At 43.3% G+C, this 144,179-nt stretch overlaps 5 protein-coding genes across 7 annotated transcripts; 3 read left to right on the forward strand and 2 right to left on the reverse strand.

The window, feature by feature from the left end:
• Nucleotides 1-11,540: 11,540 nt before the first annotated feature.
• On the forward strand, nucleotides 11,541-14,269 carry zgc:174895 (uncharacterized protein LOC100126024 homolog). Its single transcript, XM_056283307.1, has 5 exons — nucleotides 11,541-11,663; nucleotides 11,868-11,961; nucleotides 12,351-12,497; nucleotides 13,417-13,512; nucleotides 13,852-14,269. Exons 1-5 carry the CDS (start codon nucleotides 11,541-11,543, stop codon nucleotides 14,004-14,006), a joined length of 615 nt encoding a protein of 204 aa, XP_056139282.1. The 3' UTR covers nucleotides 14,007-14,269.
• rab34a (RAB34, member RAS oncogene family a) lies at nucleotides 14,270-19,848 on the reverse strand. 2 transcript variants are annotated; one of them, XM_056283305.1, is made up of 11 exons: nucleotides 19,430-19,848; nucleotides 18,631-18,716; nucleotides 18,410-18,501; nucleotides 18,207-18,272; nucleotides 17,892-17,993; nucleotides 17,713-17,777; nucleotides 16,914-16,965; nucleotides 16,749-16,830; nucleotides 15,485-15,575; nucleotides 15,195-15,302; nucleotides 14,270-15,085 (listed from the first exon to the last, which is right to left on the reverse strand). In XM_056283305.1, the coding sequence occupies exons 2-11, from the start codon at nucleotides 18,703-18,705 to the stop codon at nucleotides 15,018-15,020; spliced, it is 801 nt and encodes a 266-aa protein (XP_056139280.1). In that variant the 5' UTR covers nucleotides 18,706-18,716; nucleotides 19,430-19,848; the 3' UTR covers nucleotides 14,270-15,017. The 2 variants fall into 2 exon arrangements, with proteins under 2 accessions (XP_056139280.1, XP_056139279.1); XM_056283304.1 differs by having other exon boundaries at nucleotides 18,207-18,275.
• A 752-nt stretch (nucleotides 19,849-20,600) lies between these two features.
• tlcd1 (TLC domain containing 1) lies at nucleotides 20,601-30,717 on the reverse strand. Its single transcript, XM_056283581.1, has 4 exons — nucleotides 30,080-30,717; nucleotides 28,714-28,796; nucleotides 24,427-24,509; nucleotides 20,601-22,277 (listed from the first exon to the last, which is right to left on the reverse strand). The coding sequence occupies exons 1-4, from the start codon at nucleotides 30,286-30,288 to the stop codon at nucleotides 21,873-21,875; spliced, it is 780 nt and encodes a 259-aa protein (XP_056139556.1). The 5' UTR covers nucleotides 30,289-30,717; the 3' UTR covers nucleotides 20,601-21,872.
• Nucleotides 30,718-42,099: 11,382 nt separating this feature from the next.
• On the forward strand, nucleotides 42,100-52,599 carry nek8 (NIMA-related kinase 8). Of its 2 annotated transcripts, none has more exons than XM_056283655.1 (15): nucleotides 42,100-42,378; nucleotides 42,898-43,103; nucleotides 43,402-43,634; nucleotides 43,776-43,907; nucleotides 44,375-44,583; nucleotides 44,725-44,801; nucleotides 44,918-45,102; nucleotides 45,960-46,107; nucleotides 46,653-46,729; nucleotides 47,458-47,575; nucleotides 47,742-47,892; nucleotides 48,507-48,670; nucleotides 48,891-49,043; nucleotides 49,374-49,532; nucleotides 50,906-52,599. In XM_056283655.1, exons 1-15 carry the CDS (start codon nucleotides 42,338-42,340, stop codon nucleotides 50,932-50,934), a joined length of 2,082 nt encoding a protein of 693 aa, XP_056139630.1. In that variant the 5' UTR covers nucleotides 42,100-42,337; the 3' UTR covers nucleotides 50,935-52,599. The 2 variants fall into 2 exon arrangements, with proteins under 2 accessions (XP_056139630.1, XP_056139631.1); XM_056283656.1 differs by having other exon boundaries at nucleotides 50,851-50,933.
• A 1,311-nt stretch (nucleotides 52,600-53,910) lies between these two features.
• On the forward strand, nucleotides 53,911-88,036 carry traf4a (tnf receptor-associated factor 4a). The gene is made up of 7 exons (XM_056283896.1): nucleotides 53,911-54,144; nucleotides 76,937-76,988; nucleotides 81,548-81,652; nucleotides 81,904-82,065; nucleotides 82,850-83,011; nucleotides 83,522-83,677; nucleotides 86,515-88,036. The coding sequence occupies exons 1-7, from the start codon at nucleotides 54,002-54,004 to the stop codon at nucleotides 87,145-87,147; spliced, it is 1,413 nt and encodes a 470-aa protein (XP_056139871.1). The 5' UTR covers nucleotides 53,911-54,001; the 3' UTR covers nucleotides 87,148-88,036.
• The last annotated feature ends 56,143 nt before the right edge of the window (nucleotides 88,037-144,179 follow it).

A 144,179-nucleotide genomic window follows, 5' to 3' on the forward strand; every position in this document is an offset into this window, starting at 1 on the left:
TGGGCCACAACCAAAAACTTCAACCGCAAAGTTCACTAGTACAAATACAACTTGCCCACCTGGTCAACATGTTTCCACATCCTTTTGGGCTTTTTTTTGTTTTGTTGCTTTTTTATGGTAAGTGAAAATCCCACACTAAAACCCTGTTCTGCTAGTCTAATGTCAAACTAGCTATGACTTACAAGAAAAAAAAGTATGATCAAATAAATGAGACACCTCAAACAGCACGCTTTGTATGAATTAGACACACATTTGAGCTTATTAACTTCAAATGCAAGCATATCAAATATTGTGAAAAGAATATTTATAACTGATTGTAACTAATAAGAATTCAAAACAAAAAAACACTTCGTTTGTATATGAGCTGTTACAGTGAATGACTCCAGAAATGACCCGCGTTTACTGTTCATCTAAAGATGCTATTTTACGGTACGATAATTACAGGGTGATTTCCTCCACAGCACTACTAATTCGTGAAATTAGCTGGCGTCATCGTTTTTTGTTTTTTAGTTCCCTGTGTGCATGTGCAGTCTGTCCTCCTCCCAGGTCTCCATGATGATGGTGGTCACCACCTGGACACTGCTTGGCATCCTCCTTATCACATTCTTTACACATCTTATAAGTCCATACAATTTTGTTATCCCGTTTCGATCCATATCCTTCTCTCACTCTAATGTGTGACTAATGTTTGTAATGTAGTCTGTCCTCCTGTCAGGTTATACATGGGATGTGGCTCAGGTCCTAGGCTGTTCTGGTGGCATCTGGACACTGCTTGGCATCCTCCTCATCATATTCTTCATCTATCTTAATTCCATTATAATTCTGTTACCCTCTTTCAATGTTGTAGTCTGTAAATTTAGTTTTATTCTTTACACGCAACATCCACTGCGCGTCTGTCCACCTTGGGAGAGAGATCCCCCCCTCTGGTGCTCTCTCTGAGGTTTCTTCCTATTTTTTCTCCCTGTTAAAGGTTTTTTTTTTCTTTTTAGGGGGTTGTTCCTTATCTGATGCGAGTTTCTAAGGACAGGTTGTTGTGTTGCTGTAAAGCCCCCTGAGGCAAATTTGTAATTTGTGATAATGGGCTATACAAATAAAATTGAATTGACTTGATTTAACTTATTTCTATCAGACCATCATGGTAAACGTTACGAACATGCCTTCAAAGCCTCAATCAATCATTTTGATAATTACAGAAATTTAGGCTGCAGAAACCTTTTTCTCAAAGATCATAGAAAAGGAACAGGTTCTTTCTCCGCCTTTCCCTGCTCCTGCAGAGAATCTGTGTGAGAAAAGACTTTGACAATGTTCCAACTGTCTTACCTACTTTACCACTACAGCTTATTAATGTGACTGCATGCCAAGCTCCTTTGGATGCTTGGGTACCATCCAAAAAAATCCTGGGCCTTAATCTTTTAGTGAGGCACGCCACGTTGTTAGAGCACCTTCAGCATTTGCAGGACTGACAAAAGAAGATCGGCTGCCTCCCCTCGCTGTTTATAATAACGTGTGAATACACGGATTCTGTTTTTTGGGGAGGTATCTCTTCTCTGAAATCATCCAACTGAATTCCTCTGGCGAGAGCATGTGACAATCAGCTGATGTGGGATTTCGGCCTCTGCTCTGGGTGTTACAATCCTAATTTAAAATGAGTGAGAATAATGTGTGTGTTGAGAGCCTAATCCTTAGTCAAGAATTTGTTGAGAATGTGACCCCCTTTCAGCACTGCTTTAATTCACACTGAGGGGGCCAAGTTAGGCTGAGGTCTCTGATCCAGCCAAACAAAGGAACCAGTAAATAAACTGGCAACGCTGGCAGCGGTTCTTGGCAGGATTTCTGTGTGTACAGTATGGAAAGAATTGTTCATAAAAAAAAAAAATCTAAGCAGGTTAGCATTAAGCTGGTGAAATGCCTCTGCACCAATCAGGTTTTAATCCCCCCTTTGATTAAATATTTTCACTCTGAGGACAAGGTATCTGTTACTGCTCATTATATGTGGTGTCTATACAACCGTCTATATAAATACACACGCTCATGTCCTTAGAATAGCAATCGTGCAGACAAAGCTAGCCATCCACCATGGTCTGTTCTGCATTTGACGGTGATCGTGAGTTGAAAAGTAAATAAAAAAGCGACACGGTCACAGTTATTGAAAAACTTTTTTTTTATTACAGCTGAAACATTGCAAAAATTATTCTCTTTAAAATCAAATTACATGATTGCTGTCAGTAGAGGACTACGTGCTGAGCAAGAAAAGATTGTACTGTAAGATGCTTACGTGGTATTTCAATCACCTCAAAGCTTGTGTTGCTAATAAATAAGAGCAGACCGTAGCTGGCTAAGATGCCCCCCCGCCCCCCATCACTCAATGCTTGCACCAAATGGCTCATTGTTGCCTGATATAGAGTGCTGCTTTCCTCCTTTTTTTCTTGCTGAATTGCTCTTTTGCTCTCTGAATGGAAAACTGAATGGGACTCATAAAGGGTGTCCTTGTTGTCATGTGAAAGGCCTCCTCAGTGTACTCAGATCTCTGTGGGTTGAATTTGACAGTCTTGTCAACTGTGGATGACTCTGTAGAGACCCTGGGAAAAGTCATTGTTGCAAGCGCGGCTTGGCTGTTATCAATAATAGTGTCTCCGTCATTGAGGACACTGACCAGCGCTAGCTTGCTCAGCTTTCTCTCCTCTCTGCCCGTTTGCCTGCGTCTTTTTGGATTCGAGGAGGGCTTACCAACGACAGTGGCGAGACACCCCTTCTCACTTTGACCCGCTTTCTCTTTGGGAGACCTTGGTATTACGGTGGTCAAAGTAGGGGTGTCCGCTAAACTAATATTTTGGGGAGCTGTGAGGATGGGAACTACATCTGAAGAGGATTTCGGTGACGGTGGCCTGTCTATTGAAGAAGGCAGTGCAGTTTTTCGCCTTCTCTTTCTCCGCCCTCTCTCGCTTGACCTTTGCCTTTTGGCTTTAAGTGCACCGAACATGGCGGTCGAAGCAGCTACGGGGACGGATGAGCTTCTCGCATAAACGTCAGCTCCATGTGATGCCTGGAGCTCCGTGGGTTCAGTAACGGGGACTGATGGGAACGTTGGTGGTCCAGCACTGCCCATCAATTTCAGACGGTCCGCTGTGGAATTTTCTTGGGTAACTTCCACAATGGGAGTGGCAGGATTTATTTTCCTCCCCTTTTTTTCCCCTTTTGCTTTTTTCTCTCCTGCTCTCTCCTTTGACCTGTTCCTTTTGGTTTGGGGGATTACAATGGGGGTCCCGGCAGCGGTGACGACAGGTCTCTTTTCAGTGTGGCTATTGAACTGTTGTTGCTCAAGCTGTGCTGTCGGCCTTATGGTAATGATGGTAGGGACTGAAGTGCCGCCCATGTTGTCTGTTGTGCTCAGCAAGGGTTTCTCTGTTGGAGGGATGGCCAACACAACATCTGTAGAGGGGAAATGGTGCATTATTTTGTTCTTCTTTCTCTTCCCCGCCCCTTCCTTCAACCTTTGTTTTTTTGATTTACGTGGGATTACGACGCTTGTTGTGGCAGATGGAGGAAGAAGTGGCATTTCTGCATTCGCCATCAGTTTATCCGTGCTCATTCCAATGTGCTCCTCCTGGATAGAAGCAGGTGCCGTGATGGAGAAAACATCAGCCGTCTTCCTGTCCATAATCGGTTCATATTTCATGACTTCATTGGACGGCTGCTCTTCTCCTCTCCGATCAGATTCCCCGTCAGCGAATCTGTTGCTGCTCGTACTTGTGGGATAATTTCTGTCGATCTCGCTGATGAAGTTGCTCCCATCGCTGACTTCTGCTCTGTGTCCAGAGGGAGAAGCTACAGCTCCTTCCTCCACCTTAGCACTTGTGTCTGCCTTCAGCTTACGCTTTCTCCCTTTCGGCTTGTTTGAGTTCTTCTTCTTCTTGCTCTTCTTCTTTGGGGTCTTCTTCTTTTTCTTCTCCGTCACTTGCATCTCTCCTCTCACAGTGTCAGCTGTGGAGCTCTGAGAGGAGGAGACGGTTGCGAGCACCTTAATGAAATCCTCCGCCGCTGTAACCATGTTCCTGAGGGATGCTTCCTCGGGGCCTCCGCTCTGCGAGCTGAGCATTGACTGTGTTGCACTCTCTGGGTTCTCCCGCTCACCGCTCTTTTTCGAATCTCCCTTTTTAGGAGGAGACACAGTCAGCCCGTCAATGACGTCAATGTCACCAAAGTCATATGGGATGGACTGCCTTAGCACTGCAACAGGGTGCTTATCATACTTTCTACACCTGTTAGAGAGGCAGCAAGAGAGAGAGAGCGAGAGAGAGAGAGTGAGTGGTGATTAGCGTGTGTGGATGTAATGGAGCTTATTATGTTTCAAAGCTACTTAAAAAAGTTGAGAAAAAAAGCCCTAATACTTACAGACCGTACCAATGCCGCTCCACACACTGATCTTCATAAGCAAACTCAAAGCAGGGAACCTCTATGACATTGAAAAATGCCTGGCCAACCACTCTGGAAGACGTGTCATTGACTTTCCTCAGACATGCCTTCAACCTAAAACAGCACATGACAGACAGAGAGAGAAACAACAAAACTATACTACAGTTTAAGGCATTTTAAGTCTAAAAAATTCCATCTGCAAATCATTATTTTCATCACGGTATGCATTTTTGTATTGCGTTAAAACAGTGCTTCCCATCCCCCAACCCCCAACACTGCTGGTTGTCTATTCTACCAAGTGGTGAATTACATTCACCTGTTGTGTCAGTTATTCCAACCATCCAATCAGAGGCAACCTAACAGCTGAATATAATGAACTTACTGCGCAAATGAAAAAAATAACAAGTGTTGGAAATGATAAAACATTTGCTGAAACATAAAGATGACAAAAAACAACAAAAGACGTTTTTTTTACTCACTTATTATCACAGTCACAGTGGCAAATGGAGTGCCACTTAAAGTTGGTGTAGCCATATTTAGAAGAGAAGGCGTGGATGACATAAGGGCAGTGGTCATGGGTGCGACAGCAGCTATCCGTCTCTGCAAACTCTCCTGTATATGGATGTCAACATTAGGAAAGTACGGATCAATGTGCTGAAAACTGTGTAACTTGGATCTAAGAACGGCACACCTCCCAAAGTGAGCACACGACCTACCCAGGTTATCATAATGGTCAGCCATATTGCCCGCCCCACACCAGAGGGTTCCTGGGTAAGTAAAGCCCCTCTTGGTCCTCTTCAACTGGGACACAGACGGGACACCATCTCCGGCTTCCGGTTGCTCTGCTGCCTTACTGCTCTTCGATCGCTGAAATTCCTCACAGACGGATTTAGCCTGTGCCAAGTGCGCAAAACGCGCCTCCAAATGTGGCTTGCTAGCTTTCAGGTCTCTCAGTCCCAGTCTGCACACGTGCATGAACGCCTTCACCTCCATCAGATTCACTCTTACGGAGCAGTCGACTAGTTTACCTGCTGGGTGAACGACGGAGCGCACCTCCTCCACCCCGTCGGACACTTGGTAAAGGAAATTCTCCCCGACCACCGACATCTTTGCGCACAGCGTGCCGTTCAGCACGGAGAAGGTTTCTTTTCCCTCTTTCTCCGCATCCGACGCGAAGTTTGGCAACTCGCCCCGCACGAAGTTTCTGTCTAAATAAGACAGAAAGACAAAAAACACCGACCACATCACGCCGAGTGGTACTTTCAGCACCACGCGTAATGGAGACAGCTCCTCCCAAAAAACTCCCTGCGCTCTTTCTGCGATCGGCCGCGTTTTGAAGTAACGCGGAAAGTGGTGCGATGATTTAGCGCCGAGCCCGGGCGACGCTGGGCGGAGTTAAAAGCCGAATTAACCACTTCCAAGAGTTCGAGACCGGCCGCGGTATCTTCACAGTGCCTCCCCACATCTGCGTCTCTTGTGATGCGCATTGGCGACATGTGATACCGAAACCAAATGAAAACCAAGGGAGGGATCGAACGATACTGTAGTGCCAAATATTGTATCCCCGAAAGAATATGTATCCAATATATCTGTGTTGTCGTAGGCTATGGGGCCTTTTTTTTAACTGTGTAACTTGGATCTTGGCTTTATCTTTGTCACTTATTTTAGATTATCAACACGGTTTTACAAGCAAAATAAGATACCGAAATACTAAATACTTGTGCTTTTGGTGTGCTCCTTTATTTATAAGACTGTTGATACGCTTAAAATAAAAAAAAATTAAACATTATATGTTGCTATTTTTCATCTCCTTACGTGAAACAGAGATGTAATAATCAACGTGAACCTACGCGCGTCCCCGAGACGCCATGGCTATGTGGGATACATATTCTTTTGGCGGATACAAAAGTTGACACCACAGGGGTAGTAGTTCTAGTTGCCCCTTCTCTGCAGGGGGAATGACCGCAAGTTACCTCCTCACACCCCTTTTCTTTGCCGAAAGTCGAAATTAACTTTGGTGACACGTATGGAGGAGGTTCTTGCCCCGTTTGCCAAGGAAACAGGGATGGGGTGATTTTGCCAAACCCAGGAGATTGAACGTCATTGGTGATGACCTAAATCACAAAGTAGGCAACAAAACACCTTCATTGTTGAGAGTGGAACAAGGTTGGTGCCCTCGCACACAACCACATTGCAACCCTCAGTTCAAGAAAGTCTGATTTGAATCTGTACTTGGATTTTGACAGTTTTGGAAAAAAAAAGTTCTTTACGCAGCAGGTTCCATAGAGAGGTTGCTTCTATAATAGGCCACATGTGAATTAAAAACGAGGTCAAGAAGATGTTGATGATCTGTTTAAAAACGGAAAGCATCATCATTGTCTATTCACAGCCCATGGGTATATTCTGCACCATAGACCCCTCTGCGTGTTTAGATCTACATATACCTGCAACTATTCCCAAAAATAATGGTCATGATGTTTTAAATGAGCCCGGAGTGTTTGTGTCACATGGTTTGGCTTACAGAGAAGTCCAGCGGAGGAGGAGATCCAGCCTACTCAAGGCGCTGAAATCGGCTTGTTAGAAGGCGGAGAGAGATGATGTAAAATCACCAGAGGGAACATTCGATACAATCTGTGGGGGGGGGGGGTCATTGCGGAATGAATTTATGACAAGGTGAAGTTTGTAATCCTATTAGTGTCTTGGAGTCCATCACCGGGTGTGATGGTCTGTGATGGGATTGAATTCTTGTTAGAGCACTTTGAAATGGGAAGATTCCCGTTCGCCCTGCCTCAGTGGCAGCTGATTGTAAAGGGTGGGCCAGCGCCGTGTATAGAAACGGCACTGGGGTGGGCTACGGCACTGAGATGGTTGTCAGTGCCCTGCTCAGCGACACTTCAGCAAGATGGAGGCTTGCCTGAATCATCCATCCATCCATCCATCCATTAGCCAAACTGCTTATCCTGCTCTCAGGGTAGCGGGGATACCGGAGCCTATCCCAGCAGTCATTGGGCGGCAGGCAGGGAGACACTCTGGACAGGCCGCCAGACCATCACAGGGCCGACACACACACATTCACACCTAGAGACAATTTAGTACTGCCGATTCACCTGACCTACATGTCTTTGGACCCACTACACTCAAAAATGTCGGCACAATGCCGTTCGCTTGGACAAAGCAACCAAAACGCGGTGTAGGAGCTCCACTGCTCTGTATTTTCATCACAAAGGCTAATGTTACCGACCATCCCCTCAGGGGCGTGGCCACGTGGGGGCCACGGCCCCCATTGGACAGACCACGGCCCCCCCCGCCGCCCCCCCGCCCCTGTCCCGAGTGGGTAAAAAAACCCGCCTACACAGAAACAGTCAAATGGAAGCTGAAATACATGCATTATTATTATTAAGTCTTGTCCTTTGCCACTAAAGTTATGAGCCCAGTGGGCTCATATTTGTGTAAACCCAAGTGTAAAAGCAAGAGTGTGTAAGTGCAGCATGGCAAGTCCAAGTGATGTAGTTTATTTAGTTGTGTGTTCAGGATATGGAAGTGTTGGCTTCATCGTGTACATTTTCCCTTCATGCAATTGATATACTAAATGACATTTCTGTCTTCGGTCTTTACACTATACAACACTTAAACCATACCCATTGCATTAACACCCGTGCATGGGACATGCGGATTAGATGAATGATACCATGCCATACCCTTTGGCTATACACAATCCATGGCATTGTTAAAAGGACTATCATAATCTTCGAAAGCAGTTTTAAAATAGTAGTTTTGACAAGTGCCACCCTAATTAAATGGCTGGCCCCAGCTGCCCCCCCCCCCAGTAAAAAAGTCCTGGCTACGCCCCTGCATCCCCGTCATTTTAGCTTCGTTAACAAGTTATTGTTCGTTGCACCCGGTCCCGTTAGTTTTACTGTACTCGTGACTCCTCTTTTTCACTGCCACGTGTCGTCCTCCTGACGATGACGCTAATTAGGTTTCTTGCTAACGTCCAACAACCACGGCAGAAAGGGTCCAATCAATTGCTTGAATCAATGAGTGCAAAATACAATTTGAATAAAGCTACTGCTGTGCATAGCATGTGACGTGTTCTTTCGAATAACAAAATGAAAGTGCATGTTGTGTAAAAAGCTATGAGCAATATGCCAAGACACCAAAATACAATATCATGCAGACCGTGTATTACATGTGGATTGCATGCATGCTGCAAAAGAGCAACCACAAGGCATATTGAAATATGGCTTCACAGAGAATACTTATCTTTAAAATTGTTTCTCATATCAAGGCAAGGCAAGGCAAATTTATTTATAGGCATCAACACAATTCCCGGTGCTTTACATGAAAAATAGAAGACATTAGCCAATAAAAAGGCAATTTAAATGTCTTTTTATTGCCAACATAAGGCAATAAAATAAGAAGAGAGTAAAAGTTACGTGCAGTGTAAAATGAAAATCAAAAGTTTTATTCAATCAAAGGCAGTGGCAAAGAGGAAAGTCTTTGGCCTAGGTTTAAAAGAACGGAGAGTTGCAGCTTACCTGCAGGTTTCTGGGAGTTTGTTCCAGATATGTGGTGCAGAAAAACGGAAAGCTGCCTGTCCGTGTTTAGTTTTGACTTGGGGACAGAAAGCAGACCTGTCCCAGACGATCTGAGAGGTCTGGATGGTTCATTGTGTAGTAGTACGTAGGTCAGAAATGTATTTTGGCCTGAAACCATTCAGTGCTTTATAAACCAAGAGCAGAGTTTTAAAATCAATTCTTTGACAGACAGGGAACCAATGAAGTGACCTCAGGACTGGAGCGATGTGATCCCTCTTTTGGTCTTAGTAAGGACTCGAGCAGCAGCGTTCTGAATCAGCTGCAGCTGTTTGATCGATTTTTAAGACCTGCAAAGACACCGTTACAGTAGTCAAGTCTACTGACGATAAATGCATGGACAAGTTTTTCCAAATCCTGCTGAGACATAAATCCTTTAATTATTACTATATTCTTCATGTGATAGGAGGCTGACTGTAATTCTCTAAATGTGGCTATCTAAACTCAGGTCTGAGTCCATGACTACACCTAGATTTCTGGCTTGGTTCGTGGTTTTTAACATTACCGATTGTAGCTGAGTGCTGACTTTTAATCGTTCTTCTAATGAAGTATTATTTAGCAACTATGGTTTTTTATCAGACTTTGGGGGAGGTAACCATAGGCAGGCAGGCAACCGAAGCAAAATTAATGTTACAAAACGCATATACTATATGACCAAGCTGTGATTAACTCAGTCTTATTGAAGTATTGAAGGTCGTAGCTGTAGGGAGAACACAGTTCTGCAGTTGTGATTAACGATCAAGTCAAAGACACGTTTGATATTGTTACATGACATTTTCCAGCAGCCGCTAACCATAAAGCTTACTGAACAAGGAATTAACTTTTACTACCACCTGCAAGTTAGTGATGGTAGTTTTCTCAGTCACTTTCTTTTTCTTATTTGAAATATGCACCCAGTGGATGGATGGGGGTGGGGGGGATCTTACACACTGATGAGTATCATGGACTTGTACATGTCTTGGGGCAGTTGAACTTCAAAAGATTATTGTTCATTATTGATTATTGTAACTCCAGTCTGTAATTAGGCTATAACTCATACGCTTTTTCATCTACAATTTAATTTGTATAGTTGTGGGACACATTAGAGGTTGGTGGCCCGGTGGTGCAGTGGTTAGCGCAGTCGTCCCACAGCAAAAAGGTCCTGGGTTCAAGCCCCGGGGTGGTCCAACCTTGGGGGTCGTCCCAGGTCGTCCTCTGTGTGGAATTTGCATGTTCTCCCCGTGTCTGCGTGGGTTTCCTCCTGGTGCTCCGGTTTCTTCCCACAGTCCAAAGACATGTAGGTCAGGTGAATCGGCTGTACTAAATTGTCCCTGTGTGTGTGTGTGTGGGCCCTGTGTGATGGCCTGGCGGCCTGTCCAGGGTGTCTCCCCGCCTGCCACCCAATGACTGCTGGGATAGGCTCCAGCATCCCGAGACCCTGAGAGCAGGATAAGCGGTTTGGGTAATGGATGGGTGGATGGACATTAGAGGTTACAAGTGCAAAATACAGACATCTGTTTAAAGTCACATATCAGAAATACAGTCAACCCCTCAGACATAGTAAACATATCAATACCGGCCTACTGCATGGACTCACAACTTTATTCAAGCATTACATTATTTCACCTTCCACAATGGTCTGACTTTGTTCACTTTGATGTGCATTGTTTAAATAAATCAGGAGTAGTGCTTCAAATGCTATGCACATGCACGTGAGTTTGCATCTCGCCCATGAAAGCTGGCGGGAAGACCAAAATCTGTGAAAATGGGGGAAAAAGCAAATGAATGTCAAGTTAAAGCACAAAAACGTCAAAAGTTGGCTGGAATACGTACATAAACTGTCTCACTGACCCAGCATTTTAGTCAGCGTTTTAACTCACAGGCTGCTGCTGGAGTAGTCGTGCATAAAGGTAATCATGACTGAAACCTGATTGATAGGCAGAAGGTAGGAGAACCTGCCCGAGAACTGATGTTGACCCTTAAAAAGCGCAAAGTCGCTGAAGTCAAAAATGTTCTCAAATCGCTGTTCTTCTTGGATTCAAGCATTACTACATTCTTGTCAGAAGTGAAGTGTTGTTGTTTTAGTTCTTTCTTGCCTTCATATAGTTTCAGCAACTTCAATATATTTCTAAACATGACGGGACTAGTAGAGATTACTACTACTACTACTGTATCAGCTAGCTTTAGATTCATCTAAGACACATCTAAATCACTGTCATGTGAAGATTAAGAGGAAATAATATGAATTATTTGAAGTGGGTATAAATAAAAAACTAAACAAGAAACTAAAGGTTAAACTTCCTTTGGGCAATGAACGGCTCACACAAAAAGAAAGACATTTTAAAACTTGTAGCTGGCTGGACTTTCATTCGAAAACTAGAACCTTTAGGACGAATAAGTAGCTAGCTACTAGCCAAGAGGCCCTCGACATGTGTTGGTAAAGCTCCATTGGCCCTCTCCTCATCCCCTCCCCAGAACCTGATATGGGTGGCTTGCTCATTCACAGGGCAGACCCCAGTTTCTCTCACTAACTGTGTGGACTGTTGCTTGAGAATGGATGCACTGGCTGTTCCATTAGACAGGAATAAAGCATGGTATCTATCGCTCATGGCACCCAACACAAAGGGACCAAACTTTGCCTGGCTGGACCCATCAAGACTCTACTGTAACTCCCAGGTATGGTGGAATATATAGGATATCACAATAACCAACTAGACTGTTGATAATACATAGTGAAAGTATATGTATATTGTAATAGTATAAATAACATCTTTATGCATGATAGCTTTGATATGTTGTAATCTAAAATGATTGATGCAGACAATGCAAAGTTTGGCATTTTGGTGCATTGGTTCAATCTTCCTTTGTATTTCGAGTCAGGCTCTTGAAGATTGTGTGAAAGACCTTCTCAGTCCATTCCAGAATGACAACATTGACCTAGTAGCTGGCATGGATGCAATGGGATTCATTCTTGGTAAAAACAAAAAGTCAGTTTATTCCAATAAAGGAAAAAAAGTGTATGAAGAGCAACCATACTTTGCTGGATTTGTGGGTTTCTCATAATCATGCATGCTAACTTCACTCAGAGCTGCAAGTAGTGCAGAAACCCAACCCACTGGCAAAGGCAGGCTACTAAATTTAGACGCATACATTTCAGTCATGTTGGGGGGGGGGGCTAATTGAGAAAACAAAACCACATGAAAAGCTGTCATTTAAACACCTTTATAGGGAACTATCTTATACTCTAAGCAAAGTATGGTTGAGGCCACTCAGCTTGGACAATCATTTATGGATGTCAGTCTGTGTTACCAGGCAGATGAATGCTGTCTTTTTAAGATGCAATTCTTCCTTGGTTATTTTCAGGAGCATCTGTCGCCACCGCCCTTAAAAAGGGCTTTCTGGCTATTCGCAAAGCGGGACACCTGTGTATAGAAACCCAGAGCCAACAATACAGTGACTACTCAGGCAGAGAAAAGACTATGGAAGTACGACTGGATGTGCTCAAACCAGGTTAATTTGAATTAACACTATTTAAACTTGTAACCTTTACCACTCTGGACCACAATCCTTCTGAAATCGGTGAACGTGCTCATAGAATTTAGTAGGAAATGTTTGGACTTTTCATATGCGTTGAAAACAGGGTGAAGGTTGTAGAGACGGACGAGATTAATTCAGCCTTATCGCTTGCCTCATATCAGACAGAATTGTCAACTCGGTACACTTCATTTGCATCTTCAGTCTGACGTGCCTGCACTCTAACCGCTTCCATTGGGGGAGGGAGTGAATCTTCCTTGACCAATCACCGCAGACAAACGTATCCGCCTGAATCTAACGCCTTCTTAAATCGGCGGGGGTTCCGGAGTGGAGCGGAGCGAAGGAAAGACACACCACGATGTCGGGTGATATGAAGACGTGCCGTCTATGTAACTTTGACAACGGCGTTAGTCCCGCCCATGGCCCTGATTGGCTGATCTGTTCTTGTATTATTTGTTTTCTCTGCTCCACTATGTAATAAAGCGTCCTTGGGTCCCTTGAAAGGCGCTATATGAATTCAGGTTGTTGATGTTGTTGTTGTTGTTAGTCCCCCCCGCGGCGCTCATTCCCTCTTCTCGCTTTTTCAACCAAAAAACCGCTTTCATGTTATGATGCCAGACCAAAAGAACCGTCAACTCGGTGAAGTGGGCGGATTCAAAGGTCAAAGTTATTCTCAATAGTTTTAAAAAGAATCGGACACGTTAACCATATCACCCATCATTTCCTGTGATACACTGCCCCTAAGTGGTGGCTAGGAAAAACTACGACTGGGCCTTTTTCTAGATTGATTCCACCACAGTGGTCCATTCCTCATGCGGACTATGACAGTTTTGGTGCTTCCTGTGAATTCACATCTCATAAGACTTAAATAACCGCATGGCACTCTTTCCTACAGGTCTCAGTGTACTGATCGTGGACCAGTGGATAGAGACTGGTGGTACAATGAAGGCTGCAATTAAACTGGTGGAACAGTTTGGAGCCACTGTTGTAGGTCAGTGAATTTTTATCGTGGGACCCACCATAAGTAATTACAATGCCTAACACAGGGTTTGCCTGTTTGAATTCGAGTTTGTGAATTTGATACTCTGAATAGGTTTACACAGTGTGTGAGTGATTGTGTATGGGTTCCACAGTGGACTGGTGACCTATCCACAGTGTCTCTCTCTACTGGATGTGAGCTAAGCGTGAATGAACAAATAAGAGAATAATGCTAACAGTTTGCAGCATGACAGACTGTACATCAATATTGTTTTGTCTATCTGAGACATGGCGATTATGCTATCTGATTATAAAATAAATAAATACATAAATACAACCATATTGACCGCAGGTGTAGCTGCAGTGGCCATTGAGAACACTGAGGGTGGGAAGTGGATTAAGGAAAATTACAAATGCTCTCACTGCATCCCTGAGGAACTTCAGAAACAAATTGATCGACAGTATCTCGACTCCTTCAAAGCTTTCAACAGCTCCACATGCAAATAGACGATCAGTTGGGGAGGTTACTTACTTATTTACTGACAAGTTGCAATGGTGACTCGTTCTTAGAATAAACTGTGAAGCCTTTTTGATTTTAAAAAAAGATATTAACTTGTGCTGATTTTAACTAAGCAATAAGTGTTCTTGAATGTGCATTTGAACATATGTTCTTTCACTTTGCTCACTGCATTTTTAATATGTTTGATTATGCTTAAAATATACTAGGGTAAAGAAACATAATGGAAATATGATAATAAAAACATTTTTATGAAAACACTTGCGAGTCTTTATTGGAAAAAAAATGGAATTACTTACAATTTTACAATTTGGCTTTGAATTGCCCATCTGTACTGATAACTCTACTGATGATTTGAGGTCAGTTATATGTTTTCATACTGAATAAAATAAAGACAATCATGAGTCATACATGGTGGATTAAAACCTGACTGTGGTTGAAATAGAAACAGATATGTATATATCGAAAGGAACCATTTGCTGTGCAAACAACACACCCACATTCCTTAGCGTGATAAACTACCAAAGTAATGTGACAAAGAAAAGGATGACTGAACATGGCAGGAAATAACTTGTTATAAAAATGTAACAGCTACAAAAGCAAATACATAACTGACTTAGAAAACACCCACATATACGTCAGGCTAAAAATCTAAACTCATGCAACTGTCTGCAGCCATATTGGAAAGTATTGATTTTGATATTTTATTTTGATATCCCATATTGAAAGATTTTGAGTCATGCAAACTTGGGTAACGCTTTTGTCATAAGTCATGACAAGTTAAACCAAGCAACACCACAGGAATTCAGTTCCCACTGTGGAAAAGTCTTTACACGCCAGGAAAAACTGAATTCAAATGTCTCCGGGGGCAGACTTACACATTACTTCCACTTGCACTCACTGCAAAATCCCATGTCAAGGAAGGAATCCATGGATCTTTCTCCACAAAGACAATCCTCTTTTTGTACCATAGCTTTTACTTCAAATTTGTGCATTCATCATTACTGACAACATTTTGGCTGTTTCTTCTTTGATGCAGCATACAGGTTATTTGAATTGCTGCTAATTCCTGAAACAAAGCACACCATGGGATGAAATTCTGAGCCAAAAGTGCTGCTTCTGGTTTTCATGATTATTATAGAAATCCTGCATAATCATGAGACTGTGTAAATACTCACTGACAATGTCTCCAATTTGTCTCGATCCACTTTTCTCCAATTCAGCAAGAACGTTGGCTTCAAATGCCAATGATGCAACGCGGAAGAAAAACTCCTTAACATTTTGCCCTTCAATGGGATGGAAAATACAGCCAAATAAGTTCTTATAGTGGTGATAGATTATAACATATGTCAAAAAAGTGTTCTTGACTTACAAAATACACAGAAAAGCATTATGCAGCCAACAGTTGCTCGCTTGAGTATTTTAATGCAAACATTGTTCTGCCGACATATATCTAAGCGTCCCTTACCCGTCAGTGATGAGACAGCCCAATACTCTGCCCTGATCTCCTGTGCCAGTTTGATGGCTTCCTGTTCAATTTGAGAATACTGTGCAGGAGACTAGAAATGAAACCAACAGAGGCAAAGTCAATACATACTGTATTATACATAATGTGCTGTGCCATCCTACTCTGGTGAAGAGGATGCCACAGGACAGATGAGCTAACACGTCAGGCCAGGACTCCACAATCTACACCCATCTACAGGCCAGTGGCCACTCACAAGGATGAGGGTGTGCACAACCTTGGTAGGGAGGAACGATGGCTTGAACGGGAAGTCAAAGTGTGAACGACCATCCCTGAACTGAGGGGGGACATCTGTCACCATTTTATAATGCTGTGATTGCAACTGTTCCCCAATCCTCTGTGAATAGTACATAGCCATTGTAACTCTAGTTACAATGGTAATTATTGGTCACACCAATTTGCATATGAAACCAATTGTTGGTTTTGGCCATTATGCCACTGTATTGTTTACAAAGGGTGGGGACACCGGCAGTCGGTGAGACTGAAGAGGTCATTTGGATGAGTGATGAAATTTATCTGTCAATAAATGTTGTGTCCAGATGAACTGATTCAACTTTCTGTAATTTCATTATGTGGATTATTGAGGATGCATAAATACTACATGGATACCATGTAATACATTTTTGTACCAATTTAGAGTTAAATTCTACTCAAGTCTGAGATTATACCCTTCATGGAAATGAGGGCATTGAAACAAAGTAGTTCATTAAAAATATTCCGGCAGTTTGTAACTTTCACGTTAAAAACAAGTTAAATTTTGCCACAGCTTGCAACATTTTCATCCCAAAGTTAACGTATTACTAGTGTTTTATAGGATTCTTGCAACTAATTTGTTGGGTCATTATAGCTCAAGGTTTTGCAGACAACAAAAAATTCATATCAGCTACAGAACGTAAGGTGAAGATCTATCTGTCATGTAAGGTGAATACTAGATCTCACTGTCTGACCAGAGCAAAGCCGAGCTACAAACTTTTGAGGAACTCAAAACCTGCAGCAGACATTTCTGCAAGAGTAAATACACTGTCATTTGACATATTATTTTAAATTCTTTAGGTCTAGTTGGGGGAGGGCAACTCGACTACCACTCCATCCAAACAACCTCCTCTCACGTAATGACATACCAAAGGGAAGCGTTGAATTTGCTCACACTACTAAGTTAAAAAAAAGTTTCTAGAAGAGATAGTTTGGGGATAATATGAGCACATACGCTGAGGTCTTTTTTCGTGCCAACGAGAAAGAGCTGAACGCTTGTGGGGTCATTCTCATTCAGGGCGTCCTCCAGCCACTGCCTGTGAAGAGATAGAGATAAATACTGTTTAGGTCATCTGCAACACAAAACTGAAAGCAATTCTTTGATAAGACTTAAGCTTACCTTGCATGGCCTAGAGATGCCACATCATTCACATCAAACACAATAATCACAGCTGGAAGAATAAAAAGTAAATGGTCAGCAGTCTAACAATGCAAATCTATTTGTGAAATTGTCTTGGAGAGGTGAGATAGCATTTATAATGGTTTTGGAAAGTATTCACCCCCATCTTGTTTTGCTGTGTTGCTGAATACTTTCTGAAGGCATTGTGCATGATATTATTCAATACATCATATTGCATGTCTTTTTTTTCCAGATGCAATGGTTTGCCCTGCATGTACCCAGCTTTTTATAGATTGGTTATTTTTCCGTACTTATTGACTAGGGGTGTAAGAAAATATCGATACACTCGAGTATCACGATATTATCTTTTTTTGATACTGCATCGATTCTCAAAACCACTATATTGATTTTTAATTGTTTATATGTAAAGGTTTGTGACAAACATTTTGTGTTGTGTGTAACCCCACGACCACTAGATAAGTGTTGTAATCTATCTTCAGCCATTTGACTCTTCCACTCCAACCCAACAATGTAAACTGAGACAGGAAGTAGCATAAGCACAAAGAACACAGGCCTAAGCAATCGCGGTATATCGCCTTTCTTACAGTGCTGCAATATACCATGATACATTGAATCGTAATCCCTGTATCGTGATACATATCGTATCGCCAGATTCTCGCCAATACACAGCCCTATTTTTGACTTATAAATGGACGGGGGAGTTTCAATGTTTAAAAATTATTGTGTGTCCTTGAAACATGCACTTGAGTGTTTGCTATAAATTCTGCCTTATAATTACTCTGAGCTCCTCTGTAGTATGTTGAAGCAATGCACTTGAACCTCTCTTGGCCTGCAGTGTCCCACCTATAAAGAAGAGAGACGCTGGTCAACAATGGGTAAGACAGACATAGCTTTAGAGAATGTATATGAAACAAACGCACTTTACTTCAACACAATAAAGACCGCATCAAAACTTACAGCTGTAGGCTGAAAGGCACTCCCAGCACCTCAAAGCGCTCCATCTCAAAGTCCACACCAATTGTTGCCTTGTAGTTCTTATCGAAAGCATCTTTGCAAAATCTGTGAATAAAGTGTATTATCAGGATATCATGCCTATCACAAGCACCCTATAAATCAGTACAATACACCGACAAAATAGCTAGAAATCCCTAATGGGTCTAACTCCATAATTGTCAGATAGGTATTATATATCAAACAATCAAAATCTGTAGAACTCCTTTCCAACAGGTACCACAAACACATATCGAGTGATAGTGTTTGAGTTCTGCTTACCTATTAATCAGGCAGGTTTTTCCCACAGCCAGGTCACCAACAACAATGACCTTGGAGATTTTAAACCTGCTTAAATAAAAGATTGCAGGAGGAAGAGTTAAACACCAACCAATAACCACCAATTGTAGCAAACAAGTTAAAGTGTACCTCTAGGGAGTTAACGCCTCGCTTGCTTAAGAAAGCACAGTGGTCTCTGTACTCACCCAACTGTACCGGTGCGTTGCTCTTGACAAGCGGTCTTCACTTTGTTGTTGAAGTCACCCTTGGCGTGAAGAGCAGCCTCTTTGCTGAAACACTTTGACAGAGAAGCTGGAGTCACATTCCCTGCATGTGTAGGCCTACACATACAGAATTCCATGTACATCGCAATACAGCATTATTCTACCACAAGACCACTACAGTGTGTGAATACCGAATGGCTTACCTGAGGAAGCTGTGCAATGATACGGTCTCTTCGAACCGGAGGAAGGACACTCATGCCTGAGACACGGACCGACATGAGGCTGCAAACTGAATAGCAGACTCTTACAGTTAGTTATATGGTATCGGGTGGCGTGTAGTGTCAAGTTTTGTATCCCTCAAATAATACATATCCCATATGTCTGGAGTTGCAGGAACATGCATACATTCACTGAAAGCGGACCTTTAGCACGTTTCCATCTCAAGTAACGAAAAATGTAGTCACATGTCGATTGTTCAGTTTATTTATTTTACTGGTTTTAGATTATCAACACGATTCTACAAACAAAATTGGAATTTGGCCGCTCCACCACAGAGGACTAGGCGTCGCAGACGAGCAGAAACCAAGACACGCAACAACGCTACAGTAGAGGGAAAATGCACGCTACAGCACTAAATTATACTGTGTGAAGAACGGGACACTAATTTAAGACCATGTGCAGAGTCGCAGACGCAGACTGCTACAATCTGTCCCCCGGAGATGATCCACTTCGATCTGCTTTAATCCTATTCAACAAAGCTCCCGAGGAACAAGGATAATTACAAAATCTGAGCTTCATAAAACTCGCAGCCAGGGCAGAAAGAACCGTGCTTGCTGTCATCTTTTGTAAAAAAAGAAAAAAGAAAAAAAAAGTTCATGCCAAGCAACAAAAGCACTGCGACAAGAACGAAAACAAAATGTGACCGAAACGGGAGTTTGAAAGAGACATAGCGAGCTCTGCTCTGCATCACACGAGATGTTACAATAATAATATGGTTCTTACCTTGAGACGGGACGGATATTTGATTCCAATCAACTCCTCTCCTCTGCCCCCTATTTCCACACCGCAGATGCCTCTTTGTTCCACAGATGCCAGATTCAGTCTCATTTAGGAAGTAAAGTAAGTAAAGTAAGTTCTGACTCTAATTCAGTCAGGAGAAGAAACCCGATCCGCGGAAGTAGGGGGAAATAATGTGGACGACACGGTTTTCTCACAGACCGCTGACTCAGTTTCCAGATTTTCCTTCAGGAATTTGGGAGAGTGTCCGTTCTTGTTCCCCTGCTGGCAAGACGGAGAACAAGAGCCCCATGGGTAGTTCCTGGAAACACTGGCATTATTTACAGATGAACACCGATCGCTCTACCGCTATGGATTTTTAATTTTGCGCTGCCCAAACGGATTGTATTGTTTATCTTATGAGAGTTAACCGTTGCTGTTCATTTACCGATCGCGGCCAGCGCTTTACTTTTCAAAATAAAAGCCGACGTCGTCTTCCCGTAGTCGGTCCACGTTGCCATGGAGACAGTTCAGGACAATATTTTAGAGATATGTGCGCGAATGCAAAAAAGGAGGGCGCCATTGGTCGAGTTTAACGAAAGTAAAACTTGGCCTGATTTTGGTCTTCGGGCTTAGCCTTGTTTGACAGAGGACAAGCTTGGTTTAATCAAATAAATTTGTAATTTTGCAACAGCCAAACAAATTACGTGGTTTGTAGACATATATGTAACATAACCGATTGTGGTCAACGCTTTGCTTTTCAAAATAAAAGCCAATTTAATCGCTCCACGTTGCAACGGGGACAGCTCGGGGCAATATTTCGAAATTTGTGAAACATTAAAGCTTTACCGAATTTGATGAGCGACGATTCTCTGATTTCGGACATTGGGCTGACATTAATCAAATTTGCTCTGAAAATGGGATACTTTTATATAGGCCACGCATACAGCTAACACACTTGATGTAAATGTGCCAGGTTATCTGTAGGGTCAGTATACAAAGGGACGGCGTCTCTGTCAAGGAGGGATATCAGAGGGCGTGTACATGCAACCGCATACAAGCAGTGGACTAACAGGCCCTGAAATCACATTAGGTTGGCAGCCTAACGTTGGTAGTCGGATTTTTTTCTTTTAGGTGTATCTTAATTTGCCCTCACAAATTCGCCACATGTAGATTGTCAAGATTTATATTTGTTTATTTGAGTCACTGCATAGTCATCATAGGCAATCACTCAACAATCATTAACCATGAGCCTCCTTAAAACAACGTGTTGCAGTTGCGTTGCAAAACATCTTTACACAACCTGGTGAACGTTGAATTCATTTCAGCTTTTCTTTCTTTTTGATGTGAAGAAAAAAATGATCTTTAACAAGAGCCCACACATCTTACAATAAATCAATCATTAGGCTATGTAGGCCCAATTTGTTAGTTCTGTCAACTTTTTACCATGTCAACATTTTGCACAAGGTCAAACTTTGGTCCTTAAACTCATCCTGAAAGGAGGGTGAAGGCACTTGCACAGCTTACCAAACCAAGTCTGTTTTGATTTCCCCTTGCCTTTGTTTTCATACTAATGAAATATAAGCCAAATGAAATGTACCAAGTGTTCGTTTATAGAATTATACATAGTTTCTATGAATGATGGAATTAGTAATATGAAATTGATCGGTATTGTTAATATGTAATCTTGGTGCTGCCATCTGAAATGTAGTTTGAACTGAGAAACGAGAAAAAAATAGAGTTCATTTTTCGAAATGTTGAATTGAATCGCTATATCAAAAATATAGAAGGCCAGTTCTGTATAAGTGATATCATTTGGTCCAGTGATGTTTTGAATTGTTTAGAAAATTACAATAAGTTCAAATGGTGGATATTTCATTTTGGTCCAAAAGTCCAATTACGCCATATCAAGTCTAACATTTGGTGCTGAAATATCAAAATATTGATTGTACTGTTTAACTGCCCACTAACTATGGAAGTTTCTCACCATCCCCTTCCTGCCAACTTCAGTTACAAGATAATTTGATGGTAAATGGTATTCTGAACAAGTTCCAATGCAGAATGTTATAGGAGGGTTGCAAATGTCAAATGATCCTTGATTGCATATTGGTGGAATCTTCCCAGACAGTGTTTTTTTTTCATGCTGCATTGCAAGTATAAGTCTCAGCACCTGTCTCCTCAGCCACAATGGACATCATACAGAGAGGAGACTCTTACCATTGTCTCGTTCCGTCCACCGTAGGCTGCACTTTATTCCACCAGCAGTTGTTGGGAACTATTTTTTTCCTTGTACATTGTTTAACACAAAGCAACAAGGAGGCATGTTGGCACGAGGAGTGACACTAGTAGTGGCCTGTGAGGGCAAAATGTAAAAACTATTAAAAAAAAGAAAAGAAAAGAAGACATCAGAGTCAATTCTCCCTGTCCCAGTCACGTAGACATTTCACAATCAGTCGTTCAGGAACTTCTGGGAATTGTTATTGTGGGTCCCATTCTGCGCCAGATGGCCCTTTCTCCGTGGGAAGAAGTCCGCGCGCAGCAGGCGGTAGAAATAGATCAGGATCATGATGTTCATTATGATCATGGTGGTCAGAAAGTAGAAGCCGTGGTCCAGCCAGGAGTAATTCTGAATTATGTACCAGGTAAGGTAGAACTGAGCGCTCAGACGGAAGAAGATATAGGTAAAGAGGTTGAGCAGTTTGTTGATACGGTATGCAGGGGACAACTGCACCCCTGCCAGCTTAAGCATCAGCCGCAGATGCAGGGTGACACTGTTGACCTCTACAAATAGAGCCACTACAGCGCCAGCTATGTAAAGCTGTGTGTAGAGGGTGTACAGGAAACACCAGATCACCTGTGGGGGGTGGGGGTATGGAAATGACAGGAAAGAGGAAGAGAATGAGAGAGGAGGGGGTTAACACATTTTTCAGACAGCTGATTAAACAGATAAAGAAAGCTTACTTTGCTTATCAAGGCACTGTGGACTATATACTAGCTCTTGAGAAACATAATCATAATCAACGATAGAATGAATGTGCATCATAGATGAATACCTCTTTGTGTGGGTATTTGCTTACGTCCATTTCATTTCCCTAGCTGTTGCATACAACATACAATGTAGGGACCTTTGCTGACCAAACTTTATGGTGAACCACACAACCCCCAAACCCACCCAGGGACCTTTGGGGGAAATATCTATTTCAGTGTGGAATATATCAACAATGGCCTTCATATGCATATGCATGATCATGCCAAATATATATATATATATATATATATATATACTAGCAAATTAAGACAGCATACTTGCATGAGCTTTCATTTAAATGACATGTGACACTGACAGGATAATCTCCCTCCTTGAGAATCTCTCCTGTCTTAACTGTTTCTATTTGACATGATACAAAAAAGAATAGATTTTCATACATTTCTTGGACTAATGGACTGGAACTAAGCTAGACTTTGGACACAGAGGAAGAATTTGTTGAATTTGTTGAAAATGACTATTTACAAATGCGTCACCACCAACAACTACACTAACCACATAGCCCAACAGTTACCAAAATATTTCTCTCTCTCTCTCTCTCTCTCTCTCTCTCTCTCTCTCTCTCTCTCTCTCTCTCTCTCTCTCTCTCTCTCTCTCTCTCTCTCTCTCTCTCTCTCTCTCTCTCTCTCTCTCTCTCTCTCTCTCTCTCTCTCTCTCTCTCTCTCTAATGTTCTGAATAGTTAGACATGTGTCAATCATTATGAGGTCGGGAATGTGCCAAGAGCATGCATGATTAGAAATACTCGAGGAAGCACACTGTTTTCAACACTTCATGAGCAGCGTTCAAAACACATTATAATCCGCAACTTTCTTATCCATAACTTTTTAGTCATTGCTTTTAAATGCAGGTTGTTTGTTGGACCATTCGCATTGGAATTTAATACCACATTTGGAGGAGGCTTGTATCTAACCTCAGAAAATGACTGGATACCATGCAGTTCTCCACTGTTTACTCGATGAGCAGTTAAGTTCAGTCGGTGTCAGACGTGTGGAGAAAACTAGAACCCAATCCCATCACATCACATCAGAATGGTAGTGTAAATGTATATTTTTATTAATATAGATGTGTAGTTCAGGTTAATCAGCCATACTAAATTGTCCCTAGGTGTGAATGTGTGTGTGTGTGTGTGTGTGTGTGTGTGTGTGTGTGTGTGTGTGTGTGGGCCCTGTGATGGCCTGGCGGCCTGTCCACGGTGTCTCCCCGCCTGCCGCCCAATAACTGCTGGGATAGGCTCCAGCATCCCCGCGACCCTGAGAGCAGGATAAGCGGTTTGGATAATGGATGGATGGATGGATAGTCGTTTCAGACAGTCATTATCAGAAAGACATTAGCTAGTGAAGCAGAGACTGAAGTTTCTTCTGATAATCTGAGGGTGGTGCTGTGTTGCACAACAAAATGTCGGGCGTGTTGTTGTTGTTGTTTTTTTAACAACGCCTCTTTTCGGCTTCACAGAGGAAATAGCTATTGTGATAACACTTTGACAGTAAGAAATATCTTTTATGTAATATGCATGTTGTTGTTTATTTTTGTGAAGCGTTGCTTCACCTGATGCCTTCGAGAAAAACCTCATAATGATAATCAGCTCAGTGGCACCAGGCACTGCATTTGGCTCACATCTGGCAGCACAAACAGTCTGTGTTGTTTCCTTTAGATACGTCCCTATCTCCCTCCCTCACTCGCTCTCTTTCTCCCTCCCTCACTCGCTCTCTTTCTCCCTCCCTCACTCGTTCTCTTTCTTTCTCTCTAGCTTGCTCTCCGTCTGACTCACGCGCACTAATACAATACATAAAACGTGTTTTGTCTTCAAAATGTCCTCATTATAATTTCATTGAGACAGCTTTGTATAGTGCCTTAACTGCATAGCGGCTCTTACATGTGATATGATATCTATATCAGAAATGCAGGCAAACCAAGATGTTAATGTAATGAAAATATGGCCGCGGCAAATTATCTTACCATTGCATGATGAAGTAAGAATTCCCATGATCCCATTGCATGTCCAGTTAGTATAATGTCACCCGCATCTTGCACAAAGTACCCTGTGAACAGTGAAAAAAAACCCAAAACAAATTACAGCACATGAGAGAAAGAAACATAAACAACGTCTAATAGAACTGTCCCATAGTAGAGTGGAAGTGGACCGTTCATATGCTGATTCCCCAACAGCTGAGCTTTATAAGAAAAAATGATTAAAAACAGAATTCGACAATCTCTCCATTAAACAAATAGAACAATTATTCTTTAAATCAAAACAGACATTTTATGAACATGGAGAGAAAGCTGGAAAGCTCTTAGCCCATCAGGTTAGACAGTCCACAGCCGCTAACACTATTCCTGAAATTTGCACAGCAGCTGGGGTAAAGACAACCAACCCTGACACCATCAACAACCAGTTTAAACAATTTTATATTACCCTTTATAGTTCGAAACCGCCCAGCAACTTGTCGCATATTTTCACTTTTTTAGATGGTCTGACCATACCAAAAATTGCCCTTGAGGACAGAGAACAGATAGACAGAGAGATATCAACAGAGGAAGTGATACAAGCAATTAAATCCATGCCGAGCAACAATGCACCGGGTCCCGATGGTTTCGCAATTGAAATGTGTAAAGAATTTGCTACCAAGCTGGCACCGATACTTAACCTGTTGTATCAGGAAATTTTTAACCACAGAAATTACCCCCAAACGATGATGCAGGCAATCATATCAGTATTACTTAAAAAAGACAAAGATCCCCTACTGTGTGGCTCCTATCTTAAGCTTGTTGAAATGTGGCTACAAAATCCTTACAAAAATCTTGGCCACCCATATTGAAACTGTAGTCCCAACGGTTGTTAACCCTGATCAAACTGGTTTTATACCAGGCAGGCAGTCGTTCTATAACACGCGCCACCTATTTAATGTACTGTACACACCATATTCTGTAGAACAGACAGAAGTAGTGATTTCTTTAGATGCTGAGAAGGCATTTCACCACATCGAAAGGCAATATCTCTTCGCTGTTCGAGAAAGGTTTGGCTTTGGTTCATCATTCCTAGCATGGGTTAAAATATTATATTGCTCACCGACAGCCGCAGTGCAGACGGATATTTTTTCTGATTATTTTTCACTCCATAGGGGCTGCAGACAGGGCTGCCGCCTCTCTCCTTACCTGTTCAATTTGGCAATTGAGCCACTCGCTATAGCTCTTAGGGCAGAGGATGGCATTAAAGGTATCTCATGAGGTGGTAAATTGCATAAGGTATCACTTTATGCAGATGACCTGTTGTATCCAACCGAATAGAATCCATACCAAGACTATTACTTACCCTAGACAACTTTGGTCGCCTGTCAGGTTATAAGATAAACTATTCAAAGAGCTTGCTTTTGCCAATTAACCACACTGATAGAGACTACTCTAGCTTTCTATTTAAACTTGAACACAATGTATTTACATATTTAGGAATCAAAGTCACCAATCAAACACTAATAGAATGAACAAAACACGATTTTAAAAACTGGTCAACGCTACCAATTTCATTAGCGGGTTGCATTAATATAGTTAAAATGACAGTCTTACCCAGATTTCTCTATCTTTTTCAAATGATTCCCATATTCATACCCAAGACAACTTTTCAACAATTAGATAGATTAATTTCATCATTCATCTGGAACAATTCAAACCCCAAAATGAAGAAAATGTACTTGGAGGTCCCTAAGGAGACAGGGGGATTAGGCTTGCCTAACTTTATTTGTTACTACTGGGCTGCGGACATTGTAAAACTTTTACATTGGGCATTTACATATAAGAATCAACAGGGTACAGATTGGGTTCACATGGAACTCTTATCCAATCCTTTACCGATATTCACCTCTCCACTACCACATAATCGTAACATGCAAATAACAAACCCGGTGGTTAAAGCTTCACTTAGGATATGGCTACAGTTTAGGAGGCATTTTGGATTAAAGTATGCTAGCGGGCTTTTTCCAGTAGCAAATAATGGATTCTGCTTGTCATCTGTGTTAGATAAGGCATTTCAACATTGGCATAGAAATGGACTGGTGTTTTTCTGTGAGCTATTTAAAGACTGAACATTCACCTCATTTGAAACACTTACCAAAGACCACAACATACCCACATCCCATTTTTTTTAGATACCTTCAAATCTGTAGTTTTGCCAAGAAAGTGTTTCCCTCATTTCCGTATCAGCCACCCAGGAGCCTATTAGATGCTATTCTAGAGATGGATCCCTTTGGGAAAAAATGGGTTTCTATAATTTACACACTGATACAGGGATTAAGACAGATGTCCTGGGACAAAACAAAAACTGCATGGGAGAGAGATTTGGGTGTAGAGCTTTCTGAAGAGGCATGGCGGGACAGCTTAACTCGTATACACACTTCCTCATTGTGTATACGACATGGTTTAATTCAATTCAAGGTGCTTCACCGTCTTCACTACTCAGGGGGCAAGCTTGCCAGAATCTTTCCCACCACAGACCCTGGGTGTCCGAGGTGCAGCCATAGTCCAGCCTCAGTGGGACACATGTTCTGGGCATGCCCCTCTCTCAACAGTTATTGGGGACATACATTTAATGTATTCTCACATATCTGTAAACAGACCATAACCCCTGATTTTCACACAGCCATTTTTGGAATATCACCCCTAACTGTAAAGTCACAACTTTGCAGGCAAATGCTAGCTTCATTGCTAGCTCGCAGACTTATTCTTTTTAGCTGGAAGTTGAATAAAGCTCCATCATTTTTGCAGTGGTTAAGGGAGGTGCTGTCCTTTCTACCTTTAGAAAAGCTCCGATATAAAATATGTAAAACCAGCAAAAACTTTACTTTGACCTGGAGTCCTTTCATAGACTTTATTGAAGGTTTTCCCTTTTATTGAATGTACTTTTTTTTTACCTGGTTGTAAGGACAATATTTATAGATATATGTGTACAACTTTATAATGCCTTCAAAAACATGGTTATTATGTGGAATTGGAATAAGAAATTTCTGCATTGCCCTTTTTTTTCCTTCCTTGAGCCTTGGGGGGGGGGTTCCTACATGTTTTTTTTTTGTTTGTGTGTCTTGTATACCTTTCCAAAAGACTTGAAAATCGGAAGATAAAGTTTTCAAAAACAAAAACAAATTACAGTCTCGATCAGTGAAGCTCCTTTAGTTTATTTAATTCACTGGATCACACTGATACTATCTGCTCACAGCACATAGCTTGCTGTTGATTAACTACTCATTAATTAACTTGGTGTAAATTGCATATCATTAACGACAACTCCCCTGAACTTGCATTTCAAGGGAAGCTTACAAAGTTGTTGCAAATAAATAAAAGTTTATCTTTTCATTGTGACATTTCTGTGACAATCTTTTGATCAGGGCCACCAACTTGTCCACATTTTAAAGAATTAATCTCAACAGCTTGCCAGTCAGCACGCCAGAGCCATAGTTTGCATACCGTGTAAACCCGATTAAGCTGTAGTCGTTTTGTGCCACTCACTCGCTTTCGTACTAAACAGACGGTACTGTTAAACTGATAACTGTGCTTTTGTTGATGATGGCATGAACTCCTGATGTGGTTGGTCTCAGTGGAGTTAGAAATTGTGTGTGGTCGTTAGGGTAGATCTCTACTGATTTGCATCTTCATGGTTACACACAGACGCACGTGAGACTCGACAACATCTTTCGACCACAGTCAGCCCAGCAGCCAGACCAGACCACACAGTCTTAAAGCCATAGTTATTTATAGACATGCCACCCATTACCCATTTGTGTGGATTAGGTAAAATGGGAAGATTTTCCCTCTAAAAATGGGCAACTACTGTAAAGTGGCAGTGTTTCACCTCTGATAGAAACTGTTCCATGCAAGGATGCAACAAATGACACCGTCGTCGCCCAGCGCCACTCCCACATTTTCCACATTTGCTTGAAACTCTGGAATAAAGGTTATTTTTCATCCAATGCAGGCTGGTCAATGTGACGCTATAACTGTGTGTACTTGTGTACTTGGTATCCACTTGCAAGATTCTTGGTTACGTCACAGCACACTTTAACTAAATTAAAATCAACCGGTCTTGTGTCTTTCTGAGGTTCAGTGAAGATAACATTATTTTTTGCACTCACTAAAACAGGATGTTGCACGCCAGCAAACGTAGCTCATCTTCAGCCTTACTTTAGGTCGCCGACAATGGCTAATTTCTATGTTGTCTCTCTAGTATGCAGTATTGTCTGAAACGATGTTGCTACTGACCTGATGAGATGCAGACCAGCAGGTAGGACAGAGGCGTGTAGTAAGAGTGGATATCGTGCAACATCTCTGGCCAAACCGCCACACTGGAGAGGGACACATGTTATCAATAGATGGGTCTCAATTCCTCTCACTTAGACATACATTGGCTCACTCCTGGGGAGAAAACCCTGACTAAGCAGAGACATTAATATCAGGTATCCTGGATTCTTAAAACCTTGTGTGATAAAAGCCTCTCCCTGTTGCATGAGTAATACTTCTAGTAGTTCCTGCATGTTGTTTTATCTGCGCTTGCAGTAGTACTTAAAGGCAATATCAGTACTGCCTTTACTCCTGTTCTGTTGCAGGAATAACACAGGGAGGACATTGTGAATCTAAAATATTTTTGGATGTTGGACAGTAGAGAATCACTATCTCCACTTTTTAACAATTTATTTTGTCTATGTGTGACGTTATATACATGTGCGCTGTGTGAACAACCCACTAAGCCGAATTCAGAATCAGAATACTAATATGATTCACTTTACTTTGCAAACAAAAACAAATTTTGATTCTGAGTCTGTACATTTGAACTGACCAATTCATGCGAGAACATTCTGTCACTTTTTTGTTGTTGCCTTGTAAAAATTGCACGCCCACAAAAGAAAAGGCGCCCTGCGTGGCGCCTCCCTGTACAAATGACAAATGAATGAATGAATGAACGTTAATAAATAGCCAAGTCCTTTTGTTTATGATCAGCAAATTTGTAAAGCAGTGTACAGACTGTTTCCACCGAGAGACAGCAGGCCCTCTTTACGGCTAAGGAAGCGTGACAAAACAAACACCGGCCTTATGGATATGTGCCGATCCCAATTAAAATTTGCGAATATTAAAAGTGAATCAACAGCTTTATCTCCACCCCATGAAACCTGCAGGCCAGAACGCTGGGCTGCAGGTTGCACTTGGTGTTAAGGATAATTCTGATTCTGAATACTTTCACAACAGCGCTCGAGTCAGCAGGTTTTTCCAGTTATTCAGATCTGCTGAGTGTCTGAGTAACCCTGGTTGTTATTTGTTTGAATCAGAGGTTTAACTACAACTGTCAAAAGGATTTTCCCCCCACCCTTCCCACTCTAACGACACACACCACATCATTGCAAAGAGGTCAGCAAGGAAAATGCCGAGAGGGGCTTTGTGTGGGTCGTACGGTGGTATTTCCCTCCCCACTTAAAAATGCCATTGTCTCTCCCATCTCTCTCCCTGTCCGAACACACTGCTCTTCCCTCTACTGCCTGGCTGCCACAGAGTGTTACTGCTCCACACCCCCCTACATAACATATCATGTGGATCGGCCGTGAATGAACAATGGTGTCCCAGTGTGGGGACTTACCATGTCACAGCCCATGTCCCAGTGAGCAGGGAGTGAACCAGGGAGACTGAGAGGTTTCTCCACTTCCAAGACCGAAACTCATCCTGTTGCACAAGCTTGGGCACAGGAAGGTTCTGAAGGAGCCGGTGGACCACCCTGAATAGGAGAGAACAGACCAGAACTGAAGGGCCGGGGTTTCTCTGCAGCACAGGAAGCAGGGCCTCCATCATCTCCTCCCCTTTTCTTTTTTAGCGCACTCTGTTTGATTTTCAGCCTCTGCCACTCGTCCTTTCCCCTTGCGGACTTTTCCACGCTCCTATCCGTCCACAACTCCCCTCGCTTTCCGTGGTCCGTATGATGGGACTGATCTCCTCCGGGTAGATGCAGGGTTCAAGAAGAGGGATTTGGTCTCTCCTCCTCTTTCCTTTTTTTTTTTTTTTTTTGCTTCTTGCACAGAATGTTCCCAACAGGGGTAGCTTCCCTCACGTTTTTGACCACCTACGCCCGAATAAGAAGGTTTGCAAGGGCTCCCTGAAACAGTTCATTCCAATATGACTGGGATTCGTCTTCTCCAGCTACTTGTAGCGTGTTGCCCACTCAGCCTGCTTGAAAGTGTGTCTCGAATGTGAGTGAAGGGGGGGAGTGGTGAAGAGGGTGCGGTGTGGGTGGTGGCCTGTTTTAAGAGAACCACAGAATCCAGGAGGAGCAGAGACAGTGTCATCTTACTCCAGGAAGCGAATCACAAACAGTGGCCATGACGTCTTGATATCGCGTGTCAGAGTGTGGACACACTAAGCAAGTACGTGAACATTGTTTATTTACTCGAAGTCCTACTGTGAGGCCTGCACAATGTTAGGCTCGCAATAAACTTTGTGTTACGTTTGGAATCACTCAATACGGTTAAGTAGAAACGACACCAGCAACACCTCTGCTCCACCGTAACTTTTTCCATAAACACAGCACAGAGCTCATTCCGCACAGCTGGCCTTCCCAGCCCCCCCCCGGGGGGGGGGGAGGAGGAGGAGGAGCAAAACCATCTTGGCAAGGAATATAAGGCCCACCACATTTATACAAATTACCACCTGTATAGCCTTCATTGTTGCTGTTGCCGGGCAGTTATTTGTGTGTGTGTGTGTGTGTGTGTGTGTGTGTGTGTGTGTGAGAGAGAGAGAGAGAGAGAGAGAGAGAGAGAGAGAGAGAGAGAGAGAGAGAGAGAGAGAGAGAGAGAAATGTACCCCCTCCCACGGAAAAATGGTATAATTTAAGTTTACTATCTGAAATGTACTCAAATACAAAAACTGCAACTAAAAATGTACTTATAACTATACTACTGTGTTACTCTTTGGGACTAAACTGGCCCAGTTTAAGTGTACTTAAAGTTAGCTAAAGGTGCACAACCAGTAAACCTGTTTGGACTGAAACGTATACTTTTAGTTGACTTAAACAAATACTAAGAGAGAGCAATATTTGTTTTTTACAAGTACGCTTCAGAGTAAGCTGTTAAGCGTGTTTATATACAGAGCATCTGTGTACTTTCAGGATACTTGGAGTTGACTCAAACAATATTGGAAGTATGCTAACCTTAGAAGCATTCCGTTATTCTATTAAACCCCAAGTGCACTTGGGTAAGCTAATTTTCAACGTGCGAAGAAGCATCTATGGACCCAACTTTTCATTTCAAGTCCAATTATCAGCCTATATCATTGTTACTACCTTTTGTAACAGTATTACGTATTCAACAATACGTCTAAAAGTGCGAGTAAAGTTTAGATACACTTTCCTCAAACCGATCTTTTTCTAAGACAGCAATAATCAAACAGTATTACACTTACTTATGTCCGGCTTAAAAGCAGTATACTAGAAGAGCACTGAAGTAAACTAACACAAATTCAAAGAATTGAGTGCTGATCGGCAGATGAGTGCGTCCATTTAAAAAGACACTTTCTGTAGCATTCGTCATATCAGTCAGCAAATTGTAGCATATAGTTTTCTTCAAGAAAAGTTATATAACTTGTCCTATCAGATGCTGATAAAACATCTGCAATGTAATAATACCGAAGATCACGTTTCATTCTTCGCCTCAGCGACCCAGCGAGAGCCTGTGACGAAACACCCTCTACGATTGCACACAAGCGCGCACGTTTTACAAAACCACCAGGTGGAAGCAAAACCTCATCTGAAGAAGGGCGAGCCCACGGAAAGGGTGGTCGTTTCTCAGTAGGCGATTTCTCAGTAGGTAACGTCCATGCGCGCCCCCACCGCTTGGGGGCGCGCATGGACGTTTGAGTCCGGAGCGAGGACAACCTCTCTGAATGTGGGATCGTTCGACTGTGCTTGAACATTCATTCAATAGGTGGAAGGTTGCAGCGTTTAAGCCAATGCTTAATGTTTTAGCCCTCATTTCTATTTTTCTACATAAAATACTGTTGTGTCACAAATACAATATTACCATAGTGAATTACACACTGAATATATTAATCACTATCCCAATGAGATGTATACTTTAATTGTAGAGTAGGATGTACAGTATATGTATATATAGAGGTGTGGCAAATTTTATTTCCATTGTACATATTAAAGTGCATATTTTCATTATATATATTGTGCAAATTGCAGGAAAGTAGAGACGGACAATTTCTCTCATTGACTATGAGAGACTAAATGAATGACTATGAGAAGAATAAATGACACACGCGTTCGTGTGTCATTTATTCTTCAATACAAAATCCCTATCTGAGCAACATGGCGCTGCTCCAACCATCGTAGTCCTTGCTCCGCCTTCTCAACCCGGAAAGCCTTTCTTAAAGGGCCTGTGTCTACCAATTATGGTGAATTGTGCTCATATAGTCCACTACATACGTCTCCCCAGAATTCACCTTAATAAAAAAGTCAACGAGGGGGGTGGATAGCCCAGCTGCAGGTGCGGAGGTCGGGGTGCTTACAGGAGGGGCCTTAAGGACCCTACGGTGGTGTGGGGGTAGGGCGGGTGGTGGAGGAACCTTAGGGGCCTTGTTGGGGGGTGGGGCAGGGTAGGAGGGCTCCCCTGCCTTGGGGGCTGGGCAAGTCCAACAGGTTGGTCCAAGTCCAGGTGAGTTGGTTTGAGGCGATCTACTGAAATGCACTTGTTGCCGACTTCCACAACAAAGTGCTTGTTCCTGGTTTCCAGGATGAGGAACGGCCCGTCGTACGGACACTGCTGGGATCCATGGTGGGCGTCGTGGCAGATGAAAACATATTATGCCAACTGCAGACTCGGGGGGATGTGAGACTGTGGGAGGCCGTGTTGCGAAGTGGGAACCAGTGTGAAAGCTCTGGCATTATCCAGGAGTGTGGTCCGTTGATGGGCTGCAGACCAGGGGGCTGTTGTGTTGGGGATGAAATCTCCTGGGACCCGCAGCGGCTGTTCATAAACCCGTTCAGTGGACAAGGACTGAAGGTCCTCCTTAGGGGTGGTCCTGAGGCCCAGCATAACCCACGGGAGCCTGTTGACCCAGCTGCTATCCTTGAGGCTGACTTGAAGAGTGGCCTTCATAGAGCGACGAAACTGCTCACACAACCCATTGGCCTGCGGGTGGTATGCGGTGGTGCGGTGGAGCTTCACCCCTATGCTCTCTGCGACTGCATTCCAGAGCTCAGATGCAAACTGTGAGCCTTGGTCCGAGGAGAGGTCAGATGGGGTGCCAAACCGGGTGACCCGGGTCTCGATGAACGCCCAGGTTATGCCGGTGGATGTCGTCCATGACAGTGGGACAGCTTTTGGCCATCGAGTGGTCCTGTCCACCACGGTGAGGAGGTAAGTAAAACTGTTGGTGGGGGGCAGGGGGCCCACTAGGTCCATGTTTATGTGGTTGAACCTCCTTTCGGGCACCGGGAATTGTGCCAGGGGGACTCTGGTGTGGCGGTGCACTTTAGAGCACTGACACTCCACGCAGGTGTCAGCCCAGTCTCTCACATCTTTTTTGAGCCCGTGCCAGATGAACTTGGCTGTCACTAGTCTTTGAGATGGTTTTTTGCCAGGGTGGGAGAGGCCATGGACAGCGTCGAAAACACTTCGCCTCCAGCCAGTGGGAATGACGGGCCAGGGCCGACCATGGAGACGTTGTACAGGACCATGGTGCCAGTGTCGTCGAAAACCACGTCCTCTAACTTCAGCCCTATGACAGCTGTCCTGCATGTCTGGGTTGGCAGCCTGGTCAGCTGCCACGCAGGCTCATCAAGACCCAAGTGGACGGTCCCTGCAATGGCCCAGGACACGCAGTCGGCAACGCGGTTGGTTTTGCAAGCAACATGCTGTATGTCCATGGTGAACTCCGAGATGAAGGAGAGCTGTCGTTGCTGGTGGGCGGACCATGGCTCAGCCACCATGGCCATGGCGAACATCAGTGGTTTGTGGTCCACAAATGCCATGAACTGGTGGGCCTCCAGCGGGGAACGGAAGTGTTGAATGGCGAGGTAGAGAGTGAGGAGCTCCCGATCGAAGGTGCTATACTTCCATTCACTGGGGCGTAACTGTCGGCTGAAGAAAGCGAGCAGCTGCTAAGGGCCGTTCACCCACTGCTCATGCGTGCACCATCCCAACTGTGTAGTCCGAAGCGTCTGTAGTAATGGCGATCAGAGTCTTGGGTGATGGGCGAGCCAGCATTGTTGCGTCAGCCAGAGCAGCCTTAAGTGTCCACAAATGCCTTGTCCCTCTCCGCAGATCAGTCCACAGTGTGTTTGGTGGCCTTGCCTTTCAGAGTCTCATACAGGGGTCGCATGAGCTGAGTAGCTCGGGGGATAAAGGTATGAGGCCCTGAAAGGCAAGGCCACTAAACTTGTAGAGGGTCGAGGCTTCACAGCCATACAGGAGGGTTGAAAGAACCACTGCACGGTAAACCAGGCTTTTGGTTGATGTCTTGAGATCACAATCATAGAAAACACAGTGAGAAAGTAGGCTAGAGGCAGTGTGAGCAGCTTTCAGTCTGTTGGTGATATCCAGTTCTAGACTACACGTTTCTTTGAGGATACGTCCAAGGTACTGAAAGGATTGAACTTGTTCTATAGATTGGCCATGGATGGTGTTTTGAAGTGGAACTCCTGGAGTATCCTGAAGCACAACAGCAAGCGTTTTGGTTTTCTTGATGTTCACAGAAAAACCAAACGTTTCGTAGGCCTGAACAAAGGAATTGGTGATCAACTGAAGACCTTCTGGAGTCATGGCAGGAGCAGCATTATCATCGGCATAGTGAAGCTCGATGATGACGTTGGTGGACGTCTTGTTCTTAGATTTCAAGCGCTGGAGATTGAACAGACTGCCATCAAAGCGGTAATGGATGTTGACTTTACCGTCGAGTGACCGATCTGTCTTCTGCAAGAGAGCAGCAAGGTACATGGAAAATAACGTAGGCGCTAGAACACAGCCTTGCTTTACTCCACAATCCATGGAGAAAGGCTCGGAAAGGGTTCCACGGAAACAGACACTGCCTTTCATGTTATCATGGAGGGCGCGAATCATCTGGATGAAGTGGTTAGGGCATCCAAATTTGGATAGCACGTCCCACAAAATGGCTCTCGGAAAAGAATCAAACGCTTTCTTGAGGTCGAAAAAGATGAAAAACATTGTCTTCTGTTGTTCTCTTGCCTTCTCCATGAGCTGTCATGCCACAAAGATCATATCGGTGGTCCCTCTGTGGGATTGAAAACCACTTTGGGATTCGGGGAGAACTTCTTAGGCCAGGGTGGTGAGACGATTCAGAAAGATCCGTGGCAGAATTTTCCTAGCTGTTGAGAGGAGGGAAATTCCTCTGTAATTGCTGCACACTCCTCGGTCCCCCTTTTTTTTTAACATGGTAATGATGTTTGTGTCTCTGAAATCAGCTGGGGCGGTCCGGGTTTCCCATATCCCAAGAAATATGGCACTACTTCAACCATCCTAGTCCTTGCTCCACCCTCTCAACCCGGAAACCCTTTCTTAAAGGGTCCATGTCTACCAATTATGGTGAATTGTACCCATATGTATATATGTGTACATATATACACACACACACACACACACACACACACACACACACACATATATATATGTATATATACGTATATATATCAATAGAGATATAGGTGAAAAAAACTTTTAATACAATGCAGTATAAGCTTGTTTCGTGCGTCGCGCACTCATCAGCTGCTAAACCTGATGAGTGTGCGATGCACGAAACAAGTTTGTACTGCTATGTATTAAAAGTTTTTTTTTCTACATCTCTAATGATATTCCGCTCCTCATTACTTGAGCACTTTTATCAACACAATTGACGGTTTCTGAAAAAGAAAAAAACCGCTATATATCTACTCATATATTTTCGGAATGTGTGTGTGTGTGGTGTTAGTGTGTGTGTGTGTTAGTTAGTGTAGATAGCGGGACCGAAAACTGAAGCACTTATGATCCTATTTCTTTTTGGAGGTGGTAGATATTGTTCCAGAGAGTACGGGAAAAATCCCAGACAATTAAAATTATGCATAATTGTGCATAAATATGCAAAATATGAATTTTTCAAAAAATGGCTAAAAACCCATTTTCTCGGCATTTCAGATGATTCTGAGCATCTTTGATTTTTTTCACCTATATAAAAAAAATTTCTGGGACAAATGTTTTGGCACTATGCAAAATATGCATTTTTGCAAAAATGCACTTATGATCCTAATTTTTCTTGGAGGTGGTAGGCATTGTTCCAGAGAGGACCAGAAAAATAGCAGAAGATTAAAATAATTATAATAATTATGCATAATTATGCATTTTCTAAAAATGGCTAAAAACTACTTTTCTCGGCATTTCAGATGATTCTGAGCATTTGGGGGGAGAGAGTTGGAGTGGGGGGGTTAGGGGCAGGGGGAAGGCGGTTAGCTGGCAGGATGAAGAGGAGGGAGATTTAGACGGGTGGATAACCAAACCGCTACATTGTAGCGGGGTTCTTCTAGTATATATATATACACACACACACACACACACACACACACACACACACACACACACACACACACACACACACACACACACACACACACACACACACACACACACACACACATCTTTGTGTGTGCTGGTGTGGACTATCATTGATATATAGTCACGAGCGTGGCTATATAATTATACAGATTGCCTGCATCATGTCCAATCAATTGACCTATTGCGCCATCATTGTGTATGTACTGAGGATTTTGACATGTCATATTTGGAATAGGGTTTGTTTTCTGATCATTATTGCAAGGGGGAAATTTTTTAAGGAATCTTTATCCAGTGCATACAGAGAGCACCCAAGTGACAAAATATGTCACAGAGGGACCTGTAACTTAATTCTACTACTTGTGTTTCATGCTTGCCTGACCAAGTTCTTTTGTCGTCACGATTCAGTGTTCACATGGTGTGAGACACTGAGAACCTATGGAATTGTGTTGTCATTATCGCCTGAAACCTAACCAATGCAGTTTGCTCACCAGAAGTACACTTCTGCATCTCCCCCTGAAGTTTTGGCACATGTTAAGCAGACACTGCTATCTCAAATTCAACTCCCCAATTTTACAGTTTTACCCATTCAAGTTATTTTTTCAACAACAAAAACAATTGACTCACAATCGTAATGGTTCTATGGTATATCTTTGTTATACCAAATAAAATAGACACTTACTCTGCCCTAAAGTAGGAGTTCCAATATCATCAATATATCATATGGTGTGTCAACAAAAGCTTTATGCCGGGAACCAGTTTTATTGCATTGATCACTGTGTGAGATTTTTCCTCAGAGAGCTGTCAGAAAATATCTACTGGGTAGACTTCGAAGAGCACACAAAGGTAAATTTGAAGGGACAGTTGAATTCAGCCAATATATTGTACCAAAGAAAATGTGTTTCATTAAAATTGTAGGTTTCTGTTAAGGCCCAACAGAAACTGACTTCAGACGCACACAATAGCTAGATATATATCATGCACAGGAACAGGTTTCAGCATGATGCTTTGCTTAACACACTCAGTGGGTGATGTTTTGTCTTAGTCAATTGGCCATTGCACCATCACACGCAACAAAGAGACTCTGTCAACAAGGCTGCAGAAAATTCACACATGACCACAGAGTCAATGTTGTTGGAAAGTGGATATTTACTGATCAAATACCTCTTTTTCTGACAATAAAGGGAAAAGACAAGAATATGAGATAAAAACAATGCTCAAATGGACGCATTTCCCCCAACATGTTCTGTTAAAATTAGATTTTCTGTGGAGGAACCTCAACAGGTTAATGGCAAATAATGTTGCTCAGGCAACTTCTTACTGACAGATGCATGCCGCAGGGTTTATCTTCAGTTTCACTGTTACCTGCCCACACACAATGCATTCATGGACACTGACTGTTGCATCTTGTGCAGACAATAGACTTAAGATGAAATGCCAAGTATGTCACTTTGCAGGTCTAAGGAATGGGATACGTACGTATGTTGTGCACATGTGAGGTTCAACAATGTCCTTAATGAATCTCAGAGAAAAAAAGAAAACCTTAACTATGTTTCCATGGCCTCTCATCACTAGTAGGCTATTCTTCTATTATTCCAATCCACTTATCTTTATCAAACTTCTACAAGTTGCAGAAAGAGTGATTCGTTTAATTGCATGAAGGTAATGCTATGTGGAGAAGTATTATCACGTAAGAAAGAAGACAACGGCATGGATATTTTTAACAAACAGACCAGGCTTTGTCAGATCACAAAGCGTTTATTATGACTGTCATCATGGGGGTCGGGGTGGGGGTGGGGGTGGGGGCAATCATTGCATTCCCCTTCCTGCTTATCTCAGATGAGAGGAAGGCGCTTCATAATCACCGGGTGTCTAGACATAAGTCTACCTGTTTCAGTTCTGAAATCTGTGGGAAACCTGCCCCCCCCCCCGTTTATCTATCTATCTATCTATCTATCTATCTATCTATCTATCTATCTAGTCTGTCTCTCTTCGTTGCTTTCTCTTTATAACGTTTGCCCCTCTCTCGCGGTCAATAATCTGTTTTAAACACCACCTGTTTCTTAGATTGTGATTACGGTTTTTCTCAGTCGCTATGGTGCATTTCTCACATCACTATTTACATTTGCACAACAGTTCATGCATTTCTCAAAACAATTAGTACAAACTGCAAAACCTAGTTGATAACCTGCAAAGGCGTGTCACTTGCTCAAAATGGATAGTTCATTCCTCAAAAGCAAGTATTCATGTCAATGAAAGTGTCATCAAGATGAAAAGTCCTGACACCATTGTTTATGAACAAGATAGTCAAATGGCTTTGTCATGTTTTCATTATGACAGTTTACTCTGTAAATGTTTTCCAATGCAAAAAAGTCAGATCTTGGTGACACTACCTGAAAATGCTCAAGACAGCACTATATACTATTTACACAGCCATTTGAAAACTACAGTAAAGTTACACATAACTGTATTTAGTGAGGTAACTGAGTACAAGACACTGAATATGTATGTTTCACATTTTTACTACATATGCTCTTTGCAATTCTAATTTGTTCACAGCATTATGCAAAAGAAAAAATACACCCTTATTTACAACAAACATAAACTCCCTTTGGGTAGAGCTGTGCACAACTGTAAACAATATTGCAGTACATATTGGAACTGAACATACAACATACACAGTACTGTAAATCATTCATGTGCATCCAGACATTCCTCTCTGTCTGGCCACATCGTCTCATCTACATCACAGCCAATATCATCTCTTGCAATGCAGCGAGGAAAGTATCTCCTCGAGTGGCGAATCCACCCTCTGCAGGACTCTGCTGTGATGTCATCACGTGCTGCATCCACGGCCGCTAGCAGGGCCATTTGGGTATGTGGATGCCGGTCATATACCTTCCACCTCCAGGGAGAGAAAAACTCCTCTATTGGATTTAGGAATGGTGAGTAGGGAGGGAGATATTCCACCAGCATCCTATCATGTGCTGCAAACCACTGTCTGACCACATCGGAGTGGTGAAAACGCACATTATCCCAAACAACAACATACTTGTTCAGATGGTCTCCAGTTAGACCCCTCTCATTCTCAGGGATTATGTCCCTGTAAAGAGTGTCTAAAAAAGTCAGCAGATGTTGTGTGTTGTATGGACCAAGACGGGGGATATGGGTTAGGACGCCGTTTTCTGAGATGGCTGCACACACAGTAATATTCCCTCCTCGTTGGCCTGGGACATCAGTGGTTGCTGTCTGTCCAATGCGATTCCTTCCACGCCTTCTACCTTTTGCCAGATTGAAAGACGCCTCATCAAGGTATATGAATGTGTGCAGCGGTTCCCTGGCCTCCAGCTCCAGTACATGCTTTATCACAGAAGAGGGAGCGAGAAAAACTATAACAACTTTTCCTGTGTAACATAATGCATTTTGGACAACATATTGTACAGTATGCACTGTGACTACACATACACAGAACTGTCATGTAAGTGTAGTGCATGGCACTACACAAAGTAAACAGTTTGCAGCACTGAACATTAGAGTATGCATAGAACACATACATGTTTTACCTGTACATACTGGTGACGGATCTCCTTCACTCTGTTCCGTTCAAATGGCACCTTGTACAATTGTTTCATGCGCATTTCATTTCTCCTGAGCACTCTGTCAATTGTAGCGATTGAAACGGATTCAATATTCCCAAAGATGTTGTCATCCTCTATAACATCACTTTGTATCGCTCTCAACCTTATGGCATTGTTTGCAATCACCAGTGCACAAATGGCTTCCTCTTCTTAAAAAGTAAAAAGGGGCCCTCTTCCACCTCTGCAAGGTTGTCTTGCAATCCTTTGTGGTGCAGAGTAAAATTACAGTAAATATGGCAAATCTTTACTGTAACACTACAATACACAATCTGTGCTGCAGTAAAGCTGTAAGTCTAAATGTAAAATGTAAAAAGTGACAAGTTCTTGTCCCACTGCAAGCTTCATATATGACACAATGACAGTAGTGCAGTGCAGATTGTTTAGTGCTGAATTACTGTCCATTATACACACCTGTTCTCCCGACGAAATGTTTGAATAATTGAATTTACAGTGGTTCTCCCAACATTTGGCTGCACCCTTCGACCAGCCTCAGCCATTGTGAGGCCGTGATTGACAACATGATCCACAATTGTAGCCCTGATTTAATCAGGAATCCGCCTATGTACTTGGCCTCTTCTTCCTCTTTCCCTGTTTTGTCCCATTCCCCTTCCTCCCCACATTCTCACCCCTCTTCCACGAGGCTAACCTTCCATTTCTGTGTCACAGTATTGTAGAAATGGTACACACTATGTCCTGCTTGGTTCATATATGCTTGTAAAGGGGGGGGGGATCATGGGATTCAGCTCTGAGTGACTGTGGAGAAGTGGCTTATCATTGGTTGCAACTAATGCTTCACACACCCCTTCTCATCAGTGAAAGCTGAGGTTCACCTGAGAGAAATTGTTGAATTTAGAAGACATTTTCAGGAAGAAAAAAAAGATTAAAAAAACGTATAAAATTTGCTTGACAGATTTTGACAACTAGTTCAACATTTTTGTATGTAATGACTCAAGCAATGAAATGAGGACTATTAGTTTTATAAGGAATGTCTATTCAGCATTCACAAGTATAGTTCATTTTGACTTACATGACATAAGCAAATGATAATGTTATAAAACAGCAGAGAGTTGTATGAAAGCAATCGATGCATGTCCAAAAGCATTTGCAATTTGTTGGAAGGAATGAGAAACTGCTACTATGATGTGCACAAATAACTAAATGTTGTGGAGGTTGAACTAACTGTTGTGCAAATGTTAATAGTGATGTGAGAAATGCACCAAAGCGACCGAGAAAAACTGTAATGGTAAGATTGAACCGCTCATGTCGCCCCACTTGCACGGGGATTCGCACTTTGGTCAAAACGACGTTTGCGTGCCTTTACTTTTGTCCCTCGTTGGTCCATGTAGGAGGAGGGTCGGGTTGCTTGGAAACGACGGGATCGTGTTGCGGCACCGATGGAGAAGTATGAGAAAATCAAAGTTGTGGGAAGAGGAGCGTTTGGGTAAACCCGAAGTTATTTGCCTGCTTGTTATTAAACGGAATGTATACAGATTAAAATTATTCCACCATGTCCTTTAACGCTATTGCACTGTCACGCTAAAGTTAGAGAGCAACAAAAAAAGTTTAGTCTTTTCCAAGAAGTTGAGCAATGCGCCAAGGCCGAATACGAACTCATCCACTGACAACACAGATGCTAGGTGATGTTATTTCAGCTAACTATACGATACTATGAACCAGGATTGTCACATTAAAACAGATACCCCCTGCAGGTACTTAAGACGTATATGTGCTCATGTTTTTAGATACTTTAACCTATACTTTTACAAAATGATGTTTTACTATTTTACGTTAAACATACGGACACGAGTCGGGGGGGGGGCTGGTGTTGGCAGAAATTATACATTTTCCAAACATGTTATTTTTCTCATTTAAAAACAAATTTTTATATATAAAAAAGTACAGAAATAACAAACAGCACATTTCATAGGAATATGCTAATTGCTAAGTTATTAATGTATTTGACCTATAAAGAGCTTTTAATTCTCGACCATTATATTAACAAATATTACTACAACCATTTCTATTAACATAATTACCTATTCTTTTCTTTACTTTTCTTACCCTTTCTTTCTTACAGCATCCTTCAACACAATGCTGTCTCATCATTTCAGTTTGTCGGTGGACTCTTACCATGTTAGTCTTTCTTTAATGCAACATATAAACAAGCACACACATCCTCCTTTTAAAAGATACCCAGGTTAGTTTTTGTGTTCCTTATTCTGCTACAGGATAGTACACCTGTGCCGCCGGCGCAGCGATGGGGCTTTTGTCATCCTGAAGGAGATCCCAGTGGAGCAGATGTCACGTGATGAGCGCCTGGCAGCCCAGAATGAGTGTCAGGTGCTAAAACTGCTCAACCACCCAAATATCATCGAATACTATGAGAACTTCCTGGAGGATAAGGCCCTCATGATAGCAATGGAGTATGCACCAGGTAAGTCTGCTATGGTATCTCATTGCATTAACTCGTTTTGTTCATTGTTGTAGTACACTGCGCTCACATCTTCTCAGGGTCCTGTGCCATAGGGCTACATCCCATTGTGTCATTCTTATGACACAAGGTTCCCTATATGACCCAGACAGCTCTAATGACAGCTCATCATGCATCAGCTGCTATAGTGCTTCACGAAAAGCGTGATTTGGTAACTGTGACTGCAGTAACGATGTGATATCTACGTCATACAGTGTACAGATAAACCTGATCCATTTTTCCTCTTGGCTTCTTCATGCAGGTGGTACCCTGGCTGATTACATCCAGAAGCGCTGTAACTCTCTGCTGGATGAAGACACCATCCTTCACTTCTTTGTGCAGATCTTGCTGGCCCTTTACCATGTGCACAATAAACTCATTTTGCACAGGGACCTAAAGACTCAGAATATTCTGCTTGACAAGCACCAGATGATAGTTAAAATTGGTGACTTTGGAATCTCCAAAATCCTCGTTAGCAAGAGCAAAGCTTACACGGTGAATTGACTTGACTCAAAAATGTCGGTAGTCAGTTCATTCAGGAAACATGTTTATCCTGATATTATAAACCTTTACAATAGCCCTTCCACAGCGCTTGCACAATTAACTCCCTCTGATTTTTTTTTTTTGTCTCCGTAGGTGGTTGGAACACCATGCTATATCTCTCCAGAGCTGTGTGAGGGGAAACCCTATAACCAGAAGAGCGACATCTGGGCTCTAGGCTGTGTGCTCTATGAACTAGCCAGCCTTAAGAGAGCCTTTGAAGCTGCTGTACTTAAAGCATTTTCTTTGCTAATACTTTAAAAATTCCCATTCCAGTTTCATCGTTGGTCCCTTGTTGATTTAGAAATAAGGTTTCAGGTCATTCTTGCGTTCACAGTGGCCTTTGAAGTATTATGTCTTTAACTCAGTGTAGATTTTTCTCTGTGTAGGTTTTTTTTCTTTCACCCAAAGACCTACGGTCAAATAACACATTCTAACAACCAACAGTGCCCCATTTTAAACCCCATGTGATCTGAAACCTCTTTAGAATATTTAACAAGAACATCCAAAAATAAGCAATGTTAAAGCATGAAGCAGATTTTTGGAGGAGTTAATTATAACAGAGAAAGTCATGTGATTTTGCCAGCACTGGAATATGTATGTACAGCTAATTTCTTACCAAATAACTGTCATGAGAAAAGCATGTATTCAGATATAGCTACATATTCATAATCCCCCCATTCTCTATCCTTCAGAATCTACCTGCCCTGGTTCTGAAGATCATGAGTGGTACCTTTGCTCCAATTTCGGATAGATACAGCCCCGAACTCCGACAGCTCATCCTCAACATGCTCAATCTAGACCCATCCAAACGGCCTCAGCTCAATGAAATAATGGCTCTCCCCATATGCATCAGACCACTACTTAATCTCTACACCGATATAGGCAATGTCAAAATGCGCAGGTAGAGCCTCGAAGTATGAGAAGCTATATGCTCACTGATGTGAGACAAATATTTCCCATATTATGTATAACAAGTTTCTTTATATACATTCTACATAGTGCTGTTAACATCATGTAACACTGACTAACCCTGTTTTTTCAGAATTGAAAAGCCATTGTCCACTCTACAGTCTGGTCATGGTAGACCAGGAGGAAGAGTGCCAAGCAACAGATCTAGAGGTCAGTCATGTATTCCCACTGAGCGTTTCCAATAAAAAGAATCAGTTTTTCTCTCTTGCTCACCAACATGTGATACTATAAATATATATTTGTCTTTTGTACTCTCGCTCAATCAGATGGAACAATAGGTGTAGGAACAGGAAAAGTGCGTTCCCTTCCCCTGTCCTCGGTTTATACATGGGGCAGTGGCATTTCAGCGCCTCTTCGTCTGCCCATGCTCAACACAGAGGTGCTGCAGGTATCCCTGGGACGTACTCAGAAGATGGGGGTGACCAAGTCTGGCCGTCTTATTACCTGGGAGGTCTGTGTAGTTTGGTATTTCTTTGTCTGGACAAGGCTGTCAGAGCTAGATGATGTTATCAGTGACATTTGTGTAGCTGCTTACTGATAACATTGATAATAATAATGATGATGATAAAATTGTAGCGGCATGGTGGTGCAGTGGTTAATGCAGTCGCCTCACAGCAAGAAGGTCCTGGGTTTGAGCCCCGGGGTAGTACAACCTTGGGGTTCATCCTCTGTGTGGAGTTTGCATGATCTCCCCGTATCTCTATGGGTTTCCTCAGGGTGCTCCGGTTTCCTCCCACAGTCCAAAGACATGCAGACATGAATCGGCCATACTAAATTGTCCCTAGGTGTGAATGTGTGTGTTTGTGTGTTGGTCCTGCGATGGCCTGGCGGCGTGTCCAGGGTGTCTCACCACCTGCCGCCCAGTGACTGCTGGGATAGGCTCTAGCATCTCCGTGACCCTGAGAGCAGGATAAGCGGTTTGGATAATGGATGGATGGATGATAAAATTGAATTTATTTGGGTGGCAATTTTCAAGACAAACGAACAAGGTCGCACAAGAAAAGGGCAGTGGCAAAAACAAAGATGTAGCCACAAGGGTGAGGATGAGAATACAGTACAAACACTGGCTAGAGCAATGGACAGAGGGTGGGGTCGGAATATCAACCTTAGTTAAGGTATGGAGGAAGGGGTTCCAAATGAACATATGCTGACAAACCAATATACCACATTACAAGTCTGTTCTTTTTGTTTCCTTGTTTGTTAGTACCAAAATGTGTTTGGCTGTCTGCAGCATTCTTATTTTGTTGTCATAATGTTGACTTGTAAAATCAGTGCTCATCTCCTCTTTGTAATCGCTTATTGTCATAGGTTCCATCAGTAGGTTCTGCTGAGCCCAGTCTGCCCGGTGTTGTGGAGCAAATGCAACCTCTTTTCATTTCCCGCTTCCTAGAGGGTCAGTCTGGCGTTACAATCAAGTCTGTGTCCTGTGGTGATCTCTTCACCACCTGCATGACAGGTTTGTGGATCATCTCTCTTGGATAACCATCAGGGTGACAGCTTCTGTGTTCACTCAACCTAGTGAGAAGCTCTTCCATGGGAAATCCCTGCTTTTTTTCCCCGCAAGCACTTTAGGATGTTGCTATCATTAAACACGGAGATAGCATGCGAATCGAACCAACGTACGAAAGTGTGGATGCAGTCACTTCTTTTACCTCACTTTTGATTAGATAACACAAATCAGTATACCCTTCTGTAATTATTTGCATAATTTTCCTTTTTCTGTAGAGCTGCACTTTTCTCAAGGTCATACTCTGATGGACTATTTGTCAGTGTCACCTGCAGGAAGCTGCCACAAGTCCAGTATTGAAAATAGATAACATAGGATTACAGAATGTTTCATCCGAATAAATTGCCCCTCTCTTATTGCCACTTATGATAGTGTTGAGCCAGATTAGTGCTACCTCATTAGGGATTATAAGCATTCTGTTAGTCCACGTAATGATACACCCACACCCACCCACTAATAGCGCCTCTAATCCCTTTTCTCTTTTTATTATTCAGACAGGGGTATTATTATGACGTTTGGCAGTGGAAGCAACGGCTGTCTTGGACATGGTAATTTCAATGATGTGACACAGGTAAAAAAATATTTCCCTATGACAGAATATACCCATGTATTTAAAAATTTTGCTCATGGAGCTTGACTGTTACTCTGTGTTTACAATTCTATGCAATATATGTAATGCAAGTTACCACATGCTGCTTGCAGGATCCCACTCAGTATAAAACTCCATCAAACTCACTGCTGACAGATAAATTTATGTGGATTAATTCATTACTGTAAATGCCACAGCATTGGTTTTGCTTAGAAGAAATGTCTCTTTTATAAGGTTGACCCTAGTTAGTTTCCCTCTTATAGTGTAGCAAACCACAAATAAGTGGCATTAAAATCAATGTATTCAGCAGGGGCAGTTAGTATGCATTTGATTTCACAGCTGCAAACATTATTTCGTACATTTCGCTTTATAAGAAACACTACAAACTTCCCACAGTGTCAGAGGTTGTTACTGAATGGCCCATGCTCGTAGCTGTGCATTACTTTTCAAGATATGTGAATGGAAGTGAAGATGCTTTGCCTCAGCTTATAACAACAAAGCCTTGGGTAATGGAAAATGAATTGCACAAAAAATAAGGTGGAGAGAAAACGAGTGAAAAGGTGAAAAAAACATATTCCTAAATCTACATGAATAACTGTTGCTAAAAGTTTGATGTCCACTGCATCATGGTGATAGTATATTTATTGTGTTGGATGTCAGAATTTATAAACAGGGGACAGTTTGATATCCCTCTATGTTTTTATTATTAGCCCAAAATAGTGGAGGCTCTGCTTGGCTACGAGTTGGTTCAGGTGTCGTGTGGTGCTTCTCATGTACTGGCGGTTACCAATGAGAGAGAAGTATTTGCTTGGGGAAGAGGAGACAATGGTAAATGATTCTGTTTCTGTCTCACTCCCTAACTCAGTTGGCATTTGAATTCTCTTTTTGATGTCACTTTTCATGTCCTTGATTTATGACAGCAGTTCTTGCAAGACATTTTGCCATATGACTTGATTTGTTTAATGCTCTGCCCTCTCCGTGTTCATTTTTGAAGGCCGCCTTGGGCTAGGCACCCAGGAATCCCACAACTCACCCCAACAGGTTTGTGTGCCTGCCGAATTTGAGGCCCAGAAGGTGCTGTGTGGGGTTGACTGCTCCATGATTATTGGCACCATGTATGATATCCTGGCTTGTGGAAGCAACAGGTGAATATGATGCCTGTCAGTTCTGGTTAAGTTGTTAACTGTGTCAGTGATGGATGCCTCACTTCAGATTTAATTAGATGACAAAACATCATATGGCCTCACACTCTGGTGCTTGTCAGGTGAGTCAGTATGCTTTTACAATGACAGAAACCTTTTTTTCCTTCCTTGTTAATCCTTCACCCATTAAGTCTCGGCCAGGATGTAGAGTTCACTATGTAAGCGGGGAACAGGAGTGAATACAATAGGATGTGTTTCTGCTCTAAAGGGGGGCAGCATTACTCAGATACCTGTGGTTTAGCTACTTCCTGCCTACCCATGACAATCACCGACATTCTTAGCTATTCGAAAGGTCCTTTCCCTTTGAAAAAGTCATTTTTTAAGTTGCCTCATAAGAATTGTATTATTTACAGACATGAATTCTGTGTAGTATAAATTACTATTCCATATAAGTATGTAGTTTAATGAATGTGGGTTTTTTTTCTGTGATTAATAATCGGCCTCTAGTTTAATTCCATGGATCAGATTGTTACTTGTTGTTGTGGTTTTTTTTTCTGTGATTAATAATCGGCCTCTAGTTTAATTCCATGGATCAGATTGTTATTTGTTGTGGCTAGGTTCAACAAGCTTGGTCTGGACAAGATAACTGCGGGAGAGGAGCCCAGCTCCTTGGATCAGGTGGAAGAGGTCCATTCTTTTTCTGCTGTCCAGTCATCTCCTCTCAATGTGGAAAAGATAGTTTACATTGACATTGGAACCGCCCATTCTGTAGCTGTTACAGGTAAAATAAGAAAAATTAAATTCCTTTCTTAGGTGATGCATAGTTCACCTTTCAAAACTCTTAACATTACCGTCCATGAATACATTCCCAACAGTACCCGCGCTCAACATTTATTTTCTCCAGGCATCCGCCATATAGGCTCTCTTAAGCCACAATGAATCTCATGCACTGTTCATGGGTGATGATGACTGTGTGTAACCCATTTTATTTCTTTGTCTAGAACGGGGCCAGTGTTTAACCTTTGGCAGTAATCAGCATGGGCAGATTGGCTGTAGTTCTCGTCGCACTAGTCGTGTGCCCTACCTGGTACCAGGGCTCCAGGGGATTACCATGGCTGCCTGTGGGGATGCCTTCTCTTTAGCTATTGGATCTGGTTGAGTAATGGGTCATTGGATCTGAGAACCTTTGTCTTTTGATGTCCTATTCTTTTTTTAGTTATTTTGTGCATATGCTGTATATGTATTTATGATCTACCTGTCTGTTGGTCTGTAGCTAGATTGTCAGATAGGTTAATAGATAGAGATTCATAATAAATGGCATTGTACGTATGTATTCTTTGTTCATACAAAGCTTTGTTCAGTTTTGGCCTTACACGGATAAAGCTGCTATTCCGCCATGGCAGAGTGTTCTGTAAATTCATACATTCATACTGAGGGTGTGTATTTGAAGACAGTGACCAACGCAATCTTTGTTTATGCTACAGAGGGAGATGTGTATACCTGGGGAAAGGGAGCCCGTGGCCGCCTTGGAAGAAAAGAGGAGGACTCTGGGATACCGAAGGCAGTGCAGCTCGACGAGAGCCACCCGTTCACAGTGACATCAGTGGCTTGTTGTCATGGCAACACTCTGCTGGCAGTGAAACGTAATAGTTCTCTTTATTATTGCCCATTAACAATTACCATGTAATGTTTGGGACCTGGTGAAATGTAAGAGCAATCGCTGATCCCTCTGTGAAAGAAAAGCCGAAATCGAGACAAGATCCCCTTGATGATGATGACAGAGACGTGTGTTTTCCCTTGTCACGACTGGAAACGTGAAAGGGCTCATTTGTAAGCCTGAAAGGTTTCCCCCCCACAGTGAAGATGTTCCTGAAGCTTTATCTCATGTGGTCTATTGAAAAGTGACCATGCCCCATCTTTACCTCTTTGTCTTGCGATAGCCTTGGGGTCACTAGCCACAACACCTAATTAGCTCTGGTTGAGGGACTCTATTGTGCCTTTGCTCTATACAAGAAATAGCACCGACAATTGGGACTCCCATCATGTTTCCCACATTTAGCATTGGGTTATTTGGATCACACTAAAAACAACATTAACACACCCATTTCAACAAACCGTCCTTTGATTACCCAATGAAAGAATGTTTTTTAACTGTATTCCAAGTAATAATTCATCCTATTTTCACCACAACCTTAACTGTTTTACTCTGTGCACAGCATATAAATCCCCTCCTGAAGAAAAAAAAAGAAGACAGGCAGTGATAAGTACCCCTCCCTCATGACTGTGTCTGTGAAAAAGATAACGATTTGTCTCGGTTATAACAATATCTACTGATGTCGGGGCAGGATTAAACTATTCCTCTACACACCCCAATTGAAAATGCAGGTTTGGTAAAGATTAAACTGCTTCACAATCTAATAAGTAACCAAGATGTCTGTAACCCAGAGAAAGGGACATAACTGCTATCCGGCTGCCATTCCAATGTTTCCATGAACTGGACCATATGACAGGAAACCAGCCCAAATGCCACTGCGGTTGCACTCATGATGGTCATTAGAAAACACTGTGAATAATGCCATGAGGGGATTTCTTTACTATTATCAATACAAAATATTTTGTATAACCAGATTTGTGATGCAGAAAAAAAGTTTACAGGCATTATATGTCTTAATGGATTAGTCCAGATAATAGTTTTGACATTTGTTAGTGTGCAAGCATGTGCGTGTGCGTGCGTGTGTGTGTGTGTGTATGTGTGTGTGTGTGAAGATGTGTGTGTGTGCGTGAGTTTGTGCATAGTTATACCTACCCTTGTGCCCATAAATTACTTTGGCTTGATACTGATGTTGAGGCTCACTCTCTATTGTAAACACATGTAGGGCAGCAGTACTTTATTTCTGGTGCACTTCTGCTGTGTCCCTTGACTTCTGTGACACATTTCTTTTTTTCTTTTCTTTTCTTTAGAAACTATGTGATATGCCAATGGGTATCTCTTGTCTTTTTACCCCCCATCTTTCAGCTTTGCTTGAGGAACCTGTCCCAAGATGATCCTGTTCTTAAGAGCACTGCACATTCACTCATTGGCTATCATGAAGTGAAGCCCTGCAATGACGTAATGTGAAGGACAGCTTCTGCTGACTATCCCCTCCCAGAGGCCCATCCGTGCTGCAGTTGAAAGATTCCCTTTCATGGTGCAGCTGTTGCCACAGAAATTGACTTGTTCTTCCCCTCCAGTCAGCTTTCTAAGAATATAACCGTGTCTTTCTTTCTTTCGGATTATAGTGATTCGATATGAAGGAGAAATTGCAAAAAAAGGGTCAAAGTTTTTTATTGACAAAGCAAATATTTTTCAAAAGCAGGTTAGTATGTGGAACTTTCTAGTAAAACATTACCACTGGATTACACTCTCAGAAGTTGGTAGGGTGAGCCTGATAGAATATAAACCCAGTTGGTTTGTTTGAATGATCTGATTTCTAGTAATCCAGTCGTGAATGAGATGGCACGGTGGTGTGAAAAAATAAACAGCAAGTACCACGTTAGTGCTCTTAACTCATTTGTCAAAGGAACTAACCAACCAGATTCAATATGCATGCATTGTTGGTGTTCATCTCGTGCTAAATTGGATTTGTCCGCACATGTATTGGTAGCATAGAATTTGCATTCAAAGCGTTGATTGTGTCTGTAAATCAAACCTAGCATGAAGGATATTGATCTGTTGATCATCTCAAAGTTGATGGTTCTGAATTGATTTTAATATAATTTTAGTCTTGCAGATTCCACAATGTTATTTAACCCCACAGAAATCTGTGCCTGCTTTTGTGTGCAAACCATAGCCTTTTTGTGACTGAAAGTTGCTGACCAAAGGAAGATTTTTACACTGCCAGAAACAGGGTCCTTAAGATACCAGCTATGTCTGAAATTGCTCCCCATTTACTATATATTGCACTATATTCACCTTCCTCCATTTTGTCTGAGGGTCAGAAATGCCCTCAAAAATGTACACAATGCATCTGAAAATGCAGTGTACACAGTGTACATTTGTCCAAATCATGTACCCTATGCTAAAAATACTGTTATACCTTGCCTCTTCTCCGCTCTGTTCATGCACTTTTTTCACTGTCAAATATAGCATGACAGGATGAGAAGAAGCCGCGAAAGCATGATTCAGTTGTGTCCAAAACCTCCATTTATGTCTCACTATAGAGTACCCAATAGTGTTTCATTTGTAGGTAATCATATCTGTGTAATGCTTTCGTTCATTACCATCTTTATTGTCATTGTCATTTCCATTTTCTGTCATGCCAGTCCTTACCAAAAACTATTGAGTATTAATGTGTTAGCAACCTACATCCAATTCAAAGGACAGAGTTGAGCACTGTAGGTGTTATCTTTACTGAACACTTGATACAGCAATAAGCATGTGATAATCAGGAACCCTGTGGGATTTGGAGAGTTAAGTCTCATGAATTAATGTCATTTGTTGGGTGAGATGACTGTCTTCATCCCACCTTGGACAACATCCAACCTGGATGGAAGTTAGGAAACAGAAAATTGACCTGGTTATAACTGATAAGTATTGGAAATTACCAATTACTTTTAACTTATCAAGAAATCGTTCAAAATCCAGATTAAGATTAACTTTTTTTCTGTATATTGTGTAATTTGATTTGTGTATATGTCATGCTTATAAAACTATTATTATTCAATAAAAGTATCTAGTGATATTTGTGTATATACGCAAATCGTGTTTCCCATTTAGATACGTTAATCAATAGGCTATTCCATCAAGTATCAAAATACTATGTAGTATAGTGATTTTCTTCAATAACTAACAAATGACAGTATTCGTTAGCCATCATTTGCAATTTTGATTATTGTAATCTGATTCTCGAGTTAGCTAAACATTTCATCTGCAAAGACACCTACACAGTATCGTGAATGTAATTTGACTGTCATTGTGTTTTAACAATGTAAAATGCAAAAATTTTTAGCCCCCCCCCCCCACATGATTTTAAGAGGATGTAACTGAATTATTGTTCACCTATCTATCCACTGCTTCTCTGACAGTGATGACGTAACGGTAGTGCAATGCACTTGCAACCGAGCCAATATAAAACACTGGTGTGTGTGGCCCATCGTCAAGACTTTCAGGTGGATGATATCAGCTGTCTTATCAGCAACAGACAAAAGACATGGTGTGCTATGGAAGCTTTGCTGTATCATTGTTAGAATATAAAATACACAATTCCTGTTACATTGTCTGATCCGCCGCTAGGGGGCATCGCCACTTGTAGATTGATAAACCGCATCATGTCAATTAGCCAGTGTTTAATTTACTAATGTAAATGACGCAAATCTCAAAAAGCGAGGAAAACTCTCCTCCGTCTTATTATTGAGTATTTTACCGCTGCAGTCAGGCTTTTCGGAGATACGCGTAATAAAATGTGTGTGCGTGTTTACAACGGTTTTGGCGTCCGTTGGGCGACCGACGTGAGAAAAAACAAAACAAAAAAGAAACAATATTCGATTGCGTCATAGCGAGGGGCTATTGAATATCTACTTAAAGATTCAGGGTGGAGATAGAAGTCATGTGGACACATGTATATGTCCTTGACTCCTCCCGTAAAGAGGAGGAGGCAGGGCCGGCTCTACCTAAACAGGGAGACGTGCATTGTGCTCCATCTGTCAGAGAGGAAGGACGGCGGCACGGTAGGGGAACGCCGAGCGACCGCTTCGCATCAGCTCCGCAGGGGGACCTGGTCTGGTCGGGTTTGAACGTTGTAACTGCGGCAACGCGGATGACTGTCGCCGTTTTGCCGGGTTTTTCTCTCTCCTTCTATTGTTGTCATCAGTCGCCCGGGTGGTAGAAAGACAGGACCGATTCGGCCAATATCCTTGTCACCAAAAAAACCAAAACAAAAAAAACCCAACCCCCCAAAAAACTCTTCGGTCGGCTGAAAAAGGGGGGTGGGGTGGCGGGGGGGGGCATGAGCGTCGAAGTGGCTCCCTGACGCGCATCGGCAGAGACGGCTAGTGCAGAAAATAACGTTGATTCGAGCGGACAGAGACGTTTACTACCTGAGCCGAAGGCCTGTTTGACGAGCGTCCTGCAGCCATGCCGGGTTTTGATTACAAGTTTCTGGAGAAACCGAAGAGAAGGTTCCAGTGTCCGCTGTGCAGCAAGGCGATGCGCGAGCCGGTCCAAGTCTCCACCTGCGGGCACCGGTTTTGTGACACCTGTCTGCAAGAGTTTTTAAGGTAAGCCTTGCTGTGTGTGTGTGTCTGTGTGTGTGTGTGTGTGTGTGTGTGTGTGTGTGTGTGTGTGTGTGTGTGTGAGAGAGAGAGAGAGAGAGAGAGAGAGAGAGAGAGAGGTTGTCAGCTAGAAGCCGTGATCCGTATCTGCAGGCAATACTGTACTACAGCCATGTCTAGTTTCGGTAGAGCAACAGTAAATAAAGGATGTGTAGGTGTGCCCTCTTCAACCTACCTTGGCTGGGGGGGCAACTCGAGTTAAGTTCAAGATACTATTGTACGGTATCTACACTAGCAGTGTCTTATGCCTGTCATGTTACTGCACAATGCATTTAGCTTCCACATTGATTTCTGATGAGAGTCATTGCTTGGTGTGTCCCTTGCGAAATGGCCCTGAGCACTCCGGACTTCGTCGCTGATGTTGTCAGCATGAAAGCGTGATCGAGTTGTTCGAGAACACTGCTCCTAAATACATTTGTCATGCGCCCCAAACGCCGGAGAAGATGGCAGTCTATAAAGATGACATATTGTTATCCTTTTGTGATAGACAAGTCTCAGAGAATAAAACAGTAACTTGGGCAGTTAAGTAGTGTTATTAATTAGGCCAAGCTGCCATTGTATGTTTTTAATAAGATCATCATAAAGGAACACATTAACAATCAAAGAATGATTTTGCAGTACTCGGAACCTGTCTTTGGACTGATTCCAACTCCGGAGTGTTGGTTTTGTGTGTGTGTGCGCGCGCACATGCACATCTGTACATGTGTGTACACGTTCACACCCAAGGCCAGCAGAGGGCTCATGCCTCCCCACCCCGTCTGGCTCTTTGCCCTGAGGCTGTGACTGTAGAAGTATTGGGTCAGGGGGTGGGTGGCAGTGCAGTCTGCCTTTATATTAAAGGACTTGAAAGATCCCTTCATTGGCATCATGGCACCGGGGGCGATACAGAGGGGCCCTTCACGCAAAAGTCACGAGACTGAGTCCTTCCCCCATTAAGTTCCCCCAATATGAATGTCTTGAAGTGGTTGACTCAATTTGATAGTAAATTAGGCCTATTTAAAGCTTCACTGAACTGTTGAGAAATAACCTCAAAATTGGTATAACTATTACTAAATCATGATAGAAAAAATTCATGCTAAATTGAGAGATATTTTTTGATATCCTTCTAATACAGGGGGGTATTCCTCTGGTGAAAGTATCGATGGTTCTTTGTAAGGAATGCCACAATGTAATGTGTTATGAGTAATACATCGACAGGAAGTCTATGTCACTATTTTGAATCTGAGGAGACAATCAACATTGTGTCTGTGTGATGTTTTTGGCTTCAGTTTTCATCACTATGCAGTTGGTCAGTAGAATTTCTGTATTTGCACACAAAGCACACATGTCAATGTTTGTATAAATCTATTCGTGTTTACGTGATCTCAGAATAATGTCGTTTACTGGCTTACGTGCAGCATGTTGTAAACATAGCAGATGTTGACACGTGGTGTCAGTGTGAAAAAGGGTTCGACTGGTACGCTGCAAGAAAATAAATCTGCTTTTTGCTCATTTTCATTTCCTGCACATTGAGCAGGAAGGCAAAACACATGAGCAAATATATACCGGTCATTAGCAGAAAGGTTTATTTGGCATTAGGTTAAAAAACAAAAAATCTTACCTTTCTATGACATTCTCGTTGTACTCATGCAAGGTAGCTAAAGGCGGAGATAGAGAAAAAAGTAAATGATGAATGTGAGCCAGGTTTATACCTCCATGGAGGTGTGTACCAAGTGTGCATGTTTGCCCATCAGGTGACAAGAAAGCCTACAACTAGCTTTCTAAACTAATATGGGATGTGGCTTTAAAACTGAAATGTAAATTTAGAAAGTGTAGGAGGGAGAGGAGCGCCGATCACTGCTGATCAATGGGTTTCGTCTGCAGCTTTGTCTTCCTCATCAGAGGACTAGCTGCCTCTGTTCTTCTTCCTCCAGTCTTGAATCTAATAACATTTCCACTACACTGGAAGAACATTAACATATTTAATACAAAATTAATTCTTGAATTTTCAAAAATAAAGACTGACCATAAAGGAGTGTTACTAGCTGCTTCTGTTGGCTGTGGTGTCTGGTGAACTTTAATGAAGACCGATTGAGAATTTCACCCATTCATCATTTAGATAATAAGCATTTTGATTTTGTTTTCACCTGCATTTTCAAAGTGCAGTTGAAACCAGATAAATGCAGTCAGTCATCAGCAAGCCTTAATTAAATCTGTAGAGTGGCTAATGCTGTGCTTAATTATATGAAAAATTAATGGGCCGGTAATTTCAGAGTATGAGCCATTTTCCTTCATGTATAAATTTTGCACAACCAGGAGAAAGTATGGAAGATAAACCTTGCATACATAAGATAACATATCCTATAGCTGGCCACTGGGTTGAGAAGCCTCAAGATAAGATGCAATTTCAGAATCAGAATCAACTTTATTGGCCAAGTGTGCTTATGCACACATGGAATTTGACTTCGGTTTACAGCAGCTTCTAGCACTTGCATATATCACTTGCAAGAAGAAAAAAAAGATTTGCATGATTATTTTTGTCATATAGATTTTAAAGATTAGAGAATGTCATTCATAACATTTTGCCCCCCCCACTCAGGCCATTGTTCTAAGACTGTGTCCTTAGTCAACATGCTATGTCGAATGAACATAAAATGAATACTTGATGCAGCTTTGGTAACCTTAATATTTAAACCCATGGTCAGTTTCACACTGGCAGAAATGAGAACAAAATGAAACATATGCATGTTATTTGAGTTCACTGAGTTTATTTTCACTGGTTTAATTAGCAAAGCGTGCCAGTTGAGGCCACAGACAGTTCAGCACTCAGGGCCAGCACAAAGGGTATCGCAGATCATTGTGACACGGGCCCAAGTTTATTGAAGCTGACAGAGGGTAGTTAGCTAATGCTTTGCCCCATTGTGCGGCTATGCTGATCCCCTCCTGTAATTGGTCTATAGGATTCGATCTTCAGCCTTGCAAGCTGAGTCGGCCCACTTTCACATGAGACAGTATTGTTATTGCTATCAGAACTCATTTGCATTTCATGTTCCATAGTGTAAATCCCCTCATTAGAAACTTGTTATTTTGTTGTGTACAAATTAGGGAGGATATCGTCCTTCTCCGTTCTTAGTATTTTCTGTGGACAGGTTTCAGTCCTCTTTAAAGGAAAAGTGGAACGCAGTCACAAACTGGAAGTGAGTAGTTTTTGCAGTGCTATGCCTCAGTGGTGAAAATACCTCTCTCTGTCCTCAGGCATGTTAGCGTGTGATGCTAATGGGCTGTGCTTCCACCCTGGGAGGAATGTAAAAATACTATACGGTGGCAGCCCCGGCGGCTGCTCTCGCTCCGAGGGAGAGTCATGGGGTAGATTCAGCCTGCTCCTAAAGGCTTAACACTACCACAGCCAAATATGAGTCACATGGCTCAGCACTTTCATGCGTCCTGGTCGGGGCAAACCTTTGTCAAAGCAGCAATATAGCGTAAAACATTAGCAACAGAGCATAAAACACTGTACTAACTCTATTTAGAACAACTTTACCCATGTTTCAGAGAAGAGCGAGAATCATGCCTTCGGCACACATGCCATAACTCATGGCTCATCAATCTTTGGTGTATTTAGCCAGAGCAATGCGACTGTGTTGTCTCTATGGGAAGGATACAGCGCCGAGGCCTTGTTTTGGCAGGAGTGTAATTGCTTTGTACTGGTCCATAACATTCTCGGCCCCAATGAAACTGTGGTGTAACTTCTGATTTACCTATCGTCCCCTGAAAGCTGCAAAGAGGTCTAATAGAAGACTTTATATTGTTTCAGTTATTATCTCCAGTAGGTCAGGAATTGTGTCTGGGTGTTTTAAGAATGTCTGATGATTCATTTGATGCTTTTGCTGATGTAGACAATAAGTCATTTTCCCCACGCTATACTCCCAAACATATGTAACGGTAAGGCTTGATGCAACCTCACCAGTATCGTCAGTATCTGCCTTTTTCTGTCGTGATCCACCAGCCCTGGTCTCTCCCGCTGTCTGGGAAAAATTGCAGAAAGCAGTCAAAGGTCTTTTTTTCAGGATGTGGGTAAGGGCTTAGCGGAAGGAAGTGGGGATGATCGGTTTGATCTGAGACAACATATAGTTAGGTCAGGCTCTTCCAGCGAGGGGAAGTCTAGATTTGTGATGTTTCTTCCCATTAAATCCAGATGAATTGATTTCTCTTAAAGGAGCATATACAGTGGGGTAGTATGTATGGGTGCCCAGCATGGGGAGAAGCTTGGCACATTTGGCAGCTGGGCTTTTGTGTGTGTGTCTCAATGTGTATCTGTATCCTGAATGGGACTCATGCCATGGATAGCTGATGAATGGGTTCGTGTTCATTGCTGCGTTCCCATCCGTTGGTCCTATCACAGAGACATTCATGGTCCCCCACAGGTGTCCACAGGACATACAGACATCCTCCGTTGAGATCCGGGAGGAAGTAAACTTTGCTGTCCATCCAATTCTTACTACAACGGTGGTCAGTGAGTTGCACAGAGGGGGATTCTGTATAGCTGAGTAAAAGCCCTCGGGCCTCGGCTCTGCAATCAGGGAGTGTTGAAGCCTCTTGGAGATGCGCATGGAGGCTGCTGCCAGCTGATGTGCAGAGGATGACAGAGCTGGGAGCAGCCCTATAAACGCCAATACACCAATGCTGAGCTGCAGCCACTAACATGTGAAAGCAGGACAGACACCTGCGTAGAAAAAAAAGAAGCTAGTAATTGTCAAAATACAGCAGCCTGTGTTTTAGAAAACAGCAATCAATAACATAAGCCCATCTATGAAGACTGTGTTGCCAGTTAAATGCCCATGCTTTACAATGGTGCTGGGCAGTATGGAAATATTATTATCATGATAATCATAGGGAATTTTACATGATACCAATATATACTATGATATCTGTTTACATATGCAAAAATACCATATTTAAGAACCCAGCTGAGGATTATCACATTGAACTCCTGGATGATATGAAGTGATGATATCAAACCACAACTATTTTTCAAATAATACTCACTCAAATATTTCAGGCCAACTTTATGAGAAATTGTTGGTAATAGACTCTTGTAATCCTTAATTTAGTCAGTAAAATTGTGTGTCACTATATCATAATGGGACAGTATTCAAATTCCATCCCGATACAGTATTCGTAAGGTCAAGAGATACTGTGATGTGTTGCCTGTGAGTACTTCCTGTATGTTTTATCTGGGGCCATGCACAATGTTCCAGGATAGGACCTTGCCCGTAATCACACTCGTGGACTTTGGCTCAATCGATGGCTTGAAATTCTGGCGATCTTTTAAAGTTTAACATTGTTGATGACTTGACTGTGTACAGCTTTGTGCCAGTGGAATTTCAATACATTAGAATGACCGTCCTGTCCAGTAGTACTGACTACTGCCTGTTCATCCAAGAACTGTGACATATTGCCTGTGAAAGGCATAAGGGAGTGCATTTGATATTTAGCGAGCACAGTTGGAGCAAAAATGTTTTTCTTTGTCTCACGTGTGATGACGTACAAGTGCTGAGACAGATGAAAACATCTGTGGCATTAACATGGCACCATTGCCTTCCTCTTAAACAAATTCGATGCACTCCTCGGCACCACTTACTTTTACTTAAACAAACCTTTTTTTTCCTCTGAATTATCTCTCCACATCCCCAGGAAAGTGAAAGGCAGATACAAGGCAGATCTTTTCTGAATGACGTAATTGTAAAGGGACTCCTGGGTGGAGGCCGAGGGGGCTTTGGGGGATCCAGCTGTGATGATGACATGGTGAAAAGAAAGTGATGTGACCAGTTCACACAGCTGCAGAGGTTCCCCATTCATACAACTTGTATGCATGCAAGTGTCTGTTATCTCTAATTGTGACAGCCATTTATGTTCTTTTACAGGTTCTGCCGATGTGGATGAATGCACTTGTTTTAGGATGAAATTTACTTCTGTCGAAAGAGAGAGGGCACTCTGAATTCTTAGGTGGATTTACTCATTGTCTCAGAGTCTTGACCTTCCAAACTCAATAGTCACTTGGTAATTTCTCAGCCCTTTACATGTAAGCTCTTGGCTCAAGCTTGGTCTGTGTGAAGCGAAGAGGGGGGTGTATTTGTGGTGGCCTCTCAAGTGAGCAATTCGATTCTATTCACAAATGCAGCTGAATCAAAAATTCAGCCAAAACTCTTTCACAGATAGCAACATCAATGCCTCGTATCCAACCCACAGGGGTACAGCCATGTAAATCATAACTGTCATTCTGATTCGGCTGGTTACCACCTTCACTGTCTAGCATCATTCATATTTATTGTTACCTTTTTTCTCCCCCCCCCCCCGGCATGACTCCAGAATGATGGCTAGGAGGAATCAATCTTTTAGACAAACAGTTTGTGGCCCTCTTCCTTTGCATTTTAGCCTCTGATGCTGTTGCAAAGTACTTGGATTCAACTTCCCTATGCTTGACTGGTATACAGCTCTTGAGTCAATAAATGAAATGGACCAGTCCCTACGGGCCACTGAAATCCATTTTCTGGTCATATCACATTTGTTTCGATCAACTTGAAATGTTAAAAGTAGAGTTGCACTCAGTTATTCATTGTGTTAGCCTGTTTCGTTGATATGGATGTGGGTGGCATAACCATTCATGTTTTTTTTATTAGTTATGGTTGAGTAATGGTGAGGTTCCCTTTTCTGCAATTTTGTCTAAATGTTTTTGTATATGTGACTCAAGACGCATTACTCACTTTCAGCTGACAGCCTAAAAGATTCAAGTCTGCTAAAGGGATTGTTTTTTTCCATATTAGCTGTTTATCATTTCAAGAGTGCTCAAGAGTTGGAAGTAGACTTGCCTCGACTTGTCTTTGACTATAGGGCCTTTTCAAATGTATCTCGCGGCCCCTTTGGGCCAAACAAAGACGGAAAACATTCCAGCTATGCAGTGGAGCACCTTGCCCCTGACACATTGAGCATGCTGGAACCAAGCTGCCAAACCCCAGCCCTGTTGCTGGAGGCCAGCCAACTGGCACACAACACTGCGCCGGTCCAGTGTTGTGCATGGGCACGCATGCTATGTGAAACAACTTGAGAAAGAGATGTGTTTATCGTAACACACATGCGTTCTCCGTTGCACCACACTGCAGCACCACTAAATGCCTGAGCTGCCAGAGCCCCTCCAGAGCAGACTAAGAGTTTCATCATAACAGTCAATCCAGAGGGAGTCATTGTCCCTTGCCCCACAAATAGTGTCCTGTACAATATAATGTAATGTGTGACAGTACAATTAATTAATGGTTGACGTCAACGTCTGCTTTAAGGGCTGTGAAAGAGAGTTCATGATGAAGGTTTTTAGCGTTTTGCATCGATGGGCAGATTACTGTTAATGAACATTTCAAGGCTGAGTAGGAGATATGGAAAGGTCCACGGCACTGTGGCACAGCTTGTGCTTAGCAAATTCAAATTCATTCCAGTGCTCAGTCTGGTTACATCTGCGCTCTACTCCCTGTTGTGCTAATTGACTTCTTCCAATCTGTTTGTGTTGTGCACAGGTCAGTGCACTGGCAATAAAGCTGACAGCCTCATTGTGCATTTTCACATGTATATAGCAACACACGCCCACACAAACACACACACACACAGCTGTTGAAGTTCCCACAAATATTAAGATGTTTTTATTCATGTCAGTGTTGGAACGACTTTATTTTTAAAGCAAGGGTGTTAAACCAATTCATATGCACAGTAGGCATAAAGTCACAAACAAGCCAATACTTGATACACCCACTTGCATTTATTTTCAAAATCAAGTGGGTGAAATGAAATGACACTGATTAAAATTATTTTATTATTTCACATTAGCGATATGAGATAGAGAAGAGGTAACACGTTCTGTGCTACTACCAACAATATGGAAAGTATTATCACACATCTAATACTGTGTGCAATGTATGCCAATACCAAGTGATTGCCAGTTTACTATTTTAGCAATGTCAACCCTCTAATACAGCAGTAATTTCAAGTCAACACCCATGTCAGCCTCTTGTAAAATGCTTTTGCGACATGCTGGCATGTTCATATTAGGCAATTGTCATTAGGGGCAGGCAGTGACCACTGACTCGGTTGCCGAGCTGACATCGAGGCATGTGTGGAATCTGTGTCTGGGCTCTGAAAGGAGAGCAGCTGGGAGAGAGTGAGGGAGCCAGCAAGCATGGGGAAATAGATGGCTTAGTGCAGAGGCACCTGTCTCAGTGAAAGGCTCCTTTTTAAAAGCAAGAACAGGTGTCGAGAGAGCAGTTAAGCTCTACACACTCTGAATTGTAGTCATTTATCCACGGGGCTCCATTAATGGGAAGGTCACTGCCAATTCCCTCCTTGGCTCATCTGCCCCATAGCTCCTCGTGCCAAGAAGAGGTCTGTTGTGAAGGCTTCCTTCCTCCTCCCCTATCATCCTCTCGTCAGATCTAGTCTCTTTACTGTTGTGGACCTCAAACCAAACAGCTCGATGACTGTCAAGTCCACCAGCTCCCTTGTGTGGTGTCCCAGAATCTCTCTCGCAGCTCATTTTCAGATATGTCAACACTGCATAATACTCAGAGCCCCCTCCTTCTTCCTTCCCCCTACACAGACAAGCTGTCGACCCCCCCCCCCACGCACACACACCACACAAAAAAAAGGCCACAAAGAGGAAGACACTGTGTCATGCACATGTCCAGATGCGTCATTTAATCAGCTTGTTCAGGATGAGGGTGCATTTCTCTTGCAGCCTTTCCCAGCTCATTCATCCCTCATGGTGTCATTTAATTGGCTGTTTGTGGCACATTGACCAGCGGGAGACCATTTTACTTGGATCTCCAACAATGTCAAGTTATGGCCAGCAATGGCGGGAAAAAAACCCATCATAATCATTTTCTCATGACCAGCAAGTTTCCCAGCAGCATGTTTCCCAAACAGAAGCTGGAAACCATAATTGCAATAATCCAGACGAGCTGAATTAAACACTGCAACCTCGGTTTCCTTTCTCTAAGAAACAGTGAATTATTTTGTGGGATAGGATGCTCTATATGATTTCCCCTCGTTTTCTCCTTTTACTCCACTCTTTCACTTGCTCATTGAAAAAAATGTTGTAATTCGCCTCGTTGTTGCTCCCGGCAACTAGGGCAGTTTCAAAAGTGCCTGCTTTGAGCAGCAATGCAGCTGAAAGCGTTTTGAGACAAAGGAGGCGATTTGACATCCCCGTCCCGCCTTTCTGAACAAAGAAATTACATCCTTGAAAAAGGGGAGCGGACGACTCGTTTAACCATGGCTCAAAGCCAGATTGGAGCAGTACTTCTGAAGGACGGCGGTGAGGCTCGAGGAGTGTGTTCTGATGGTTTTACATATGTGCATCAGATACAGATTGATATGGGAACGGCAGGAGATGAGCTCCTCTTTGTGTGAGCAGTTGGTTGCTTTTGTATGGATGTGTGTGTGTGTGTGTGTGTGTGTGTGTGTGTGTGTGTGTGTGTATGTGTTTGTGAGCTGAGGTTTTTGGATATTACTGTGGCTGGACCACAGCTGACTGTCTACTAACTGCTCTCTCTCTCTCTCTCGCACACTCACACATGTGCACCTGCACACCCATACACACTGTACCGCACCTTCCCTCACAGTTACCATGGACACAAAAGCACAGGGCCTAAAATTGTCCCTGTTGGTCATGTGCACACCTCATGAACCTAAAATGAGCTTAGTGACGAATGAGGAAAAAGAGCTTTTTCCATTGTCATCTCAATGCAGATGCGGTTCATTTTTTTAATTTTATTTTTTTGTGGGTGTCTGAGTGGGTTGTCTGCATTCTGATGCCCTTGTTAAGTACATATTATTTAGTGGCAGAGTTCTTGCGAGACTAGTTTGCAGTTTTTTTTCTGTCTGAGAGAGAGCGCCTGTGACTCATGTCACATAGATTCATGGCTGTGTTCCCTGCATTTTAGCGAGGATGGTGATTCATACAGAGATAGGTCACAGACTTTGACAACAGTTTGTCAAAGGGAATCATATTATTTTTCCCCCACAAAGTTTTAGCGTGTTCTCAGGCAAAGTTCAAGTGAACGCTGACTTGCAAATCAATTCCGGTGCATTTAGAAATCAGCGAGCTGAATCAAAGGGAAGGAGTATAAAATCCGCTTTTCTCATTCTTGAATGTCCTGTAGAAGTGAGGCAACTCTGTTTCACCACTTGCTAATTAGTGGATGTGTCACAGAGAGCATCACACGGGTTTCTCAGAGATGTTCCAGCAGGGTTTGACGTGAATAAGCCTCCCACGCATCCAGCAAAGCTGATAATGGTTTCCTCACACCTGGATCCTTACACATGAAGGAGCAGGAGCTCAGGGTGGAATCGGGTGTGCTCCGGTTGTTATGATACAGTTTGAACACTCCTGGTGCAGTTATCTGTCAAGGACGGGAAAGAGAAAAATATTTGGACCAAGTCTCACTGTTCTCTTCAGTGTTGCCGTCAATGTGAAGAAGCACTCTGGCATAAAATGAAATGAATTAAAAGCTGTTATGGTGAACATATATATAACACTTAAAGCTCAAATTTTTTCATGTTGTAATTTCATAATTTTATTAATATTCTGTTAGTTATGCAACACCGTAGAACACAGTTTTAAAAAATAATCAGAAACACTATTGATACATGCAGTAAAAGTTGTCTTCATGTTGTGTACGTGCCCGTTTCTGGCTGCAGAGTGAGCAGGACTAATTAAAACAACAGTTGTCCATAGGAAATTATTGGTTGTGGAGATTATCTGGACTGGCCACCTGCTGCCATGGTCTTGAATGGAGAGGAGATGCAAAACGGAAAGAGAATTGTTTGCTTTAAGCCAATTGCTTCCTGGATTATTGCGCAGCGAATGTGGAGATGCCACAGTGTATTGTGTAGTAGCCGTTATGTCTCCTAAATCTGTGTTCTGCAAAGACCCAGAGTCAATCCACGATGAAAGTATTATTTTATCTGAAGGGAAATGAGGGCAGCGTTTGAGACTTTCACACATGGAGCATTGAGTTCACGCACAATAATAGACTCCAGGAAGGGGTGCAGGGAGCAGGGAGCCATGGGTAAATGGTTATTAAATGTGATTTACGATATGAGAAGGTATAGCGCCGAGGGGCTAATCCCGCACTCTTTTGTGTGCTCGCTACTCGGATAGATGCTGCACATCTTTTCACTGAACCCGATTGTGAAATATTTCCAAGTAGATTCTGATTGAAGCATTCCCATTGATGGCAGTGTGGAGTACATTTTCTTCAATAAGCGAGTACCTTCTGTCCTGTGCCTGGAGAGAAACAGATCCCTGGCATTAAAACTCTTAAAATGCACCCTACGGTGTGCAAGAGGAGATCCTGTCATAGGAATATAATATGGTGCTGGAACCAGCCGAGCAGCCGTGGGCATATTGGCTTTCATCCTCCCCTGAGAATTATCGCTGTCCCACCGTTGACAAAAGGCATTTTATGGCTTTACATAAGATTCAAACCCTTATATAATGAGATAATGGGTATACGCTGTCTTAAAATGCAATACACTCAGTTAATTACATGTCTCAGGTTATTGTACTGCTTATTTACCTCATACTGTATATGACCTTTTGATTGGTTAAAACAACATTATATTTCTGTTTGGAGATAGTGGCAGAAATGACTGGCTCTTTTTACCACTCAAGAAAATGTTCACAACATTAAAACCACAATTCATAAAAAAAGGCTATCAAATATTCCTTTTATTTTCTAGATAATTTCCTATTACATACGGAGTCTTTATTCATGACTAATGGATGTCTCCCTTTTTAAGGTGACAGAAAACTTTCTCACTCATCCTCTTACACAGAATAAAGGTGGCGCTCATTTCTCCACCAGTATCTTCACTGATCAGGGGAAGTGCTCTACGAATAAGCCCATTATCTGTGGGTACAATAGCATGCCACTGATGTATCATCTGTGGGATTAACATTAAGCTTCCCCTTCTCCCATCTGTCAACATCCCGGCCATGAAAAACACCTGCGAATAGAGAAGATGTGATGACTTAAGGTGCCACCAAATAATTTTTGTCTATACTTGTCTATACTCTCAAGACATCGGAAAATTACCATAACACAGTGGTAAGAACAGGTGGGCAAAGGTTGACTACTAGTTTCAGATCATCCTTAAACAACCTCCACTGTACACAATGATAATAATAATAATAATGATGGATTACATTTTTATATCTAGACACCCAAAGTGCTTCACATTGAAGGGGGGAAACACACCTCAACTACACATTGGTGGAGAGAGAGGAATTATTGTGCGAATTACATGGGAGGATGATTAGGTGGCCAGATGGAGAGAGCCAGGTTGGGAATTTTGCCAGGACACAGGGGGACCCCCTTCTCTTTGCAATAAGTGCCATGGGACCACAGTGACCACAGTAAGTCAGGACCTCGCTTTAACGTCTCCTCCGAAGGATGGCATTTCATACAACACAGTTTCCCCATCACTGCACTGGGATTTTTGTTTTTCATTAGGACCAGAGGGAAGACTGTCCCCTACTGGTCCAGCAGCACCACTTCCAGCAGCAACTCCGCTTTCCTGGGCGGTCTCCCATCCAAGTACTGGCCAAGCCCATACTTGCTTAGCATCTGTCATTCGGCAGAGCCAGGGTACATGTTGGTATATTTTCATAAGACCTTGTGTTTATTTGACTTCCAGCCATTTCACATACCTTGTCTTATATTTAATATTGCATTTGTAAAGTACTACATAATTTAGTTCATAACAGTTTATTTTCGACTAAAATTGGGGGTAAATTCCACAAACTAAAAGGTAGATGAACTTACTTTGGCAGGACCCCCACCACACTGCTAGAGCTGCAAACTCATGTAAAAAAAAATAAAATAAAAGTTTTTGTTTTAATCAATGACACACCATGTAACTGCAGTGTACAAATCTTGAGCAACACCAACTACTTTTGTTTTGATAGACTGTTTGTGCCATTCCCTGAGGGAAAAATACCGCTTTCACACCTGATCTGTATAACCGCTGCTGTTTTATGATGATTTTGGAAATCGGTATCCAAAGAAGTGGTTATATCCAAACCCAGTGACTTTCATAAGAAGCGAATCCGGTTGCCAGTTGCCCAATAACACTGTTTGGAGGAAGGGAACAAGATGGTGTCTAGTGCTGATTCTCACAGGCCATGTGTATTCATACGTTAACAAGACAACAAAGGAGGGTGCCCCTTTTAATGCATCAGTCAACCCTTTGGCAATCTCAAAGTTGCGCCATCCAATGTTGTTATTCCTCAGGATTACTGGGAGTACCTCCGCCCTTCGAATCCAGACATCGGTGCTGCAGATCACCATTTCACAAAACATCTGCCCTCTGATGCCCAGCTCAAATTAGATCAGCCATTTGTAATTAAAATGCCTACAAAGTGCACATATCGGTGAAGTCTATGGTGCATCGCGTCTCTCATTAAAGTTCGGTATCTCAAATCCAGATGATTATCCCCCCATCTTTATCGCGGTTTTGAATTTTCGCACTCGGTTTGCAAACATGCAAACGGTGTGAACCTGTGCAGTAAAATGGAGAGTGGGGTGTTTTCACACCTCTGGTACCTAAACAGTAGCTTTTAGCACTCCTTCGGAGGCTAGGGGGGCCCTTCTCCCACATGTAATACATTAAACCTTGGGAGTTTCATTGGTGCTTGTGGGTAGCGCTTTGAGCACCACACCCCTCCACAACCACCTTTCAACCAGATCAAACATAATTGTCTCTTTCAAGCCCTCCCTTTCAAGTGCCTATAAGCGACGCAGGCCTCAGTGTGGGTGTTTGCTTGTGATGGTGCGCATGCATCGTCTGTGGATGTCTAGCGCCGTCTGTTCTTCATCGTTGCTGTTTGGGTAAGGGTAGTCCCACTTGGGCATTCAGATCTATGCTCCCTGTAGGGTTGATGGGTCTCAACCCTGACCTTGCATCAGGATCAGCAAGAGTTAATGAAATTGTATTGATTTTCCTGTACCTCCTGCTTGCAGAATATTATCAGGGGGATGAAAACAAACAGAAAAACTAAACACCAAACATTGGTCCATTTATTCATCCAAGTATCATCTGTGCATGTGTGCAGTAGCTACAGCAGAAAAGAACCTAAGCATGTATGAGCTGAACTAAGACTTATATCCATACCTCTTTGAGCAGCCCTTCAAGGATGGGGGCTCCAGCATGAACCCAACCGAGTTAATAACCCTGGCCGCTGAGCTGTATATCACTAATCATGGACCTGTGTTTATGCAGTTGGCAGTTTATTTCAGCAAGACCAATGCAGGCAACCATAAATAAATAAATAAATAAAAATCAATATATGGAAAAGAATGAGGCTCTGAGGAAGTCGAAAAGCCATAAAATGAGTTAGGTATGTAATATATGAGGGTGGTTTGATTCTGTTAACCGTTACACACCACAAAGTCAACATGACAAAACTGATTCAGTAACGGCAACAGATTCAAGTGTGATAAGAAACACTGGATTAGCTTGTTCATGATTGTCCCATACCCCCCCCCCCGAGATAAAGTCACTTTGGTATTTCCTGGTTGTAAACAGAGCTGTTGGTTCAATTTCTCTCTGACCAATCAGTGGTCTGCAGTGTTTTCACGACAACTTTTAGTATCGGCTCAGTTCGCTTGGAACCTCGACGGAGGTGGTACCAAAACAAGTACCATCCCCAACATTTCCCTAACGGAAAACCAAAAAAAGCGAGTAGTCAAGTCCAGCCAGTACCATGCAATGGAAAGGGGGCATATGTCCCAGCCCAGTCACACTGATGGAAAGAGACAGTGCAAGGGATTATGAATACTGCAAGTGTTGTCTCCCCCTCTCACCCACTTAAGGATGGATTATGGCATCTCAGAGATTTGTGCTCATTCTGCAGATGGCTGCATCCCGCCATCACCCTCCTTCTTTCTATTCATCCACTCTCCCTCTTCTTGTCTCTTTTTGTGTTCTGCTTCCTTTGGGGAGTCACACACTGTTTGCTATCATGGCAGCACATAACCCACTTCATGTAAGCTGCACTACTGCCATTTTGATGAGGCATCGTCTAATTGCTCACAAATTCAGACAGATTGATTGTCTGACATTACCTCATGCATGCAGAGCCCATTTATCAAACAAGTAAAGCTGCTGAGGCTCAGCAACAAAGATCAGAGTTCATAAAAGTAAAGAATTAAGTGTGCATTCCTTTTGGCAAAAACATACTTTTGACCTTTTTTTGTTGCCAAATTTAATCTTAAGAGCATGTCCTGTTTCACTCCCTAAAAAAATCCCTCTCAATGTAACCTATTGTGTTGAAACACAGTCTGTAAGCTTATGTACTGATGTAATTTCAAGACTTCTGAAAATTATATGTCATCATTGTTACTCATCTACTGCCAGTGCCGCTACTCAGACACAAAGCTGACATTAAAAAATGGATATCTTATTAACCTTTGAATGCAGTAGAACTGCATTAGCCCAGTCGCTTTGTGCTCACAAATGTCAGTGCAGTGGGGGTGAGGAGAGCTGCATGAAAACATGAATAATATTATGTAAGCTTATGCAAGGACAGCCTCAGGTGTCTCGCTAGGCATGATCGGCGAAACTGATGCCACAGAATATTTGTGTTTTATACTAAAAATAGTTTACAACATCCTGATATAACCGTTAAGGATCGAGAATTTGTGTTGAAATGTTATGTACAGCTCAATAGTACAAACCATTTTAAATGGGTTTGATGCATTTTGTATCTTGGTCCACAATTATTTCCCAGTGAGTGTGTAACAGGGGTTGCGAGGGAAGGAGCCAGAGAAATGGTGTCAGACATCCACCCACACACTCATCATCATAGTAGGCTAGCCTTTCCTCCACTTGCATCATTCCTGTCTGCTTTGGCAAAGTAACAGTAAAATAAATGCATTTTCTGGATCCTGATATAAAATGAAGGCTTGGTTGTTAAAAAAAAAAGTATAGCCTAGTTAAGAACCTAGGTGTGCTAGATTCATCTGAATTTGCATAATGAGCAATCTATTTCAGTGTGGCACTTTACACATGCTTGTCTGTTGTGTTACCAGACGTAATGCCTTTCTGCCTCTTTCCTGTTGATGACCATGCACTAAAAACGGACAGCCAGTGGTAATTCATATTAAACAGCTGCCAGTGGCATTTAATGAACAGCAGTGTATGTGACATTAATCACATAAGATTATACAGGTGACGTGATCTGGACGAGGACGCATCTCATACAGCTGGCTCCACCAAGCCCAGTATTCAGGTTCATGTAGTCCATCAGACACCGCCTGCCTGTACCGATAACGATAACGTGAACTGTTTCACTAAAGATAACGTTGAACAAACACCTTGTCTCATGAAAACACTTGTTTCTGCAAAGGAGGAGAGGAAATGCATAGTTCTCAGATATTAGCATTGCCTTCATATTTGAATTGTCCCCAGAAGAAGAATGTCAGTCTCATCACAAAGGTCAGTAGGCTTATGCACAACATAATCCTCAGCCAACTACGCAGGGCTAATCTCCCAGGTATTAAATCTAGCACAAGGAGCTGTCATGGCACTATCCACTTTGGATATCCCAAACAGATAGCCTGTTGTGGAGTTAATCCAGCTCTATACTACTGTGTCATCACACACTGAGAAAACTGTGGTTACTCCTCCCATTTGGGACAGTTGAAAGAGCAGGCCTGAGCTGGTCTATGTCCACGCTGAAAGCCAATTTAGTAAAGGGGGAAGGGCCCTCTCCCCTCCCACTGAATCAGGTTACACAGGTAGAAACCTCTCCCAGTGTCAGCTTCTTCTGTGTGACCTCATTTCAGGGAAACGTCAGTCACCACTGCCGACATGCATTTGAGGCATTTGGGTAGGGTGGCTCAGTGGTTAGCACCGTTTCGAAGGTCCTGGGTTTGAACCCCAGGCCGTCCCAGGTCCTTTTTGTGTGGAGTTTGCATGTTCTCCCCGTGTCTGCGTGGGTTTCCTCCAGGTCCTCTGGTTTCCTCCCACCATGAAAAAGACATGCATGTTAGGGTTGATACTCCTGCTTGTGCCCCTGAGCAAGGCAATGGAAAGAAGAACTGGAGTTGGTCCCCGGGCGCTGCAGCTGCCCACTGCTCCTATACAATAGGATGGGTTACATGTAGAATTGTAAGAATACAATGTCCAATAAAGTGGCTTTCATAAGTCATGACAAAGAGGGATAGACCTGCTTGGACCTGCATGCTCCGCTGTTTTGTTTAGTTTCTCCACCGTCATTGCTGCGCCAAGCGGAAGGCGTTAAGACGGCCATGACTACACACATTTTCAAACAAGCACACAGACAAAAAAAAAAAAACGGCAGCTTTGGGGGATTACAGAACTCCATCTGAGATGAAACAGAATTCCTACTTTCCTCCGTCCTTCCTGAGGGCAGAGGCACAGAATTGGAATCAGCTGGGAGACCAGAAACCAGGAAGCCTGAATGAAGGGAACTCATGACATCTGAGGTTTTGTTTGTGTGTAAAAGTTAATCCAGCTCTTTACATGAAAAGAAAAAAAGGAGGGGGGGTTTCATGAGGATAAACATAAGACCTAGTGGTTAAGCTTTAGCGAGAGATAAGCAAGACTACCAGGCGCTATCCAGTCAAGCCTCCCAGTGCCTTCTCTGAGGAAAATACCTTTTCTGAGAGTGACCACGGAGGTCTGTTTAGAGTCTTAATGTGTCGCAGGCATTGTACCCTGCAAAGCCCTCATGCTCTCAGTTTTGTTTGTTCAGTGTCTCAAGAGCCCTGCCTGCTATGATTGCAAACTGTGTGTGTGTGTGTGCATGTATGTATTTGTGTGTGTGCGTGCATGTGCATATGTGTATGTGCATGCATCTGTGTGTGCGTGTGTGCATGTGTATATGTGTGTATCTGTGTGTATGTGCATGTGTGTGTGTGTGTAGGGGAGGCTTTGGAGTCTATCTCTTTAGTCAACAGAGCGACATAGGACTCAAGGTTACTTTCTGGTCAGTAGGCTTGCTTGCTAGCGAGGCAGACATCATCATGTGGTCGTCAGGCCTGATTGCCATTGCAAGAGTAGCCAGAGTCTGCTCTGAGACAGTGAAATGAAACCGGAGGGATTTGTCCTTCTCACCGTATGCCTGTCAGGAGCCATATGCAGAGTGACGGAGCGTGTTGTGACGGCTGTCCTCGTTGGTATCACTCGCTGAATGGATGGCTGTTTAATCTGTGCTCAGGGCCTGAAAGAAGATTTTAGGGGAGGAGAGGAGAGGGGGCAACCAGAGGGTACGTGGAAAGGGGTTGGGCTTTATAGGGCAAGAGAATAAATAAAAGTCTCTACGAGTGGATGCAACTTTCAATAGCAGAGCAAAAATGCTCCAAATTAGAGCATTACAGAATGTTGTCGCTACATGTAGAAAAAAAACCCACATTTTACAATTAACTCTATTAATAAATCACTTTTTGAAGCCAAGTTACGAAGTGTAATAAAAATAAAACGATTAGATAAAACAATAAAAGTCAGTCATGGGGAAAAAATATATGAATAAATGAGAGCTGCAGTACGGAATAATACAGATAAAAACTATAAAGTCCCTGTGTTGTAAGTACCATTCAAAAAGATGATTTAAAGATTTAAACGATGATATTGACTTCAGCAGGTATAGCATTCTGAAGCCAAAGGGCCCAGGGAGAAAAATCCCGGTCACTTTTACTGTCGAGTCTGAACAGCTAATATGACGGTTATGCTGATCCGTCACTGAATGTGAGATTTGCTTTGAATATTCAACCTTGTGTCCACCTCAGCGCGGGATCTTCTGTTGCTCGTCTCTACAAAAGAGCAGCTGTGAGCGCCGGCTGTACTCTCTGGCTAGATGCATGACAGAAGGGCTGAAATGTTAATGTGCTTACTGTGTTTTGATACGCTGTGCAGTGTTTAGCCTAGCTGCCTCCATCGCTATCTTCCAACACATGCCACATTTGAATACTTGGATGTCGGGTGTCTCACGCCGTCGATTTTGTGGCTGTGCCGGAAAATATGGTCAAGGTGCTATCTCTCCAACAAGCACCGTGGAAGAATATTGGAGTAAAAACGTCTTTAAACAAAGCAATCGTTTGTTTTCTGAATCAGCTGGACGAGGTGAAAGGTCCTACCTGCGAGGTTGCATGAAAATGTGATTTAGTTTTTTTTCCCCCCCGCGTGACTGTGACGTTCATCCTATCACGACAACTCTCTGCTTAGTGTTTCAGGCAAGGTGGATCTTGGTCAAGGTATGTGACCATATTGTCCAATGCCTCTCCCAGATCTCTTCTAAGGAAGCCTTCCAGTATTCAAAGAAATCATTAGTCCGGGAGAAAAGGAAGGAAGGAACTGAATAGAGGCTTTTGTTATGGCATCGTCCCCACCTTTCACTGCTTATATGCTGTCACGAAGAGGCGGTGGACTCCACTAACAAGGGGGGCAGGAGAGTCGAGTAGTATTATCAGCATTGGGCCAAACACATTAACGTGTGGCTGCAGGACTTTCTCTACAACCAGGAAGGGAATCATCCTGACAGTTTGTGACGAGGCTCTTTTCGCCTGTCTGCCTCTTTGTGTGTCATATAAGGGGGCCAGGGCTGGACTGGGCCTCTGGCTGTATCCTCTCTGTTCCTGCATCTACCCTGTGCAGATCTATGAGCTTGTCGTTTCCCATTTCCTCTCACTCTTTGGCTACGGGACAGGCACTGTGCTCCTCAACTACATACAGCCCACAGCTGTGAAACCACTCCCGACTTTTAACTCTATAGGATGAGGCGGCTCCTTAATGACGGCGTTGAGTAAATGCGTTTACACTACTCATGAGATGCTGTGCTGACTGGGCTTTCCTAGCTCCTGATCGATCGACCCTTTTTTATAGTCCATTGTGGTTTGTTAATTGGTATCCAGCTCCCTGCTGACACAGTAACCCTAATGGTGGGGAATTACTGCTGTCTCCTCATGCATTAACCTCCCTCTCCATGATATTCTGCTCCCCCTCGTCAACACCCCCCTCCTCCCTCTGTCTTTCTCTTGCTCTCTCTCTGCTCTAACCCCTTCTCCCACCCCACCCCCCCATTGGCCCATTCCCTGATTTATCAGCAGCTGGGCAGACGGGGCAAAGTGCATATGCATTCATGTGTTTTGTCACATGTCGCTATGCCTCTGGGGACCGTGGTCAGGTGACGCTGCAGCCGGCCAAATTAAGGGACTAAGAGACTCTGGTCTTGACAGAGCGGCCACACTCCTAGCACATTTTTACCCTAATTGTAAGCCGAAATACAATTTGGGCATGGTTAGGGTTTCTTAATGAAATGTTTTCTGTCTCTCTATGTTGTATGGTAGGTCAGTTGAAGCTCTAGGATGTGTGACCTTTAAACAAAGGCCAGTCCTGCTTTTCTTGTTTTCATTTTCATTAGCTTCCCCCGAGAGGGGGGGAAAAAGGTAACGGGAAGAATGTCACCGTTACTATTAGAATCAATTTTGTCTGTGTTTTAGGAGCCCTGAAAACGGTTTTGGTACAATGGTGACATTTGGACACTCTTTATTTTTGTGAATTAGCGAAATGGGATGTACAACTACTGCCAGCCTGTGCTCCGGATCCGACTGACCTCTGACCCTGCACAGCAGTAGGCCTCTGGACAGTTGTAACACTGATGAAGTCTGAAAGGATGATTCCATTTTTTTTACCACCTGGGTCTTAATCTCAGTTTTTGCCATTGTGCATATTAGTTATGATATCTAACTCACAGTTATCATTGTGAAGATCTTCGACATGGGATCACCACCGATCCCGTGTGCCCTGCAGGGCCATGGAACACGATCATCAGACATTTTTCAGCAAGTCTGATTTAACCCAATTATCTAAACCATGTGTTTGGAAGTGTAAACAAAAGTGAAAGTTAAAAGTTATTACTGGAAATGTACATTATCAACAATGTTCGATTGTATTGCTGAGATACTTCCGAGTTCAACTTGCAGGGATGACCATCTTATTTACCGTTGGCAGTAGTACCTATCGTCAAACCCATCCGGCCAGTGCTATTGTCAAATCATAGATAATGAGAAATCAGGTACACAGTCTAACCATAGCACAAGGGGAGGGGTTTGTTGTTGAAAGGACAGGTGTAAGGATTGTATTACACAGTTCTGTAAGATGCTATCGTAAAGCTATACAAAGCGGTGGCCCTGTGTCCAAGATCTCCACAATGTAGCTGTGTGAGTAAAATTATATCATAGCTGATTTGCACAATGGCAAAAACTATGAAAATAATACCCAGGTTGTAAAAAACAAAAAAAAAAAAAAACAAAAAAAACAAAACAGAAACATCCTTTACGTTTTCTCGGGGGTTAAGCCACTAATTTGTCGGTTTTGTTTATATCGCATGGAGTTATCGCAATGGTTCAGTGTACCTGCATGCTATCAGAATGTGACCGTACACACGTGCATAAGCGCACTGATTACAAACGTCTTTTACTGTGAAACACCACATATTTGCAGCAGATTTCACAGAACTCCGACAATGCATTTCTCGTAACTAGAGAGAACTCCGTCATCGCCCAAATTCACCACGAGACTGTACAAAGTCTGCGCTCTTTAAAAGCAGTCTCAATGTGGCCAAACAGGTCTACTACGGAGTAGCAAGCTTACCATCCGCTTAGCTGCTAATCCTCAGTGGCCACTGCCTCGCCTGTATTATTTACTACTGTGAATATTTCATGATGACATCAGTTTGGGGATGTGCTGCTTTGCCAGGGGGGCTGCCCGAAATGAGCCGCGCTGCCCTGCTCATCTGGTACTTAGAGAATGACCCTAAATCAGGCCACTGAAGGTTTTTTTTTTGTTTTTTGATTTTTTTTTTGGTGGTACCACAGTAGTTTTGTGGATGTGTAGTGAAATATGATCTCGGATCAGATGGGTTTGTGCTGCTGTAGGAGAAATGTGAGGGTGAAACAAAGTGGCTGTGGCCAGACCCACTAGCCTCATGCTAACATTGGCTAATCAGATTTGTTTTGGTTTTGTTTTTCCCCCCAGAGGAGAATCCCGAACGCAAAAATAAGATTTACAATGTGTTACTAACAGCAGAAGCAGCAGCTCATGTGGTGTCATCCATCTTTCTAGTCAAACGGCAGCAAAAGCTAAGCACCCTCTCTTAAGTTGTGAAGTAAAGAATGGGAAATAGAAAAAAAGGAGATCAGGAGTCCTTAATGTATTATAGATAGACAGATCATGCTCCAACTTGTGTCCCTCTCCTCTGTAGTGGTAAAAATCAGAATCCTTGGAAATATATCCCCAGAGGGACATAAGATGAAAGAGGCAATGGCATAAAAGCCATGGCTCAGAGAAAGTAATCTGGCTTAATTGCATGTATCATGAGTGCGTGCGTGTGCGTGTGCACGTGTGTGTAGGCATCTGTCATACAGTAGGATGATTTGGAGAGCTGTTCATAAATACTGTTGAAGACAGGCAGAACAAATTAAGGGCAAAGCAGGCCTCCTCCTCTAGACTGTCACAGAGGCACCCTTTGACACAGATTTCCTGCAGACAAGAAGGGATGAAATCAAAATGAATGCTGAATGCACTGCACAAACTTACAAAAAAAGGTCATCACACACAAGTGACTGTTATGTGTATTGTGCAGTCAATGATGCTAACAACAAATCCTTTTTTCCATTCTTTTGTGTTTCAGCGAGGGTGTCTTCAAGTGTCCAGAGGACCAACTGCCACTGGATTATGCTAAGGTACAGTTACTGTGATGTGTATTTGTCTCTTGTCTTTTTTTCTCTTGTTGAAATCAGTATGTTTAGCAGGGGGAAAAAAAGCTTATGTCCGATGTAATTCTCCTTAAATTACATGGCATTTGCAGTCAGACCATTCTGGATCTACATCTTAGTGAGCTCTGCTTAATCTGTACATAATGGTGCAGATCTGTGCTACTACAAGTCATGGCCAGTTTGCTAAGTTACACAAAATGTTGCTGTGACTCTGATGGACACATGAGTCATCTTGTTCCCTACGCCGGGCACAAAGAGCAATACACAGAGACAACTCAGACAACTAGACATCCTGGTGCAGAGCTAATTGCTTTAACAAAAGACCACAGGCCCCTCATTTCATTTGGAATGCCAGAACTGTTGAAGAGCTGTTCATGGACACTGACTTTGACTTGCAATTTTGCTGTTTGGTACCCACCAAAAAAACACAGGACAGTAAGCATTTTACCAGAGAATCTTGAGTGGATGGATTTTGACTAACATGGTACCAGAAATAATTTTGGCAGCTCAAAGTCAAAGATCGCATTTCATTTCACTGAAGTCGGAAAGAAGGTCATTGTGGTAATTTTACCAAAGTAGGGGAGATGATTCATTAAGAAAAAAAAATTCTCCCCTTAATCCCTTTGCTATTCTAGAGACAGCATATCCAAATCTCTTATTGAATTCTGCCTTCTTTATCAAGTTCTTTGCGAAAGCAGCTAATCAGATGCCTGCATAGAGGCAAGGAAGATACTGACTTACTTTATTCCGAGTCAAAGAATGACTCAGTTCTACGTGAGCCCCTTTCTTTAAAGTAAGGGTGTGCAACACAAGGATAAGGGCCTAATTCTTCTTCATTGATGAGAACATTTCAAGCCTAATAAAGTCTGCCGAAGAATCAATGGAGAATCAATGGTAAATGATCATCTATGTTGCTGAGCAGCTTTGGTCACCAACAAAGCTGGAGCCATTTGCAAGTAGACCACTGTGTGTAATTCCTCTGTGCTGCTGTTTGTATAAACAGCATGCTGTAGCCCGATTAGAGTCTAGTCATTAACCCAATGCCGCAGCATGAGCAGTGGGGCAGCAGCAGTGGATAGCATGCTGCGCTACGCTGTGTAGAAAGCAATAAAGGGGACTGCAACTGCAGCATTCCTCTCAGGGAGGATATGCTTGTAGCGCGCCTCTCAGACATTATTATTTACTTCGTCCTTCACAGGCCCCCAGTCGCCTGTAATTTACCCCATGCTGGTGGTCTTCTCTCGGGGTTGTTGTAACGCTCATTGCACACTGTCCATCACCTCCAGTCAACCGGCTTGCTCAGATCATGTTCACCCAGTGCAAATACAGCCTCACCAACAGAGAACGAGAGAAATGTTGTGGTCATGGAAGGGGATGTGCTGCTGTTGTGGTGTTGGTAGTGTGGTGTGTGACTACACAGCCAACAATGGCTAAAGCAGGCAGGATAACCCCCGAGCCGGAGCTCCAAAGAGCTTACTTTCCTGATGTAGTAGTGTTTATGTTATTACAAGGTCTTTGCAGTCTCCTGCAAGTTGTGAGACTGAATCATTGAGAGAGCATTTCGGTTTAGGTCCCTACTTCTCAGAGGATTTCTTCCCTGTTTGCCTCCCCTCAGAGCATGTAGTAGTTGTTGCAAAACAGTATCTGCTTTAACCGCTTTACTTTGTACAGTATTTGTGACATGGAACCTCAAGATTCGCTGCTTACAACTGTGCTAGTATTCTTCAAAATATATCTCTGCTTTTCCTCTGGCTATTCTTAGTACAGAGAAAATGATTAATTCAATTCATAATTAATCTGAATTAGTTAGGATTATACTGTAGAGCATTAGTATTCAACCGTGTACCATGGAGGACTGTGTGTATGTGGGCTGTATGATGGTTTTCCTTCCAACCCAACAGTACACCATCAGACTTCACTGACACCTTCATGTAGGACTCTTCAGTAAAATCAGCTGGTGTAGCGTTGGGTTGGAAAGAGCTTGCATACACACAGCTCTCCATGCTACATGGCTGAGTATTACTACCGTAGTGCATTCATTCGACCTGTCATGGCTACCCATTAAGCTTAACATGCCAGCAGAAAGCAATGCGTCAGATTAGTGGATATGTTTTATTTCAGGTGTCTACAGATTGACTTCATTACGCAGTTATGGCTCTTATGATTTGCATTTTGATGTGGTCTTAGCAAGTCATGTGACTAGTTAAGGTGTTTCTAAGCTTGTGTTTGTTTTAAATGGCTGTTGCGGCAATTCCAAGTGAAGTGACTTTTCTTGTTGGACCAGTACTCGCCTCATGTGACAGCATGTGGGGTAGAGATTCATGCAGAGCTGTAAATCCTCAGGCTAGAGCGCTGGGGAGGGAGGATTTGGTGTGATTGGATTGAACACTGACTCACCCCTCTTGTTCATCGAGGAAAAAATATTCCTTCCTCTTTCCGTCTGTCTCTCTCTCACATCCTGCATCCCTGCCATGCTCACCCTCCTCCTCTCTATATGTTCTCCCTATATGCTCTCTCTCCCCCACACGTCTTTCTTTCTCTCACTTTCCTTGTGAAAGGTCCCATGAACCGACTCATAACGAGTACATTGATTGTATTTTTAATTCTGCTACTGTGCTGTCAAAGGGTTCGCCGTTGAATTGTTTGAGCCGACTGGTTTAAAATAATCTCACTTTGACCTTTCTCTCGTGTTTCGATGAAAGACTCCTCCCTCTCATCATATTTTTCAACAGTGTAATGTATGAATCAACAAGCCAATTAAGTGTTGGCAATGCAAATGAATAATCTATTACTCTTATTAATTATTAATATATCTTATTAATACTGCTGTGATCCACCAACATGAGCCTCTAAAGGCACCCACAGACAGTATGAATGTGGCTGTCTTGAACATTTATTGTATTTCACATTGTAAGATGGAGAAAAAGGTAAAATCTTGACACATCACCATTGTCAGACTATGCGAGTTGAAATGAGAACACTGTCACATTTTGCGTTAAGTTGAGCTATGAGGCTACGACCTACATTCGCTGATGGAAAGCCGACTGTTCCCTATGATGCTAAAAGAGACACTCAAATAGGTCTCATTGAAAAAAACATACAGTTGTGTTAATGATGGCAAGTTTCTGCCTAGAGAAACCTAGAAACAAGAAAAGGAGTAGGATTCGGTCCCGTTGGACATGTTTACATTCTGTTCAGAGCTGGCACGCTATAGAGGTTGTCATCTTCTACCATACTCCTGTTGGTCACTCACCAGAATGGTGTCTTAGCCGTAATTCTTAATCATCTTAGCTGCTGTCACACTAGAATATATCACAGCCCAAATGTTCTGACACTGCTAAAATTTCATCGGCGTCAATGACTCCTTGGATCGGCGCTCTGTCAGCTGTCCCTAAACCTTTCACACTGAACAACCCAAGACAGCCCAGCATCATTCAAGATTTTTCCCAAACTTGTAAAATGTGTCTGGGATGGCCTAAGACAGCGAAAATTGTGAAGTGTGTAGGGACCTGAAAGGGAAACAATCCCAATTTTCAACATGATCTCTCTCTATGGGTGGCAAGGTGGCGCAGTGGTTAGTGCAGTCACAGCAAGAAGGTCCTGGGTTCGAGCCCCGGGGTAGTCCAACCTTGGGGGTCGTCACAGGTCATCCTCTGTGTGGAGTTTGCATGTTCTTCCTGTCTGCGTGGATTTCCTCCGGGTGCTCCGGTTTCCACCCATAGTCCAAAGACATATGGGTCAGGTGAATTGGCATTACTAAACTGTCCCTAGGTATGAATGTGTGTGTGTGTGTGTGGACCCTGTGTGATGGCCTGGCGGCCTGTCCAGGGTGTCTCCTCGCCTGCCACCCAATGACTGCTGGGATAGACTCCAGCCTCCCCGCGACCCTGAGAGCAGGATAAGCAGTTTGGATAATGGATGGATGGATGGTTGGATGGATCTCGCTCTATATACATTGTAGGAATAACATTCCATTAGCAGCCATAATGCTGAGCAGCCTTCTGTGTTTCTGAAATGCCGCTGAAATTGTGTCCACTGGTGACACCACAGGCGGAAAATATGTGAATGAGAACATTAAATCCCTGGTTTGCTGATAGGCTGCATTGTATAAAAAAATTGTAAACAACAAAGCTACAATATACAGTTTTGCATGCCGCTGTTATTCACATTTTCTTATACAGATGTATGTAGTGTTGTTCACTTTTTCTTACACAATATAGCCTATTGTCAAACCAGAAAGGAAGTTTTCACATTCACGGATTGTCCACCAGTGACGTCACGGACACCTTTCCTGACAATTTTGGCTGTATTTTAGAGACACGCAGAAGACTGCTCAGTATTATGGTTGCTAATAGAGTGTTAATCCTACACCACATACATATGTAGAGAAATTATGTTGAAAACTGGGATTGTTTCATTTTAAGATCCCCTAAAACCACAGTATCCTGTGCACCTTTGTCACTGTGGTCATCCATGTGTAAGTCTCATGAACTGACTTTGTCCTGGGGGGGGGTTTGTTTCCTCAGATTTACCCAGACCCTGAACTAGAGCAGCAGATCCTGGCGCTGCCCATCCGCTGTATTCACAGCGAGGAGGGCTGCCGCTGGACTGGCCAGATGAAGCAGCTCCAGGTGAGAGACTGTTGATCACCCTTTTCTATTTCTCTGCTTCACCTTCTTTCCATTTGTTTTCTTACCTGCCCCCCCCCATCCTTTTTATCTGCACCACCCTATCTCTCTCCTTGTGAGTCATATGGCTCCTTTGATACTTGTTGTCCTGTCCTCTTTGTTGTGTCTGGCAGCTGAGGCAATGTCGGGCCGACGGTGTTTGTCATGCTGATGGCAAAGTCCTTTATCTCCCTGCCTCCCTCTGTCTCCCACAGGGGCATTTCTCCACCTGCGCCTTCAATGTGATTCCCTGTCCCAACCGTTGCTCCATCAAGTTGACGCGCCGTGACTTGCCAGACCACCTCCAGCACGACTGCCCCAAGCGCAAGGTCAAGTGCGAGTTCTGTGGCAGCGAGTTCACCGGCGAGGCCTATGAGGTAAACGTCAAGACTGAACTACTACTACTAACTACTATTAACTACTACTACTTCTTCTTCTTCTTCCTCTTCCACTTTTTTCTCTTCTTCACAGCGTGAGTCTGAGGTAAACAACCCAAGTGACGCCACGTATTTCCAGTGCCCATATGAAAGACGTTCTTTGTAGGTAGCGTGAGGGAGCCCTATACACACGTGTCATTCCCTGTAGAGACTGCCAGTGTGTTTTGAAATTCCACATTTGTTGGCATTAGGAAAGGGGAGCTGACTGGTCCTTTCATACTGTGTGTGTTTTCTTCTCACTGAGCCAGGAGAACCCTGACTTTCTTCTTGCCAACACCTCCATCAGCTCTAATAGGCTTCCCGTCCTCTGTTTACACAAGCTCACGTGGCCGTTATATTAATGTGCATCTGGATTTTAAAATTAACTTCATCATCAAACATCCAATCATGATCTAATAATGTGCTAGTTTAAAGGCGCTTTATAAAAAAGGTGACTTTTTCTTGGTTAATTTCAATAAATGTGCAGTTTTTAGGGCTCATATGCAAATCTGTTTTTCACTCGAAAAAACCTTTGATATCTCAGACAGCCTATAAACTAATGTACACCCCTCCAGCTTTTGAAAAAATTAATTAATTTTTTTATATCAATATAAGCAACTTTGGGGCCAGGAACATATAGGTGTGTACTACAAACAAAAGATTCACTACAAATCTGCTTGTAGCAAATTAAAAAGATTAATCGATTGTTGACACTGTCTTGTTTGCATCCCTCCTTTCCTCTCAGAACCACCAGGGTATCTGCCCCCAGGAAAGCGTCTACTGCGAAAATAAGTGCGGGGCGAGGATGATGCGGCGCCTCCTGTCTCAGCACAGCATGGCAGAGTGTCCGAAACGCACACAGCCCTGCAAGTATTGCGGAAAGGAGTTTGTCTTTGACACAATTCAGGTCAGTTGCCCACAAGTTGGCACGAGTACATGTTGTCTGATGATGATAGTCATTATTGCAATTATTGCAACACAAACTTTCTAGCTGGCTTTGGGAGGTTGAAGAAAGACAACACTGCATGAATTATCCGTTGTGTTTCATGCTGAATTTCAGCAATCTTCAGTGGTACTGTTTTTGTTTTTTCAGAGTTTTTTTTGGGTTGGTTTTGGGGCGTGCAGCTGTTGTATCTCTCAAAGGAGCACTTGCCTATGTACACATCCTGACTTGTGAACAAAGCAGTCATTGACGGTCTGCCTTGCATGACATAGTTTTTGAGCCAAGACATGATATCTCAACCCCAAGCACTGAGTTTTACGATGCACAGAGATTAACTCAGCAGCCGAGATATTTATTCCAGTCCTTAATTTTCAGTTAAAATGTTTGTTCTGGGTTACATGTTGTGTTTGCTAATCACTCATGTGGTGGGTCAACACTGCACAGTATTGATAATATTCCTGGACTATCCTGCAGAACCACCAATACCACTGCCCCCGGTTTCCTGTCCAATGCCCAAACCAGTGTGGCACACCTAACATTGCCCGAGAAGATCTGGCCAACCATGTGAAGGACAACTGTGGCAGTGCCCTTGTTTTGTGCCCTTTCAAAGATGCCGGCTGCAAACACAGGGTAAGACACTCCCAAGTACCGTCTACTGTGATCTCTAAAAAAAAAAAAACTCTTGCTTTTATCATCCCTACATTTAGCCCCCTTTTGTTTCTTATGAATGCTTTTAATATTCTTGCAACAATCATCATCATCAGCTCCCACCAGGAGTTTGGCTTCAGACTCGGAACTGTAATCTATATATACTCTTTAAGGGAACGATAGATATTCACTGTTTCCCAGAGTTGATTATTTAAAGAACATGAGTCTTAGTTTCTGACTGTTAAATGGACAAAAATTCTAGCAGTAGAATACCCCATCTTAACTATATTTTTCATTAACAACTCCACAAAGATCGTATCAAAAAATTACAACAAAGCACTTGTAAAAAGTAGAAATGTCTACATCCAGAGCAGCAAGGGTGACCTGCATTCTCATATTGTTATATTTGGTTACAAAGAAGCTCATACATTCTTCACTTTTCTTAGAGCAAGGTTCACCACTGGCACTAGAGAGAGAACAAAATTTCAAAACAGCCTTTGCTTTTTTTTTTCTCTGAGAAATTTCTATCGTTTTTGAAATGGAGTTTCATTTTTTCATGCTGCATTGTCAAGTTGAGCATTAAGTTTTTACATTAGTTGGCTTTTTTAAATTTTATTTTGCAGTAAAATATTTTCCTTTGTGTTTCTCACTCTTCCAGTCCAATGCCATATATTTTTTTGAACCTACAGTGCTGTGCCTGTAGGGGCTATTTTAATGAGAGTAACACATCTTGATTCTGACAGCAGATTTCCATCTATTTTTGAAACTGACGTCGACACAAGGAAACATGGACGAGCTGGGGGCGCAGATGGGCATCATACTTTGTCTTGTCTCATACTTAAAGTTAAGACTCGTGATGTGTTCAGCGTATTGCATATTAAGTCAGCCTGATAAAACACATATACACTTCCTTGAAATAGAAAAGGATGGTATAAATAGAATACCAAATCATCCAGATCTTTATCGTATTCAGAGTACAGCGGTTTGAGTCCAAAAGAGCAGTTGATGTGCGTTCATAATATTTATTTGTTATTCATTACAGTTGCATATATGTAAACCCTAGTCTAGGAGTAGTTTATGCATTTACCAAACTACTTTGCTGTACACTATAAACATGGCCGGATTAATGTGCTAGAAGCCCTGCAGCAAAAATCTGCTATGGCCCCCTAAAATAGCGACACTGGTGAGGTGCTAACCAGGCACTGGTCAGTAATTCAATAAAGGTTGGAGTAAATGCGGCAATCATCTGAAGAGAACTTGGGGTAACCTATTAACAAATATGTGAGAAGAAGCAAGACCTAACACACCAACCCAGCATACACCATGTTATGACGAACTAGGCATCACCTATGAATTATCTAATTTGACATACATCATTATTGTTAGCCTGGAGGGGATTATGCATTTGGTCACATGTGTGTGTCTCTTCACGTATCTGCTCGCAGCTAATCTCGCACACTGCTGGACCTATCAACCTAATATTTTTTGTGCACAGTTATGACTGTATGATCGAGAACCTCTCGTGGTTGCGGTGATTCAAAACCTTCAAAAAAGTTTGCTCTTGTTATCACCATTCACTCCCTAGCTCGCTCGACCAGTGCAGCTTTCTGCCATTGACCGATCTGAGTCAACAGTGCGCATGCATGTCGCACATCAACGGTCGAGTCAGACTGGGCAGCAACAGTGTCAAAATCAAAATATTATGTATATAAAACATTATGTATATAAACGAGAAGTCGATCGTAATTTGCAAGTCAGCAAATCATTCACTGCTGATCTCAGCACAGGAGAACTGGAGGAACACTGGATGAACCAAAAATAATTCACCTTATTCACCTCACCGCCACGCAGAAGTCTCATAGTCTCCAATGTTAAAACTCCAATATAAAAATACAATTTCAAGAGTAGGATTACTTATATTCACAGCTGGAAATCATCTCAGTAGCTACAATAAAACATTTCCCATGGCTGAGCTATGATGTTTTCTTACCGTTGTTTTATGATTGAAAGTCAATCAGCAGAGCAGCCATTCACCTCGAATCATTTTATCACAAAAACCGCAACGGTTAAACACATTTGAAGTCTTTTAATAAGGGCTTTGAAGTTATGACAGCCTGATCTCTGTCATTTCATGTCAGACTTGGTCGCTTTCGTGCGAGGGTCCACCTCGGAGGCTGCACATCCACAGACTGATAGGCAAAACGTTTTTATTAGGTAGATTTTTAGCTTGATTGCTGCATATTAACAACCTTTTTTTCATATTTCCCATTCAATCAACTTGGGTGCTGCACAAAAGTCTTATAAAGGCAGGAAAAACACTGGTTTTTCTGTCTGTGTGTGCATGTATTTCCCTTAGGTAGGCAAAAAGAGGAGTGGTTTGCTGCCAAGTTCGAACATCGGAGAAAGACAGATATGCCCGCCTGGCCGAGATCTGCACTCTACTGAGTGGACTCCTCTAGTTCATTGATGAATATGTTCAAGTGCAAAAATCAACTTCAAGACCAGATGTCAACACAGGGCACCTTTACACAACAGGGCCCTAAGACTAGATAATAATGCAGGACCCCTCCTAACCCCCTATCATTTCAGTTCTTATTGTGATTAAATGGTGCATATTCGCAAACAATTTTGCATTTAATCAAATTATCACAAACCAGTTGACACATGGCACACCTGGGGCCTTTGGAGCTGTTAGGGATCTGAGGCAGTTGCCCATTTTGCCCAGTCGGTAACCCAGCCGTTTCTATACATGCAGTTCTGCTCAACTCTCGGATGCGGTGGGTTCGTCATAAAGATTCTCTCTACTTTCTTTCTGACAGTGTCCCAAGTTGGCTATTGGTCGTCACCTGGAAGACACCACCAAGTCCCACCTGACCATGATGTGTAACCTGGTTGGACGCCAACGACAAGAGATCCTGGAGCTGCGGAGGGAGATGGAGGAGTTGTCCGTCAGTCATGACGGTGTGCTCATCTGGAAGCTTAACGACTACTCCCGCAAACTCCAGGAGGCAAAGCTTCGAAACAACCACGAGTTCTTCAGTCCGCCCTTCTACACCCACCGCTATGGCTACAAGCTGCAGGTTTCAGCCTTTCTGAACGGTAATGGCAGTGGTGAGGGCTCTCACCTGTCGATCTACATCCGCGTGTTGCCCGGAGAGTACGACAACCTGTTGGAGTGGCCCTTCTCCTACAAGGTGACATTCTCCATCCTGGACCAGAGTGACCCATCGCTCTCCAAGCCCCAGCACATCACCGAGACCTTCAATCCAGACCCCAACTGGAAGAACTTCCAAAAACCCTGCAGCAGCCGCAACTCGCTGGACGAGAGTACCCTTGGCTTTGGCTACCCCAAGTTCATCTCCCATGAAGAAATTAAGAAGAGGAACTACATCCGAGACAACTGCATCTTCCTCAAGGCTTCTATAGAAATCCCCCAGAAGATAATGGGTTAGGAAATTTGACTTGTTTTTTTGTCCTGTTTTTTTTTTTTTACGATAAAGGCGAAAGATGGGTCTAAGACTGGATTTGACAGTTAACCTTAAAGACTTCAAAACACATCTATCCTTTAGACACTTTCCTTCCTCCACTGTAGAGCATGGAGCTAGTCTGTTGTCTGGGTTAGTGGACTGGAGGACCTTGATATACCACAGAGAAAAGTGTTTGGTCTACGGAACCATCACTTTTTTTTCCCCCTAAGAATTTGTTTACTTTTATCAAAATCTGCAACATAAAGCCTTGGAAATCAAACAGTGCCTAGAGAGTTTATCATAAGTTATGTATTTGTTGTTTTATGTCCGCAGTACAGAAGGAAGCATTTTGAGAATAGTGGATTTGGAAGGTGGAGGGCTTTATCAAGCCTTTGCACTTACAGTAAAAATAAAGTTTAAGAGATACCCCATTGGGCCAGGGGTGATCTAAAGAGGAGGGAGCTCAGCAGACTCAGCTCAAGCCTAACTGCCTTTTGTTTACATGCTCTTACAGTTTACCCCCCCGTCAATCTCTCTACAAATACGAAGCCCTTAGTATGAGATTACTTGTGAGGTCTGTGTACACTAACAGCTTTTAGAGCTCTTATAGTTTCCACTTTATCACGACAACAGTCTGTGACCTGTTTGCTAGTACAGTCCAGTTCTAAGTAGTTTGAGAAACATCCTCATGTACCAAACACACACCCAATAATGAACCTGTGAGGCACCTATTGTTAAGTCTGTCAACAGAAAAGCCTTTGTTGGTCTTCAAAATGAGCAGAGCAAACGAAGAGGCCAGTCAGACTTGTCAGAGAATATGCGCATTTAAGAGTGAAGGAAAAGCCATGTGGCCTTTTTACATGTCTTGGCATGAGGGTCAGGGTGGGGGTGGGGGGGCTTAACATAAACATGCATGCTTCATGTACTTGGACCACATTTTTGTACTGTAACCTGTATTCTTGAAATCCTCTCCCCTTGATGGCTATGTTGTCTTTTTTTTGGACATCGACAGTTTTACAGTGAATGAACTCTGGAATGGAACAAAATGTTTTTTTGTTGTTTTTTTTCAATATACAGAAAATGTGAACACTGTTGAAACTATAACCTAAACCTACGTGACGGGAATACTGGGCTGTGAAGTGCATTGTTTTACATCATAGCCTGGGCGTGGATGGTATACGGTGGCTGTTGGCGTTAGTGGGTGGGGGGGGTGGATAATTGATGTCTCTCAAGCAAACATATGGGTGTCGTTGGACTTACTGTACCTTTGTTGTACAATACACCTGTCTCGGACTCCGTCACAAATGCCATCAGAGAGGTGGAGGACTTTGATGATACAGTACATTCATGATGTATGTATTCCAATGTAAAATGCAGAAGCACATTCTCTTGTCATTTTATTACATGTGGAATTTCTTGATCTCTTGTTATGATACCAGCTGATATTTTACAGTGATTTAAAGAAACGAGAAAATAAAACTTTTTTGTAAGATTCTGTATTTTTAAAAGTACCTAACTGTTTTTTTTACAACGCGTTTCGTTGGAGAGTCCGTCTTGTCTTGCGAATCTTCAGACCCTTTCAGCTCTCTGCTGTCTGGATAATTAGCTTTTCTGTGTGGTTTGATTCTCACATATTCTGTTTGTATTATTTCCTCTTAAAAGTATTTATTTTAAAGAGCCATCGTTGGAGCTTGATTGAACAGATGGCACAAATGTTTTAATATGTTGATTGATGAGTGCTTGTCAATTCCTTAAACTGAAATAAAATACTATGTATTATCGCTGCCTCCGTTCCCTTAGCATGTTCGGCAAAAGTAAAGACTCGTTACTGTAAATGTAGTTTGTGGAAATTTCACCTTGGTTCATATGCCTGTTGAGGGTCCTTTCTTTGACTTTGATAACCTGAGATTTTGCTTTCATAATCACAGTTGTCATGAAAGCCTGAATGACTTCTGCCTATCTGTATGAACATTTAAAAAAAAAAGCTGGTACAGGTAATATAGAGTAATTACAACACACATTACCATACTTCAGCCCACAATTAGTTCAGATTAAAACAAGCAATTATGGTAGACACACTTGCTGTGAAAATCAAAGTGTGTGTCTTGCAGAGAATGAGTGCCTTCAGATTATAGGCCGTTCATTACACAGAACTAACCCAGTAATGTGCAAGTTAAGTAGATGTAATTGCACCAAGATGACTGGTAATTGCTGTGTAATGTGAGTGAAAGGGGCTTGTCTATATCTGGCGGTCTTCCTTGTTACTATAATGTTGTGTTGTGGAAATTGCAGGAAAGTAGAGACGGACAATTGACTACACGAATGCGTGTATCATTTATTCTTCCGTACAAAATCACGAGAGCAACATGGCGCTGCTCCAACAATCATAGTCGTAGCTCCATCCTGTCAACCCGTAAACACTTTCTTAAAGGGCCCATGTCTAACTAACACAGAACATCAATCGATTATGGTGAATTACGCCCATATAGTCCACTACATACGTCCCCCCAGAATTCACCATAATAGAAAAAGTCAACGTGGAGGGGGTGGATGGCTCAGCCACAACGGCTTCGCCAAACGGGTGTGGAGGCCGGGGTGCTTACAGGAGGGGCGTTAGGGACCCTGCAGTGGCGTGGGGGTAGGGCGGGTGGAGGAACCTTAGGGGCCTTGTTGAGGGGTGGGGGCAGTGTAGGAGGGCGCCCCCAATGTGGGGGCTGGGCAAGTCCAACTGGTCGGTCCAAGTCCAGGTGAGCCGGTTTGAGGCCATCCACTGAAATGCTCTCTGGATTGTTGCTTACTTCCACGACAAAGTGCTTGTTCCCGGTCTCCAGGATATGGAACAGCCCGTCGTAGGGAGGCTGCAGGGGTCCACGGTGGGCATCATGGTGGATGAAAACGTATTCTGCCGGCTGCAGACTTGCTGGGATGTGAGAATGTGGGAGACCGTGTTGCGAAGTGGGTACCAGTGCGAAAGCTCTGGTGTCACCCTGGAGCGCGGTCCGTTGAAGGGCTGTAGACCAGGGAGCTGTGGTGTTGGGGACGAAATCCCCTAGGACCAGCAGTGGCCATCCGTAAACAAGTTCAGCAGACGAGGACTGCATGTCCTCCTTAGGGGCAGTCCTGAGGCCCAGCATAACCCAAAGGAGCCTGTCAACCCAGCTGCTATCCTTGAGGCTGGCCCGAAGAGCGGCCTGAAGAGCGGCCTTCATAGAGCAATGAAACCTCTTGCACAACGCATTGGCCTGCAGGTGGTATTCGGTGGATCTTTACCCCTATGCTCTCTGCAACTGCGTTCAAGAGCTCAGACGCAAACTATGAGCCCCGGTCCGAGGAGAGGTTAGATGGGGTGCCGAACCGGGTAACCCAGGTCCCAATAAACACCCAGCTATGTCGGTGGACGTCGTCAATGACAGTGGAACAGCTTCTGGCCATCGAGTGGTTCTGTCCACCATGGTGAGGAAGTAAGTAAAACCATGGGAGGGGGGCAGGGGGCCCACTAGGTCCACGTTTACGTGGTCGAACCTCCTTTTGGGCACCAGGAACTTTGCCAGGGGAGCTCTGGTGTAGCGGTGCACTTTAGAGCGCTGACACTCCACACAGGTGTCAGCCCAGTCTCTGAAGTCTTTTTTGAGCCCGTGCCAGACGAACTTGAGACGGCTTTTTGCCAGGGTGGGAGAAGCCATGGACAGCGTTGAAAACACGCTGCCTCCAGCCAGTGGGAATGACGGGCCAGGGACGACCCGTGGAGATGTTGCACAGAAACGTGGTGCCGTCGTCGAAAGCCACGTTCTCTAACTGCAGCCCTGTGACAGCCATCCTGAAAGCCTGCACGTCCAGGTCGCCGGCCTGGTCAGCTGCCATGCAGGCATAGTCAAGACCCAAGTGGACAGCCCCCACAATTGCCCGGGAACACGGCCGGATTAACCCACCAGGGGGCCCCGGGGCACGGACGTCCATTGGGCCCACCCCCCACCCTGTCAGATAGGCTACGCAAATAATACTAGACATTATTAAATGTAAAACTAATGCAAATAGCCAACATGGTAGTCGACGCTATGCTAATCTGCATGGGATTTGGATGGCGACTACAAAGTAGCTTGGGGCCCTGCATCAGCAGAGACTGTAGCTTGGGGCCCCCGCATCAATAGAGACTGGCTTGGGTTGGAACAAACGTCCCTTGTAGGTAATGATTGGGGATCCCTACTATACGTGAACACAATACCCCTGACCTTTTGGGGCCCCTCGTAGTCCGGGGCCCCAGGGCACTTGCCCAGCATGCCCGGTCCATAATCCAGCCTTGCCCGGGAGAGGCACTTGGCAACAAGGTTGGTTTTGCCAGCAACATGCTGTTCGTCCATGGTGAACTCCGAGATGTAGGCGAGCTGTCGTTGCTGGCGGACGGATCACAGCTCAGCCACCTTGGCCATGGCAAATGTCAGTGGTTTGTGGTTCACAAACGCCATGAACTGGCAGGCCTCCAGCAGGGAACGGAAGTGCTGAATGGTGAGGTAGAGAGTGAGGAGCTCCCGGTTGAAGGTACTATACTTCCGTTCGCTAGGGCGTAACTGTCGGCTGAAGAAAGCGAGCGGCTGACAAGCGCCGTTCACCCACTGCTTGTGCACTGCCCTGACTGTGTAGTCTGAAGCGTCTGTAGTAATGGCGATCGGAGCCTTGGGTGACGGGTGTGCCAGCATTGTTGCATCAGCCAGAGCAGTCCTATGCCCTTTTCCACTACATGGTACCAGCTCAACTCAACTCACTTCTGTGTCGTTTTCCATTACCGTAACAGTACCCCTTCTATTCAGTGTAGCTGGTCGTGGACCCCTTTTTTTCCCCCAATTTCAAAATGTACTTATAAGATAACTCTGCTTCAACCGTTTCGGTATTTAAAAATGCCGGGTGATATCCATGGATGTATTATAGTAGAACTGGATACCGGATCTAAAAATGGCGCCTGTTCATTCCTACGAGAATTGCTCGCCTGGCACATATACCGAAAAGGTTTCTGGCTTCCGGGTTACTTTCAGGTACATGGGGCCCACTGAATATGCGCAGTAGTGTTACTCCCATCTTGCCTCTAGGCTATGAGAACGGCTCATACACGGCCATGCCAGCATGCAGAAGAAAAAAAAGATTTTTCTGGGCTTTGGAAAATTGTTTAAAAAGATTAAAATCCAATGGCGTAAAAATATACAATACAAAGAGTAATAATTGACCATGATTATAGCCACAGGTGTCCTGTCAACAGTTTTACAGGCGTCTCTTTTACAATAGTGGTCTTTGAGGAAAATGCTTTTTTGGCCGCAGGGGATTTTCGCTGCAATACCGCGAGTGACCACTGGAAAAAATTGGCTGCAAGGCTGAGCGGCGGTGCCGTATCCAGTTCTACTATAATACATGGTTGATGCTAGATCCAACATGGTGTAGGCACGGAAGTAGACCTGATTGGTTGTTGGTTAGGGTTAGGGTTTAAACTCTTTTTGAATTTCCATTGTTAGCAAGTGTTAACGTTAGCTATCATTACAGTACGATTTGGCAATGTTAATGTCAGTTGTAAGCTAGCGAGCTAAATGTTTTAGTGCGCATCATTTGTTTCAAGTCAGTGCGCTTCGAGGTTCCGCGCTGTCTATTGGCTGACACAACAGCCAATCACGGCTACTTCCGTGCCTACACCCCGTTGGATCTAGCATCAACCATAATACAGCCATAGTGATATCCCATGTGCACTATGATGATGCAGTGACACGTTTCTCTGACCAATCAGAGGTCTGCATTGATTTGGGTACCTGCTCTCATGTATTTGGAATGTCGACAACGGTGGTACCAGTAAAGTGGTAACAGTTACCAAAATGCCGGTACTTTCCAGTAATGGAAAATGAAAAAAGGGTGAGTCGAGTTGAGCTGGTACCATGTAGTGGAAAAGGGGCATTAGTGTTCACAAACGCCTTGTCCCTCTCCGCAGACCAGTCCACAGTGTGTGTGGTGGCCTTGTATTTCAGGGCCTCATACAGGGATCGCATGAGTTCAGAAGCTCGGGGGATAAAGTGGTGGTAAAAGTTCACCATGCCGAGGAACTCCTGTAGGGACTTGACTGCCAGCGGTCCCGGTAAGTAATGGTGCGAACTACAGGGGAGCTAGGGGGAGCTCCCCTTAATAAGACATGGGCTCCCCTGAAAACGTGATTTGTGAAATTTTGGGGGGGGGGGTCCCTAAAAATACTGATGTGTTGCAATTTCAGTTTTGTGAATTGTCATCATCATGGATTATTATGTGTAAAATTGTGAATGTGTCATTCATTCATGCATGACGGCGATTTAACACCTATTCACTTCAATAAAGATAACTATACGTTATTCTTGTCATGACCGTCAAGGTTCGGCGGCGCTGTGGTGCAAATCAAACTCCACTCACATCATGTTTACATGTTAACTCAAAGATTCGTAGAAAAAATATAAACGTTGGAGGCTGAGTCCCATTGATCTGCGCGTGAAGTCCTTAGCATTTTCTTTTTGCAGTTAGCATCAATAGCCATGTCCAAAAAAAAAAAAGGTAGTTTAATTAACTTTGGTTTCACTAAGAAATCGTGTTCTAGTGATGTTAGCATGACCGAGTCACCTGCTGCAAGCCCTGGGACTGCTGTTAGCACACCGCCCACCAGGGTGCCAATGCAGCAGGAAGAAGCTGAAGAAAAGTCCTCTGGCTGAAGATGGTGGAGGTAACAGCTCGTCAGAGGAAGAGGCCGTGGCCGGTCACGATCCTAACCCCTCTTTCTCCTCTCTCCTGTCAAACTGGAACAGCCAGCAATGGAGAGACTGGAAGAGCCGTTATACACGGCTGTTCGTTAAGGATGGAAGCTTGGGGTGCACTGCTTGCAGGGACGCAAAAACCCTTCTTCTGTCTGAAAAGGTACCTGGCACGCACTTGTCTGAGGAGTGGATTAACGGGGAAGTAAGGAGCACTACTCAGAACAAGTTGCGAAAAAAGATATATATAAACAGGGACAGCATTGCACACAAGGGGGCCATTGAAGTGGCATTGACTAAGCAAAAGTCGATTCTGCCAAATAGTCATTGAGGTGAAGTCTAAGTTAATGGAGAAGACCGCAGCATCATTCAGGTCTGCCTATATGGTGGTTAAGGAAAGGCTGTCTTACGGAAAGCTCACCCTTTTAATCAAGCTTCAGGAGCTTAATGGCGCAAAGGTGGGAACTGCGCATAAATCAGATCACTCCTGCGCTGAGATTATAGGTCATATTGCACAGCAAATGCGAAAGAAGTTTGTTTCAAATATTCGAGAGCTTAATTCAAAAATCAGCATCACCATTGATGAAAGCACAGTACACGGTCGTGCCTATCTCATCATATATGTGAGATGTGATGTGAGTGGCAAAGGAGATTTGGAAAAAAATGTTTTACTTTGTAGAGCTGACACTGCGCACAGAGGCAGAATCCATTTACAACAGTTTGAGACAGTGCTTTCGCACAGCGGGATTAGATGAGTTTTTGGAGAAACACCTCATCAGCATCGCCAGAGATGGGGCTTCAGTTCTCACAGGCAAAACCACTGGAATCAATTGCAGGGCTTAAGCTCGACTTTCCAAACATCCAGTCCATACATTGCTTGGCCCACCACCTTGAATTGGCTGTCCATGATTCTCTGAAAGTGGTTGCTGGATGTAATCATTTTGAATTTTTCATTGCCAATCTGTATTCTTTGTACCACCAGTCTGCAAAGAATGTGAGATTGCTTGAGGAAGCAGCTGCAAATCTAAATATACAGATTTTGAGAATTGGACAGATATTCACCATCAGATGGGTGGCCAGCAGTTTCAATACTGTAAAGGCAGTCTGGAATAACTACCCTGCTTTAGTGTGCCACTTCAAAACTGCAAGCGAGGATGCATCTCGCAATGACACCGAGAGGAAGAAATTCCTGGCACTATACAAACACCCCACAAACTCTGTTGTTTTTACTTGATCTGGCTTGCATGAAAGACATACTCCGTGAGCTACAGGGCCTGTCACTGAAATGTCAGCAAAGAGACATCACTCTTGTGGATGTCAGTCACCACATTCTATAGTCCATTGATATACCGAAAGCAATGAAAACGAGTGGAGGTAAATCCATACAGAAGGCTGAACAGCATACGTCCCTAGGGCTGTTTAAAGATGGTCAACTAGTTAAGGGCACAGGCAAGATTAACCAAAATCAGTTTTATCAATCTATAGGGAGGAAAAGAGGAAGGCCAAAGAGGAGGTTTATGGATATGGTGAGGGAGGACATGCAGGTGGCTGGTGTGACAGAGGAAGACGCAGAAGACAGGAAGAAATGGAAACGGATGATCTGCTGTGGCGACCCCTAACGGGAGCAGCCGAAAGTAGTAGTAGTCGTTTTATCAATCTATGATCAACAATCTCACAAGGCGAATGCCAGAATCAGACCTCTTACAGATACTGAAACCCCTGGACAAGAACTTTTGGCCACAGGATCGGAATGTTTTGATTCTGTATGGAGAACACGAGGTACGGGCACTTGCTAAAATGCTTGGAGAACCAGCCAGAGAAGCAGTCGAGGAGTTCCGCAACTGGAAATTACAAGACAGAGCACCAGGAAAAACGCTGGAAAAGCTTTGTACAGCGAGTAGAACATACCTTCCCACTTCAGCTAAGTGTGAGACGGGATTTTCTGCCGTCAATGATACTGACAGCAAGACCGCAATAGGTTGCGTGAAAACAGCCCCTCATCGCTGCTTTTTCTGGATATTAATGGACCCCTGTTGGAGAGTTTTGACTCAATGCCCTTTACCACATCCTGGATTAAGGCAGGTCATCGCCCGTCCACATCATGGATTTCTGGACGAACAGCAAAGGCAGCTAACCCCAGGCCTCTGTGGTCGATTCTGTACTAAGGTAAGGCATGTTATTCCCAATGTGTTATGGCTGGGTTGTTATAGGTCTACGTGACCCTCGATGTCCTAATTGAACGGAGGAATTATGGTGTTCTTCTGTAGCCTGTGACGGGTAACTTTAACCGTTGTTGATGTACTCGATTGTAGCCAGCCTGATGTGCTTTGTTTATAGCCTATTTTATATAGAGGGAGTATAAGAGTATATCTTTATATAGCCTATACGACGTGCTAGCATAAACCAAGTACGCCATACACTTGCAGCTGTTGTATCTTTGTAAGTCATTCTAAGTCCTCTTTTTGAGGCATGCACAAGCGCCCCGCCCCCCCCCCCGGTCAGTGGGAAAAAAATGCAAAAAGTGGGCTCCCCCGAAGGCCACGGTATAGTTCGAACACTGGGTAAGTTCACAACGGCATCCATCTTTGACGGGAAGGGTACCTCCCCATCTTTCGTGACTCGGTGTCCTAAGGAAGTCGATGGTTGTCAGCCTAAACTGGCACTCAGCTGAATTGACGAGCAAATCGTGCTAGCTGAGCTGCTCGAAGAGTCCGGAGGTGAGACAGGTGTTCCGCTTTGGAGGTGCTGGCGACGAGAATGTCATCTAGATAGATGAAAACAAAAGGCAGGCCCCGTAGCACGGAGCCCATGAGGAGCTGGTATGTCTGCGTTGTGCTCTTGAGGCTGAACGGCATGCGCAGGAACTCCGACAGTCTAAATGGGGTGATTGTGTTTCTGCCCTATGCGATTCACACTTTCATTCCCTGTCTTTACGATCTCTTCCCCTGATGGCGCTGACATCTGCTCCTCAATCCTCTCACAGAGCGATGAGACCTCCAACGCATGGGTGAGAGTGAGATCATGCCCTTATTCCAGAAGTCTGCAGCGTACATAACTTGATAAACATTGTGTGACTACTGCATCACGCATTTGGCTGTTGGCATCTGCATTAAATGCACAGTCTCTAGCTGCTTGCCTGAGTCTAATTGCAAATTGTCATATTGTCTCTCGTTGTTTTTGTTTAAGTGTATGAAATGACTGCCGCACAACAAGATAAGCATTCAAAGCTTGCACTGCCGCATCATAATCGGCTGCATTTCCGGCATTAGGCAAAGTGGAAAAACACCTTGTGCCTCTGGCCCCGCATGATGTAAAAGCAATGCTCTCCTGTGCTGCATAGATGCAGCTGGTGTATCATCGTTGACGAGAAGTCCCTTCCCATTGGCAAAAAGTTCGAACGAAGTCAGCCATCTTGCCCATCTTGGGCCTAATGTAGCTGGATCTTTGAAGCACTCAAACATCGGAATACTTATTTTATCCATGTTAACAGTAAGGTCGCTTACTTGTGCTTTCCCAATTCTCGTCACCAATGTTATATTTTGTAACTTCTTCCTTTACCTTAATTCTTTTAATTAGGTTTTTCAGAATCAAATCACAGACACCTGTTTTGAACTCCGACTCTTTTACTGATGTCTCAACTGTGGACGTTTATTATTACATGAAATGTCTTCCTCTAGTTACCGATCTCTATCAGAGTTCCTGTTAAAGACACAGTACACCATTCAGTACATGACAAGAAGAACCGGCTGGCCCGCTCCGCGTTAGAAAGTTCAAAAGTTTTCAACAGGTGAGCCTTGAGTGTCTCGTATTTATCGATTTTGAGGAGGCTCACTGTAGCATCCCCAGCTGATTGTTGGTCGTAGTCTTAAACTGATGGTTTATAAAGATTCACTTTAAGAAAACAAAAAATACGTTTTAACATTTATAATAACACATCCATCCATTATCCAAACCACTTATCCTGCTCTCTGGGTCGCGGGGATGCTGGAGCTTATCCCAGCAGTCATTGGGCGGCAGGAGGGAAGACAACCTGGATAGGCCGCCTGGCCATCACAGGACCTACAGGACTGCTTGTACAATAACACAACAAGAACATATAGTAGAAAGCTACCTATCTTACTACATATCTACACCAAAGAATAGAGATCCCACGATCGCTATTCTGTAATCTACACTGCTGTTTTGGTTTTAACAGGACCGGAAAAGCTTAACACAGAAAACAATTTATCGGTATCGTAGTTCCAAATAAGAAACATATACTTAGCTCAAAACAGTCGAAATCAAACACAGAATCCATTAACCTTGTGCCTCCTATCAGCCAGGTGCTAAACAATATTAAATACACTCTTTCGCGAGACCTCCAACACTTTTACGATGATTATTTTCGCCCGCCGGCAATTGCGAACCTTTTTCCGCCTTTATCCACTTCCTGTTTGCTTTAATTCCCCTCGTTCCGGCTTCACGCAACAACTGCGCATGAGCATCAGGCAGTATAATCGAACTTCAAAATAAAAGCGCATTTTACGAGCTAAGACGCTCATCATAAACAACTATGCATGAGCCCAAAAAGGGGGCACTTATCAAGAATAATAATATAACTCACTTAAAGGTTATTTACACTCACCACTCTGGTTGCTGTTGAACTGCCGAGACCCGACAACACATAAGTATTTTGTGGCGTCCGCGGTGAGTTCACGAAATGCGAACTGCGCTTCTGTCTGGGCGAACCAAGCAGAGGCTGACGACTCCCGGAACTCCGGCAGCTTGTGATAAACTGCATTAGTCGTCATGTTCATGAAGAGTTGTCTCGCGAAACGTCCAGCACACAAACGTCGGAGGTCACCAGTGTGGAAATTGCAGGAAAGTAGAGACGGACAATTTCTCTCATTGACTACACGAACGCGTGTGTCATTTATTCTTCCGTACAAAAAGAGAGCAACGTGGCGCTGCTCAAACAATCATAGTCGTAGGGCCACCCTGTCAACCCGGAAACACTTTCTTAAAGGGGCCCATGTCTATGTAACGGGGGCAGTCCTATGCTGGTCAGCCTGCTGCACGCCCGTCACTCTCATCATTAGCTCTGCGTTGTGTTCTATTTTCGGTGGGGCCCCAGGTGTTGTGGGGGGCCCTCAGTCTCTCATCATCATCATCATCATCATGATCAAGGAAGGAGGGGGGACACACAGGACTCTATTTGGCCCACCTTGCCATTTATTTTGGTTTCAAACCCTTCGACAAACGTCCAGTCCTCCAGCGGGAGCGGTGTTTCTTACGGACGTGGGGGTCGAAGTTCAACCACTGCCCGAACTTCACTCGTGTGCGTTGGAAGGAGAAACCGTCCACGGTACGCCGATGTAAGAAAGGATAAACAAGTATTTTATCCCACAGCTTGCAGTATCTTCTTACAGGGATACTCAAGGTTACGTTCTCCTCAACCAGCAAAACTGTCCTACCGTAAGAAACACGCGTGGCTCGGCTCGATCGCTGCTTGAGACTCCTCCCACAAAACAAAAATGGCCTCTCCCGCGTTCCCTCTTCCGTGTACCCACAAGACCTCTCTCTTAAAGCGACAGTACATGTATATGACGGTCGTTGGAAAACATACATAAAAGTAAATAATGACATAAAATAAAATGTAGTAAACACAAATAACAGCACACAGACAGGATTTGGTGATATTTCATACTCAAAAAAAATAAAATAAAAACATTAATTTTAACCTGGTTACATCTACATAACGCAGAACACCAACCGATTATGTTGAATTATGCCCATATAGTCCGCTACAATGTTCTATTTATAATTTACATCAAAGATGCATTGGCAGAAATTCACTAATTACATCATGCAAAACAAGTATTCCTAATCCTTTGTGTCACACGGATTAAAACGAATTATCTGTTAAACTCGACTTTAAGGTGTTCATGCTATCTTTACTATGGTTATGATACTTGGTGAGTATCGATAATATCTATTATACACGTATTATTTGAACATTTCTGTGTAATGTATGGCCGGAAATTAAAGGCTTACCGGAAGTCATTATTTCACCTTGACCTTGTTCAGACTGCAGCCAAACCGGATTTGTTACTCAAATCAGATCTTTAAGACAGACTGTCCGCACTGTTATTTGCGAGTGATCAGATTGGATTTGTGTCCAGACCGAACAACATGGTTGCCGTGGTAACGACGTAGGCATGACTAGGCTTGTGACGCGGTTTACCAACGCAGAAGTATCTGTTAGCGCGCTGATCCCCTGGCACTATCTGTTTATGTATTTACTACATAAAAAAAATAATAAAAAAAAACAGATCCATCACTTCGCCCTTCAAACTATCGCGCTCTCAAGTCGTGTGCGGGCTTCACTGAATTTGACGTCGTAGTTGTGTGTCGTTTTGCGGGTGACGTAAAATACGGTTTGAAATCCGATTTGGGCGGCCAGAGCGTCCGGATTGAGGACGTCTGTAGAAGTCCGATTGGAATTTCATTTCAAATCACCCCTAAATGAGGTTTAGACCCGACTTGCAAAAATCATAATTCGTGTTTTTTTGTTTTTTTTTTGCTGTCGTGCCTGTCAATCTGCATATGCCAAAAACGGATTCGGGGCTGGCAGTCTGAACAAGGCCTCAGATTCCTCACTCGTGTTTTTTCTGTTCTACACTGACAGCCTATACAAAGATTTGTGTTTGAACTGACTTTTACCTAAAACTCTAAGACAACATGCATCTGAACAGTGTTTTGTCCTTCTTGCAGCCTCTGTCATTGCTCTGATGCCTCCAGAGATGGAGAGAGCTGAAGAACGAGAGAGAGAGAGAGGGAGGGAGAGAGAGAGAGCGAGAGAGAGAAGGGGCCAGAGGAAGTGAGGCAGACACCAGCCTTACTTTGATGTGGTGCCAGGAGTTAGCATTAGCTCGCAGTTTGGATGATGTTCAATGTGGGGTTTAGATGATGGGGGGAAATGAGCTTTTTACCTCAAAGTCACAGAGAAGTCCCCCCCTGAGGACAGTCATGGTTCACACTTAGAGCAGTTTGCAGATGTCTCTCCAGAACATAACCTTACAGCTCGTACTCGTAGTTACTTTGGGTCCCTGTCTAAGTAGAGTCTAAATTGTACAGAATCAAAACGTAGCCCCCGTAGCAACTTTTCACTTACAATATTTTCCTTTGCTTATTGCCCACATCCCATTTCTTAAACAACCTATTTTTGCACTCTGTGTGGTTGTTTACTTGGAAAAAATGTAGTTTTTTATTTTTTCACTGTGCACAGTGAGAGGGGATCATTCATTTAAGGGAGGGGTCCTCTGGTAAGGACAGTCGCCACTTTGTCCCAGGGCTAATGCTTTTTCTAAGAAAATGTTGGAAATAGAGCAAAAGTGTAATATCCCAAAAAGCCATACTGACATACTCAAACTTTCCTGGCAGTGGGCGTGCATCCAGCAGCCTCCTAGTGCTTTCGGGTGACGTGGAATGAAAATAGTAACAGCAAATAACATGTTAGCAAGCGCTGTGTTTCCCATGTAGAGTAGAGCGGTCACGTGCAACTCCAGCTACAGTACTGCACTTTGGCCTTGTTGTCTTTCACATGACACTCTTATTGATAAATGAGTTTCAGGTACACCCAGGTTCCCACACAAACTGTACATGGCAGTATATCGTTCCTTACTGCTGAGCTCACCCAACCTTTGGTCAACCTGCGCTGAGAATTAGTTGACAGCAAATATAGAGAGGAGGAGGGGAGGAGGCGGGCCCTGCCCATAAGGCTTTCCTTGCCTATAAAAAAAACAACACATCAAAGTGAGGCTGTGGTTTATGTAGTGGTGCCATGCTGGCGTCTCTCATGATGAAGTTAAACAATGATGGCTCGGGAGGAGGAACATAACGTGGGGTGTTGTGCGCCTGCGTTGGTCCCACACCATTTTATGCAGTGTCCTTGTCTGTGGTGAGAAAACATGTCCAAAGAGTGATAAACATCTGAATCGGGGTCTTCGCACAGTGGTTGTCTCCTCAAGAGCCCGACAGATGCCACAATCTTCTGATCCTGGTGGGGAGTTGACAGAGCCAGCTGATTAAACAGGGCAAAACATTCAGAGAGATTACACAGTCGAATGTTCAGTGATGATTCACCACTAGTTGTGCAGCCCTGAGAGTTGTAGTTCATGCATTTTACATATGCCTATGTATGTTCTCATGAGATTTTTTACTTAACATGTTTCTTGTGCAATTACATTGGTTTGCATTATGTTTTATTTATGCATTGCTTCTATTATCCTGTTGTTATTCTATATCTGATTTTCTCTTGGCTGTGTCCTATTTGCTGCTACAAAGATCCAATTTCCCTACAGGGAATGCAGTTGTGTATCACATATGTAATTGGAACTGTCAAGTGATCTGACTTTAAATATCCAATCTACACTTTTCAATTTTTTACAGTTTGTTCTACTCCAAAAGGCCCAACATTTAATATTGAATGGTATTTTAGACAACCTCTTCAGAAATATTAAAACCACAATGAGGTAGAATTGAGTTAAATGACTAAGGAGCACTTTACAGGTCTTACATTTTCTCTCACATGTCAAAGGATCAAACAGCCCACACAAAATAAGGCTGGCCTGTTTCTGTTAACTAGTATATAGGTCTATACTCCAACAAAGAATATACACTCACCGGCCACTTTATTAGGCACACCTGTCCAACTGCTCGTTAACGCAAATTTCTAATCAGCCAATCACATGGCAGCAACTCAATGCATTTAGGCATGTAGACATGGTCAAGACGATCTGCTGCAGTTCAAACCGAGCATCAGAATGGGGAAGAAAGGTGATTTAAGTGACTTTGAATGTGGCATGGTTGTTGGTGCCAGACGGGCTGGTCTGAGTATTTCAGAAACTGATGATCTACTGGGATTTTCACGCACAACCATCTCTAGGGTTTACAGAGAATGGTCCGAAAAAGAGAAAATATCCAGTGAGCGGCAGTTCTGTGGGCGAAAATGCCTTGTTGATGCCAGAGGTCAGAGGAGAATGGCCAGACTGGTTCGAGCTGATAGAAAGGCAACAGTAACTCAAATAACTACTCATTACAACCGAGTTATGCAGAAGAGCATCTCTGAACGCACAACACGTCGAACCTTGAGGCAGATGGGCTACAGCAGCAGAAGACCACATCGGGTGCCACTCCTGTCAGCTAAGAACAGGAAGCTGAGGCTACAATTCGCACAGGCTCACCAAAATTGGACAATAGAAGATTGGAAAAACGTTGCCTGGTCTGATGAGTCTCGATTTCTGCTGCGACATTCGGATGGTAGGGTCAGAATTTGGCGTCAACAACATGAAAGCATGGATCCATCCTGCCTTGTATCAATGGTTCAGGCTGGTGGTGGTGGTGTAATGGTGTGGGGGATATTTTCTTGGCACACTTTGGGCCCCTTAGTACCAATTGAGCATCGTGTCAACACCACAGCCTACCTGAGTATTGTTGCTGACCATGTCCATCCCTTTATGACCACAGTGTTCCCATCTTCTGATGGCTACTTCCAGCAGGATAACGCGCCATGTCATAAAGCTCGAATCATCTCAGACTGGTTTCTTGAACATGACAATGAGTTCACTGTACTCAAATGGCCTCCACAGTCACCAGATCTCAATCCAATAGAGCACCTTTGGGATGTGGTGGACCGGGAGATTCGCATCATGGATGTGCAGCCGACAAATCTGCAGCAACTGCGTGATGCTATCATGTCAATATGGACCAAACTCTCTGAGGAATGTTTCCAGTACCTTGTTGAATCTATGCCACGAAGGATTAAGGCAGTTCTGAAGGCAAAAGGGGGTCCAACCCGGTACTAGCAAGGTGTACCTAATAAAGTGGCCAGTGAGTGTATTTCTTCATTAACAATCACTGACTTATTTTTATTTGACGGAGAATCTTTAAATGATTTGCCACACGTTTTGGCACTAAGAAATTAAACAATGATAATGAAACAATTGTCATCCGTGGATCAGTACAATCATTATGATTATGCTATTAATGTTTATTGTAATGAGTAAATTACCATGTGATATTAATTTAGTAAAGAATATTTGACTGCTTGAGTTATTCAATGCTCCGACACATCTTTGTACTTCATTTTTATGTCCAAGCTGGGTGTCTTCTGCTGCACATCCATGTTTGCCTTGTTTCTCTGTGAGGCAACATTTCTAGCAGCTTGATACACTTTCAAAATATACCACGACTATACAAATTAAGATAGTGAATGCTTGTCGGTGATACACTTCCATATAGTGCCATGCAGGTGTTAGTAGTCCCACAGCCGACTTTCCCTTTGACAACACGACGTTAACAATAGGGACAACATAAGGAACAAAATAAGGCTGTACACGTGATTCATTGACTTTGCCCATGATCATGCTTCCCTCTCTATCACGGGACATAGAGGGCACTGAACATGTGCAACCTGAGATTAAAGACTGTACCATAAATCATTTAAAAGCTACTTGAACCTGGAAATGAAGCAAAATTAGCTTCTCCTCCGTGTTGGTATGAATTTCCTGTGATATAATACCGTCTAAAGAATGACTATCCAAGCAAGACCAGAAGCAGCGGCATGGGGTGAAAGGCCAGCTCCTCCTTTCCTGCATCTCAGCACCCTGCTGTCAGATCAATGACTGATCTGTACCACTCACAGTATTGGCCGGGGGGATGGAAGCAAGAAGCACTCACAGGCTATATACACCCACCCACGCATGTCAATGAATTCTCCTATTGATTGAAATAAATACGCTACAAACTACATTTGATACAACGTGACTGAATAACAAAGATACAACAGAACCTGGCCCATACAATCTTCAAAATTCATTTCGGGTGGAATACAAATGGCACAAGCAGAGGGAATAAAATATTGAGCTATGTGGAGAAAGTCTCTGGAAATACGCACATTTCCCAAAATTTCCCTGTTCAGACACGCAGTAGCATTCCAGCTGCACATTGAAACATATAGATGTTTGGTTTTATCCACCGATGAGCATTTCATTATTTAAAACACCTTCAACCAAACTTGGTCTAAGTATTTAATTTATCTCATTCTAACAGTCCTCCCTCTACCATCCCAAAGGAGTTTTGATAGACAAAATTATATTAGATTAGGTTGATATCCACTGGGCGGCACAGTGTCGCAGTGGTTAGCACAGTCGCCTCACAGCAAAAAGGTCCTGGGTTCGAGCCTCGGGGTAATCCAACCTTGGTGGGTCATCCTCTGTGTGGAGTTTCCCCATGTCTGCATGGGTTTCCTCTGGGTGCTCCGGTTTCCTCCCACAGTCCAAAGACATGTAAGTCAGGTGAATCGGCCACACTAAATTGTCCCTAGGTGTGTGTGTGTGTGTGTGTGTGTGTGTGTGTGCCCTGTGATGGCCTGGCGGCCTGTCCAGGGTGTCTCCCCACATGCTGCCCAATGACTGCTGGGATAGGCTCCAGCATCCTCGCGATCCTGAGAGCAGGATAAACAGTTTGGATAACGGATGATATCCACTGTTGAAATATAAGGCTTTTGGTGTGTTTATTTTGATACAGCTTTTGTTTTTATGTTAGCTTACGCACTTTGCTGTACTGTATGCTCACATGCTTAAATGAAAGGACTTTAGAGCGAGAGCTGGATAGCGGTTCCTCATGGTGGCCTTTCACACCTTTAGTGTTCTCGTAAGGGCGTAAGAACGGCAGACTAAACACAACGCTAAACTCCACTCAAAATGAAGAAAGAGTCATCGTCATAGTTGCAGAAACATTTACTGGTAACTCCTTCACAATGACCTGGAGTGAAAACTGCAGGATAATGAAAATACTGAAAAGGAAAATGCACTAAGTCTTGTGTGGTTTTTTATAAACTTAGAATTGTACTGGAATTAGTATTACAAAGGCATGAACTACCTTGTATATACTTGTAAATACAACGTTTTTAAATCTTAAGTTATTAAATCCATTTTCATCAAATAACCCTTATATTAACTTCAACATGTAAATAATGAAATACAACAGCCTAGGATATTGATTCAACAGTCTTTGTGTATAGATGCGAATGGATCTAATGGATTCTCGCCAAGTGTCCCACTTGTCAAGCTTTTCTTCTGGGGCAGGAGTATCCCAGTCTGAGAGTTCAGAGGTAAGCTCTCTTAAGAGAGCCCTTCCCTGGATAGTGACGGGTGCCAACAGACCCAGGGGATCGAAGATGCTGTTTACAGTGGATAGAACCCCGCAACAAGTGAATGGCTTGGGTTCTGTTGACACAGGGAAAGTGAAGGTATCTGTGGATATCTCCCAGAGGAGACCCAAGCTGTGCTGTGTGAGCAGTATTTTTCCAGTGAGGTCTAGGTCCTTGACGATCATTGCACAGTCCTCAGGGGGAAAGGCCTTCAAGACAGTTTGGCTATTTGAGACGAACTTGTGGAGACAAAGGTTTGATTTTCCCAGAGAGGCCTGCGTTTTCCTTACTAAGTCGATTGCTTCATGGTCGGTTGATACTGATATCAAGCCATCGTTGACATAGAAGTGTTCTTCCACGAATTCAACGGTGTCAGCGCCATGCTGCTGTGCTCCTTCTCTAATGGCTCTTCTCAAACCATAGATTGCCACAGCGGGCAAAGGGCTGTTGCCGAAAACATGGACTTTCATTCGGTACTCAATGACCTCTTTGGTAATGTTGTTGTCCTGGTGCCACAAGAAACTGAGAAAGTTGCGGTGGTCTTCGCTCACCTCAAAACAGTGGAACATCTGTTGGATGTCTGCTAACACTGCTACTTTCTCTTTCCAGAAGCGAAGAAAAACCCCAATTAGGGTGTTATTCAAATCCAGGCCAGTTAGCAACTTGTCATTGAGGGAGACACCACAGTACTGGGCACTGGAGTCAAAGACTACCCTGATCTGGTTGGGCTTCTGAGGATGATATATCCCAAACGTAGGAAGATACCAGCATTCCTCACCATCCTTCAATGTCCATTTTAGAAGATCTTACCCATGAATGCAAAGTACTGTTCTTTCATTTCTGGTTTTCTTTTCAGTACTCTCTGCAGAGACATGAACCTGCTGATGGCCTGCTCTCTGTTGTTGGGAAGATGCTGGTGTGGTTCCCTGAAAGGGAGTGGGGCAACCCAACTATTCTCATCGTTTCTTTAGACTTTAGCATCCATCCTGTCCAGGAAGATTGTATCCTCGATCAATGGAGCAGTTCTGTTGTCATGTTCTGTTCTGTTAAACACTGTTTTTTCCCCAGCGTCTCCTCTGTTGCTTTGGCTACTTGGTTGAAGCTATCCTGTGTTCCCTTGACATGCATGTAGCTTGTGCAGGGTTGAAAAATTGAATGACGACCGCCTTCCAGCGCATGGGTCTTGAAGGTGTTGACCGTTTGCTTATGAACATTTCCCAAACACACTTCTCCTACTACCACCCAGCCAAGGTGTAGGCGTTGTGCGAATGGAGCATTGTGCGGCTGGTTAATCTGCTGTCTCACCTTGTGCACTCTCAAAATGTCTCTTCCGAGAAGGAACAGAATTTCTGCATTCGGATCTAGTTCCGAGAGGTGTTTGGCGATATGCTGGAGATGGGGTGGGTGTAAGTGCGGCACTCGGTGTTAGAATCTCTGAACGATTATTCAGGATCTCACTACGCTCAAAGTGGTGTGAGAGAAATGACTGCTTTGCCATCTAGAGATTCAACTTGGAATCCTTCGGCAAGCCCCCCTGACGTTTCTACTAAACCAGAGCAGGTTCTCAGCTGATACCAGAATAGTTTGCCTTCCACACCAAAGAGGTTGAAGAACTCTGTTTTGGCCAGTGAGTGATTGCTGTGGTCATCCATTATCACATAGGCATTGATGGCCTTATGCCTAGCATCCTTTGGATATACCTTTGTGAGGCAGATCTTTACAAAGGACCAGCTCCATTGGCCTGCGCCACAAACCTCTGTGCAGCTTCAGCTAATGACAGCCAGGTTAGCATTAGCTTATCCCTCCCCGCCGTTCTCTTGGGACAGTGAAGGAGCCTTTGGGATTTCAGGTGGCAGGCCAGGATGCATGGCTGTGTCATGGTAGGTGCAGTCACATTTCAGGCATTTCACTGATGACTTGCAATCCTTGACAAGGTGTGAGGTGGACGCACAGCATCTGAAACATATACCTTTTTCCTTGAAGAACGCCTTTCTCTCATCAATTGGTTTGTTTCTGAATGCTCTACAATCCTGGAGTGAGTGTGGTTTGTTGAGCACTGGGCAGGTCTTGGTTGGGTCATCATTTGTTAGTTTTTTTATTCTTATTGTGGAGACGTCTGTTTTGTGTACCGAGAAAGTTCTGTCATTGTTAAATTTCTTCAAGGCAAGTCTCTCTGGTTTGGTAGAGGTTTCAGTGTTCCCTTGGCGCATGAAGTTGGGATTGCTCCGTTTTTTTGGCTGCACAACACACGAATCTGCAGAAGTACTCAAAGGTAGGGAACCGACCATTGTTCTCTTCTTTGTATCTCGAGCCAGCGGACAACCATTTCTCCTGAAGTCCAAAAGGTCATTTTTCTGAGATTGGCGCGATGCCTCGTGAGGTGTCCAAATACGACAGACCCATGAGATAGCCATCTTTCTTAGCACCAAGGGTTTCAGTCAGCAAGTCGCCGAGTTCGCGAAGCTTGACATGGTCTCTGGTGGTGAGCGTTGGGAAACTCTCCAACCGCTGAAAAAGTGACTTCTCCATAATGTCTGGAGCAGCGTAATACTTGTGGAGACGTTCCCAAGCTTTGTGTAGCGCCCCGGTGGGATTGCCAACATACACTGAGCGTATAGGTTTTATGTATTCACATGACTCCTTGCCAAGCCACTCTGTCATGAGGTCGAGTTGCTGGGCTGCACTCAAATTAATGCCACTGATTGTATTGGGGAATGAGGCATAACATGCGCGGTAGTTTTCGGGCTTGTCGTCAAATTGGTACAGGCCTGAGGTTGTGAGAACTCGTCTGGCTAAGTACTGTGCCAAGGATTCCGCTACAGGTGTTTGGAAGGCTAGAGAAGCTTGTTTTGGGATATAAGACTTGTTTCAGGATATAGGACGTTCATTCGTTCAGGAGTGTATGGTTGAAAGTTTTCGTTCATGTGTTGAGGTAAGTATGGTTGACTGTTTCTGTTTGGATTCTGGCTATTGGATTTCTGTTGGTGAAGGTAAGTATACATTATCGGCTGGTTTAAATTCAGTTTTAAGGTTACCTAGTGATGGTTGCACGATGTCTTCTGCATGTGACTGCTTTTTTATGAAGCTCCTGTCCATTTCCATACGGGATGGGTCTGCAACAGGTGAGAGTGGGGAGTGAGCACGTTGTTTCAGGGCCTTTTGTGAACAGACATATTCACTTGTACATTCGATTTTATTTTCAGATTCTGTTGCTGCAGCTTGATCTATAACTTGCAAACCTCTGCCATTTCAAAAACCTGTGCTTCCACTGCTGTTGCTTCTGCCTCACATTATAGCTGTACCACTTCTAGTTCTGCGTCTATTTTAGTTTTTTTGAACTGTGCTTCAGCATCTATTCTCTTTTTTTCAGCGTCTCTAGCGCTTGTCTCCAAATCCTTATTAGCTGACTCTAGCTTCAGCTTTAGTTGCTGTGATACATGTGCTGCTATTATCCTAGCTGCCTCGGCCTTAGCCCGGGCACATCCTGCTGTGCTGGATGAAGAGGCTGATGATCTTACACTTGAGGTTGATGATTTTACACTTTTGGAAGCCATTTTGATACTTTGCAAACACAGATCTCGTCTGTCTTTTCACTTTAGTGTTCTCATAAGGGCATAAGAACTGCAGACTAAACACGAAGCTAAACTCCACTCAAAATGAAGAGTCGTCGTCGTAGTTGCAGAAACATTTACTGGCAACTCCTTCACAATGACATGGAGTGAAAACTGCAGGATAATAGTGCATTTTCCTTTTCTGTATTAAATCTTTTGTTGTTGTTTGGTTTTTTTTTACAAACTTAAAATTGTACTGGAATTAGTACTACCTTGTATATACACTTGTAGACAGAACGTTTTTAAATCTTAAACACATTTTTATCAAATAACCCTCAATATATGAACTGTAACACATAAAAAATGAAATACAACTTATGACATTGATTCATTAGTCCTTGTGTGTAGATGTGAATGGATCCATATACTGAATAAACGAACGTAGCTTTCCCTGCAATTCCTGGTCTGACTGACAGGAAGTGATGTGCTGACTAACAGGAAGTGATGTTTTGAACCAACTTTATAAAACATTTTTTAACAAAGTGATACAATTCAATGCAAAACAACAACACGCCTTATTGACGTCACAACACCAGTTCATATGACTATCAGGCTCACAATGACGAAGAACCCACAAAGCAGACTGACAGGTAGTAATAGTTCAAAAAAGGTTTAATCTGGCAAAAAGGTCGGTACACGGGAATCAATCAGTTTAGGCAGAGGTATCAAAAACGGCAATGGCCAAAACACTAACTGGGAAGTCAAGAAAATAATGCTGGAACACTCACACGGGGTAAAGACGGACTGGCAACATGAGGAAGAAAACACATGGCTTAAATACGACACATGGGAGAGACAATGACACAGGTGGAACACATTAGGGCGGGGCCGGTAATCACACAGGAGGGAAACTTGACAGGAAGAGACATCTGAAACGAGAGACAAACCTCCATCCATTATCTGAACCACTTATCCTGCTGTCAGGGTCATGGGGATGCTGGAGCCTATTCCAGCAGTCATTGGGTGGCAGGCGCGGTGACACCTTGGACAGGCCGCCAGGCCACCTCAGGCCCAACACACACACACACACACACATTCGGTGGAGTAAGTTTCACTTGAACATTTGGGGGGACACATTTAGTGGGGGGGGGGTCAGGGGGTCCTCCCCCTGGAAATTTTGAGCATCACACATTTAATTTCCTGCATTCTGGTGAATTTGTATGCACCAATTTGCTCTTTTTCTACATCAATTTATTGTGGAAATGTCTTATATATGTTAAAGAAAAACAACTTTCAGATAAGCTAGCCTATCGGATATCTTCTGTTACTTTCCTCTTGCTCATGTTGACTCTGTGAATGAAAGTAGTAGATGCATTTGAACTAATACAATACCTTTGGCACAAATTGGTTTGTAGATGTACCTATTATGTTATCTCATGTGCCTGAAATTATCAGTTCAAGGTAATTTAAGCTAACATAAACGTCTAGGGGCTACTGTTAGCAAGCGCTAGCTAGCTAGCTAGCTAGTTCGTGAGGGGGTCTGAACTGATAACCCCAAACACAAGTTATAAACTAGATAAGGCTATAATTCATCCGGAAATACGTAAGAAAATCTAACTCAGAAACCCCAAAGGTCAGAAAGGGTGGTGTACTAGGCTAGACAAGCAAGCTGGCTAGCTACGTTACTTACGCTTGCTTACACGATCATTCATGCTCCGGTTTCCTGGTTGTCAGGAGCAACTGCAAGACAGCAACGAGGTCGGCAATCCCAGTGGCAAGGTTAAAATGCAATGGTCCAAGCATAGGGGTGTATGAAATCGTTGGAAAACAAGTATGAATGACATTTTAAGTAGTTCGACTGTCTGTGTTGTTATTTTACCTTTTTTGGCGAGGGAGTTAACATTATCATTCATGATATATTTTTTGGGGGGGACAAATTCACCTCTTCTAAATATTGAGGGGGACATGTCCCCCCTGACCCCCCCATAAGCTACGCCTGTACACCCATTCATACCTAGGGACAATTTAGTATGGACAATTCACCTGACTTACATGTCTTTGGATTGTGGGAGGAAACTGGAGCCCCCGGGGGAAACCCACGCAGAACATGCAAACTCCACACAGCGGACGACCCGGGATGACCCACCAAGGTTGGACTACCCCGGGGCTCGAACCCAGAACTTTCTTACTGTGAGGTGACCGCGCTAATCACTGCGCCACTGTGCCACCAGACAAACATCCATCCATCCATTATCTGACCCACTTATCCTGCTCTCAGGGTGGCGGGATGCTGGAGCCTATCCCAGCAGTCATTGGAGGCAGGTGGGGAGACACCCTGGACAGGCTGCCAGCCCCCCCCCCACACACACACACATACACACACACACACACACACACACACACACACACACACACACACACACACACACACACACACACACACACACACACACACACACACACACACACACACACATTCATACCTAGGGGCAATTTAGTATGGCCAATTCACCTGACCTACGTGTCTTTGGGCTGTGGGAGGAAACGGGAGCACCCAGAGGAAACCCATGCAGGCATGGGGAGAATATGCAAACTCCACACAGAGGACGACCCGGGATGACCCTCAAGGTTGGACTACCTCGGGGCTCAAACCCAGGACCTTCTTGCTGTGAGGCAACCACGCTAACCACTGTGCCACTGTGCCATCTAAGAGACAAACATTAATACCAAAATAAAACAGGAAACACTGTGAAATATGAAAAACTGTTATGTTTGACTTTATCATGACAATGACACAGCGGGATGTCATAGATTGCATAAAATGTATTGTGAGTGTGAATTAATAAACTGTGATTTACAGCCATGCAAATGAATTTTACTTGACTTGCACCTCGGACAAAGATGTACAGCACAAGAACACGGGTGCTTGTAGTGTTGGGGATAAAAGGGAGGCGTTCATGAACGCCACTGTTTGACACACGCGTGAGGATTCTCTGGCAGTTCACATGCAAACAAGCAGAGGCGTGAGAAGCGGCTAACTGTGGTCAGGACTGGAGCGTGTCTGGGGAAAGACTGGTGGCTTTCGGGCTGGAAGTTTCCAAATGTCAGCGGCTTCACATGCATTGCTTGGTACAGAAACAAAACTTTTGGATGATTTTGAATTGTTAAAATCTTTGCTTTTTACAAGGGGTGTAAGAAAGTAGGGCTAGGAAGGGTTTCACTTCTCTCGGAGCAAATGGTGTTTAACTGGAGTCGGACTGTCATGAAAGTGTCTGAAGTACTCAAGTGTCTTGAGTTCATGACTGTTGACAACCAGTTGTTGAACAGACTTCTTTCAGCGAACACTGATGGAAGTTGCCACCAAAGAGATTTTTCCATGTCCTCTCAACCGGAAAAAAAAAAAACTTGGCGTAGACATAATGATTGCTTTTTATATTATGTTGGGAGCAGGCCCAGAAACTAATAGCTAGGTAAAGCCAAGAGTTAGCACAACATGTTTATTTTTCATGTGACAAAGAAACGCTGCATAAATTCTAAGCAGGCGAATGGAGTAGATATTTACAGAAGTGCATTCCTAGTTTAATGTAACCAGCTGTACACAATGTAATGTTAGAGACTCGGGGAGGTTTGTTTTAATGCAGTGACAAGTTACATTAAATGATAACCCTCTATCCTTAGACCACCTGTCAGGTGAAGGAAAACTCCACAGGAAAAAAAAACAACAGGAAAAAACAACCATAAAGAAAAAGAAAAAAGGGCAAGATCTCACTAAGAGCATCAGCAGAGCGACACGATAGCTGCTGAGTGGGCAATGAAAACAATGCAGACATAAGTTTACAATGAAATCACTTAATGAAAAGCACTTAATGAGTGCAATTAGTGACGAAGCTACAGCGCAAAAAAAGGAAAAAAAGAAAAGAAATAAAAGTTAACCCCAGATCAGCAATGCATGCAGAAGCACGTGAAGCATCCTCCCCAAACGCCACCACAGAGCAGCCACCTTCCGTGAAATATCGCCAATGGAGCACCAAAGAGCCCTGGAAAAATAAACAGAGCTCTCGTACACACAGCAGACCCAGACCATCCCTCACGTGCAGAGAGAGAGAGAGTGAGAGAGAGAGAGAGAGCACAGACTGAGAGTTATGTATAGCTGGAGCTGTCCTAAATGATGAAGAGGCAGTCATAAACAAATGACAAAACCAAAGGCGTATAAGAGTCTCCACAAGGCCCCTGGTCAATGGAAACAGAGCATGCAGTGCAGGCAGAAGCCTCATCCTCTACTCCCATCACCACACTGCTGCCAAACAGCTCGAGCTCTGGCCCTGAAGAGGGAGGGATGAGACAGAGCCCGGGCATATGGCATGTTGACTCATGTGCTTAACTGCAGCCATGCAAACATGGGCATTATTTATTTATTCGCTGTTTCGGCTCGCTCGACTTTTCGTTTAATTGTACCACACGGCTGCCTATCTGATTTTGCCCTGACTGAACAAAACTCTCTTATTTCTAGGTCGCTCTGATTTTTCAGCCATTTTTCAAATGGGCTATTACTTTATACTGGTTTAGAAATAAATCTCTCAGGCAAACGCCTGCCACGAACAGGTGGTGGATATATTCCTCATGATTTCTTCGATAGCTCCCGTGAAAGTGTCTTGCTTGACACGGCAAACTGACAGCTTTTGTTCAAACTGTCGTCGTTTGACAATATTACTGTACACTTTACAGGGTCACCAGTCGCCACATTACTGATACAACTTTGTATGGAACGTCGACTGCTGTTCGCGTTCGCACGTGAGCCCGACACGTAAAACTGAGGGATGGTTTAGGGGTTGGGCAGCATGTGTCAATGGGGTTTTAGCTCATAGTCTTCTGTTTGATTTACTGTTGCTGCTGCGTGGATTACTATAAAGGCTGCTTTGGATTAGCTTGAAATGCTCATCAACCGCAATTATCTTAATCTTTGTGTTTTGGATTTAACCATTGCAACGCCCAGCTTCCCACACTGCCCCCCACCCCCACCCCAGGCACGGACACGGTTTGTGTAGCGTCTGTGGATACAAACCTCTTTAGCCTGAACTCCTGCAGTTAATCTTAACCCCAGTCGTTAGCCCCAAAGCGACGGCTTTTTGTAGCCCTGACCATGGAACCCATAATCTGGCTGCATGAAAGAAGGCCACATGGCACATGAAAGAGAAAGCGAGAGAGAGAGAGAGAGAGAGAGAGAGAGAGAGAGAGAGAGAGAGAGAGAGAGAGAGAGAGAGAGAGAGAGAGAGAGAGAGATGTGTCTGCAAAAACAAAACTTTGGATTTAAGTATATATATAGTATATATATATAGCTATATAAATATTTATATCTATATATATCTATCTAGCTATCTTTCTATATATATGTCCAGGGTGTCTTCCCGCCTGCCGCCCAATGACTGCTGGGATAGGCTCCAGTAACCCCGCGACCCTGAGAGCAGGATAAGTGGTTTGGATAATGTGTATATATATATATATATATATATATATATATATATATATATATATATATATATATATATATATATATATATATATATCCTCCCATTCCTCCCACTCAATTTGATTTTTTTCCCCCTGCCTATTATTACAGTAGGTTTAAGAATGCTTACGGATGTATTTGTTACATGCTCAGTTAATTGTAAAAGTGTGGGAGCACTTCTCTTACACAGCAACCACCTCTTATCCAAGACACGGGGCGTTCGACAATTAAGGTCTGCTGGCAAGAGTAGTGCCAAATCCTCAACTTCAACTTCAACTTTACTGTCATGTGTATTTATAATACTGTGAAATGCTTGCACTGTGGCTCTCTCTGCCTTAACACGAGGGGCAAAAAACACAAGGACGCACCATCCCAAAAACACAAAACAAAAACAAAGCAAAAAACAGCTTATAAGCCGTTCTCAAAATGAATGAATGAGTGATGATTTGTTTCGAACATGCAAATAAGCAGGATATAACCTACAGAAAAGCTGTTGCCGATAATCTGAAGTGATCAACAAACCCACACATCAATCTCAGCGAACAGATCTCTATATACATCAGATTGTCATATGTTGGAAAAGGAGTAGGAGGAAGTATACACTTAATTTTTCCTACCCCTTCTCACCTACTCTTAAGTTAATTCAGCTACTATACACTACAAACTCCATTCCTACTGTACTGTGTAGCTCAAATTCAATGCAAATTGTTCTGAAAAATGCAAACTACTGTGAACAATCAGAGGGAAAAAAACAACCCCATCAGTACACGTGCAACTGTTTGTCAAAGAGAACAGCCATTCATAAATCTTAGCTGTTTACATCACGTGAGCATCACCGGGACTTTCTCAGCTAAATAACTTGGTCTTGGTTCAACGATATATTGTATGCTTTTTTCCTTCTTTTTTTTTTACTAAAAAGCAGAAGAGTACAGAGGTAAAGAACAAGTCTTTTTAAAGAATGTGTTTTCTTTAGCAGTGCAAAAAAAAGTGAGGAAAACATTTCCACTGATATGGTGTTTAATAGCCACAGTTGTTAATCAATTTCCTGTGTGAGCTTAGAAAGGCCATGAAAGACTTCCTTTAATATTTGGCGTCCCTCGGCAAGCTGTGGTCAGTTTTGTTCCACCAATAACTCATGGCGTAATGGCCTGCAGCGGCCACATCACGCTACTGTCGGGATCTATTTAATCCCATTACCCGCACTTTCATCATAACCAAAATATCTAGATTAGATTTCCCATGTCACCACTCATCGTACTGGGAGGAAATGGGATCGCTGATGTTTCCAGTTGAGAAAAAGCAACTGCGAGTGATCAGCGTTATGGAGCGTCTCCATATTTCAACACCATCTTGAAATCCACTGTGAAATCTACTCCGTTTCTCGAAGACGCTTTGTTTCTATTGTTCTACGAAATATGGAAGTAAATGAAAGCCATCTGACTTTTAAATTGCTTTTTGAGATTACCAAAACCTTTTTTTTCCCTTTCTGGGGGCGGGGGGATCAGAAATACGGAGGAGGGAGAAAATCTTGACCAGATGGTCTGCGCTAGATTATCCTCTAAACATGGCTTCCCAGTCCCTCTGAGCCCCTAATGGCAACACGGTCATTTCAGAGAAGCAGAAGAACAGGAAGATTCTGCACTGTATAGAACAGCTTATAGAACACACACACACACACACACACACACACACACACACACACACACACACACACACACACACACACACGTGTGTGTGTGTGCATCATTTGTTGGTGTGTCTTTTCATGTCTGAGCACAGATGTGTGTGCTTTGAAAATAGGCAGCCAGGGAAGGGTTACTTAAAAAAAAATGTGTGGGTTGTGTTTTGACCCGGCTGTATTGAAGCACACTGCACCACCCACACTTATCTCGAGTTGGTGTTCCCCACATCTGCACTGTGCCTCAAATACCCCTGTTCCCCCTATATGCATCTGCTATGAGTCCTGGATGCAGTCTTGCAAGTTCATAACTCTCACATGGTATGAAAGGCTACTTTGCCGCAGGTAGCATCATCCACCTCTGTTCAACCCCAGTGTGACAGTAACCTACTGTCCAGAATCTAGATTAATGATCTGCTATCCACCACACACACACACACACACACACACACACACACACACACACACACACACACACACACACACACAATGTAAACAAACCCTGCTGCAAACTATTCCCTATAGGAGGGCTGGGGGTTTCAAGGTTTACCTCATCCTCTGTCACAGAAGTGGCCTGTTTGGGTTTCCATCAGACAGAGAGCGAGGACGGTGAGAAAGCTGTCAGTGGAGACAGGAAGAGCGGAGCGGTTGCCAGGGTGAATGTATTTCGTTCCAGCAAGCCAGTCTCTGATAGGCCGGATCTGCCACTGAGGGGAGGATATTCTGCCAATTGGAAACAATTGATGTTTTGTTGCCGGGCCAAGCTGTCCTGACACTTTGCTGACATTTACTGGCAGCATGACGGGTCCGCAGGTTTGAAAAGGTGACGGGGGGTGGGGGGTGGTGGACCAATCTGCTCATTTGTGGCTCTACAGGTACGATCACTTTTTGGGATAAACCGGGTGACCAGCAATAAGCCTGCCTCCCTGTTTGTTGATTTGTTAAAAATGTATTTTAAAAAGTTTTCGTTTTCCTACATAAATGTTTCTTAAATGGCATCCTTCCCTCTCGGTATGACGGCCACTATCGATATATCTGTAGAGGAGTATAGAGGTTAGCAGCATTGCAGCATGTATTAAAAGCAAAGGAGAACATGCATACTAACATGCTTTACAAATCAATGCACAGGACAGCAGAACTGATGTGTCTCCAGCAAAGGATACAAGAACAGTGAGGAAAATAATCATGTTCTGTCAATTTTGCACAATTGTGTGCACAGAAAATGAACAAAGAACAAAGAGTGGAAAAATTGTAAAAGTGTAACAAAATAAAATAAAATAAAAAACTTTGAAAATCTATGCTATAGATTCATCTTGAACTTTTTTCCCCCAGCTTCTCGTGTTACCCGGGGATATGTTCTTGGTGAGTAAGGGATTGATGTAACATTTTAATTGGGTTGAGCTGGACTGATTTTCTTTTTCAAGCGCAGTCTACATGGAGCATGTGTGAACCAAGAAAAAAAACTATCGCTCTTGGAGATGAAACTTTCCAGTTTCACACATCTGCAATGTTGGCATATAAACTGACACACTGCAAACTTTGACAGAAATGTCAAACTTGGAAAAAAAATGGTATAACAAATAACATATCTCTGTATAACAAATAACATATCTCTGAAAAAAAAAGAATAAGAAAAATGCCGGGATAGGCGCCAGCATCCCGCAAACCTGGGTAGGATAAGCAGCTTGGATAATGGATGGATGGATGGATACAGAAAAATAACTGTTTTGGTAGAAAAACAAATAGATTTCTTGTGGTTTTAAGGATTGGCCCGGCTGATAGGGTCAACTTGCCTGTTACTGTTTTAATGATGTCAAACCTATTCACTGTAAATAATGTATACTTTCATTTGCAATCAATAAGGTGTTGCTGGGTTTGATAATAAAACAAGAGTTGGAATAGTTCAGTCTTCATAGCTAAATTAGCCGCAAGTGTAATAAAGCTTAAATCCAACAGCACCAGAACGTGATCTGACAGTGAAACTTGCCAATCTCAGCTTGTCTATAAGCAGCACGGTGGCCCTGTGGTTAACACTGTTGCCACACAGCAAGAAGGTCCTGGGTTTGAACCCCAGGCCATCCCAGGTCCTTTCCATGTGGAGTTTGCATGTTCTCCCCATGTGTAGACGTGGGTTATCTCCGGGTACTCCGGTTTCCTCCCACCATCAAAAAAAGACATGCATGTTAGAGTTAATGTTAGGTTAATCCTCCCGTCTGTGCCCCTGTGCATGGTGAGAAGAACTGGAGTTGGTTCATGGGTGCTGCACGGCGGCTGCCCACCGCTTCCAGTGTGTGTGTGTGTGTGTGTGTGTTGAGATGGGTTAAATGCAGAGGGTGAATTTCCCCATGGGGATTAATTAAGTACATCTTCTCTTATCTTAAAAAAACTGCATCTGTTGCTTTGGGCTGCCTGTTCCATTGATCGAACTGCTGCATGTGTGGCGGCTTGTATAAATTGGCAATGTTCAAAACATCATGCAGCAGAAACCTCGGTAACAGCGGTTAATGTTAGTATAAAGCTGACACTGCAAACATTTTCAGAAGTTGATATTAATATAAAGCAGATTCGGGGAGTATTATTGCAGCTTATGCACTGCAAGTATAATGCAGATATTGTGATCATAATTTAAGTTGTGATAAGTTTCCAGAAAAATATTAATTGTGTGTGAATAGAACAGATTTCCTTCACTTTACATGCAGTAGTAGGCACTTTGAAATGGGGGAAATATAGGCAGCCTTTCTGATAGTCCCCTAAACTAACTCATAAATTAATACCAGTTCTCTTTTCTTGATCAAACGACTATAAATGTGACTCTTGAATCCCTGCTTTGTGAATCTATAGGACTTTTGTGAGGCAAACAATGTAATGGAGCAATGAAAAGGAAAAAAAACAGTGTGTAAAGGCAGTGGCAACCCAAGCAGTAAAGATGAAAATGATCCTGGCCCGCCCCGTTGTGAGTTTGGCATGCTATGCTAAGTATTTTGAGAGTTTATTATCCTCCTTGTAACTTGGGTGTGACAAAGAAAATTTACTGAGGCAAGACTTTTATATACCCCAAGATTTTTACATCCATTATATTGTAAAAAGTTGATGGTGTAGGTTTGCAGCTCGTTGTGTGAACACCATTTATACTTGCTTATGCTCATATTCACTGGGTCATATTACAGACTGCTGAAGCAATTTACAAAGTGAAATGGAAAAACTTATTTTTTCCAGCTCTTTGCTGATTATCACCCATTTGAAAACTGTGCTACTTCTGCAAGTTTATGTGCACATCGATGGCATGTAAATGGACTGCAATTATATATTGCTTTTCTAGTCTACCGACCACTCAAAGCGCTTTATAGTGTGTGCCTCACATTCACCCATTCTCACACACATTCATACACTGATGGTGGAGGTTGCCATGCAAGGCACCAACCTGCCCATCAGCAACACTTATGGGTTCAGTGTCTTGCTCAAAGACACTTCAACACGTTCTCTGCAGGAGCCGGGGATCGAACCAGCAATCTTCCGATTACAAGACGACCCGCTCTACCTCCTGAGCCGTGCCGCCCATCCTGCAAATAATTAAAGTTCTCCACATATAACTTAAATAGAAAAACAATGCACTTCCAATTTGATGTGCATATCAGTGAAAAGTCAGACGTGCACTTGTGCCTGATGCTGGTGTCATTCATTAGTCATGCCTCTCAAATGGCCAGACAATAACTGCCAGTTGCACACGGGTAATCAAATTGGGCGGGCGTGTTTAAACAATTGTCACTAATTGCATTTAGGCTATGGACCATGACAACAACAATAGTCCACCTGAACCCCCCACCCCCCCACCCTCATTCTGCATTGCTAATCGCATATGTAAATCAAAAGTATTTAGCCCGAAACAAGAGGGTAGAATGAATATAAAGAGCGAACTAGCCACTGTATTTGATTTACAGCAGTGTTGGAAGGCAAGGCATCCGCAAGCGGAGCTCAACGCAGACAAAAGAGAACGTCAGCTCGAGGCAATTTGTTTGATTACCACACGTGACTGACTATATGTCACGATCCTAAAAAAAGAGCTGTTCTCATTGGCTCCATTTTCCAAGCTTTATCAAGCCAACTCATACTTCTCCTCCGCTTCCACTCACTCCCGTGGCTGAGTAATGTGTCACGCTCGGCGGAGGGGTGGGCGAAGACGATGAAGAAGAGGAGGTCACATTTAAGCTTCCCAGTGGAGCGCTTCCTCTCTCTCTCTCCATCATCCTGCAAAGTTTTCTTCATCCGCCCATAGGTGGGTGGAGCTGCACTTCAGAGGAAGACAGAGCACATCTGGAGCTGTGGCCATGGGGCCAAGAACGGCGCCAGCCCTGCTTCCAGCCAACACCGCAGAAACACAGCTTGCACACGGCGTACGCACAGTACACGCACACACGCACACACACACACACAGTCACACGCGTGTCCCATGAGACTATCTTATTGCACGATGCCAATAATAAGTAAGGGTTTAAAACACAAGTCTCCATGTGGTGATAGTCATCACATTATTCATTATTCATGAAGAAAGTAGTCTTTAGATACTTTTTAAGTTTATATCTCTCTCCAGTCAACACCAGGAACAGTTTTCATTTGGCTCAACAAAGAAACAAAAAAAAAGAAGAATGAAGCACTTCAAAAATCCTTCTGACTGAAGTGTCCTTAAAAGCTTCTTAAATTAATCCAGATAAATTAGGATAAGCAGGTACCATTCCCTTTTTGTCGGGGCAAGCTAGACCCTCATGCATGTTAATTGTTCACAGCTTTTATAATCCACTCTTCCACACGTGGGACCTGATCCAAGCCTCCTGTTTCATATTAAATCACAGCCACGTGGTGCTGAACATTTTGAAAAGGAATCTGCGGGGAATATTTGGGGGGTGGATTTGGATTCCATTGCCATTGTCATTACAGGTCAATCAAAACCTTTTTCTCTTCCTCGTGATTATTGCTAATTTATCCACGGTCACAAAAATAATAGATTGAAAAGAGAGCTTTGTGAATTCAGCTGTGGAGCAGGAAAGGACGGGGACTCGAGAATTAAAACTTCTCTCATGACGATACATGTTTCTCAAGGTGCACTTCATTGAGAATCAGCAACTTTCAGGGAAAATGCAACTCCAAAGTCCGGACGCCTTTTGTGCACAAAAAGCAGTTAGAAACATCGTGAGGGGAGAATGTTGTCTGTTATGTCCCCGAAGCCTCCTCTTTTACGTCCCTTTGTCCCTGCAGTCTGGCCCAAACGGAGGACTGCGGGGTAGTTTCTGCGGTGCCCTGGTTTACGGGTCTTCGTTTGAGCCAGGGGACTGGGGGAGGGGCTTGGGTGGGTTGGGGGTTTTGGGGAAGGAAGAGGGACAAAATGGCAGCCAGGCACTAATGTGCTGTGCTGATGGTGCACCGGGGAGTCCTCCATCACCAGCAAGGCCCTCAATTGTGTTATGCCTCCTGACTTAAAGTCGGTGTGTCGAGTTTCAAGCACATGTCTAAGATAAGCAGTCAGTGAGTCTATGACAGGGAGCCTGCAGCCGGCTCTGCACAGTGGAACCATTCACACAACTTGGCTGCATTAATAAATTGTGAACTGTGCAGGTTCATACAACCATCACTCAAAGCATTTCAAATCCAACCAAAACTACATGCAACAACAATGATTTTTTACTGCATAATAGCAATAAAAAAAAGAAAAGACAAGAAAAATATTATTGCATAGCTGTTGGTTAATATTAATGTAAGTTAACTTACATTTATTCAGCCAAATTAACATTTGACGAACAGATGGGAAATTATTAAACCTGCAACCACTCTGAAATACGCAGGATAATATTTAAATCTTAATCCACTAGCCTTCAAAATACTCCCCTAATGATTTTTCCCCCTGGGTCTATGCCATTAGTTTCTGTTTGCCGTCCATTGTTTACAATCATTATTTGACATAATACTCTACCACTTGGCCAACATGAAGTCAGCGTCCTGGCTATGGCACGAAACTATAGTTGCAAAACATTTTCCTAGCTTGAACGCTATGCAATCGCTCTATATGCACTGCTCAGCTGCCCACTGCTCCCGGTGTGTGTTGGGATGGGATGCATTTCCCTACGGGGATTAACATCTAAGCTGTTCGCATGCAGATTTTCAGTGAACTGCATGGGGCGCTACGCAGGGCAAATTAAACATAACTCAGCTGCACACAAGCATGCTGCATGAAAACTTGCACATCTGACACCGGCATAGGACACCCTCGCCAAGCAATGCCTGATCAACCCCGGTATGCAAGGAGGTCCTGTTTTATTTTCTTTGTAAATACAGTGAACGTTTAAGAGTTGTTGTTGCAGGACAGTGCCTGTTTACTACAGCTGAGCCCACTGCTGTAAAACTGTTCCAGGAATGTTGTTGAAAGTAAGCAGGCCAGGTGCGTGTGTGTGACTTATTTCACCGAGAGTAAACCCCGGCTAACTCGTACCAGTTTTTGTTTTACTCTCGAGCGTGTTAAATCAGTTAACGTTTACACTTGGAGCATTAATAAAACAAAGGATCACAGCATACACAAACTATTCAGAGTGCACTGTTATGGTAGAGGAACAGACACCCACGCTGTTTAGTTTAACACTGCCTGTGGCTGAGGGTTTTAACGACACAATCTCATCCCGTCCCAGTCTCGTATCCACCACACTGGCCTGCTCGTATCAAAATCAACATCAACGAAATATAATATCGCTCAAGTGTCCTCCTCCTCCTCTTCCTGAAGCCGGCCGTGTGATGTGTGATACTGGGCTGATGTCACTGGGGAGAAGCTAGCCTTTCGCCGGCACTCCCCACAGTGAAAACAGTGCCGAGCCTCAGATACAGAAAAACGCCCCGATAGTAAAGCGAGTTGGGTTTCAGCGTCTTGCCCAGGGGAGCCTTCAGCAGGACAGATGTTTGAACCCAGGGCCTGTATTTTGGGCATAGTCTCCCCAATTACTCGGTCACCCTGCTGCCAAACCACATAACTCGAGTAATTTGAATATACTGGTTTCAGGGCTGTAGTAAACGGCTGGTTCCTGCCTTCCAGGATCGACTCTCCGCCCAGCATTCTCGCTTGTTTTTCAAACTTGGATTACCTCAGTGTCCTTTGTGACATTCTCAAAGCCACTTCACACAATATTACACATGCTATTCTTGTACACAAAGACTTCACAAGCAGGGGGAAAGTAAAACATTAAACTTTGCTCGGCCGCCTGACAGCTCAGGGACTTTCGGCCTGTGTCACCAGTCACCACTTGCTATCAGGTTGTCCTTATCCACGTGACCTTCTCATGTTTGGCTGCAGGCCCAGAGATTTGCTCATATTGGTACCTGGAGCTCACAACATGTTAAGTGTTCTCCCGCTTTTTATTGCGGCATTACGACATCAAATGCAAAGCGAGTAAGACAAAGGTCTTGTGAAGCACACTCCAAGGGGAAGCCACCTGTTTTGTCGGTCTGTAGTTGTGGTTGTGCTCCAACCCCTAGTCTGAGGTGTAACATTGGGTGTCCAATTTCACGATGTACTCAGTGAATGAGTGAATGCAATCTTGCAGCAACAGACAAGTGCCCCACAACAATCTGTTAATTATACGTTTTAAATGGTCAAAGCTCATTTCAAGATTTCAGCATCCCCGCGACCCTGACAGCAGGAAAAGCGGTTTGGATAATGGATGGATGGATGGATGGATGGATAATTCAACAACATCATATGCAGTCTTCTGTCTGAACCAATGAGAGATTAACTCGGCTGAAATTTCTCTAATTTTCTATGGCCAGATTTACAAATCTGTTTTTTTTCATGTCTATACATGTGCAAACTAGATTTAATCTGATCAGGTGCTAAAACACGAAGGTGACGATGGACCCTGAGCTGATGTCACTTACACAGAGGAGAGCAAAGCTAATTTCATGCGTAGAAACTGAGGATAATTGAGCCCATGTGAAAAAAGGCACTGGTGCAATAAATAAGTACTATGCTCCCATCAGGCTGCAGTTCAGGATAGCAGCGATAATAGCCGGGCAAGATAGAGACGAGTTGATCAGACCTGAGACAGAGCAGAGATTTAAAACTCTGTGATGCCCAGAAGCCGCTGTTAGCTATCTCCTACGTAAGTTTCCACCTACAAAGATCCCTCTTCATTTGCGCCTCATTTAACACTCTGAATCCATAATCACAGGATAGACTGTGGGCAGCTATCAGGGAACAGAGCAGATAATGATGTGTAATCTTAGCATATGTGCATGTAGCACATAGTGAGCCCAGATCCCTAAGGATAGGATAAATGAGGAGGGTTCATGCTTCCTCCATGTTTTGTCCATGGCTATCCTAGCGACAGCCGATGCTAACGCCTGATTGAGTTAGCCTTGTCCTATCAAGCTATATCTGTTCCTAACAATGTCACAGTGAGGAGGCCTACACGTGAAGGCGGACAAAGCTAATACAGGTCGGCGTGGGCTATTGGGGACATTATAATGATATTAATGACTCAGACAAAGTTATCTTTAGTCTTGAGGGTGGGGACGACGATGAGGTCATTTTCTTCTCCCACTGTCTGTTCCGCAGCAGTGAATGTGTACTTGCTCATGTAAAATATGTTAATTTTGGATAGTTCTTGGCACATTGTGGTGAGATTAAAGAGGGCACGAACACCGAACAGTAGCAACAGAATAACAAAACTCTTGCTGTTTAGAACCTTATGTTGGAAAAAACACAATTCTAAGTCATGTTGAAAGGACAGCTACATGTACATCCTCAACGGTTTACATCACTAGAAAAAAAATCACATTGCTTCACAATTTACACATAAACTCAGGAGGATGACTTAAGAATTCTATCCAATCACATACTAGCATTTTACAGAACAATTTTAACTGTAACGAAAAATTAAAATAGTTTTCTTTTACATATTTATACACCTCAAGTACATTCTTTTTTGTCTTATTTCTATTAAGACTGACAATAATGCCAGTATTCTTTGTATATGATAATCAAAAGAAATAACTCAATAGTTAATGTAGCTCAACTTTGACAACTCCCTCCAAATGTATGGAAGGCGTTTGTTATATATAGGCTTCAAAAGTGAATCATAAACATAAAATCGTTTCAACTTTTACCAGTTCATGACAGATTAGATCAAACTGGTACAAGTTGGGCATAGATAGATAGATCGATAATATACAGTAATAATAGTAATAATATACTATAATATAATAATAGTAATATTATATATATATATAGCGGTTTTTTTCCGAAACCGTCAATGGTGTTGTGAGTGCTCAACTAATGAGGAGCGGAATATCAACACGGATACAGGAAAAAAAGATTTGAATACATTGCAGTACAGGCCTCTTTCGTGCGTCTCGCACTCATTTTGAGTATATATATATATATATATATATATATATATACACACACACACACACACACACATTAACCAGACTGCTTATCCTGCTCTCAGGGTCGCGGGGATGCTGGAGTCTATCCCAGCAGTCATTGGGCGGCAGGCGGAAAGACACCCTGGACAGGCCGACAGACCATATATATACATATATACATATATACACACACACACACACACACACACACACACACACACACACACACATATATATATATATATATATATATATATATATATACACACACACATATATATATACATATATACATTTATACATACATACATATATAGCCTTAAAGTTTCACTTAATGATGACTCCTAGCTTATGTGAATTTGGTTAGTTTCATTAATAATGTCTTTCTCAGGCTATTTTTTCTTTCAGCCATCTTCCCAAATTAAAAGTTTGTGGGTGAAAAACGTTTCAGAGCAAGAAGGCACAGAGCTCCATTTACAGATGCAGCACATGGCTCTCAGCCACAGAAGAAGAAAAGGCCATCCTTCCCAGGTTAATCCATTGAAATAAGTCTCTCTGTGCTAGCTTGTGGAGGGTGGCTGAAAGGAGGGTGCCCTCACTTTCTTAGTTTCTCGGTGCTTGGTGAACCACCCAGTAAGCAATATGTCAAAAGGCAGTAGGAAATAGGATGATAACAGCATAATGGCCTTGAGTGGGTATAAATCTCAGACAGCAGCGCCTTTTGAAGACAGTTCAGGATGAAGAAGCTGAGGGTGGGAGGTCATGAACTGTCATTACGAGCCTTGTGGCAAGACAAAATAAAGATAGATGACTGGTAGAAGAGGTGACTCAGTCTTCTGCTCCTCCCACCAATCCATCCTCACTTGGCAGCTCCCCAGACAAACGTGATATGACAGGTAATGCATGGAAACCAATGTGAGATATACTACAGTTATTCAGCTGACATGCACACAGCCTCAGTAATACCAGCATCGAATCACTCTGCAGAAACATCATCTCAGCTTGACACAAAAAAGTGATCATGGCGGAGACCTTACTAAAACAAGACCCTCTCCAACCACCCACTTTGCTTGGAGAGTAAACAAGCCACCATGTTTGAACAATTGAATCCAGAAAGGGAGTAAGAGGAGCTGTAACCTGAGATGCTGGTTTGATTTCAACTTGCAGATGGACAGGGTGATCTGTTGACACTCCCCTCGTCTTGATTGGCAGGGAGGGCGGTTAGCCTAACCTTTGACCCTTACTGAAGACCTACTCTTATGAGGAAGGGCTCCCATTTGGACATTATGAGAAAAAAAAGGTCTGGTCAGGGAAAACAAACACACATTTCCCAAACATTGCCAAAGAAGGGGGTGGGGGTGGGGTGGAGGGTATTACTTCAGCTTCTTCATCTTATTGTCATGACAGACCCAAAGAAATCCCCCGAGAAATGGAGAACTGTATTGATTTTCCTGAGAGCTTTGCAACATGCAAATGCATTTCAAATGTATGCAGTGGCGGTCCAGCAGGCGCTCAGACCACTGACAACAGATGTTGAACAAATTCCAGCGAATAAATATGATGGGATTATTTCGTCCCTGTAATCTGCAGGTGAGATGTTGAATGACATCGTTGGTAATGAGGAGATAATGCCTCATCCTCATCCTCAGTCGTAATCTCCATCTCCGATTTATGTTCTGAAATCCCCTTGCAATCTGAATAATTCCCATTAAAATGTGAAGCTGAGATATCATAAACAGTAGACAGATGTAAACATGGGTATCGACTATAGTTTTTGTCATCTCAACACCTGTCTCACCAGTTTCTTGAGTGTTAGTACAGTTGGAGTTGGGGGGGGTGATGACCAATAAACTCATACCATGGAAGGTGATATGTATTCAGGTTTTCTTTGCAACACACAATTACACCGGCTGAAATCGCTAATAGGTCCTCTTCTGCCTGATGGAAGATGTGTTAGCCAGTGAAATCAGCCTGCCTGGTGTTAAATTGGCAAGAAAACCGGCATACACATGACACTCCACAGCACATGGGGGAATATCTCAGAGCTATAATTCCTTGATTGAGAGGTATATAAAAACAACCCTATCTGTGATGAATTGACACTCTGGCTCTGCCTCCAGAATGTGTACTTTGTTAATCTCACTGTGTTTTATGAGGACTCTGGGCAAATTGGTTACCTCTCTGTCTGAAGCACCACTTCACATACACTCAGACCAAGTGCGGCAAAGCTAGCTGAATGACATTGGCCGTTACGAATGACTGCAAATGTAGATAAGTGTCAGAGACAAGCTTTCACGCATAAAAGCTGGCTCGTGAGTCTGTTTGAGGCTGTCAGCATCTTTTTTGTTTCCTGGGTTTTGCTTTGCACTTAAGTCATCACCTCTCAGGGTTGAATAATTGAAGCGGACTTTTACTTAGGTATCAGACAGGGGGGAAAGGAATTGCCTTTTATGTTCAAACTGCTATGTAGGCTTACTGTATAACCAATAAAACATTGGTAAATAAAACACTGTGCAATCAAAGCCCAGAGAGAGTGTTGCGTTGCAATTCCCAGTGGTGGAGGACCAGCTGGGTAATGTCAGCACACCAGACTGGAGCCACCAGTCAACGTGTTGCAGAGCACTGAGTAAGAATTAGGGAATAACACTTGCATCATCTCCCAGACTATAGCGGCCACACACACACACACACACACACACACACACCTCCTAACTTTGGCAGTCTCAGCATTTCTTCTTCTTCTTCTTTGTTAGCGTTAGCCCAACTCTACTTGATTTGTGTTTATTTTGAGCACTCATATTTTCCTCAGTCAAGCTTATGCAGTAATTGTATTCTTGTATTTGTAATCTTTCTTTCCTTTTTGTAAGTATTGCTAAATTTTCTAGAAGAGTTGTCTTCTAGGTTGCTGCCATGGTTCAGTTTCCACACACAGCCCCAGTTCGTGCCAGATTTCATCACTCCCTGGTCCTGGCCTGGAGGGGCTATGGTGTTACAAATTCTCTCAGACAGTTCTGTATGGTGCTTACTATGAGTAATAATTCTAATTTGGAGTCAGGCCCGCTCTCATTCACTAGTAAGGAAGAGTTTATTTACATAGCATCTTTTAAAACAAAGGTACAATGTGCTGCAGAAGATACAGACACAGAAAAACTACACAACATATAAAGTTATATACAGAAAAGCATAAATTACAGCCCCATTACAGGGAAGGCAAGTGGGTAGAATTGGGTTTTGAGAAGATTTTTAAAGCTGTTTACAGACTCAGCTGATCTAACTGGGGGGCGGGGGGGGGCATTCCAGAGGGATAAATAAGAGACCCTGGTCAGAAGATCTGAGAGGCCTAGAGGTGAAGGAAGGATGCAAAAGTCTGGAAATTTATAAAAGGGCAAGACCATGTAGGGCTTTATAGTATGTGATAAGCAGTATCTTGAAGTCTATTCTCTACTTAACGGGGAGCTAATGAAGGGATGTGAGGATTAGCAGCCTGGCTGCCGCACTTTGCATGAGTTGCAGGCGGGACAGGGCTGCTTGGCTAAGAGGAGAAAAGAGCATTGCAGTGGTCAAGGCGTGAAAAAAATTAGATAATGTAGTCTGCTCCTTTTCTTGCGAGTAAGATTAGAAAGGTAGTCTAATAATGGACCGACAGAAAATGGATGGTTGGTGCACCAGTGCCTGTGGCCATCAAGAACGTTAACACTGTGTGCAAGACACCATTGACTTTTTCCTCATAAACTGATCTTCTGTGAGGCGTCCCGTGCAGCTAGCTGTGAGCCTGCGACAGATCTCAGTGGTAAAGAGTAGGAGGAAACCAGAGCTTCTGTCCAACATAGCTCGTCGAACAGGTAATTATCAGGCTGAGGAGGAAACAAACAGGAGAGGAACCAGGTGTTTTTTCATCGTGGAGGGGACTTTTCTGTCATCAGACACAGGAGCCAGCACTCTTTAAACACCGCAGATCAGATACAGCTGCTCTGGTATATAGACAGGCAATCTGCCCCTGAGAAAATGAAATATATAATACAAAACGTCAATTAACGAATTTCTCTGAAAATGTAAACTATTTGACTTAAATGACAACTAGAATGACAGATGTAGAAACTAACTTTCAAACATCTCGAAGTTGAGCTTTGAATAAGTTTTATTTATAATATGTAGTTACTTCTTCTTCTTGACTAAACTTAAACAGACGTTTGACTGACTTGTTAACTGGTGCCCATGGCGGAGTTTCAAAATGTCTCAGTGTCCAGAAATAATTCCTTACCGTGCCAAAAATAACCGAGCAGGCAAATTGCGAGCCAACAATGATTATTTTAATGGTCATACTAATGACGTGGCTAATCAGCCACTGGAGTCTATTATTGGTAACAACCTCTTGGGGGCTTACAATAACGTGCTCTTAAAATAAATCCCCTGATGTGTGTCATGACATATCCACAGATGAGCTATTAGCAATTAGTAGGATGTAATTCTGGGGTACTTCATAATGTTTCCATCATCAACACTGAAAACCATGAACAAGCACTATTGTTGTTACCACTGAAATGAAATGTAGATTTATAGAATCTACATTTGTAAAGCTAAGATTATATCAGCCCATTTGATCTATATGTAATCAGCAATCAATGTACTCCTCAAAAATGTTTGTAAATGTTTTATTAGTCATGATAAATATTGAATCATGCCAGTAGTCTATAATAAGCCTGCATGTAAACCCTTTACAAAAAATGTTAATCTTTCTTTCTTGGATTGTCCTTTTTCTCATTTCGCCTTTCCTTCTTTTTTCTTTCCTTGTGTATCTTTATGTTGTTTCACGTGTTTTGTTGTATTTTGTTTTCGTAATCTTTAGTGTCGCTTTAATCAGCCCAAGGTATGGCTGGGGCCATTAAGCTTATTTGTGTTATTCTTGTTAGCATCAACATATTTGCACTGGCAAGAAAACAGGGTTTTCTTGTCCACTTCACATGTCAACCCTCTGTGGACAATGAGGAGCCACACCCGAGGCTTGGGTTCCAAGGTTACAACATGTTGCTGGTGCTCCTTTTGCTCGTCTGGTGGCAGAGCCAGGCACCCTTTAGTGGATGTGTCTTGTGTGGTGGCACCGGGCAAACTGCCTCTGGAGTTAAGGTGCCGGGAGAAGATCTGTGCCACTGCCAGAGAACAGCAAAACCAATGAGCTCATGTTAAACGAAGCTTGAGCCCGTGCCAATAGCCTTGGCATGAGGCTTTACTCCTTCTGTCTTCTTGTGGAAGCATAAAAGCCCTATTGAGGAGTCTCAATTAAATCTTTTAAAGGCCTTCTTTCCTTGTGCATTGTAAACAGGAGTGAGACGTCCTTTGCCTGTCTATGTGTGTGTGTGCGTGTGTGTGGTTGCGTGTGTGTGCGAAGTGTTGTGCAAGCAGGTTTATGTGGATGTGTAGGTGCACACACAAAGCAGAAAAATGGAATTCAAGAATCCATAAATATGCTTACGTGCGTTGAAAAGATAAGCTTGTTGTTGAAAGCCTGAATGCATCCAGCGACCAAAAAGGAAGTCCTATGGCCAATGCAGGAAGTTTGTAAACTGAGCTACTAACAAAGGAGAAGCTGTTAGAGTTGTTCGGGAGTTCCTCAATCTATCCAGCACATGGCACACTTTCTGTTAAGTTACGGGCGATACAGGAAAAGAAGTTACTGCCGCTTATTTACTGGTTCACAGGGTTAGCTTGTGTAGCTTTTTTATTAGTTTGCATTAAAGGTAGTTCAGAAGTAATCAGCAGATTTTTTTTTTGTCTTAATGTGGTCAGTTGTAATCACCAAATCCGAATCTTTGCTGTTTGATAACCATATCAAATGATGAAAATTATCCAAATTATTAAAAAAAAATCATGACAGATACTCTCTCAGATAGTTTTGTATTTTGTATTGCCTTTTATTTGACAAGCCAAAACTGCTATGATTTTGGTGGTGCTACGTTGAGTGCAAGTGAAATAAAACGGTAAAGCATGTATTTATGTTCTAAAATGCAATTTCCTGCAGATCATGGTGGTCTCTGGGTCATGGCCACTTGTGTTGCCCACCAGAGACAGCTGCTGCCACATTTTTCCAAAGTGCTGCATCTGCTGCTGACAGGAGTCCTTCCAGGGCAAACTCGGGCACCTTCCACGAGTGCTGAAAGAAAGATTTCCACGCATTCTCGCTTCAAAAACACAAGTTGTAAATCAAAATTTGGTTCAGAAAATGGTGCACTACAGTGAACAGACACATCTGCTGTGTCCATCACACTGTAGCAAGGGCTGTATAGCATTTAGCTAAGACTATAATTAATTCATGTATCAACTGTTCTTTATTTATATAGGCATTTATCTGCTAGTAGACTTTTCAGCATGTTTCCCATTAGCTAGGCAACCATTTTGCAGTGATTCATTCCCACCAAACACTTCTAGAATCAAAGTGCATACAATGCAGTTAATGCCTCATTAACCTCCAAATTGTTGCCTTTTTTCCCTCGATGAGTCAATGCATTCTCTAGTTTGAAAAAAAAGTAGTGGGAAGAAATTGCCAAGTAGCACCACGGAGAATGTATGAAGAAAAATACACTTCAAAATTTGTCAGTTGTCATTTATGAATAGGTTTCTAAGGCATTCGAGGTAGACGTCAAAATACCATGGCATTGAGAAATCTGTAAAAATCCAACCAAAGGACTAAATGACAGGGGGAAAAACCCCCATTGTACAATAGCATCACATTTGAACATCAAGGGGCGTCCGGGTAGTGTAATGGTCTGTTCCATTGTCTACCAACATGGGGATCCCGGTCCGAATCCCCATGTTGCCTCCAGCTTGGTCGGGCATCCCTACAGACACAATTGGCCGTGTCTGTGGGTGGGAAGCTGGATGTGGGTATGTGTCCTGGTTGCTGCACTAGCACCTCCTCTGGTCGGCCGGGGCGCCTGTTCGGGGGGGGGGGACTGGGGAGAATAGCATGATCCTCCCACGCGCTACATCCCCCTGACGAAACTCCTCACTGTCAGGTGAAAAGAAGCGGCTGGTGACTCCACAAGTATCAGAGGAGGCACGTGGTAGTCTGCAGCCCTCCCCCGATCGGCAGAGGGGGTGGAGCAGCGACCGGGACGGCTTGGAAGAGTGGGGTAATTGGCCAGATACAATTGGGTAGAAAAAGGGGGAAATCCCCCCCCCCCAAAAAAGAAATTTGAACGTCAACAAATTGTGTCAAGAAAGATGTTGAGTCGTTTAGCATTACCTCCCACAATACAGTTACATGGAAAAGTGCTGAGAGCAACAAATACTATTTCATTTCTTTCAGGGAAATCTCAAGGCAAAGAGTATAACAGCCCGCAGCAAAGAGACTTGAAAAGCATCCAATATGATCCATATTTGTCTCATTTAATTAAAATGAAAGCTAACGTCAGAGGTCTGCTCCTTACTAAAGCTTAATGTTTCCAAAGGGAGTAACACAATGGTAAAAACAAAAAAAAACCTTAGCTATCATAGATAAAGTCACGTTTCTGTGACTTTATCAGGTGACATTAGGGTGTGTTGCAGGGCAAACATACATTAATGACTATATATTTGTTCATATACAAATGCATTGTATTGCTCCAGCCATTGCCAGACACATTACTGAAAGCCCGAGTGAAAGGTGGATGCCATAAGGAAAGAAAGAAGGAAAGAAAGAAAGAAAGAAAGAAAGGCAGGCAACTATAAAGCCTGATTCATAAACAAGCATTTGAATTTCTGCTAAAAACCTTCTACTATTGGATTCAGTAACAGTGGTAATATCTTGATGCATGCTGAATAAACCAAGTAAGGAAATCCCAGAAAGTTGAATCAGTTTATCTGGACACGGGTTTATTGAGAGAAACGTTTCATTACTCATCTAACATTTAACACTGTCAATAAAGCCAACCATTTTGTACATACTGTACTGTACATTGCACATATACTGGTACGCTCTGTCATGTACATCTACCACAGGCATGTATGTAAGTAACCTGCTGACATCTATTTCAGCATCTCTGATATATTCTCTGCACCATTGCACCTTATCGCCTCTTATTTCGCCTGTATAAGTCAATCCTAGTGTATATATATCTGAAGATTGTTGTGTAGTAGTGTTGTTATACTATGTTAAGCACACTGACGGAGCCACGGAACCAGAGTCAAATCCCATGTATGTGCAAACCTACATGGCCAATAAACATGATTCTGATTCTAAGTGACCTCTGCAGTCTCAACTCACTGCAGGTATCCCCACCCTTATAGTCACAGTCTACACCCATCTACAGGCCAGTGGCCATTCTTTCAAGGATGAGGATGTGCACATCTTTGATAGGGAGGAACAATGGTTTGAACAGGGAGTCAAAGAGGCCATGTGTGTGAAGAGGGAACGACCATCCCTGTACCTGAACCGGGGGGCTAAGCAAACGTCTCTCGCCATCTTAAAATGCCGTGATCCCAAATCCTCTGTGAATAGTACATATGGCCAATGTAACTCTAGTTAACGGTCACGGCAATTTCCATATGAAACCGATCGTTGGTTTCGACCGTTATGCCACTGTATTATTTATAAGGGTGAGGATACCTGCAGTCAGTTGAAACTGAAGAGCTTACCTAGATGAGCGATAAAACGTTTCTCTCTCAATAAACCTGTGTGCAGATGAACTGACTCGACTTTATGTGAACAGCAGTAATACATTTGCTATATTAATGGAAAGCACTCGAGCATGTCGGCTCTCTGCATGTGCCACGATGTGATGTAGCGTACTGGGAAGGAGCCGCATGGATTCAGCACACTCCACATCATTCACCATTCACTCCTGAAATAACAAACGCAAACCTGGATTTCTTTTTTCTTTTTCTTTTTTTCATTCGAGTCATTGGCCATCTGGGATTCTACTGGCCGATCCTTGAGAGCTGCAAACCTATAAGTGACACATGGGTGAGTTGATATGAGCTGCTTTCTCCCCCTCCTCCCTTTGCCAGACCCTTGCCATTAATTCTGGTCAAAGAAGCAAAATGTGCATCCTTGGTTTGTAAATAGCAAATGCATAAAGCAGCATTCCTCGGGTTTTAGTGAGTTGATTGATCGTGACTGAGTCAAGAGTTGATTCAACTCAGTTCGGTTACAGACAGTTATACTGGGTTGAGTTCGCAATACAGTGAGCGGTGGTTTTAAAAAGTCCTGGCTTAAAGACCAATCATGAGGGCATCCGGGTGGCGTAGCAGTCTATTCCGTTGCCTACCAACATGGGGATCGCCGGTTTGAATCCTCGTGTTACCTCCGGCTTGGTTGGGCGTCCCTACAGACACAATAGGCTGTGTCTGCGGGTGGGAAGCTGGATGTGGGTATGTGTCCTGGTCGCTGCACTAGTGCCTCCTCTGGTCTGTCGGGGCGCCTGTTCGGGGGGGGGGGGTAGCGCGATCCTCCCACGTGCCACGTCCCCCTGGCGAAACTCCTCACTGTCAGGTGAAAAGAAGCAGCTGGCAACCCCAAGTGTATTGGAGGAAGCATGTGGTAGTCTGCAGCCCTCCCCGGATCGGCAGAGGGGGTGGAGCAGTGACGAGGACGGCTCGAAGAGTGGGGTAATTGGCCAAGTACAATTGGGAGAAAAGAAGGGGGGGGAAAGAAGGGGGGATAAAAAAAAGAAAAAAAAAGAAAAGAAAAAAATCATGAGTGATTTCTAACCAGCAGAGGAGAAAATGAGGAGGGTGAACAAGCTTGAGCCTTGACCAAAGTTGTGCTTTTCTCATTTGTTTGTTGGCCCCTTTTATGTATTTGACACCTTTACTGCACAAATGTTTCTAATCTTTGCAGTTCACAGTTTGCTTTTTTTCTGGGGTTTTTTTTCTCTTCATGTCACTGTAATTCCCAAGAATGTCATAGGATGAAAATTTGCAGTGCAAAATCACAATACTGCCCTATGAATTACTTTGCATTGCAACATAGTCTTCCAACCGCTGTGGTTGATCAAGCCACGGCTAAAGCAATGTGGTAAAGGCAGTAACTATAGACTGCACAGCCAAGTATAGAGCTGTTTCACAAGCTTATGGGTAGAGAGCTATAAAAATTGTAAGTTTTTTTTCTGCGGGAGCTGTCTGCACAGATTGTTGATGGACTCTTCAGGCAGCTTTCCACCATGGCCTTCTTTACCCCCTGCAATTGAGTTCATAAGGTCAAATCTAATCTTCTCTTTTGCTCGTCTGTTTCTGGTATCACGTTTCCCCTATGAAATTTAGGATTAGCAAACATATATAGCTAACACAAAAGGCAGACTTACTTTCTTGCGGCTCACTGGTCTTTGTGCCACAGCTGCAGAAATTCCTTCCTCTGCACCTCCATATTGGCGCACTGCTGCCAATATGGAGGTGCAGACTCCCCGACTCCCCCAACCTTCAAAACTCCATTAGATATAAAGATAAAAATGAAACACTCATAAACATATTCTTGTGCTTCTTACGCAAATAATCCGCACATTGCAGACATTACTACATATTCTACATATCTTACAGGATTTAAAGCACCAATAGCGTAGGCTACTATGTTATATAGGGTTATTTATAGGTAAGAGAAAAGAGCTAGTACCGGCTATAGCAGCTTTTTTATTATATTCTAACTCAAAACCTTTTGCCATACATGTGCAGGGGAGCATTATACCATTAACAATACCACAGCAGCACTCCGACAGTTGTTTTGGTTGTTGGCCACAGTGCTAATGAAGTGCACTCACATAACAAAATAATAACACTTTTGACGCATCTCTGTCCTATGTGCACAGATGCATAGCCATGCTGTCTCATATACAGTCACCTCTATCTGCATAGACTCCCTTTAATCAGCATCCTGACGATCCGAGAGGAGTTTTGGCACAGTGTGAAGCTCCGGCTGGCTCTCTGACAGGACACCTTTGGGTCAAGACTCACCATCCACTTCACAATTGCAATGGACAGATCTGCCTCTGCTAGTGGGGACAACTGCCCCTCAATACTCCACCCCTATGTCCTTGTCCCGCACTTACAGTAATTACAATTGAGGAGCTCTACAAAACGCAAGCAATTATAGTTAAACGTTTCCCTTTCAAGATATATAAATCATTTTTATTGTTACTGAATATCATTCTATATGGACTGGTATACCAGACAGCCACTGATGGAACCATTTGTTTTGCATTAAACTTGTTAAAGAAGTGCAATGCAGAACCCTCAGCAGGCCCTTGAATTACTGATGAAGACTGAAGGAGCTCAAGTCATTTTTCTTGGAAAAAAAAAAGAGGCTCATTCACACAGCCCTCCGTAAGAGCCATCCTTTCTTATAATGTAGTTAATGACAAACCTGTGTCAGAATATTGGCCCACAAAAGGCGAATATTCTTTCAAAAGTACAAACTCCCTCTCCTCTCCTTTTATTTCAACAACGGTACTGCACAATAAATCAGATCCTAAAACCCCTGAGTCAGGGAAATAAATCCCATGTGCAAATTGTACTGTATTGCATCAGCCAAGTGAAGAAAAAAAAAACATGCAAAGAGAGCTCTGTGTGGCTTTGCGACTTGGGGCAGCTCTACAGCCAGAGTTTCATTTTTACGAGTCCACTGACAATCGTGCTGGAACATGTGGTCTTGATCTACTCATGTGCAAGGCTGAAGCCAGTTAAAGCACTGATACACAACAGTCATTCACTCAACTGTGCCACGGCAATCAAAGCCACATGGCATTTTAAAGTCAAATGCCCCAGCGCTGGTCACTGTTTTCAGGCACATCCTGTCTCGTGGGAACCCTGTTCCCATGCTTGTCAACAATGGCTTTAGATCCATTCAAAAATTCAAGCAGGGGTGAGACTACAGGCCGCTCCTTGTGATATATTATATTGGTTGAATGGATGATTTCTCTCTTTTTTTCTATCTTGTTATTACAGTCTGCAGAGTATCTGACAGGTAAAGCTTTTGCAGCTCAAATAAAGTTTTCAACATTTCCATATTTAAGACCCATAAGGTATGTTTTTTCCCTTTAGTTTATCAGAAATAGTGGTTGCATACTATTTTTCTCTCTGCCTTTTTTTCTGTGTGTGCACATGTGTGTGTGTGTGTGTGTGTGTGTGTGTGTGTGTGAGAGAGAGAGAGAGAGAGAGAGAGAGAGAGAGAGAGAGAATTTTAAAACCAGTCTTTATTTAACATACGTTTTTAAACAAGTTTAACAACAAATTTGACAAATTTAACTAAATCATTTAACAAAAAGACCTTGTTCACATTGTTCATATTGCTAAAAAGATGAGAGAGAGAGAGAGAGAGAGAGAGAGAGAGAGAGAGAGAGAGAGAGAGAGAGAGAGAGAGAGAGAGAGAGAGAGAGAGAGAGAGAGAGAGAGAGAGAGAAAGAGAAAGTGTCCTTGTATATTTATACCATCCTTATCTTTTGGGGCTAATTTTTCAGTCTAGAGGAGGGGAATAAAGGGGTGAATTTGCTGCGCTTGGCTGTGCCAATATTTTACGCTGGCAATATGCTACCACAAGACCGGACATGTTGAATCCAAAACAGACAAACAATCAGGCACACAATCAGGTTCATATGGGTAGGTCCACCCAAAAACATAGTTACTCCTCATAAACTATTTTTCCATGTTAATACATCATAATTCACATTGCAATAAATATTACCTAGTTTTATGCAATAAATGAATCAAACTAGTCAACAACGTTTGATCTTTGAAAGTTAAAATCGTCATTTCGGTGATTCGGTCTCAATTTAGTGCGTTGTGCAATATTGGGGCAGGCGACCTTAGCGCCCCGCTTTCGCTGGCAGATTTATTATAGCGCCTTGTGGTCAAAGATGAGCACTGCAATAAGCGCCAATAGAGGCTCATTGGGGCAGAAAAAAGTCTGCCCTACTCCCGTACTCTGTAGCCCTCTACCATTTTCTTAAGTTAGTCCGCACGGTAACTGGGGGAAATAGTGTGATCCTCCCACGTGCTAGGTCCCCCTGGTGAAACTCCTTACTGTCAGGTGAAAAGAAGCGGCTGGTGACTCCACATGTATCGGAGGAAGCATGTCGTAGTCTGCAGCCCTCCCCAGATTGGCAGAGGGGGTGGAGCAGTGACTGGAATGGCTTGGAAAGAGTGGGGTAATTGGCCGGACACAAGGGGGGGGCAAAACGATAAAACACTCCCTTTGTGATAGCACTCGAGTTGCCTGATTGAAAGCAAAAGACATAAAAGGACCATCATAGTTAAAATGTCCTGCAAATTAAAATCTTGAATAAGCAGTTTTTTGCACATTGCAAATAACACATCTCCATTATTTTTTATTTTTTTTATTTTTTTTACCACTAATTGTGCCTGTTCCCCGAGGCTTATCCCAGCTCACTGACTCACCTTCCATGATGAGCTTGTAAAGTTACCCCATTTGCTCCGGTCTGAACAGAGATGTGATTTGGTGACAGCACGTCATCGGTGTGGCCCAGTTGTTTAGCCTGCTCATTACATGCCTGTGCCAGGCTCACTGACCTCCAACAGTCTGTTAAACAGAAGATTTTGTTCTGTAGTAAACAGTCAACTAGGAAAATACCATCCAGTCCCACCTTGACAGCAGTCCTAATCTTCTCTACTTGTACATTTCTGCTGTGTAGTAGAAAGTGACAGGGCATGACAGGGGTCATAACCCCTGACTGGTGGTCATGTGGGAAGATGGGAAAAGCTTTACACTGTTAGATGTGTACCACTCTCTCTCTCTTTTCTCAGGAAAGGTAAGAAGGGAGAACACACACATGCGCACACAATCATCTTTCCCATGCTCTTACCATTGGCCATTCCAGGTCTAACCCTCACTCTTTCTGTTCAACATGCTCTAGGTTCATTTTTAAAGAGCAGGTGACAACCAAAAATACTTTGGCCCTGTTGTCAGGCTGCATTCCACTGCAAAGGAAGGAATTCGGCGATGACCACAATGAATTTTATTTGGCAAGTTGAAAAAAGAAGACAGTGCAGATTCTCGCAAGACCCTCTATAATGCCAAATGAGGTCATCTGGTCATGCTGCAGAATGCTGTAGAGATGTAGTTATTCTCATGACCAAGCAGACACTAGCCTGGGGACACAAAGCCATCTGTGGTCCAGCAACAATTGTTCAGCCCCTTTTCAAAACTTTTTAGCATTGTCCCGAGTGACCCCTCACTGTTATCACTGTGCATTCTGCCCAACTTCACCACAGATAAAGCCTAATGCATGTCATCATTCTTCTCCTAGATTAAGCCAGGGGGATATGATGTTAGGGAGCCCCGCCCCCCCCTCTGTGGGCTGAGACACAGGTTGAATGAGCAACTGGGAGCAGGGCTAAAGCAACAAGCCAGGCTGTCTCGGGTATCTTCCCAGGGCGACACTGGCAGAGCTGGAGCGTGGAAGCCATCAAGGCAGCAACGGTCAATGTGCTCTGACAGTGTTGTGGTAGAGCCGCTCTGCCGTAAGCAGTACATAGGAAACACAGGGAGTTTTCACACAGGGGAGTTCTTTTTTCCATGCAAAGCTTGCCCTCAGTAGGCTAGACCATGTGAATCTGTGTGTGTGTGTGTGTGTGTGTAACTGGCCAGATTTACTCATTTCAAGCACTTGTCTTTTCTCAACTCTTCCAACATTTTCCCACTTCCACCTTGGTCTAAATGTGATTTGTCCTCCCCTCCTGAGTGTTTGAATTAACCCAACAAATTCAAACTCCTCAAACATTGGGAGGCCCATTGGCTGAAACCCCAAGGCAGACCCTGCAGTATTCCGGTCTGCTAAGCCGAGGCCGAACACATGTTTTCCCAGAGCTTGTGTGTGGAAGTGCGCTGCGTGGGAAACACTTAAATTCCACACCCACTTGTTGACCTCCCTGAACTCTCACAGTGCTGACTTCTCAGAGCTACCTTGGCCATGGGGGAAAAGATGTCCACAAAGCTCAAGGGGGATTAACACATGCAGTGTGATTCTCTGGCTCAGCAAAAATAAACTGACAACACATCTATATAAGACTTATGTTTATTAATTCATCTTATCTGACCTAACAACATTCATGTAGCCTACTCTGCAGGTATTGAAAGACTCTAGTAAACTGCTGATCCCCATTGACATCAATTTGGCACAAGTGTGGCAATACCTCATGGTCCCAAAAGGCCAATTTCATTTTCATTACAACAGGGAGGGCTGAAACATCATGGGGGCTTCAGAGACCTCATAGACCTTGTTCATTTCTTAATCAGTCTTTTGCAAGTGACATGTCATTAAGCCAAAGACGTGTTAAACAATATGCACATAAACCTGACTCAAACCTCAAGTTCCTCACCTCGGCACTAATGGCGTGTCGATGACGGCAGAGCAGCATAACAGGAAGATGTAGATTGAACACTTAGGAAGACTCTCACTGCGAAATACTTCGTTTCAGCCTTGTGACCTCTCCGCTCAAAGACACCCAGCCCTCTCCCTGAGACATACTGTGCCACGTGAGGACGCTCCTACATGCAGCGGTCAGCTCCCTACAAAGCTTAGGGTCCGTCAAGGAATGTTCACATCGCTCTTTGACCGCATTTGTGTCAGCATAACAAAGACATTTCACGCAGTGAGATTCACAGCACTGATTGATGACAGCAACTCAACAGGCAGAACCTCTGCAGTCTCCTCTCCAGGATGAAAGGGCCTTCCTATTCAGAAATATTTCACATTTTATGGTTTGGGGACACTTAGTTAGCCAAAAATCTTACAGGTTTTTCTTCCCCTTGCACCAACACGATTCAAGTCATTCACCTTGAACTAGTAGAAAGAGTGTGGTACCATCAATTATGCATTTCTCGCTGAATTGCCAAACTGTCCTTAAGCGAGGCATCAAAGGGATGCTTGGGTGGTGCAACAGACTAAAATGCTAGCAACCAATGCTGAGGTTCACGGTTTGAACACTGATGTTGCCTCTGGCAGGAAACCAGCCAAGCGTCGCAGAGAGTCAGATTTTCAGTGCACCTGGGTGAGAAGCTAGCAGGGGTAATTAAATCCTGCCATTTTAATTAGTGACTTCTTCAGGTCCAGGTAGCATGGCGGTCTATTCCGTTGCCTACCAACATGGGAATCGCTGGATCAAATCCCCATGTTACCTTTTGGTCAGGCATCCTACAGACACAATTGGCCGTGTCTGTGGGTGGGAAGCCGGATGTGGGTATGTGTCGTGGTCGCTGCACTAGCGCCTCCTCTGGTCTGTCAGGGTGCCTGTTCAGGAGAGAGGGCCAACTGGGGGGAATAGCGTGATCCTCCCATGCGCTACATCCCCCTGGTGAAGCTCCTCACTGTCAGGTGAAAAGAAGCGGCTGGCAACTCCATGTGTATCAGAGAATACATGTGGTAGTCTGCAGCCCTTCCCGGATCAGTAGAGGGGGTGGAGCAGCAACCGGGAAAGCTCGGAAGAGTAGGGTAATAGGCCAGATACAATAGAGGGAAAAGGGGGGGTGACTTCTTTAGGTGTCGGGGCACCTTTACAGCAGGTGCAGGTGAATCTGCAGGAAATAGTGTGAGCCTCCACACACATGTTATCTTCCCCTAGACTAGAGAAACCTGGAGCCGGCAGGGAGCAGTCTGTGACATATCCACAGACAAAAGGTGCACGTGAAAGTATGTGTCCTCCCAATAGCTTTAGGGTTTGGGCAATGGTGGGACATTAGGGGATAAAAAGGGGTGAACTTTTTCAAAAACAAAGGGATTATACATCTAACAATTGTATGTGCATGGCTGATGAACTTTTTGTGAAGATAAAATTAATGTGCACGGTTCCTAAGGTCTGTTTTCTGAACTTGTCCACAGTACTGTGTCTGACATTCTTGTGTAGGAAGTAGGGTTGTTGTGAAGCGTCTAGTGTGTTGGTGTAGTGTTGTGTGCCTGTCACCTCTCACTCTCAACCTTCACCGCTGGCTGGCAGAATGACTCAAGCACGTAAGTCTCTCCCTGCCAGCACATAGCCTCTCCAACAGCAAGCCATGTGTAGCGCCTCCGCGTGGCGACACACGGTAACTGGGTACACCTTGGACCCTGGCTGAACTACAAGGGACTCAGAGGAGGTCTGGCCCCTAGATGAGCGGTACGCAGGCCCACCGGTGTGTGGATATTCCCTGGTACCCACGAGCCAGCCCCCAGCTATGGGTTAAATAGTGCCACTGCCCCTAGTGGACACCTCGGGAGAGGAATAGGCTACGAGAGCAAACCCCTACAGACAATCAACATCCACAGTGCTGTTGTTTTTTGTTTTTCTTGCCCTTTTGTACCTGTTTAAGTTGGAGAGTACTGCTGGCGTCGTGTGTGGCTGCCGCTTCTCCCCCTCATACTCCCCCTTCCCATCCACCCCTGTATGTCTGTGTTATGTTTATCTGTTGTCTTGTTTCACCACCATTTATTGTTGAGTGTTAGAAAAGCGCTATATAACATTGATCCGTTATTATTATTATTAGTAGTACTGGTCCATACAGCCCTTGCTGTTAGCCCACCAAGTCTTTAAAACCGCAAAAGCCTCAAGCGATCTCAAGATCCTCCGAGGAAATCTGAAAGTTGCACAAGTATGTCCTCATTTGTCTTCATATTTGTGCAGATATTTTTCTGAGAACATACAACCATCTCTTTTATTATATCATTTGTTTTTCTTAATGAGACTGGTGTTGTTTTAGTGGAAAGTATTTCTTGCAATGTTCTGTGGATCTTTAATGGCAACGCCCTATGTTGTGATTTATCTTAACTCCAAACCCTCCCAAAATGTGCAGTTTAGGGCAGTTTGGAGGCGAAATTATACATGATATATAGCTTTCAAGCAAAATTTCTAACACACCATAGAAAATGAGCCTGACAAAAAAAATACCCTCCTCAGCAATATTAACAAAGTAACAAACACTGCAATGCGTGCTCTTCTTAAAAGTAATTTCATGACAAACGTTGCAATGACAAGCCTTTCTCCACACACAAAA

This window comes from Lampris incognitus, chromosome 7 (assembly GCF_029633865.1).
Source record: "Lampris incognitus isolate fLamInc1 chromosome 7, fLamInc1.hap2, whole genome shotgun sequence".
In the NCBI taxonomy this organism is placed as follows: domain Eukaryota; kingdom Metazoa; phylum Chordata; class Actinopteri; order Lampriformes; family Lampridae; genus Lampris; species Lampris incognitus.

Bases quoted from the DNA above. Each gene is read 5' to 3' on its own strand.
- zgc:174895 (XM_056283307.1), top strand. From the start codon at position 11,541: ATGGATGCACTGGCTGTTCCATTAGACAGGAATAAAGCATGGTATCTA. The intron at 11,664-11,867 runs GTATGGTGGAAT...ATTTCGAGTCAG, and splicing joins GACTCTACTGTAACTCCCAG to GCTCTTGAAGATTGTGTGAA. The intron at 12,498-13,416 runs GTTAATTTGAAT...TCTTTCCTACAG, and splicing joins ACTGGATGTGCTCAAACCAG to GTCTCAGTGTACTGATCGTG.
- rab34a (XM_056283304.1), bottom strand. From the start codon at position 18,705: ATGTCGGTCCGTGTCTCAGGCATGAGTGTCCTTCCTCCGGTTCGAAGA. The intron at 16,966-17,712 runs GTAATTATAAGG...TTATTCTTCCAG, and splicing joins ATACTACAGAGGAGCTCAGA to CTGTGATTATTGTGTTTGAT. The intron at 15,576-16,748 runs GTATGTGCTCAT...TTTCATTTCTAG, and splicing joins GCACGAAAAAAGACCTCAGC to TCTCCTGCACAGTATTCTCA.
- tlcd1 (XM_056283581.1), bottom strand. From the start codon at position 30,288: ATGATGGAGGCCCTGCTTCCTGTGCTGCAGAGAAACCCCGGCCCTTCA. The intron at 24,510-28,713 runs GTCAGTAGCAAC...CACTGTTCACAG, and splicing joins GCTGGTCTGCATCTCATCAG to GGTACTTTGTGCAAGATGCG. The intron at 22,278-24,426 runs GTAAGATAATTT...CACCCCCCACAG, and splicing joins TCTTACTTCATCATGCAATG to GTGATCTGGTGTTTCCTGTA.
- nek8 (XM_056283655.1), top strand. From the start codon at position 42,338: ATGAACCAGGATTGTCACATTAAAACAGATACCCCCTGCAG. The intron at 46,108-46,652 runs GTTTGTGGATCA...TTTATTATTCAG, and splicing joins CTTCACCACCTGCATGACAG to ACAGGGGTATTATTATGACG. The intron at 46,730-47,457 runs GTAAAAAAATAT...TTTTATTATTAG, and splicing joins ATTTCAATGATGTGACACAG to CCCAAAATAGTGGAGGCTCT.
- traf4a (XM_056283896.1), top strand. From the start codon at position 54,002: ATGCCGGGTTTTGATTACAAGTTTCTGGAGAAACCGAAGAGAAGGTTC. The intron at 54,145-76,936 runs GTAAGCCTTGCT...TTTGTGTTTCAG, and splicing joins TGTCTGCAAGAGTTTTTAAG to CGAGGGTGTCTTCAAGTGTC. The intron at 76,989-81,547 runs GTACAGTTACTG...TTGTTTCCTCAG, and splicing joins TGCCACTGGATTATGCTAAG to ATTTACCCAGACCCTGAACT.